The sequence below is a fragment of the Lytechinus pictus genome, chromosome 12 (assembly GCF_037042905.1).
Source record: "Lytechinus pictus isolate F3 Inbred chromosome 12, Lp3.0, whole genome shotgun sequence".
NCBI lineage: Eukaryota > Metazoa > Echinodermata > Echinoidea > Temnopleuroida > Toxopneustidae > Lytechinus > Lytechinus pictus.
In genome coordinates, this window is record NC_087256.1 from 29,747,242 (window position 1) to 29,891,420 (window position 144,179).

Consider the following 144,179-nt stretch of genomic DNA (forward strand, 5'->3'; position numbering starts at 1 on the left):
CCCGTTCACAGAATATTCTAGTAGTAGTCCGGCAGCCCAGGAGATTTATTCAACCGAAAGCCGGACAAGCAAATGACCCCATAGCTGGATGGCATGGACCCTGAAGTTTACAAAAATGCATTGCTGCCGGGTTTTATCCGTGGTCTTCCCGCCGAAATGACGCAATCCATGACGTCACTACAAAATGGCCCTATTTCACCATTTTTTTGACCTTCTACACATAGCATAAAGTCAAGGGAAAATATCTCAGCCCAACCATGCTTGTTTTGTATGAAACTTTCAGAATATATTGTTTAAGTAGTGTAAAAAAGACATGCAAAATTTCATGAACAGAAATTATTGTTTACATATGCAAATTACGTCATGAAATTTGCATCTCATTAGTTTGAGAGATTTCTTGCATAAAAAATTGTCGAAAATAGATTTAGAATTTTATTTTCTTTTTTAGTGTACTTTCTTTGATATATTTCCTGTCGAGCATAATACCATTATCTTCATCAATATCTCTACTTTTAGAAAATATATTCAGTAATTGGAAAAGACATTATAGACTGTGATTTCAGCCCCCTTTTCAATATCGTGCGCACATAGAAAGCGTACGTTTTGGGCCTATTTTCACCATATAGCTGAGGTGTGCGAACGATATGCCCACTTTATCGATGTTTCCTGCATTTTGCATGATATTATATCATATCAAACAGCATATTTTCATCTTCATTATGTCTCTGCTATTAAATAAATGATCTCAGCAAAGATTGATTGCCCACTGGGCAGTCTATAGGCTACGTTTTCAGCCTAGTTTTCAACCACAAACATATACCATGTATGACTGCATTATTGCAGTCGAGTCGAAAATGGGGGTTCTTGTGCACCATCATAATATAGAGGGTAAATTTCCGGGGGGGGGGTAACAGTCCCTGACGATAAAATATGGGGATAATATTTTCCTTGAAGTAGATGTCAGGGGGCGATTGTCCTTTGGGTCATTGTTATAGAACCCCAATGGACTCGTATCATTGGCCTTTTGACCTCTTGATGGCATTGGATCTCACTATATCCTGACCATAATTTTACACACACCGCGGGCTATCGGACCCGCGGTCTATCGGACCCGCGGACTATCGGACCCGCGGTCTATCGGACCCGCGGTCTATCGGACCCGCGGACTATCGGACCCGCGGTCTATCGGACCCGCGGGCTATCGGACCCGCGGTCTATCGGACCCGCGGTCTATCGGGCTGTAACCGACGTGACAAGTCAGTCCCTACAATAGCGTTTTTGCTTACACGACGCTCGACGGATTCAAGAACATAGAAAATCTATTACCAAATGCCCTTGATGACAAAGCACAACCGAGAAGTCTTTGTCGAAAAGTAGTCAATCGAAACAGCAATTTCGTCCTGTACTCGATTTAGACAGACGACATATTTGAAATTTTTCGTCTGCCCCGAAACTTAGGACGAAACTATTGTTCCGTTTCACCAATTTTTGGCAAAGACCTCCCAACAGTTCTTTGTCATTTTGACGGGCATTTTTTTAATAAATCTATACTGTGTTCTTGAATCCGTCCCGTTTCATTTGCGAAAATTCTCTATCAACTATCATTTCAAGTCTGAAAAAAAATAAACAGAAATATTCTCACATTTACTTCCAGATGTGAATTCTAAAGTAGGAAAAATATAATCAGTGGTTTGAATTGCGTGTTATTTGGTCTTGGCAATAACAGTCTGGAGACAATTCTTGGAGAGCCCAAGGCTATCAGATGTTAAAGGGGAACCCAGCCTTGGCAATAAAATGTTGTGTTGGGAAGGAGAAAAATAAATTAAACAGATTGGTGAAAGTTTGAAAGATATCGGACAAGCAATAAGAAAGTTATAGCTGCTTAAAAATTGAGATCACTAGTACTATGTAGATTTCAAATTGGCAACTGGGTAAGTAAATTATGACAAGGGGCAAGGACAACTTTCCCATAGGCCATGTACTTTATTATCAGGGATTTTATTGTGGTTTTCTCCTAAGTACCCATTCCCCTGGGGCAGTAATCTAAATATAACCCAGGTAGTATATTGTTATAAGTCCTCATGAAAGAAAAATATAATTTGAAATAAAACTTTTTGGAAAAATGATAGTTTAGCCATAATATGTATTGGAGTACATGGAACAGTAGTCCTTGCCTTACATCACTATGACATCCCATATGCGGCCAATTTGAAGTCTCCATGGGTATAGTGATTACCAATATTTACAACTTTTAAAAATTCATAACTTTCTTGTTGTTTGTCCAATATTGTTCAAACTTTCACCTATCAACTTGTCTGATTTTTCTTTTCCTTATGAAAATAAGATTTTATTTGGGTTGGATTCCCCTTTAACTGAGAGATGTGTGGGGTTGACATCAAAGGCATCACTAAATATTGTTTAAAACTCAAACAAAATGCTTAATAAAAATAAGCCACACAAACAATGAACCACGGCTATTCGTAGGATAAAAAATAAGTGAAAATTAGAACAGATGATAATCTTATTGGTGTTATATTTTGAAATATACACTCTAAAAACAGCGAGTATAAAGATTTACCCAATATTGGGTAAAAAGCGAACATGCATGTTTGCTGTGTAATTTTTTCCCTCAATATTGGATAAAATGTGCAAGGGTGAATTTCAACGCACCATTGCGTAAAATTTACAACACATTTGGTATCTTTTTATCCAACAAACATGCATGTTCCCATTTTACCCAATATTGGGTAACCTTTTTTTAGAGTGTAAATGGTGTTGTGGATGCAACGGAAAGAGAAGACATCTTACTCGCAGCATCCATGCTCGCAGCTTGTTCAAAATTTATCGGGAGCGTGTTTTAGGGCCTACGTCAGTGGTACCACGGAATCACTCTTTTTTTTAATCAGTTACAACCAAAAAATGCAAATAATTTATTTTTGCATCAGCATTTATTTTCAAGACTGACCAGTAGCTATTCAGACCCCACCTAAAAAATGCGATTGATCAGGAAGATTCAAAAACCTTGATGTCCTCTTTTGCCCTCCTTGCACGCACCATGCTCCTCAGTCCGTGAGCCAACATTGAACTGTGTCATCTACACTTGTTTCATTCATCTGATGATGACGCAACAGAATAGTCAAGATCATACATGAACATAATGAATGATCTGCACGCCGCCACCAATACAACAGTATTGCCGCAGTCTTAACCACGAGGCCAGGTGCACCGTCAGAACTTCGCCGGCGGTCTGGCTCGTCTACGGAAACAATCCTTTGATGCCGATTGTTTGAAAGTAGGTCTCTCCACCTGTCCGGGGCTTCGGAAGGGTTGTCTTCCCGTCGCGCTAAACCAGAAAGTTATCATTCCATATCATATCTGTCAAATACAATATTTCATTATGGGTAGAGGCATTGTTCACGAAAGACACGTGGATCAGAGTGACACGCCATGACAATGTACACTGGCAAACCTACGATACAGAACTGCGACTAAACTTTGGAATGGGCACCGATTATGTCTTTGTGAAGATCTAACGTTGTAAATCTTAATTGGAAGTTCGTCATCAAGATAAATGTATTTGGGTACAGATTTCAAACTGCAATTTTTAGTTAGAGGGAATGTCAAAGAGGAGAGTATCAGAGAAAGAAAAAATAAGAACTACTTTTGTGTTGGGTGGGCATGTGACTGACCTGGATTGATACGGTTGCGATATTCGACAAACCCTATGAACAAATCAAAAGAGTTATAGTTCCAACCATCTGTGGGACAATAATGGGCACCCGATCTAGGACCACTCCCAGACATTGATTCGTTCAGGTTAAGACCTCTAAAATGAGTCAAGTGATGCATCATTTTAATGTTCTGTTTCCCCATGAGACATTTAATCTTGAGTCTTGAGATTATTTTACAAAATCCAGTCTGGACCATTCTGGAGAGCTATACTGTACATTCTGACTTGTGCAACTTATAATGTGGCTCCTGCCAAAACATGACGTGCTTGCCAGCAAGAGAACGACTTACGGATTTCAAAGTCGTTTTGTGAAGAAAAGTTAGACGGATGACATCGTGGGTATGATGCAAATAGAACAACCAGGTGGCCATCGCGATCATCATGGTTTGTAGACAGACCTACAGAACCGCCAGTGCACTGCGGACATCTTTCTTGGCCCATCAAGAACTCTGCGGTTCTAATGGTTCTGTCGCACGGCGCGCGCTGTGCTGATTGGCTGTCTTCTGTCCGCTGTTCGCTCGCACTTATACTTTGTCGGTCAGAAAACAGGAAAATGAGGCGGGAATGCAGCATGTAACAGCAAATTTAAGAACAGACGACTGTGGGAAGTGTGATTCATGTATATGAGTGTGCTGATGATGAATTTCACCTAATTCTTGACTGAGAGGTAAACATGGGGAAATCCTCTCGAGAAAAACTCGCAAGAAGGATTTTCTTTCACATTTTAATGATAAATCATGGGTCTGAAAATAAGCAAAATAGAGATAGTATCATTTGTATACTGCCAGTAGGGTTGCAAATTTGTATTCATTACGATACCAAACTTTTGTGATCAAGTATTATACATTTTAACCTGTATTCTTAATAATATTTTGATTTTGTTAGAGAAATATACCTTTAAAAGATCTGAGTTCATGTCCAAGGAACTCCTTGAATTCCTTTTCACTCTGGTCATATTGCATTGTGTCCGGAAGATGATCACATGAGCTGAATATAAATATTCTCAAAAGGTTTTTCATAATTTAGTAACGGTTGTTTTTCTGATCCTCTCAAATTGAAATTGGCATGATGGTTCCCAAGATGATAAACAATGACGACATACTAGTAAGTGAGAACTAAATGTAAAATTGGGAATTACATACATCTTTATCCCTTGCAGAATTCAACATAAGTGTTATATAAAAAGAAAATTATAAGGGGATGGAATTTTAAATAAACATGACGTATTATCATCTCACATAACGTAAAAAGGAAGGTTGTCGGATCGGAGAGTTAATTTGGGCTATGAGTATACCCACCCTCCCGTGTGCTTTGATCATAGGCGGCGGAAGCGGGGGGGGGGGGGACGGGGGGACAGGTCCCCCCTAATTTTTGTTTTTGCTTGTCAACAAATTCTGTCGGTCCCCCCTAAAATTTTGTTTGATATATAACCTTTTTTTTTTTTTGTCAAAAATGTTGGTGGTCCCCCCCCTAAATTTTTTGGCTTCCGCCGCCAAGGCTTTGATGCAGGTGAAATGAGGTCGTAAGTCAGAGTAGTACTTTTCTTCTTCTTCTTTCTTCTCCTCCTCCTTCTCCTTCTCTTGACCACCTTATTACCCCATGAAGATGTCTGATATTGATACAGGATCAGTCATATTACGATAGGCTAAGTACTTGTAATTTAATAACTGGTGGTGTTTGTATGCAGTTCAGAGAGTTTACAATTAATTACAAGAGAAGTTCGCCATCTTAATATGCCTGTCCTCAGACGTCATTCCTCACCAAGGTGCTACTGAAAATGTGGGGTTTCCAGAGGCGAAGCTGTGGGCAGGGGTGACTGTCTCCTTTGATTATACCAGTAACGAAGAGAGAGAGAGGAAGAGGAAGAAGTAGAAAATTAAGAAAGGGGAAAAAACATGTAAAATAGATCGAGGTCTTCCTACCTCCCCCATCCCCCCTATGGTGCCGTCACTTGTTGTATCTTTCATCCGAGAATTCGATAGATATCATGGAAGGAAATGCAGGAGAAATTTGGTAAAATTTCGTTTAACATATAAAATTAAGCTCCCTACTGTAATCATTTCCCTATGAAATCGCATGTCTCTGCAGGAGTTTATAACCCTATGACGTCACAATTGTGGTGAGGATGCACTCAGGAGATGACTTTGACTTACTACAAAACCTGACAGGGAAATAAAATGTCAAAAGAGGGAAAGACTTGGTCTGCACAATCCATTACTCTACAGACATCATTTCATAAAAAGAATCGCAATTATTACTTAACTCGTAAAAGCGTCTAAGTGTTAACGACCCCTTAGTGAACTCCCTTCCAATTAAAATCAAGATTAAAAACAATAAGCCCGATATCCCTTATGACATGTATGAGTTTGATAAGCGGAGATGTGGGTCCCCGTTCCACTAAAGCTAGAAGAAAACAATTAATGAAAACAATTTTCCCCCCAAGAAAACATCTCCGGCCCAGGCAGTCTGCGTTTTCCCACTTAACATTCGAATGCCGTCACTTAAATCTCAAAAGACCATTATTGCGCACGCGCAGGCTCAACCTATTTTCCCTTTCCCCTTCTATTTATTTTCATTTCCTTCAAGGTCTTGATTTTACATTTTTGTCGGAAGTATTTTTAGGGTAGATTTTGACAAAGAAGGGAAAAAGTTGAATGAAATCTCTGTGGTATCTATATGACTCAGCAATCGACAAATTAGACCAAAATGTTCAAAATTTCGACAAGAGCCGATTTATTTTAATTGGGGTTTTCGACAATAATTCTCTATTCAACTTATTCTCCCCCTTAAATGGAGCGGCCGGGGTGTAGGGCCTATTGGTTTCAATGAGAAGCAGTGATGAATATACCACGATCATTTAATATCTAATTCAAATCTCGTCAACATGGTCAAAGGGTCCTTAAATTTGTTTTTCTAACATACAATTTGGCGAAGAAAAAAATAATTAAGATGAATGTTTATTGCAGAACTTTAATTGATATATGGGGGGGGGGGTGATAGATTGGCACAATGGAAATAGTTGATGAAAGAATAGGTGCAAACCAGTAGGCCTATACTGTTCACAAATGATTAAAATCGAAAAATATTATAAGCCTATATAATGCTTTTAGTATGGCATATACGACGTACAACGTCCCAAAGAGGTCCGATGAGCATTACAGGCAACATGGTACGGTGACACGACATTTGCTCCTGCTACATTTTTGCTCCGGGCTTAATTTCGTCTAAGATGTAGAGAGTTATAGGGTTAGGGTTGCAATAGGGTTTATGTTAGGTCTAGGATTAGATTTAGGGTAGGGTATAGTGTTAAAACAAGCGGTACATTAATGACAGTCAACTCTCCAGCACAACGGGCCTCCACTTTTAATGTCATGATTGCCTTTGTCAGAAACCATTCTTGGAAGCATGAACTCGTACTCCTTCGGATAGATTGATGTTTGACGCCATGAGAACAGGGGTGCGGTGTCGGCTCCACGACACGAAAGGCGTGGGATGGAGGGGATTAGTGTAAAAGTGCTCCACCTGATAGCATGCGGCCTTATTTTTTACGATCAGGATTTCGATCAAACTTTGCCATTCTTTATGAAAATTTAGAACTTGATCATGTTGATTTCCGCCAGCAGGATGACGCGCGGTTTTCTCGACGCACAGGTTGCGATTGTGTCTGTTGGATGATTCAAGACCATATTAAGACGGCTGTGCATTGCGAGAAACCACAGCCCCTCATTAATGTGTCTCGACTCAATATCAACGCCAAGATTTCAGAGTTGAAGAAGTGACATATTGATGCTACTAATAACATGACTATGAAGCGCTCGTATGTCGTCAAGCTATAGGGCAACACCAAGACACAGTATATATATATATATATATATATATATATATATATATATATATATATATATATATATATATACATTTATTCTGAAGTTATTAACTGAATTCACTGATCTTTCCTGTAAAAATAATATGTTTGCCGATAGCTTAATGGAAATGTTTGGGATATTAAGAAAGACGAGCAAATTTATCTGAAAATTCGATGTCTTCAAAAAATAAAAATACATTTTGTGCGAAGGGTTCATTGCAGAGAAAATATGCCGTCTGAATTAACGTCTCCTTTTACTTCCTCCTCAGAGGTAGGATGTTCTTTTTTGTCTTGGGCTGTATTGATGTTTGAATCCACAACTATCCCTTTTTACTGAGTACTGTAGTTGAATAGTGTTTGAGAACGCAATAAGATTTCAATTCTTCTGTCAGATAACGTAATGAAAAGGTAACATCATGTTACACAGGAATTCGCAATTTGTCTCAAACAATTTTCATGTCGCAGAGAAGTTAAGAAATTCACACAAACAGTTTTTTGTCAACACTCACTACAAGAATAATGCTATATGGTAATTTCATTTCGATAGATGGGGCGATCACAGACGGAGAAATTAATAATGAATTACAGAAAGAAAGAAAGATCGTTTAATGTATATACGTTGCGGCGATTCGTGAAAAGTTATGAATATTTTAATTAAAGCCTTGTGAAATCTTTTCACGATTGTGGATAAATACTGCTAACCAAAGTAAAACTATTGAAATCGAATATATACACGAAAACTTGTTGTAATATACGCCATGATTTTCGTACAGCATTTGTTAGAGTGCTGCTCCATAACGATTCGCAACGTCTTGTATTAATGATGGCGCCGAGAACCAAAGGGCGCCGAAAAATTTCTTACATTCGTCGGATAGTTGCTTAATTTTCGCGCCACTGGTCTTCTCATATTTGATTGTTCTCAAGCAAACTCGTTGGAACGCACCGCTGGACGTCAATATTTCCCGCCATTAAACACTTACAAATTTATGTCGATTATCGGCAAGCCCACCAGCGTGATCGATGAACTACGTGTTAGGGATCGTGACCGCCAATCGGTTGGATAATAATGATTTCATATCGGGGTCAAAAGGACAAAACGACTTGGTGTTTGATTTAGGCATATACTAGTACCTTGATTGTGGTATTTACGTAGGCAATATAGGCCTGCCCCCAAGTTGGTAGCATTTTCATTATGTTATTATAAATTGTGCAGTAAGGAAAAGCAAGCGATCCATTTTATTGTTTGCCCTTCATGTTCGCGAGTCGTCATAAAATCTACGGATATTATTTATGATGATTTTTTAGTTGAGGGGTGAATAGTCACATCAACATATTTATCTTCTTCTCTATCTTCTGCTTTTTCTTCTTCGTCTTCTTATTTATTATTATCATTTCACTACTCAACCCCAGAGAGTTTGTATAGTAATTCGGCCACGATGAAATTATGTTATTAGGTTTGCTTCTATGATAATTACCTTTAAAAACCGACCGTTCCATTCCTCTTTCTTTTTCATCAAGTATGTGATTTGCAAACATACAAGTTCATGAGCAAATCCTTGATGGATCCCCAGACGCTGAAAGCAAGGCACGACAAGTAACGAGCGAGAAAATTTCTCTCTAATTGAGCGCGCAGCTGGGTGGCATAATTTTCAATTTAAGCAAGGAATTGGATGCAATCAGGACCATTAGCTGCTAAACAAATTGATGTTAACTTAGAATAAAAGTACAATCCAGGGAACAAAAGCCATCTACACCTAATAAGGGAGATTATTATTGGAAGTGGCATACTAGAAAAGGGGGATTCGGGATCCCCGGGGTATGTGCCCCCCCCCCTTGCCCCATAGATAGAGATGCTGACTAAAGGGTGAGTCCAGGCAAGGGGGTGTGAATGAAATTAAGAACTTATAGAACATGCCGTAACTCAGATTGGGAATAATTTTAAGTGGGTTAATTTCTTTCAAATAGAATAGGGGAAAAAATGTTATTGATTTATCTTTATTTGTAAGGGCATTTAATTGATCATTCGTCAGACGATTTCAATTGATATTTGGGAAGATCAGATCCAGAACTCATTTCAATAATTTCCCGATTGACCTAACTACAACACTCATACACAAATTCAAGACCAATTTCAACCCCTAAATTGGGTTCCAGTTATGCCTCCGATTTGCTAATACATGTGACATGGAAAGACGGGTAGGTATAGACGGGGTCGAATGGAAGGCCTATATAGTACATGATGGGGGTTAGAGACAACATAAACATTAATTTGAAAACAGTTTACAAGTCGAACTTTCTGTTATCTGAACATATCGTCTTCATGGTCATAATCGTTAAAGGGATGGTCCAGGCTGGAGATATTTATATATCAATAAATGGAGTATAATTCACATGCTGAAAATTTGATTAAAATCGGATAACAAATAACGAAGTTATTGAATTGTAAAGATTTGCATTATTCCGACGGAACAGTTCTAGGCATGTCTTCATGAATATTCATTAGGTGGGCTGATGATGTCATATCCCCACTTCTTCTTTTGTATTTTATTATATAAAATAAGGTTTATTCAAATTTGTTCTACCAAGAACTAAAACAATTAAATTGACAACTGATTAAGTGCATTGGTTAGTTATTCTGCAACTTATTTCATCATAATGGAGACACATCATTTACACATGTATGAAAAAATTTAACAATTATGATTTCATGTAATAACATAAGAAAAGGGAAAGTGGGGATATGACATCATCAGCCCACCTAATGAATATTCATGACGATGTGCATAAAACTGTTTTCACAAAATATTGATAAAGTTTAACATTCAATAACTTCGTTATTTGTTATCCGATTTTCATGAAATTTTCAGCATTTTGCTCTGTGAATTTTACTCTATTTATTTCGATATAAATATTTTCAGCCCGGACCATTCCTTTAAAATGAGTCTGATTGTTTCGGGTTTTGTACTTTTTGTTTAAGAATGATTACGGACCCGGGATGCAATCCTAGGTGTGGGGTCTAGGACTAGACCAAACAGGACCACCTCACAGACCAATGTAGACCAATGTTGACAAAATATAATATTATTAAGAATAGATTGTTATACATTTAAGTACTGCAAATAATTGTCAGCGAGAGGAGAGAGAAGGCGAGAGGTATAGAGAGAGGGGGTATGAAATTGAAAAGGAGGTACAGGATTCAATAGACGAGAGGGGGATAAACGTGGAGCATAGAATTTCAAATTACAACCTATCTGTCATAACTATCACAAATCATCAGAATTATCAGTATTGCCATCATCATCACCACCGTTGTCATCATCTTCACAGTCGTCGACATCATCATCACCATCGTCATTATCATCATCGTCATCAATTCATCACCATCATCATCATCACCACCACCACCACCACCACCATCTCAACCTCATCGCAAATCATCACAGAGGAAAGGGGAGATAGGGGAATGGAAAATAGAAGAGGGGTAGAAAGTTTTTTTTTTGGTAATTTACAAATTACGTCCATCACCCACACTCATTAAATCCACCAATAATTTACCTAAGTTCTGAAAAGTAAAGAAATTTTCTATATACAAAAGGACTTTTTAACACAACGGAACAACAATTAGGATTGACCATCGGGGCTGACCAAAATCATAATATACAAACTCAAATCATTCTATTATAGACGTGCCTTTAATCACCGAAACTTATGAGAGACGAGACAGAGAAGAGTTATTCTTCTGAAACTAGTATCGTTTTTCAAATTACCAATCAAAATTATGTTTAAAAATCACTTTACACAAAATTCACAAAAGTGTAAAATTGTAACTGTTATCGGTATCACACCACCACTCTGATTAAACGGAGATGAGGCAAAATATTGAACTGAAAAATTGTAGGCATTCAACAAAATAATGGGAAAATTAGAATTGAATGCAAAGTGCAGCAACAGGTCACCTAGTCCTACGTGAACAAAGAATTGTGGCGTTAGTTTTTTCAACACTTGTCTCTATGGGCCCCCCAAGTACACTGTTCGACAGACCACTAATGGAAACTTGTTAACTTTGTGCATCCCTAGGTGAGTTGAATACAATGGGGATGTGAAAAAGGTGTGCCTTATAAACCCACCTCCTCTATTCTATCCATCATTGTCAAGTCAAAAAGCCAAAACGGCAGAGCCATTACACGACCATACCTTATTCCAAGTCATTTGTCCCTATTGTGAGAATTTTTATAGCTAATATCAGTTTTTGAAAGACTTTAAGAGGAGAGATGGAAGCAAGAGGCCATATCGGAGGTGGTAATGAGGCACATGTCCAGATGCCACTTTAAGGGTTGGTGAAAAGAAAAAAAAATGAAAGGGGGGGTGAAAAAAAGGGAAGAATCCACATGAAAAGTTTATCGTTTGTGCGCAGTTGGAATTCATGCCTCCTCCGCTGCCAGATCAGGCCCCCGTCTCACAAAGAGTTGCAATTGATCCGATCAACCACATCTATGGACTGCAAGCAACGTAAACATCTAAAATACAAATTTGTTCTGAATATTTTTTAGACACGATGTAATATTCATACATTCACCATTCTCTTAAAGATTAGGTGTGATTCTCTTTGTTTACTAATTAGATTGTGCAAATTTCCCGTAGAAAAATTTATGGTATGGATGGATTTCCATACAGTTGAGATTGATTGGATCAATCATAACTCTTTGTAAGACGGGGCCCTGGAATATATCAGACACACAACTTCTATAATTGTCAAAAAAAGATATGTGACCTTGATACCCCCCCCTCCTCAAACTAATCAGATCATTGTCACTCTCATAATGATCACATAAGCTAAAGATGGAAATCTGTTCCCTCCTTTGACCCTAAGAATGCTGCCACATAAAGGTTATTAGTTCATTGCCAGAACTAGATGCTTTCCATGAAATGACCTGTGACCTCTGACCCCCAAAGACCATCTTCAATAAATGACACGTATTCCCCCCCCCCCCCTCTCTCCTTCCACCTCTCTCACACTCCATGAAGACTTATTTTCAATTTAAGGCACAAAAAACCCACTAAAATAAGGACATGGACCCTAAGACATAAGATAATATCAATGATACAATTGATTGTAAATGTAATTGCAAGGCTTTGGCCAATCATGTATTAGACGGGTCAATATATGGTTTGACCCGGAACAAATTGCAACAAATGATTTTTTCAACGGTATTTTGTACTATTTGACCTCAGGAATAACATACTAAAAATCTACCAAAATCCGCATCTGGGAAAATGGTTATTTTCAAGATGGCGTCCAAGATGGCCGCCATTCACCAAAAATGGATATAACTCACTCACTATCCACCCTAGAATCCTATTTGGGTTCATGTTCCATGGTCCAATGGGTAAAAGAATTTATTTATACAAGTTAGAGTGAATATTAGCACTCCAGGGTACCAGGAAAATCCAAGATGGCGCCCAAAATGGCTGCCGTAGTTTAAAAAATCCACAATTCATCTATTACTTAAGTGGCTTTAATTTGGTTTTCATTCGATTGTTTTAATGATGAAGTAGTACATCGGGAAAAATTACAAGGACAGCCAGTGGGTCTGGTGTGTCTAAAAATAAAAGATGGTTTCCAAAAAATGAGTTTAAAATGGCTATTAATCCTTAAATTGGACATTGCTCATATCACATCCACTTGAGAGATGTGATTTGGTGTCTAGACCATGGTTTCAATGGTCAAATAATACATTGGGACAAGTTACAAGAACAGTCAGTGGTCCGGTATGTTCAAAAATCCAAGATGGCTTCCAAAAATGGAGTAAAAATGCTGTTGCTACTAAAAAAAAAACCCAACATAGTTTGTTCAATATCCTGGAATATGATTTTTTTGCCTATACCATGGTTAAATGGGTCAAATAATAAATTGGGATCTTTTACAAGGACGATTGGTGGTCAAGTATGTCCAAAAGTCTACGGTGGCTAAAAAAATAGTATCAATCAGCCGCGATGGTATTTAAAAATGGACATAATTCATGTTTTATTCGTCAAGGGCATATGATTTTGTTGCCTATATCATGGTTTCAAAAGGCAGAAAATTAGTTACAAGGACAGTCAGTGGTCCAGTATGTCGAAAATCTAAGAAAGCTTCCAAAAATCGGAGTCTAAAATGACTGTTGTTACTTAAAAAATGGACATAGTTCATTTAAAATCCACCTAGGAGATATGATTTCGGTGTCCACACTATGGTTTCATGGTTAAAATAATACGTTTGGACTGGTTACATTGATATGCAGTTGTCCAATTTGCCTAAAACACAAGAGGGTTTTTAAAAAAGGAATCTAAAACGACTCATATCATTCAATAGTGGTCAGAGTTCTACAATATTCATCTGCAAGAAATAATGTTGGTGTCCAAATTGTGGTATGAAGGGTCAAATGATACACTCGGACAAGTAACAGGATGGTTAGTACTCCATTTTGTCAAAGAATCCATGATAGATTCTAAAATTTCATCAAAATGGGTGCTGTTACTAACTCATGAAGCAATATGATAACTTGTCCCCATGCATTTAAGTGTAGACACCAAGATTATTCCTAACAGGTAGATATTTTATGGAGCAGTAGTCACTTTACATGCTTTAGAACCCATTTTTAAGCCAACTTTGATTTTAAGGCAAAATGGATAGCTGCATATCTTGGTAACCAGTCCCAAAGTATTGTTTGACCCTTGAAAGCCTAGTGTAGACACCAAAATAATATCCCCAAGGTGTATTTATAATGTTCTACATCCACTTTTACGTAACAGCAGTCATTTAAGACCCCCATTTTTAAAGCCATCTTTGATTTTTGGACATACCTGACACCTGACTGTCTGTTCAACTTAACCCAATGTATTGCTTGACCCTGTAAACTCTAGTATAGACAGTAAAATCATACCTCCAAGGTGTATTTATAATAAACTATGCATACTTTTAGGTAGCAACAGTCAATCTACACCCCATTTTTTGAAGTAATCTTCGATTTTTTAACATACAGACAACTGACTGGTCTTGTAACTTACCCTAGTGTATTACTTGACCCTTTTAAACCATGCTTTAAACACCAAACTCATATTCCCCAGACAGATATTAAACAAACTATGTCCTTTTATAAGTAACATCAGACATTTCTTACTCCATTTTTGGAAGCCATCTTGTAATTTTGGACATACTAGACCACTGACTGCCATTGTCTTGTCCTAATATATAATTTGACCCTTGAAACCATAGTTTAGACACCGAAATCATATCTCACAGGAGGATTTAAGATGAGCTATGCCAATTTTAAGTATCAACAGCCATTTATGAATCAAGTTTTGGAAGCCATATTGGATTTTTGGTCATACCAGACCACTGACTGGCCTTAAAACGTGTCCTAATGTATTATTTTGGCCCTTAAACCAGCGGTTTAGACACCAAAATCGCATCTCTCATGCCAATATAAAATAAGCTATGTCCGCTTTAAGTAGCAGCAGTCAATTTAGAATCAATTTTTGGAAGCCAACTTAGATTTTTTGACCGACCAGGCAACTGACTGTCCTTGTAACTTGCCCTAATGTATAAATTGATCCTTGAAACTAGTGGTTTAGACACCAAAATCACATTTCCAGGCCGATATAAAATGAGCTTTGTCCACTTTAAGTATCAGCAGCATATTTTTAAGACCAATTTTTGGTCGCCATATTCGATTTTTGGACAAACCAGACCATTGACTGTCCTTTTAACTTATCTTAAGATATTATTTGACCCTTGAAACCAGTGGTTTAGACATCAAAATCACATATCCCAGGCCAAAATGAAATGAGCTACGTCCGCTTTAAGTATTAGCAGCCATTTCAGAATCAATTTCTAGAATCCATCGAGGATTTTTGCACATACCAGACCACTGACTTTCCTTGTAACTTGTCCCAATGTATTATTCGACCCATTTAACCATGGTACAAGACACAAAAATCATATTTCTGGACATTGAGCAAACTATGACGGATTTTTTGAAGTTGCAACAGCAATTTTCGATTCCATTCTTGGAGGCCATCTTGGATTTTTTTACATACTAGACCACTGACTGTGTTTGTAACTTGTCCCAATGTCTTATTTGACCATTGAAATCATGGTCTTCGCACCAAATCATTATGTCCCAGGCGGATATGAAATGAACTATGTCCATTTTAATTATCAACAGCCATTTTAAACTCCATTTTTGGAAGCCATCTTGGATTTTTGGACACACCAGACCACTGGCTGTCCTTATAACTTGTTTCGACGTAATATTTTACCCTTAAAACCATTGAATAAAAACAAATTTAGATGAATTGTTGATTTTCAGCCTATATGGCAGCCATTTTGGGCGCCATCTTGGATTTGCCTGGTACACTGGAGGGCTTATAATTCATTCTAGCCTAAATCAGTTTTTGTAACCCCAGAACATGGAATATGAACCGAAATAGGATTCTAGAGTGGATAATGTGTCAGTTGTATCAATTTTCAGTGAATGGCGGCCATCTTGGACGCCATCTTGAAAATAACCACTTTCCCGGGTTCGGATTTTGGTAGATTTTTAGTATGTTATTCCTGAGGTCAAATAGTACAAAATACCGTTGAAAAATCATTTGTTGCAATTTGTTCCGGGTAAGGCTATTTTTGGTCGTATATTGACCCGTCTATATAGAATACAATCAATAGCACATATCTACTGAACATCAGACCTGAGTCCCGTCTTACAAAGAGTTGTGATTGATCCAATCAATCTCATCTCTATGGATATTCATTAATGTCATTTTTTCTCCAGGAAACTTGTACAATGACCTTTGTAAACAAAAAGAAGCCACACTGAATTTTCAAGAAAACAATGAATGTATGAATATACAGTATATCTAGAAAACATTTTGAACAAACAAACATGTATTTTAGATGTTTCCGTTGCTGGCTTTCCATAGTTGTGGCTGATTTCATTAATTGCAAATCTTTGTAAGACAAGGCCCAGGTGTTCATTTCATAGAGTTACAACTATGGTAATTTTCTCATATTACCATGGTAACATGGGAGGCAGTGTAGCTCAGTCGGTAAGAGCGCCTGTTCCGGATAAGATCGTAGATCTCAACGTGCGTGGGTTCGAGTCCCGCAGCATGCCGGAAGACGTCTAACAAAAAAAACTGATGCTAGCGTTGTGTGTTAACGTGCCTCACCGCTGTGTTCAGTGCGGGTGTGAATGCAGTTGGAAAACACTCCGTCCATCGGAAAGGACGTAAATGTTGGTCCCGTGTATAGGAGAGTCACAACCTATTCACGTTAAAAAACCAATACACTATTCGTCAAAGAGTAGAGTGTTCACCCGGTGTATTGCACCTGCCGGTCCCCGGTTCTACAATACTGCAAAAATCTTCAGGATTGAAGGAGGCAGTGTAGCTTGAAGAAGAAGAACATGGCTCAGCGGCCAATCACTATCAAGGTTTCCATGGTAGTTACCATAGTAGCAAATTTACAACAGTTGTAACTCTAATGAAACAGACAATATCTGAATTTTCAAGTAGAATGCATGTCCATGATTAATATAGGCTGCATGGGGATTTTTTTTTTAAAGGAAACAGTGCATGACACTGACATTCAATCCAAACATATCCACATGTAGACAATAATTTGTAGTTTTTATTAAAAAATGAATGTTTTAATGATGCTTCTTGTGGCACTTCAAAAGTTGACATGATAATTATTGATCAAAAAATGTATTTCAATGATTTAGGATCACAACTAAACTTAGAGAACATAAAACAGAAGAAAAAAAAATCGAGAAACAATAGTATGTCAACACAAGGTAATGCAATCCTTAATACTGGCATTAAACTTCAATATGAGATATATCTTACATCTCCTTATCAACTGCTTTCAGGGCATAAATACCTACTTATAGTGGTAAACAACCCTATTCATTAAGTAAAAGTGATTTGGCTTTCTGTTTTGACACAAGTACCTCGGCAAAATCTTGGTCCCTACTTATTGTAAATTTACTGATTTTGTCCATACCTCAACTGGAAGAAAAGATGCAAGTTGTATGGCCTCTCGATGTGCTTCGAAATGTGCGAGCTGCTAACAAGGCAAATAATGATCAAAGTTTTTGATCTTGGCATTCATGTATCAAACCGAAATAAATAGAGAGCAAAGATTTTTTTTATGTCTTCTTAGTGCAAAAGTATGGTAACTGCCCAAAAGATTCAATAATAGTCCATTCTATTGGAATTTACTAGTACGATTACTTGATGTATTTGGTGGATGAGGAAATAAGGGCTATTTTAGTATTTATATCTCCACAAAAATATGTTTGAATTCAACCAAGAGCAACTATCAATTATCAACTATCAAAAGCAAGTACATAGCAATGTTTTCCCAGCTTTTTGCTGGGAACCCCGCTTTTAGCAGGGAACCCTCCCTTACTGGAAGGGTATTCAAGGGTTACTAAATAACAATTTATTTTTATTCTTCACATTTGATGAAAACCATGCAGTAAAGTACATCAAATCCAGCTGCTTAAAAATTAAATCAACGGAATGGAATCGTTGTTGTACTCCTCGAAGCCTGTGAAATGACCAGGGAATAATTTCTTAGGTTAGAATTCAGCATTCTGCCTGAAAAACTAGCCTCCCTTAAGGAGCTTTTGGGAGATACTAATTGAAACATCTTAACTGGGCTCTTCTGCAGCTCAACAAGATAATGCTAAATTGCTGATCGCCCTGTCCATCCCAGAAAGCAACAAACATTGTTTATTATACTGTCATTTATACTTGTAATTCTATCTTAAAATTTTCCCCCAATTTGAACAAAATCATTGTGATGGTGACTAGAAAATATTATCAACCATCACAAAGACACACTATAATAGTTCACGCACAATCATAATTGGTTCTAATGGTAATTTATTCAGTTTCTTTGAAATTTAATCCATGAAATTTAAAATTCTTGTTTTCAATGACAAACTTGCTAATAAATTTAAATAACTTGTGATAAATTTGTGATTCTACACCTTATCAACATTCATTTTTTGGGGGAGGTGTTATCACCAAACAAAATTACATTTCATAAATCTCATTAAATGAAATCCCTGTCACAATAAAACAATTACATTTCCTCTTTTATCCTCACATAATTCTTCCAGATAATTTTTTTCAAATGATTTTCGAAATCCATGGTTGATTGATGAAATTATGTCGAACATAACCTCTGTTCAGCTTCACCATCCCGCCTGAGGTACGTAGAGTTGACAGTTCATAAACGGTCCTTTGACTAGATATGCTATGCTACGTTCACATTCTTTTACTTTCATTTCAGTTGGGTGCTTTTATACCACGACCAGAGCTCTTGGATTTTCTGAGAGGGAGAGGGTGAAGAGATTAGAAAGAATTGAAAATGAAATACAGATCATAAATATTTTGAAAAAAAAGAATGAAATATGAACAAGTGGAATGCGTCTAGCAATCTTGCCTTCATTATGCAAATCAATGTACCAGTAATGACTCTGAAACAACTCATCAGGTGAGTAATTTTTGACATAGGGAGAATTACGCTATGGCGTAATTTCCTTCAGCAAGAAATTTATCCGCATTGTGCTGCACTCAACCCAGGTGAGGTGAATGGGTACCCAGCAGGATTATTTCCTTGAATGCACAGAGCGCTGAAAGGCAGCTCGAGCTTAAGCCGGGTAATAATAATAATAAACAATGCGCCCCGGAATAGATTATTTCTAGATAGATGGCGCTATATAAATGCCTATTATTATAATTATTATTTGATTCATATTAATGTACATAAAACAAACAAAAACAACTTTGCCAATCAATTAGTTAATGAGAACATCATTATTCAGATTAGGAAACCAATATATTGTTATCCTAGATTGCCTTCTCTTACATTTTTCAATTCACAACCTTTTTTATCATTTCCATCTAAGCCCAAGCATGGAAAGTGGGATTGGCTAAAAAAAAAATCTATAAGAGAAAAAAATAACGAAAAGAGCAAATTTACCTTTGTTTCTGCGAGATGGAACTTTGATTTGACAAAATTCTTGAATTTTTCCTCCTTCTTTGGCTTGCTTGGAGACTGTATAAAAGATAACCAATAAAAATATTCTTATAAAGGTTTGACAAGAGAAATAATGAAGAAAAAGAGAATAAGAAAATAAAGACATCTCATATTTTATTCAATGATCATATGAAGTACAATATAATCAATGCACATCGGCTTCTAACTAAGAGTACTTTCACACCACTTACATGTAGATCAGGGAACATATTTGGTTTGAATTCTAACTACATCAGAAAGCATCTAGGGGCACTTCACCAACATTTTAGTTGATCAGACAAGTTGTCAGACCTTTCCTTGATTTCTATTGGCTGAGAAGCATTACGATGGTAGCTCTCGAATAAAACAGTTTGTCGGATAAAACATCCAACAATTCCTCTCATGAAATGCAACATTTCGTCTAACAACCATTTGGTCCAATAATCACTAGTTTCTCTATGACCATTTCATCTAATAACCAGTTGGTCTCATACCAATTTTCTTTTCATTCATTTCACCCAATTAACACTTATCCAACTAGACCAAATGGTTTATGGAATAAATGGCTATTGTACCAACTAGTTATTCGACAAAATGGTGAGTGGACGAAATGGCACTTAGACCATGTGGATAGTGGACGAATTGATGATAGACCAAATGATAGTAGACGAGTTGGTAATAAGACGATTTGGCATTACCACAAAAAAACATAGATCATGAGAACTCTTGCAGGGATTTCTCAAAGGTTGCACAATATTTATAGCATGAAAGCAATATATGACACCTTTTTCATGTCAAGTAAAGATAAAGATGAATTTTTTGCTAACTGATATGGAAGTCTTGTTGAAGGTCTATTACCATGGAAACTTAATCTTGTACAGCTCAGTGAGAAAGCAAGGAATATATGGTGTATTTTGAGACCATAAGAACTTCTTGTAATTTACACATATTCAGGGTGAGTGAGTGATCACAAATAAAAAGAGCTGGAATGGGCTGAAGAGTGTTGCAGAAAGCTGCAATTAAAAGAGTTTCCAATGATTTTTGTACAGAGGAAAGCTAAAATAAGCTAAAATTTAGCTGATAATAAAAAGAAACAATTTTAAATTAGCTAAATAGATGAACTTTTACACCCCTGCATATTTTCCAGATTTGGCTGGTGTAGACTCTACCATCCTCAGTTCTCCCTTACTACCCCAACGAAGACAGCAGCCTTTTGACAACAATTTAATCATCATTGTTCATCAAAAGAACAAAAGGAAATTCAAACTAACAAACAAAAGACCCAGATACATATATATGAACAATGTACAGGGTCAACATTAAAACAAAGATAAAAGTAGGCAAACATCTGATACTATAAATATAATCTTATATAATTCCTTGGCATATATGGAGTTCTAATGAGAAACTCCTTCTTGGCATTGCTTTTCAAATGAGAAATATAGAGACAAGAGAGAACAGAATAGAGGAAGGGAGAGGCAGAGAGAAAAGAGAAAGAGAGGAAAAATGGGAAGAAAAGATAAAGAAAAAGATATACAGTCAAAGCGAGCAATGAAGAAGACAGGCAGATTGAAGGAATGAACATGAAAGAAAGAAAATTTGAGAGATGCAAATACAATAGAAATATTGAAACCTATTTCTTATAATAAAGACTGATGCATCAATTGAGAAAAAATCTAAATAATTGAGCTTTCTAATAGAAACAGGAACTTCCAATATTGCCGCAATATACACAATAAGAGGAAATGAAGGACAAAAGTTTGAGAGCACAGACACAAAACGAACAACTTTTATGCTTTATTTCTCTGTCCAAAACAAATTAGTAATGCAGAGAAGGACACGGTGAAAAGAGAGCGAACGGGTAACGGTGAAAAGTGGGTTGAAAGAAAAACAAGAGTCGGAAGGGAAAGGTGTCTTGGATAAATGATTGGATAGGGGGTTTGTGAGGGAGTTGATACATCTGTAATGGGGCTTTTGTATGAGTGGGAGATACTTGGTGATATATAAACAAACAAGACGTGGAAACTTTCTGATTGTCTTTTTACTTCTTATTTTTGCTCTGAAAGTTTGACTGTTTAAACTCCCAGGTAAAATGTAAAAGGGCAAAATTGCCAATTCTGGTTTACAGTGTATCTCTTTCCAATTTTACAAAGTGAAGTTTATAAATAGTGGTTGAGTCCTTATCATGTTGTTCATTCTGTAACCCCCCCCCCACCTCCCTCTCTCTATCCACCAACCCCCTCCTTGACAACAAGTCCTGTTTCGCCGTGAAACACGTCCATTTTAATAAAAGCAGAAAAACAAAAGTAACATAACTTCAATGTTTTGTGAAACTATGTCAAATAGTAATTAGGTTATGGATTATTATTAGTTTTAATTTAGTGACATTGAAAAAGTGAGCGGATTCCAATATGTGATACAAATTCAATTACATGTCATTTTTTTCACCAGGAAATTTCAATTGGTTTTACCTCTTCATTGAATACATCACAAAGACACAATCTTTCATACTTGCCTCTACAAGAAATATAATCTCAATCATCATGATAAAAAAGACAATTTATCAGAAATTATATAACACATGTCAGGCAGCTGCTCACATATATAACGCAAAATCATTTTTTATAATAAAAAACATCAATTGATTCTTATTCTTAATGGATTTTTGTCAAACCTTCCATATTTTCATTTAATTTTTCTGCATAATAAAAAACAAATCACTTGACAATAAGCTTCCTTCATATGATTCATTTAGTCTTTCTTTAAAACTCTTCATCTGCTGATTTCTCTCTCACTCTCTCCTCTCTCTCTCTATCTCTCTCTGTGACTATTCCGTCCATATGTTTTGATTCGTTTGAATATAAAGCCTGGACAGTGTCAGGTTGTTATGATTGCCAAGATGTGATTAAGGGTGCGTTTATCCGCCACTTTTTTACCCTAGAATCATGATCTGAATCATGATTCAAATCATGATTCTGCAGAATCACGATTGCGTTTAGTCGAAATTGAATATAATCATGATTAGAATCACAAACATGAAACACAAAAAAAGGGGCGTTTGGAAAGACGTTTCTGCAGAATCACGTACGAAAATGTTCGAATAAACGATATCGTGATTACAATCATGATTCTATGACGTCATTGTGTCGGGCTACTTTAGGTTTGACTCTTGCCAGTCGCGCTGTGCTGTGCTCAGTGTATTTATACATAATATGATATGCATGCATTCTGTGTTGTCTTCAACTTCAAGTGAACTAGTAAATGAACTAACTGAACAGACAATGATATCAATTGTTGTTGAGTTAACAAGTGTCAATATGAAATTGGATCTATGCTACAATTTACATCCGAACACAATTTTCGATAAACCGACAAGAAGCATAATAAGTACACACATTGTGGTATAATAGACTGAATTCGGAAGGTACAGGATTGATTTTTCGAGAGCCAAAACACGTGCGAAAAAGTTGACCTAACTTCCTCTGTCAAACTGCGCACTGTGATGCGCACTGGATCGGTCCGAATCCGAGGAAAAACAGCTTTAAAATGAAGGTCGTCTGAACGCTGATTCTGTGGTATTGTGATTCATGTTTGTGTTTTGAATCATGATTCAAATCATGATTCAAATCATGATTCTGGCTTGAGGTCGCATAAACGCAGCCTAAGAGATCTTTTCCTGTAACTTCTTCATTATGAATCCTTCCTTTGGACTCCCTAACAAGTTGATTTGTCTGTCGATGTCACTCCATTTTATCCTTTATATTCATCAAGGGACATTAAAGATCTTCTAGCAATAAGGCCTATGGCCATGGAGGTGGGGGATATGGTCAAGTCTGCATATCATCTACAGATGGGTAAAAACAATCATTTATAAAAATGTCAGAGTCATAAAATAATGAGAGTTACATTTATATAGCACTTTACATTGTAATTATTATTACACTGGTCATAATATCCATCACTGTTCCACACATAAAGTGCACCATCTCCACTCCCTGGGGAGTATCCTGTCCAGGCAAATGTTCTTATTACAAAACTATTAAAATCAGAGGTATTAGATTAAATAATAATTAGAAGGAAAAGAATGGCCGATAGCACCTAGGTGTTGACATCACTGTTTAAGAAACTATAGCAAACTCTGAAGACTCTAGATCTTTTGTAAATGTATACCTTGCATCAGATATCTAAGAAATGTTGATGTTTATTCAAATTAACTTGTTGGGGAGGACTTGGAAAATTGGTCCTCGGCCCTGCTGATAGTCATACAATGCATAGGGCTTCAAAACATGGTTTGAAGTTCAGGTTTTCTCAAGCATGATATGTGCACACTGTGCAATTTCAGTGAAACTTCCAAGGAAAATGCAAAAATTGTTTTAAGTCTTCTCTCTTGTCTTTTATTTAACTAAACAACTTCAAATTTTGACAGTATTAAGAATTACTCTCAGAGATTTTTTCAAATTCTATTTTTTGAAGACAAAATTAATATATTTTGTCTATTTAAAAAGAACCTTCACTGGCAAATGATATGTTTGTTTGGGGGTGGCTGGTCATGTATAACTATAAATTCTTGGAAAGCTCATTACAGCTTTTTGGAGAACATACATGTACCTAAAAAGTATTGTATTCACCTGAATACACCTGACAATCGACCAAATTGGTAAAAATCGACTAGACCAACCAACACACAACCTACTGCCTCAACCCAAGACAACTGCTTCGAGAGAGAATGAACTTAACTCCTTGACTGATAGCTGAGGGAAGAAAACCAAACCAATAATAAATCAATAGGAAAATGCTTTTGACACTGGGGGAAATTGGTTAATTGCGGCTGACGACAGAGGAAAGGTTGGAGCCCAAGAGCTCCCTCTACCTTTGATGACGAGACGTTGCGGAGCTGGCATGGTATCAGGGTACCTTGACGTTTGCTCCGGCGACAATTGCTCTGCAGTAAATTCAACACACTAATGGAATTACCAACTTTAACCCCCCATTCAACACTACACCCTATCCTAAACCTAACCCTACACCTAACATAAAACCCTATTGCAACCCTAACCCCCTAACCCTTTATCTTAGACGAAATAAAGCCCGAATCAATTTGTCGCCAGAGCAATTGTTGCTGGAGCAAATGTCATGTCACTGGTATCAGTCCCAAACATGGGTTTCTGTGAAAGGTAGTTAGACCTCTCTGGGAGTTTGCTTTGCTGTATTAATAGGAACACATAGATCAGATATTTGCCTGATACAACATCAAAATAACTTTTGGCATCAAAGCTCTTCTGTTGGTTTGGATATTCTCATATATCAAGGTATCTGAGATAACAACGAAAAGGAAATACGTTCCATCACCCCTGGTGATGATTCTTATAATGAAATGTTTTACTTTTTAGTTCTCTTTATGTTATCAATTATGTGTTTTATGAAAGTAAATAATAATGCAGAGCCCTGTGGAAGACCAGTGATTTTTATGAATATTCAAATTGTACACATTGCATAATTTGACATGTTTTTGTATACCGGTAAAGCTGAACAGGCTACTCTGGATAAAGATTTGCAATAAATAAATAAAAAAATTAATGTTGCCTTTGTCTAAAAGAAATGATTGTGACCAATCATAAGATCTCAAATACAGAAAGCCAGTAATGCCATCATCTATATATAGGATGCATGTATGAGACACACCTTTAATTTTATTAGAAGACCTGTGCCCCGTCTTACAAAGAGATACGATTGATCCAATCAATTATAACTCTATGGAAATCCATCAGTGTCTTAATTTTTTTACAGGAAATTTGCAAAATGTCCTTTGTAAACAAAGGAGAACACACCAAATTGTCAAGTAATCAATGAAATTATGGAAATACATTCATATGAAGATAAATTTCTGAGCAAACTTGCATTTCATATGTTGACTTTGCTGGCTTTCCATAGTTGCGATTGATCGGATCAATCACAACTCTTTGTAAGACGGGCCCAAGAAGACCTGATCACTTGAAATTAACACAGGCTTCATGGAAAAGTGTCCCATTTTCCCTGAAGCCCAGGATTATTTCTGGGAATAATGAGACCACTTTGACACTTCATGGCATGTAATTAAAATGAGTACATTCATATCTGCCTTCGGGGGGTGGGGGGTAAAGGTACACCATATCAACTCTTTGATCTTAAGGCCACCGCACACCTCACGACTGTTCGCGATCCGATTTTGGAACAAATCGCATTTTGCTCATTTTCTGAAAATGTGAATGGAACATATCATTTTATTTGAGGCTAAAATTAATTGAAAGAATACTTATATAACCATTTTGAAAGGTTGCAAGCCTTTATTTTGGAGTAAAGGCCAAATTAGTTTCAAATCGTAGCCAATCATATGACTGCTATGACGTCATTACAACTAGATATTAAATTTGCTTTTATTCTAACAAGGATGATAGCATATTCACAGAACATAGGTATTCGTATGATGATTGAGAACATTACACAGTAAGATATTCCATGTCTCAATATTAGCATCAAATTCTACTACGTTTTATTCCAAAATTGGGTCGCAGACCAATCGTAAGGTGTGCTGTTGCCTTTAGATTCAAGGATCTACAAACAATACACATTTTCAAAATTGTGAAATTGTGTGACTGAACCAAACTTAACTAGGCAAGAATACATGTATTACTGGAATGCATGCAAGACTGGCCAAAGTGAGAATTCACCAACTGTTACCAAATTTATGGTTCAAATTAATTTCTTTAAAAAAATAAAATCACATCAATTTTTTGCTTTTAGGGGAAAATGCTTGGAAATTCTATGACCTGTTGTCTGCCTAATCTAAATTCTTCATAAGATGCTAGACCTTCTTTAAAGCCATAATCATTTTCTTGATAGGATAAGAGCTTCACACTATGAATTCAGTTGGACACATCTAGTCCATATCCCAAACCCTGTGGTCAACACCTCTGCAGTTGACTTTAAGAACATATAAAGTGTGTCAAAAAGCCTATCCCTGCCCCCAGGCCGCAATGCTGGCCAAGCCAATCCATGTACCTCGTTGGCTTGTAGAACATAATGGACTTGTCAGAATGATGTTGGTAGGAAATAAGAAGGAAATGTTTGGTATCTATGGCATCAAGGGGTCTCCATCACGTCATATAATCACAGAGATATGAAGGGTCTGATATCGGGGCCATGCTCTATTTATAACATCCTGCAACGAGGAATGAACTCTCACTACCCCTCCTTCTTCCCCCCACATCACCCCATTCTCTCCCCCACCATAACAAGAGCATAGTCTGGTGGGGGGGGGGGGTGCACCCTCCAGCTGAGGCAGAGGAGTTCCGACACTGGCAAGCAAAACAAAATTTGTACCCTTCTGCTTTCATCAGCTGAGTTTGCAAACTTTAGTTCCACCTCCCCAAGATGTGCATCCCCATACCACTTTAGTTCCACCTCCACTGCTCACACCATCCTATGCCCTTGCATAATGTTCTATTTCACCCCCCCCCCCCCCGTTTCTCCCTCTTATCTTCTCTATTCATTCTGCTTGGCCACCGCCCCCACCCACCTCCCCCCCCCAAAAAAAACCCCCTATTTCTCTTCCTGGTTTGTTTCATTCGGATCCATGACATTTTCTCCAGCAACTATTGCTCCGCTCTAAATTCCACACACTAATCGAATGACCAACTTCAAAACTGGGTTTAACATTATACCCTACCCTAAACCGAACATAAAAGCCTGTTGCAACCCTAAGCCCGGAGCAATAGTCGCAGGAGCAAATGTCATGTCAATGTTCTATTCATTTTCCTTCCTCCATCCCCCTTTTCTCACGATTCATTTAACTGTTTTCTCTCACTCTGACCCCCCCCCCATCCCTAGCAATATTTCCCTTTTCCTATCAAATTCATTTCATTAACTCCCCCTTCCTTTTTTTCTCTGTCCCCTCCCACTCCAAATGTTTTGCTTTATCCCTCAACACCCTCTCTCCCCTCTTCCTACCAAGTTTGTCTATCCCTCTTTCCTAAACCTTCCTACTCTATTCCTGTCCATTTTGCCTATACCATCCCTCCCTCCCCGTCCCCCCCCCCCTCCTCTCCATATCATTAGATTCCCTAGTCACCCTCCCACATCATCTGTTTCACACCCTCCCTCTTGGCTCGATGGTTCCCGTTCACTTCTCCAAACCCTTTATTTTTATCAAGGGTATCGAACTCCATAAGTCACATACACCCTCTTTCCTCTCAATTTTCTTCTAGGATGAGGGATGACATTAGGAAGTTCAAATGGCCATCGGGATTACATTAGAACCGGGTCAAGCAACTGCAAGTGGGCTAATATGGACAGAGTCACTTGACCAGCCAAGAAAGATCCCTAACAACATTCTTGTAGTGTACTCAAAACCCAAACCACATCTATCTGATCATTCATTTGGGAGCTTCTGTATTGCAGCAAAATCTAGACATTTTCTGTGCTGTTTGTTGTTGTTATTTTGAATAGGTAGACTAGTCCGTTTTTTACTATTGTTGCCTTGTTAATTTACTTTCCTTTTTTTCAAAAAAAAAACAGAATAATTTCTTTGTTGAATCTATATCAGTTAGAAAAAGTAAGGAAAGAGAGGAAAGAAAAGTTCTTAGGAAAATCATGCAAGACCACCTCTCCTGCCCTGTATAGCACATTATCCTGACAAGCCTGCTCGAGGTTCATTTTGAGGGCGTCTCAGGAGTACAAAAACCAACTTATAAACTTATTATTCAAAAAAAGGGTTGTGTTTACATTATCCAAATCCACCAGTGCTTCTCAGGGACCCAGTTGAATATTCCTCACTCCCATGAGCCTATTTCAATGATCACTCATTAAATGGGGGGCATGATGAGATATCTAAGACATGTCTAGCAGGTAAACTTGCATAAGTCAACTTTCTATAGGTAGAAAATTTGCTTACATAGTTGACCCAATGTTTTTGACTTATTATTCAAAACATGTGTGATATACCTCTTCAATTATCCAACTCAAAGAGATATCTGTGGCTCCTATTCATTTGATTTGACTTAATAGGCAGAGCAACCTGTGTAATCACGTAGGAAAGGTTGAAATAACTGGGGAAAGGAGCAGGCAAAAAAATATTTGAATTATTTTATTTTCAGGGGGTACATTTCTCAACTTACTGCCTCAATCTGCAACATTGGATAAGCTTTAATATTACGATGAATGGATGTTTCCAGGGCTCCTTTTTCTTCTTCCAGGGCTCTTTTGAGCATTCCGGGAGATAAATCAACCCCCCCTTCACCCCACCCAGTTCTTTCTCAGAAGAGAAGAAATTGCAAAAATAAGGGGGGAACTCATTGCCCTTTCGTTTTTTGCAAGCCAATTCCTTAGAGTCATGATACAGTATCCACAATTGCCGACGACATATAATGTCATTACAACGTCAATGTAATGAAATGACTTCAATTGTTGCCTCTCTACACCATCGCCAATATCCCTTTGTAAACTACCATTGTGCTACATCATCGCGCATGGTGCAAGATAATCTTACAGAAAACATGAAAATGTGATCAAAACTGGACCCATTCATGATTTCCACGTTGCCGTCCGGCCCATTGATAACGTCAGCTGATACCCATCTAAAGGAACTGCTCACACCCCTTATATGCCCCCCTGTGCCTGCTACCACCCCGTTAGGTGCTTTCCCTTTGTAAACTAAGGTAGCGCAACGCACCCGCTATGTGTCAGTAAGATATGTCAATTAGCCACTTTGCAACACTTCCAGTGAACCTTTGACGAAATAAATTAAACTTTTCTGAACTGCTAAATCTTGCAAATTGTTGTACCCGTCAAGCAATGATGTATCAGCCCGAATAAAACTTTATTATTAGAGGCAAAATGCATCCTCCCAATTTATCCTCTTATATTGAATACCCCCCCCCCTGCATCTTTAAAATATTGAATGAATTTGAAATATGTGATGACATTGCTTAATAGTATTATGTTGATGATCATTGACTTAGGTTCTCTAAATTTTAAGAAAAATTAAACACTGTAGCAATGGTGAATTGGTTCATTGCTCAGTAATCACTATGGTAAGGCAACTTTTACTGACCCAATTTGCCTAACTCTTTAACTTCGACATAAAATACAATATCAATGTACTCTTCTCCAGACTTATCTGAAAATCTGCCTAACACTACAAAATGGGGTTTAAAAGTTAGAACATTTAATTCATCACAGGCATTATTTGATATTATCAATAAGATACTCCCAAGATGCCATGTCTGCTACTATATTACTAAATTTTGGGAACATTAAAGGGATGAATCAGCATTGGAGACAGTTTAAACAAAAGAAAAGAGAGGGACACTGTAAATATTTATAACAACAAACTTTCCAGATGAATTTAAATACCGGTGGCGTTTAACAAGACCTCAGATTTACTAAAATTGTAGTACTTAACTGTATCAAGATGAAAATGTGGATCATCATATTTCATTAATCCTGCACTCGACCAGAAGAAAGTTCCAATTATCTAATTCAAGACACCCCCCCCCCACAAAAAATAATAAATGGGGAATTTACAATGTATCTATCACTTTTGCCATGGTACTAGCTATTCAACTAATCATCTACATAAATCGAAGAATGTATGTATATTGGTAATTTCTAATCAAATTGTAGAATTAAATTCCTGTACCAATCTGAAAAGTCACAGACAGGTTCCCCTCAATTCTTGATAAGAACATGTTGTTTACACTGCAGCACCCCGGGTACCATAATAAGCACCAACACGGTTACTATTCCGATTGTATATTTTTTCTCATCTTTGTGAATTTTCTATGATCAATTACAGCAGTTTGTGGGCCCTATTGTACTGTATTTGGCGCATTTATTCCTGAACATAATTGTAAAATTCCTAAGCTCAAAGTTATAGCTTACAAGTGTAACGTTCCTTTGTCACCTGTGTATTCTATAGTGCATATCCCATATTGTAAGAGTAATCCTCTATTATGACCCTCCCAAGTCCGACATTCCATACACCTTGTAAACTTCATACACCCCCCCCATGAAACATATACTTCAAACAGGGATAAATAAATGCTGCAAAAACCCTACATTCCCAGATCTGCAGAGAAAAGGGAGTACAAATCTAGAAAGGGATTAATGAGCGATTTGCAGAGCTGGCGACAAATTACACTCTGTAAGAACAACAATCAAAGACATGCGAAAATGTGCGCAAATGGAAGGCACACCTGCCGAATTATTGATGTAATTTTCACGCTTGGATCAGGAAATATGCCGATGAGAAGATAACACTTCTATCTACGTATTTGTCTTTGTTCCCAGCTGACAGAAGAACGCATACCAACCATACAGTTTTACAGATCAAGATGCATACGTTTGTTATTCCATAAAGCTCTTGATTTTTATGCAGCACTATCTATTCATAACAATTTAACGGCTCAAAGATGAATATGTATTGCTTTGGACAGACAATGATATAATTTACTTTCTCAATTTATTGTAACTTAAACCAATGTTTAAAACAGAACTTTTGGTGCAGAACTGGAAAATGTTATTGGCAATCAGTGTACATTAAATTCCAACTTATCTGATGATTTCCCAGGGATGGGAATCCCCTTTAAAAATAGACTAGCAAAATATGTGCCCTGTATTCGGAGCTTTCTAAATCATCTAATACAGCATCACTTCTTTTGTCACTTGTATATATATCCAATTCATTTGTCATCAGAGTATTCATTTCCTCAAGGATGTATTTGAAATAAAAATATGCATCTCATACTTGTTTCATTTATTCAAAAAAGAAATTGACTATATCAGGCCTTTGAAATATATCCATCCAATACTATCACTTAATCCACCAGACAATACCTATCCTTGGCTAAGAAGAACCACAGCATAAAGATATCTAGCCAACTGAAAAGTCATGTTGACCGCCACAACCAAGAACTACTGAAGAACCTTTTGAAAGAGGTCACTCATAATGACACATCAAGAATTGACTTTGAATACACTGTCCTCAAGTCACCTGCCTTTCAGGGCCCAATGAGTGATTACTTTTAAAAGATCACAACAATACAATATCGGCAAACGTTGCCAATTTGTAGCCAGACTCCTGCACGGAAAACCCATTTGGGTGGTTAGATGTCGTCACTGCGATGAAAGCAGTACAAGAGGACCTTGAGGCGGTTAACGAGAAGTCGAGGCGCAAGGTCATCAGATGCAAAGGACCCGAGGATATGCTTTGAAGTGCCGGGACTCCTCTTCAAGAACAAGGTTACTTTAAACATCTTCTATTTAACCAAAATGACTATTCATAAAAGGAAGTGATGATCACTTTTTGTATGGCCGTATTGTGGGACTAGTGTCTGGTAGTTTTGTCTCCAAATTCATATTCCAACTCCAGAAATATAGCGGACAAGGTCGCAGAAGCGCAAATGAAGCCAAAGCATGCCATCTCTCTAAAAGTCGTTGCTCTTGTAGGAGCGTGCCGCGGCTGCCGCCATTATCAGTCACAGGCAGAAAAAGCTCTGATTGTGAGGCTGTTACACTGTACGACCCCATTCACAATATCTTTCTTGAACTGGTTCCAAACCAATTTAGAAGATCGCTTCTGGAGCTTTCATAATTAGATCTGCTTGTCTTGACATCCAAGACAATACATATGCCTACAGATTTCTAATGCCATAATCTGTAGTAAGTACAGGCGAGTCTGCAGAACTTGATTCTCTTGGGACCACAAAAGACTGTTCAGCTATTAAAAAAGATATTTAACACATTCTTTGCACAATCTTGTCTGAAGAAAAATGATTCCACTTTGGCGATTCTTAAACCAAGAGAATTTGAACTGTACTTCCTGAAGATCGCTTCTGAGAACAGTACCGTTCAGTTGTGAACAGGTTCACAAGTCAAGCCAATCTTAAACACCACATCATGAGGTGGAATTGTGAAAGGATTTCCAAGTTCACCTAAGATTACATTATCAATTAAATTTGGAGCATTCAGTCACGATGAACAAGCCCCACCGAATCAGTTTAGAGAGAACCGGTCTAATGTCACCGCAAAGGGATTTTGGCATTGGGAATGTGGCACTTCAACCTCAAAGTGTATAAATATGAAAAAGAAGCCATCTAAGAGTTTTAAAGGAGTGAAGCATTAGAACCTATACCCACCCCCCCCCCCCCCCTCTCTCTCTCTCTCTCCATCCCTATCACTCTTTCTACTCGTTGCATCCAAACAGCTTTTATGAAAGCCTTGTAAGTATGAAAAGAAATGATGGAATCTCAAATTTGTAGCAGATAAAAATCGACTTTGTTCAGACAGTCAATTAAATGGGCATTAACCTTTCTGCCAGCTTGTGTCGGTTCAAGCCAAGGTGGAGACCTAATTAGACGTGTAGATGCATTTAATGGTATTACTGCAGTGTCAAATATGCAGACAAGACTAGATGGATCAGTGGCTAGTTAAAATAATAAATTTGACTCAATTGCACCAAACCAACTCTCTAGAGTGCTCAAAGTTCTTTTCAAGTAATGTTAGAAATTAAGAAGGAATGAACAGAAAAGTTTTGTATTTTTTTGAAAGTTTCTGATGTTAAATATTTCTTTATGTCTTCAGGAAGGCTGTTCGAGGCTGTTCCAAAACTTCTCAGCCATCAAATCTACAAAACATACATACATATATGGATCATAAACATATTGCCCTTGTTGTGAATACAAGTCTTATGTGGAATAAGCAAGCATTTAAAATCCTATAACTTTTGTATTTCATATCTCAATTTGACAAAAAAAATTCACCTTTATGCTTGTTTTATTTTGATGCCGACTTGACCTCAATTTCGAGTGAGCCATGTTCATCCTCAGTAGTTTCAAATCAATTTCACTGGCTATAGTTTCCTAATCAATTTTCATATTCTTCACTTAGTTCTACTCATATCTACTAACCCTAATCCTCATTTCAATCTAATCTAAGCCCTCACCACAAAATTACTCTCCACCTATCTACATGTAGACTGAACTTTGGAGGATTATTTTTCCTCTTCATATCCCACAATCATATTTACATGATTAATCAATTAGACTGTTAGATTTATTAAATTCATAATAATCAATTCATGTAATTCTCTATGTGTTTAACAATAAAAGATATTAATCTAAACTTATTCAATCTAATATATTTCAAGAGCTAAATTAATTACTAACTCTTTGTACACTGAATTAATTTTGGGGGGATAATAATGACCACTGTTTCAATGTTATTTTCATTGAATGAAGATTTCTACATTGCACCATTGATACTTATGATTGATTATTATATAGATGTTCTCCATGAACTGTTTTAAATTATGAGCTTCTCTAATATGTATGTAGAGGAGAAAACTAATTATTACAATTGTTAAATTCAATTGTACGAATGTGCAAAATTGCAACATCAGAGCGTAAAGGGCTTAAAGAGTTCACAGCATTACTAGAATCGTATCAAAAAGTTGGAAGGGTGAAGAAAAAAGAGCATTATTACTGGGCAAGAATTATAAAATAGACTTAGATGTTGATAGAAAATAGAATTGGAATGTTGCATCAATGGAGTCCTGTGGCCTTGAATAAATAACATAAAAGGAAAAAGCTACTGAATTTACCCAATATATTACTATTTCTGTGTATGGATAAGCTCAGTGGATAATTGACATTTTCGGATGTAACATCTGACATTTGTCTTAACAATTCACAAATTTGCAGGTCCCCTGCTCGACTAATTGTGCCATGGCCACTCGTCACAGAGAACTAATAGACTGAAACTAATCTCTGTATTTATGGTCAATGATGACAGTCCGATACCATATCCAGATAGTGAGGGGGCGGAGATTCTAATAACAATGTGTTAACTCCAGTATAATATATCCCCACTACTGTTTCTCTTAATACGTCTGAAAATGTCATTTAATTCTTCTCCATCCATCATGCGTTTGTTCGCCCACTCATAGACAAGCACCTATCAATACCCAATGATATTTTCAAGGGATTTTTTTATCGATATGTCATATAGATTCAGCAGTCATCAAATATTGTATTAAAAACCAATTATAAGCTACAACTATCGAATAGCCCATTTCAAAACAAATAGCTTCTATTCAGATACTCAAAAGCAAGAAGAATATTTTTGAAATCCTTTATTCTTAAAAAATCTTATTCTTCAAAGACACATTTTGATATTTTTTTTTATCATTCTGTTAAAATGAACCAGATAATCTTTATGGATTTACTGACTCTATCCCCCTTCCTCCAATCAATCAACTGCAATCATTTCAAAATTCATCCATTCTTTGTCTGTTATCCAAGAACACTCCGATTCATCAATCGTCTTGACCAATAAATGCCCTCTGGATTAATTTCCTTTATCACTGCAAGTTTGAAACCGTTGGCATTCAAATGTTGGAGAATTCCTACAAATTCCAGAGGCCAAAGTCATCTCAGAGACGTTGTTAATGAAGAATTATACAATACATGAGGTAAGCACTGACAAAAATGAGTCAGTGACCTGGCATGACTTAAATCTTTTAAAAGTGGAAAAAATTCAAAAATGGGCATCACTACCAAAGTATTTTGTCTCAATTTTGGGCCATGTTTACTCTCCCCCTTTTCTCTTCTTATATTTTTTGTCCATGCTTTCTTTCCCAGACTGAGCAAACAAAATATCTGATGAAAAGAGCTAAAGAATTGCAAGTTAAAATGACCTGATATGACTTTCTTTGAGCTTGTCATGTTTTCTGGTTAGACCACAAACTATGCACTGAAGGTTGCCATATTGGGGAGCACTGATTCCTGAAATGCGTTTCGATTGGGAGTTGAATTGAAGAATAACTGATGAATCAATTATTGACCAATCGGTAATTAACCCCCATCTTGCAAATTGTTGTTGACTTGAATGAATCATACATAATGCCCTAGACATCATAATTGTTGAACACAAGATGTGGATTGAGTGGTAGTTTTGTCATTTCTACTTAAAAAATCATTAAATCTGCCCTTCCACTTACAAGTACAAATTAATAATTTTATTGATGACAATGAGGGAAATGATGATTATGACAATGATGATAATAATAATGATGACGACGATAGTGATTATGGTGATGGTGACGATGATGATGGTGATAATGATGATGATAGTGATGATGGTGATGGTGGTGATGATGATGATGATGGTGGTCAATTGGTGATGATGATCATCATCATCATGATGATGGTGATTTTGATAGTGGTGATAGCGATTATGGTTAGACATTATGACAATGATATTGATGATGATGATGGTGGTGGTGATGATGATGACAACGATAATGATGATGATATTGATATTACTATTTATCCCACACATTATATCTAGAAACATGAATGGGCATAGTCTAACTGGAAACTAATGACAAATAGGCTAAAGGCAATCAGCTAAAATGGTGAGTAGCCAAACTGGTTTTAGACAAACTAGGATTAGACCATGTGGTTTAATACAACCAATCAAAAACTAGATGAAGCATGCGAAGACCAATTGGGCATTAACCATAATGTAGAGTGCAACATGAGTAACATACAAATATATTTTTATCTGGTTAACTCTATATAGTACTTAGTTATTTATATCATGTTGATCTACACTGCTTGAGCCAGTATTAAGGCTTAGCCCAGAGCTCTCTTGTACAATTTGCTATAGGATGTGTACAATATATTTGTCTTGTATTTGTATATCATTTATTGCTCTTTTGGGTGTGTTCAAAGTTAATTTTGAACACGAATTATGATTCAAAACACAATTATGAAACACAGATATGAAAAACAAGGGTGTGTTCAATATCCCCATTCCTGCTCGCAAAAGAAAAGAATTTGGAGAATTCAAATGCCGAAAAGGGATCGTTTGGAGACATAATTTAGATTAGATTTTACGACCTTGAGGATCACGTACGCAACAGAATGCAACATTACTGAACATGAATGAGATTTTAATTGAAACGTCTTTAAATGTGATTTCGCAGTAAAATGATTAAGGTAATGATCTATTTGCACTTACCTTCATCAAATCTTGCTTCATATCTTCAACTGTGAACGTCTTCTTCTCCTTTTTATCTTTTCCTTTAGTTGCCTGTATGGAAGAAAGAAAGAAAAGAATGAAGGGATTGTACAGATGGGTAAGATATAATGTTGTGTGTGTGTGGTCCCAAACATACATATCTGCATGCAGTGCAAATGACTCTCAACAAAATAATCACATTAATTTATCATTTTCAATTAGTTTGAGACAGTCTCTACCATAATTCAATTTTTTTTTCAACAAAATACAAGTTTTTTATGATGAGGATCCCAAAGACTTATTTAGGGATTAACTTCAAGAGGCTGTTAAACACGATTATTGACAGAAATGCTGTGAAGACAAACTTAAAGTTTTTGATAGAAACAAGTATACAAAATACATACATATTTGCAAAATGTACTTAAACAAAAGCTTTCATAATTTCACATATAGTAAAATGATACAATATCGCTATTCAAATGCCTCCCCATCTACAGTGAACAATGTATATATAATGGTAAAATACTAAAATTAAACTTCTATATTCTCAAATCCTTTCCAAAGACAGGGTTCAAATCAATCAAAGGCCACAAGGGTCATGGCCTTGGGCGCCCATTTTGGGGGCCTTATTGCCCCTCTCATTGACCTTGCTATATTTTGTGCTAAAATATAGAAGTCTGCCCGATATTTAAAAAAATGGCCCTGCAAGCTACACTGATCAGGGAAAAATTAGACAGGAATGGTCTAAGTGCGTGAGGGTGTGCCTGTTTGTCTCTATAATCATGCATATTCATTATGAAGACCACACCCACACCCCTCACAAGCCCCGCCTTAAATTGAACATTAAAGATCAGTGCAGAGAGCTAAAGGCTATTACATGTACAAAATAGTTAATACATGTATACAACACAGCAATGTAGTTCATTATCTGCATTATACTTTCAATTTATACTTTCTAACTCTGATGTATGTATCCCTCCCTGCACTCTCTCCTCTCTATCTCACTCTCCAAATCCCTTCCATTTTATTTGTTTCCTTCCTAACTTTTCTCATTTTGTTCCCGCTATTCTATTATAACCACTGTACTTGGCATACAGCAAGCCCTCATCTTAGATAATTTGTGGGAAATTAATATATTACCATGTCTGACCTAATTTCACCTTGTCATTAACACTCGGTGACTCACCAAGGAATTTCCTTCTTTTCAACAAGGAAAATACTAATAACAAAGAAAAAATATGTAATGCTATAATGGACAGAGTAGTTTCCCTGAACCTTAACCCCCCCCCAGACTCTAATAAAGAATAGGAACTATATAGATTTGAAATATTTCACCAATCTTAAAAAAGACAAGGATCGTAAATCAAACACCACATTAGAGTGACTAAGTGAATTAGTCATCAGCAATTATTAGGGATGATTAAAAAAAAAGGTTCACTAACTGTGATAACCTCTGCAAACAACGAAATTGACTTCAACAATTTAATTGATAGAAGAAAAAAAATCCACCTCCCCTACAGAGTTGACACTTCAAGGACATCATAACAAATGGAAGAATTTTCTTTTGTAATAATCATTAACTCAATTACTAGATACACAGCCTAGGTTGAAAAGGGCAATACACTAAAGATATTGCCACATCATCCCTGCTGAAAAGAATTATGTCCCACAGTGTATTCACAGTGTGTTCTTAGTATGTTCACAGTGTGTTCTTAGTATGTTCACAGTATGTTCAGTGTGCTGAGTGTGTTCACAATATGATCAGTGTCCTCAGTGTGTTCTTAGTATGTTCAATGTGTTCACAGTACGTTCAGTGTGCTCACAGTATGTTCAATGTGCTTAGTGTATTCACAGTATGTTCAGTGTGCTCGCAGTATGTTCAGTATGTTCAGTGTGCTCACAGTATGTTCAGTGTGCTCAGTGTATGCACATCAAGTTCAGTGTATCCACAGTATGTTCAGTGTGTTCACAGTATGTTCAGTGTGCTCACTGTATGTTCAGTGTGCTCACAGTATGTTCAATGTGTTCAGTGTATTCACAGTATATTCAGTGTTGTTCAGTGTGTTCACAGTATGTTCAGTGTGTTGGGTGTATTCACAGTATGTTCAGTGTGTCCAGTGTGTTTACAGTTTGTTCAGTGTGCTCAGTGTGTGCACAGCAAGTTCAGTGTGTTCAGTGTATTCACATTATGTTCAGTGTGCTCACAGTATGTTCAGTGTGTTCAGTGTATTCACGGTATATTCAGTGTGCTCAGTGTGTGCACAGTATGTTCAGTGTGCTCAGTGTATGCACAGCAAGTTCAGTGTGTTCAGTGTATTCACAGTATGTTCAGTGTGCTTAGTGTGTTCAGTGTTCACCATATATTTAGTATGCTCAGTGTCTTCACATTATGTTCAGTGTGCACAGTAAGTTCAGTGTATTCACAGTATGTTCAGTGTGCTCAGTGTGTGCACATTATGTTCAGTGTGTGTACAGCAAGTTCAGTGTGCTTAGTGTGTTCAGTGTGCTCAGTGTGTGTACAGCAAGTTCAGTGTGTTCACATTATGTTCAGTGTGTTCACAGAATGCTCAGTTTGTTCACTGTGTGAATGTGAAACACAATATGAGGTCATCTAGACATTTATTCGGTAAATTATGTGAACACACTGTGAATGCTCACATGGTAAAAGTGTACATGGCCAAGGTGTACACACAGTGAAATAAGTGTTTAATTCAAGCATTCCAACACTGAATAACTTCTTCACTTAGTCCACTGTCTGAACACACTGTGTGACACACTATATGAGCAACATTGTGTAACATACTGCCACACACTATGTGAACACACTGTGTGAAACAATGAACAGTTTGACAATCTGTGACACACTCTGCGAACACATGAAAACACATTGTGTGACACACTAAGTGAATATATTACGTGAACACACTGTGACATGATGAACACACTGAGTCACACACCTTGTGAATACAGTGTGACACTGATCTATCCAGCATGTATGGAAATGCTATATTGTGAATGGAAATTCACTTTAAAAATTGATATTGTAAATGCATATTTAAAGATAAATACCAGTTGTGGTAACGATCTCAAAATGAGTTCGAATAGAATCCAATGAAATTACCACCCAAGTGTTTGTATGTATCAATAAAAAATAAGTGCCAGATAGCTCTGGAAGAAAATGCGCTGAAAAATGAGCAAAATAAGCACGGAATTCCATCAAAATTTCAGGTATTTTTCGAAGCAAAATTTATACACTGTCCCACATATGCTTTTCTGTGTTAGTTCTCAGATTTATTGATTTTGAGCTTAAGACAGAATCAAACTTGTCATAAGGGGCATGATGGGTGGGCTTAAAGAGAGAGAGATAAAAAGGGGACTGGTGAGAGGGAATCATAGATGGTCACTTAGGAAAATATTTCTAAACAGACATTTTTTTGAGTATGCACAAAGTTTGAAGATAATCATGCTTTCGGGAAAATATTAATTATCTTAATAATAATAATCCGTTTTTTATATAGCGCTTAACACATCGGAACGACGTGTCTAAGCGCTTTACAGATATATTATTACCCCGGTCATCGGATTCAATCAGTCATTCCCGCACACAATGTGTGCACATCCTCCACTCCCTGGGGAGTATTCCAGTCAGTCGCCGGTGAGGCGCACACAGTACTGGACAAGCTATAATGACTTTCACATCCTACCGGGTACCCATTTAGCACCTGGGTCGAGAGTGGCAAAGTGTGGATTAACGCCTTGCCAAAGGACGCCAGACCGCGGTGGGATTCGAACACACGACCCTCTGTTTACAAGGCGAGAGTCTGAAACACTACACCACGGCTCCTCCACTATCTTATCAAATAAGAATAAAAGGACATACATGTATACTAACGAGTAATTACTTTCCAAGGTTAATAGTTTCATGACTAATAACTGGAGCTCTGGATACACTTGATTGCATAATAAATATTCTGTGTCCTTATTTCAGGTCAACAGGGTTACTTTGTAAACAAGCATTCAGATTCATGCTATAATAAGATTACCTCACTGAACCCTTTCAGACAATTGTACATTTAAGTAAAAGATAAAGTTGTACTTTTTATCTTTTTGATAGTGTGGAGGGGGATATATCCATTACTTCCTAACAGAAGATACAGAAGGCCTAATCCTGATCCCTAGGGATTATCTGAATACCCTCAATGAATCAAGGATTAATCCATCATTTTAATCAGTCAGCAGGGAAAACCCCTCATTATATATTTAGGAAGAAATTAGGAAGTATATTAACGCCTACACTGCCTTGAAGACCAGTCCAATAGTACAGAAGAAAGAAGACAACTGAAGGAATACCCCCTCGGGTGTAAGTTAGAGGATCATCAAAGGATAGGTCTCCATAAGACGAAGTTAGCTCAATCTCTAGATTCTCGCCTTTACCAGCCCTCCTAAAGATTAATTGTAGATTTATGAAACAGGTCTGGCTTCGGGGGGGGGGGGGGGGGGGGAGGTGTACTGTTATTTAGAAGATGGACACCATGCTCGTCCACATAAGTTCAAAATGGACCCTACACCTCAAGAGTCCTCATCCGTCAGAGGGGCTTGAGTACCCCCCGAAAAATGTACACTTTTTCCCTGATCTTTTCAATTTTGATGTCCCTTTTCACTGTATCTTCAGGTCATGAAAACCAACCCGTTCACATGGTTTCTGGACAAGCATTGAGTCCACCTTACAATGGCAGTGACCCCCAATTTCTGCCTTGCCCAAGTGGAAGAATTTCTGCCTTGCCTAAGTGGAAGAAATTCTGGCCTAAGAGTGGACGTTAAACGACGGACGATTGGTCTTTGGGCGATATAGTAGAAAAAATAACATAGCATCATAAGCTATAAAATCTTTAGTGCAACTACACATTAGTAGCTGGATAATATGTCCAAAATTATGCTAGTTTGGAAACGATCCTGAATCAACTCCAGATGGTAATGTCTGGAAAATCATAAACCTCAGGCGCGGATCGAAGGGGATGGAGGAAGATGCACCGCACTGATTTTGAAAATATAATCGTGGACCCCCATAGAATGGCTTCATTGCGCAATGGAGCAACATTTGTTGAATATTTTGGAGAAATTTATACGCCGTGAAAGACCGACTCTGGATCTGCACCTGAATCTCATGAAATGACCTGCCTTCCCCTAGATTGTTATCATGATTGTCATGTCCTCCCATCAGAAATGGACAATTTGGGCTGGTGTAAACATGCCTAGCGATGAGACAACAAGTCATTAGATAGATACCAATGATACATTTGGTGCAGGTTAATGAAGAGAGTGACTAACTATTGTTATTTTTCCTGTGTGTATCGTGACTGAAAATAAACAAATCAATCATTGGTATGAAGAAGACAAGGATTCCCCTGGCTCTAACAATAATAACTGCTCTCAAACAGGTCCTTAAAAGGGACTAGATATATTCTGTGGTCGGCCCCAAAACCATTTCCGGATTATTACAATCACCAAAATTACAAAACCAATGCCATGATTACTAAAAAAAAGAAGAAAAAGGCACATCATTTTCATCAAATTATTTTCCAAATATAGCTTTACCCAGAATACAATTTATCTTTATTTTTCAGTATTGTGAATCTATAATGACTTTAAATTGAAACAAAATAGGTAATACACGATCACCTTGATATGTCATTGCTATTCTCAGAATAGCCATATTAATTCAGTTTGGGAATACTTGTTTAAAAAATTGACAATAAGTCATTCCAGAAGAAAATAATTACATCTAAAGTGTCATTGCCATGTATCCTACTAATTTGAAGAGTAATTCAAAGCAAGTCCTGTCCAGTAGTTAAAATGAGAATCTTGGTGTTTATAGCAGTTGGAGAAAAATAAAACAAAATATATATCAATATATTTTTTAGTTGTAAAATACATTGCAGGAAGTGATTGTCTCTTGAGAATAGTTTTTAAGAGAAATGATGAAAACGTTAAAAAAGAGTGGAGAAAAGAAAAAACTTTGGACAAATTGATGACTAAGCCCTCCTTATGACTAATGGTCTTCTGCTTCATGGAATATTGGAGTATATCTACTTGAAGATAATCTATATTTCTATATACTTGTTTTTAACAAGCCACTTCTTGATGATATGGTCATTTTCAAATACTCAGTGTCTTCAAGATGTCTTTGAAATAGAAAGATAATCTTGGGTTACAAATATACTTGCCATGTCAAAAGGGGAAAGGGTTACGAACAAGAAAAGAAATAACATGTAAAGCAACAGAAAAAAAGGGAAATGAGAGAAGAAATTGACAAATGAATAACAAAAAGGGAGAAGAGACAAGTAGAAGAAGGGATGGGCAAGGAGAAAACAGAGAAAAAGAGGGGGAAGAGGAAAGGGGGAGGATAGATGGGAGGAGAAAAAGGAGAAAGAAAAGGATGAGGGGGAGAGGATTAAAGGAGGGGGAGAGGAAGAAGAGGGGGCGAGGATATGCTGAAAAGGGGGAATTTGTGAGATAAGTCTCTAAAAAAAAAGAAAAAAAGGAAACAACAATGGTCACAAAATAGGAGAGAAAGAGAAAGGGAGAGGAATGAAAGGGGGAAAGAGAAGGGGAGAGATAGATGGAGGTGGGGGGGGGGGCAAAGGCAGAAAAATGGGATTACTCATGAAGATAGACAAATCAAGAACAAGAAAGTTTTGAAGGGAAAATTATTGAGTGGAGAAAAAAATAAAAAACAAAAGGTAAGTAGTGAGGAGGGGGGTGGGAAAGCAAGGCTGTGGCAGGGAAGATAGACGGCAAGGGCAATGTTAATGAAAATTCAAGAGGATAAAATTAAGAGGGAAAGAAAGAGAGTAGGAGAGCAAGGGAGAGAAAGAGAGTGAGAGAAATTGAAAGGGAGATGTAAAGAGAAGGAAACACAAAGATAGAGAGGGTATGAAGAGATGTAATGACCATGATTTGGCAAGACACGAGGCAGACAAGCCTCGCCTAAGAGCCAATGAAGATGCACTCAAGAGAAACAGACAATGTCCTCTTTGCCAACCCTCAACAGACTTAACACGTCATGGAGTGGATTTCCTTGACGACACTGCCAAGTGCGCTACCAGATCAAGTGATGTCATGCTTTTCACGATGCTCCTCCCCCCTTGCTTCCCATTTCTCTTCCTCGTATTTCTCCAACCAAGATAACTTTCGCTCGCATCCTCCAAGTTTGCTGAGATTAGCACTAGCCAGTTGCTGGAGGTAAACAAATAGCTTGCACTAAATAGCATCTTATCCTGTTTCTATTTATGGATGACGATCGAGCAAAGGCGGTGGACTTGAAGGGGGTTGCATCCAAAGGTCATCCAAGTATTATTATCCCGACGACGAGACAGTGTCTGACCGGAGACTAGTGGACCCTAGTCAAGTTGCCTAGCAACAAGGATACTCCCTCACTCAAGCAGAATTTGGAGCTTCTTTATTTTCAAAATGTAGCTAAATCTTGCTCGGGTTTATTTACTGACAGAGTTAAAACTTGAATCATTGAATGTTTCATTGCTATGGGCCTAGTGAGACCTTTATTGTACACTCAAACGTAATCAAATTTGCGATTTCAAATTCAACAAGTGTTATCATATTTCTCCATCAGACTGGCAACAAAGAAGCTTGCGAATGGTTAGTGTTCTCTTCTGAAGGATAAAGGACTGATATGAATGGTAGTGTGACCGGTGTTGGCTCCGTTAGTAGAGTGTCCGTCTTACAACCGGGAGGTCAGGAGTTCAAACCCCGGCCGCGTCAGATCGATTTGAATAAATGGCGAAAAATCAAACTAGCATAACGCTGAAAATTTCATCAAAATCTGATGTAAAATAAGAAAGTTATGACATTTTAAAGTTTTGCTTATTTTTCACAAAACAGTGATATGCACAACTCACTGACATGCAAATGACAAAGTTGATGATGTCTCTATTTCTTTTGATTTTTATTGTTTGAATTATACAATATTTCATTTTTTACAAATTTGACAATAGGGACCAACTTGACTGAACCATATAGTATTAAACAATACTAATTCAACATGTTCAGGGAGGAATTAATCATTGTTTCACTTAACAATGAGAAAATTTGAATATTTCATACTTCAAATAATAAAATACAAAAGAAATAGTGAGTGGATGATGTCATCAGTCTTCTCATTTGCATACCCACCAGGATGTGCATATAACTGTTTTGTGACATTAAGCTAAAATTTAAAATGTCATAACTTTCTTATTTTACATCCGATTTTAATGAAATTTTCAGTGTTATGCTTGTTTGATTTTTCTCTTACTATTCAAGTCAACATTTTGTTGTGGTGGACTTGTCCTTTAATGGCATCACTAACAAAAGACAGATTTGCTGGACTGACCACTACTCAACTACAATCTAAAACCTTCCATTTAACTTGATATCACAAACAGATAAAAATTAAATTAGAACCAGGAAGATATTTTTAACACAAATCCTATAATAAAAGAAACGTATGTAATTTGTAAAAATCTGATGAAATTTTAGTACAATATATACCTAATGGTCACTACTGCTGATGAAAGGAAAGGAGAATGAGAGAAAAGGAGGATTTAACATTTACAATACCTGAGTCACATCTCGGAGAGAGGGCAGTAAATCAAAAAGCTCTTTCAACGATCAGAAATACCCATAATCAAACATCAGAGCACTACTTCAAAGCGAACCGCGGCGTTAACATCAGACAATAACCCCAAGCATTGAGCCATTTGACCTCTGACCTTTCGCACACAATACTCCGTAAATCCATTAGGAGTGAACTTGATGTGAGTGGGGAACCATAAGATGCACATCGCTTCACAAATATCACCTTTAATTGTAATAGGGTTGCGAGTAAACGCAAGCAACAAAAATAAAAAATACATTTCGAGCCATTGTGAGTTCCCTTCCAACTCCTGTGGTTTTCTTCTCACAAAGGGCCTAAAAATATTTGGCAAAGCTGTAATTTTTTTTTTATAAACCTTCATCTTGATATAGGGATGATATATGACAGCTAGAATTCGTGGGGATGTGCAATAGAGAGGCTTATGCCATTAAAACATTTTTTTTCTTTAAATGCCCGGGCCCATCTTTGGTGGTTCCTACATAGACCAATCAAAGCAGAGATTAAAATAGGAAGGTTTTTTGTGATTATGACGGGGCACTATCGGGATGATATATGAGAGAGATTAAGTTCTTCCTCTTCTCATTGTTGCCCAAATGTAGCAATACTAATAAAGTAATACCTAACAAACAAATCTACTCACAAAGAAAGTACACACACAAACTCAAAGCACAGGAAGGGGGTATCTTTTATTCAAACCCCCAATCACATCTCTTTTTTTTCAAAAGCAGCAATTGAACTTAAATTGATGGATATTACCCCTCTCTATTTTTATGAACAAATTATTCTTTCCTCTCTGTACTTAGCTACAATGAATTGCCTTGATTTGGGAAATTAAAAAACAGCTTGGATTCAATTGACTTGCAGTTGAACAAACTACTTACACACCTTAAACTTTAAATGTTTGTTCATAGACCAGAAATGGTTAGACAATCTCAATGAATCAAACACAGTCAGTCAATTCACACTTTTATAGAAATCCTTTGAAATTAACACAAAATGGAATCCTCTGAATATCTGGATAATATGAAACATTAATCAACCTCCAATTATCATCATTATTGCTTTTGGGGAATAATGAATTTCATTTATCAACTTCAAAGAGGGTATATAAAGTTATTTCCAACATACCAAGCAAGTAATATTTAATCACTGCATTTTGCTTTTGTAATAAAGGGGAATGTAAGAATTAAATCCAGTTTTGCAAATGTTCGAACAAATGAGTCGTAAAAATGAACAAGTCATTGAAAGTACCTGGGAAACATAGAATTAGGCACATTCCGTGTCATGAATTATTAGGTCACTGCCTTGTACATTACATACATGCCTTTTTTTTTACCACGAACCACGCTCCATTTATTTCAAAACCTTAATCTATCCGCTAAGGTGCACACCTTCACCGATAAAAGCATTCATGAAGTGGTACACCTCAGCGTTAGTATAGCTCACATCAATGATATTTTAGAGCTTGATATACAATACATAAACTCCAAAATTGTTTGAATAAAATATTTATAGTTTTTTTCATCAACAAATTGCTGCTACAGAACATGCAAGAATGGCGGTACCCCCATTTTCAATGTCTGAAATGACCTTACTAAATATGTTAATACATGGAGCTTGTTCCCATGCAATATATTAATATGCTGATATCTTATCTCCATGACAGAAAGATATGTGGAAAATGATGACCTACCGATATCTTTTATTCTTTAGTTTCATGAAATCGTGTACAAAATCAGCTCATATTTCATACTGCCAATAGGAATAGTCATAAAACCAAGTGGTTAAAAAGAAGTAACCCTGCCAGAAAATAATCCTTGGCTTACATACATCATTACATACCTGTGTCTTTGGCGTAGCCTTTTGTTTCACTGTCCCATTCACCTTTCCCTAGAGAAGAATAGAAAATATTTAATCATTGTGATCACCTGGCATTTGGTCAAATATCTCAACTTTTTCCCTTTTCATTTTCATCTTGCTACATGTACATGTATATTCCATATTCAACTACTTACTGCATAAAGATTATAACGAAATAATACCAACTCAAACGAGATGAGAAAGTTTCCATTATCAGATGTGAAACAATATTCTCTATTAATACAGACGTCCAGTTGAAAATTGTTAAAAGCTACATATTATTCCCAACTATCAAACGATAGTAATATTTACTCTTTCATTGTCAAAGAAAAAAAGAATTCAGCCAATACATGCAGTTACTTGCATCATGTGCTTCTATAAATACAGAGAAATCAACTTTATTATTATTTTGTTCATTTTAGCATTCAGAGTTGAACATTTCAACAAAAACAATTCATTTAAGGTCTAGGGGCATTACCCAAATAAAAGAAACATCTTTAATCTTGCCTTGAATAAATTGTGTTATCAGAGATGAAAGGCAAATTACTGCATGTATGCAATTAGAAACTTTCGAGCGACACAAATACCAGTTTACAGATTTGAAAACAAGTTAGCAAAAAACAAAAAAGATTTTTCATTAAGAAAATGTACAAACTTATGAAAAATACCATACGTTATCAGATATGAAAATATGTACGACAAAGAAGTTTCAATAATCTGATCAAATTTTTTTTCTTCTAATACTACAAGCACTGGATCATGTAGAGGGTCAATGACTTCAGTATTGCTTATTTTTCTCATTTTAACAGTTTTTTTTCTCCCCTTCTCTCAATTTTAAATCAAACAATCTTGGAAAATGAATCAGCTTTCATGATATGAATGCTGATTCAAGTCCTTGAAAACATTACGCGTGCCTCCATCCAAACCAAACACACCCTTTTCAGAGCGAATTTTCATAGAATTTTTTATTATAGTGTGCTTTGGAGTTCACTGGGTCACTAAGTTTGCTTGAATAGGGACATAATGAAAGAGGGGAAGGGGGAGTGGGGAGGAGAGAGGGGAGGAGAGAGGGGAGAGAGAGGGGAGAGAGAGGGGAGAGGGGGCGGGGAGAGGGAGTGGGGAGGAGAAAGAGGGGAGGGGGAGCAGGATATAAGAGAAGAGGAAGAGTGGGAAGGGGAGAGAAGGGAAGGGGACAGGTGAGAGGAGGGGGGAACGAGGAAAGGGGGAGGGGGAAAGAGAAAAGGGGGAGCGGGATATAAGAGAAGAGGAAGAGTGGGAGAGGGACGAAAGGGAGCGTGGAAGAGAAGGGAAGGGGACAGGTGAGAGGAGAGGGGGAACGAGGAAAGGGGGAGGGGGAAAGAGAAAAGGGGGAGCGGGATATAAGAGAAGAGGAAGAGTGGGAGAGGGACGAAAGGGAGCGTGGAAGAGAAGGGAAGGGGACATGTGAGAGAAGAGGGGGAGGGGGAAAGAGGGGAGGGAAATGGGGAGAAAGAGGGGAATACAATGAAAGGAAAGAGAGGGAAATGTGGAGAAGGGAGGGGGAAAGAGAATGTTCAAGGAAAGGGAGTGACAAGAGAAAATGGGAGAGAGAGAAAAAAATACTCTGGAGATCTGAGACTGAGACTAAAAATAGTTTGTTTGATGTTACAGAGGGGGAAAAATGGGTAGGTCTGTTGTTGTATTTTAGTCCATATCGAGCACATGCTAGCTATGAAGATTCGATTCAAATTGAATCTTTATCCCCTAATCCCATTCTTTTCTTTTTTTCAAGAAATAGAATCAAGTTCAATGAATATTTTAAAAAATCTACAACTTGACATGGATTCCTATCTTTTTCACACTTCAAATAAAGTAAGACATGGTCTACTTGTTCTTTTGTTTGATATTTCACATGTACGTATTTTCCATGAAATTGACATCTGGCTTGTACGGCATAAAAGAAAAATCTGACTCACAAATACACCATTTGAAAAATGCCAGATATTAGTTCATGACAAAGACAATTTGTTTGATGTATTCTGCACTCAACAAAATACCCCCTAAAAAATAGGGAGTTTTGTCATGAACATGAACGGAATGACTCATTAAAATAACTTGACACTATTAAAAAAAAGTGGCATATATTATTATTGATGTCTTTGGACTGATGATAAATTTCCAAATGTTTACCAAAGGTAATTAGTCATCCTGCATTACATTCATAAACCAATGCCCTTTATGCAATAAGAGGGCCTGGTACAAACTTGTCCTCAATTGCAATTCAATTTTATGTCCTAAAATCAATTACGTTTTCCAATTAATTGCCTGTCTTGTGCAACTGGAAGAATAAAATGATTTGCTTACAGTTAGAATTGTTGTAAATTAAAACTATTAAAACATGATAAAATATTGTTGACCTATAAGAATTCTGATAGGGAATATGAAGTATGAATACTAGAGAAGGTAAATTGTATGAGAAAAGATTTACAAATATAATAGGTAATGAAAATATGGGAAAAAGAAAATAATCTGACATGTTTCAGTTTTTTTCTTCGCTATTTTTTAGATTTTAGATCTTTTTAGATTTAGATTTATTGATTTATTTCATTTCTTTTCTTTCCATTTTTCACATACAAGTCAAAAATACATAAATACAAATACATAAATACAATTACAAAAATGAACAAAAGTAACGACCTTACATTTGCTAAAATTGGGTAATGTAAATTATACGAACAAAATACGATACTTATATCATCATTTCATAAAACTTAACATTCTTAAAAGCATGAGTATTCTTGTGTATATTAAAAAAAGAAAGGGGTTAAATGAAAAGAGAGACCAGCTGAGAAGCTTGGCTTGTTGGACGCTGATCTCTCGAATACGTAAATAATGTAAATAACGTAATATAAAGTGAACTTGGTAAATGATCTTTCCATTCAATTATCCAAAATACCAGATTGCCAGTGGCAAGCGATATTATGAACAAAAAGAGATAAAACTGTCTATTGAACTTTGTGAAATTACATTAACTTCTAATGTAAGGCATTGATAACTTCAATTAAAGAAACACAATAATCCACTGGAAATTGAATGACTTATCTTGAATGTCTGTTTTTACCTCAAGGACGGTAACAATCACTTCCAAAAGGTAACATATCCACTTTTGATGAAATTGAGTTATTGATAGACGGATGTTATTCTGTCAGTCTTGTAGACACCGTTCTCATTATACTTTCTGAAACTAGTTTACTGGAAATCGGTTCAGGAAACCAGTTTGAAAGATCGATTTTCTAGCATTCCCATTTGATCAGCGACAGTGGGGGGCACATGTTTCACGCGAAATTTGAAACAGCATTGTAGGCATTCTACACAGTGTGTGGAGTAGCATGCTCAAACTGTGCGAAAATCGCTTCCTTAAGAACAGTTGTGTCCTCACTTACGCTAAAACCAGTTTAACGAGGCAAAGCGATCATGAAAACTACATCACGAGGTGGTTTTCCGAACTGGTTTGAAAGATCGCTTCAAAGATCGATTCGACCGTTCTCATATGTTAAACTAGTTTCTACTAAACTAGTTTTAGGACGGTAAATGAGAACGGGGTCATAGTAGTCTAAGGCCCCTGTGATGCATGCGTCGGGTGTGAAGCCGGCCCAGACGCTGGCTTTGGAGCCGCGTTCACGCCTGCAAATGTGTGTCTACACTTAAGCCGGCTTCACATCACCTATTTATGTGACAGGAGTCACCTGACTTTTCATGTAATTCAGTGCATCGTTTTAGCTAGAAAACTACTGTCCACTATCACTGTTCGATGTAAGCCAGCCCGAATACACTTTGGTGTTACGCATACTGATTGCGGGACTGAGGGCGGACTCGCATTGGCTTCAGACCACATCCAGAGGTGGACTCGGTTCAAGCCAGCATCAGTTCGGTTTTGAAAAAAAATGCGTCGAGTCCCCTGCGGGGCCGGCCTCAGAGCACTTTAGAGGTGTGTGTAACAGAGGCCCAAGTGTTACAACACGGTGTACACGAGTGCTATTAAAAACCTGCCATTGCTATCCTTATCACCCTCCATATCAAAGCAACAATACATTCCAATATTACTTATCCAAATATACCAACAAAAATAGAGCAAGACACACATGTTCTCTAAATCAACAAAGATGGATTTAGCACCTTCTGAGACCAAAGTCATCATATCTGAAGTCTCTTTGTTACAATTTTAAAGACCATTTCAATGGAAATTCCAATGGTAAAACTCAAGAATTCCTGGTAAATGTGAATGCACCTGGATGCTGCATTTCATTGGGGAAGACTTTTGGAAAATTACTATTAACAAGGAAAAAATCTCTAAAAATATTAAGAAAGAATCTTCACGTTTGAATTTTTAAAAAAAAGTTTCAAACAGAAGAAAATTCAGTTTCAGCCTCTAGAAAATGCAATTCAACAATAGTGTGTGTTATATTGAAATACAATTTATGGCTTTAGTGTGTGTGCTTAATATTGATGGTATTTCAGCATTAAATTAATGTTTGGAAGGAGTTTAGAAATCACTAAAAACCCAATAAACTCTGACTTACGATGGAAAATTACCATCAATAAAGATCAATTATACCTTTCAAACTGAAGTTTTGATTAATCCCCAAAGAGCTTCTCACCACTTTGACTCATTACTGGATGGATTATATAAAAAAATATGCCCTCAACAGTTCTGATTTAGAGGATATACAATAAAATGTGTTTTATTGGATAGTTTTATTGGATAAATTTTATGATTTTAAATTACATCAATATTGGTTGGGTTCCCAAATCAAAAGAAAAATATATGTTTAGTTTATCTCATTTTTCTTTATATATTCTATAACCACTTCTGAAGTATGCAATGTGCTGAAAATATTATGCTATCATTCCATTCTCCTTTAACATGCTACTTATAATCTTTTCATATCTATACAATAGCATGTCTGTATAAGAATATTGGCCATAATATTCTATTCATACATATTTATAGAGGCAAAAAGAGGAAATATAAAAGAAAAAACCCAATTGCATCGATAATTTTCATGAGCATGCATTGTTGTGTGTATCAGATATTTATATATCTGATACACAACAATGCATGATCATGGAAATTATTATTCATTAAGAAAAAAAAATGGAATCTAAAAGACTTCCAAATTGAACCCTGATATCAAACTTGTTCACCAAGCAGAAGGATCAAAACATTTGAAAAAAACAAATTTAGTTCATTCAAATACACACTGTCACGTTGACCTATTTCTTTTTTTTTTTTTAATTTAAGTATTTATTGTAAATATAACAAGTGTCGCTAAAGCAAGTACATAATATGCCTGCCTGTAACACGGAAAATTGAGTTATTGGTCAAGCATAAAAAGGACTGCAGAAGGGTAAGATGATAGCATGTCACTATGACCTTGACCTTTGACCTTTTGACCTAAAATCAATAGGCTTTCTGGGATTCATGCTAGTATCATACACACCAAGTTACATGAGCCTAGCTCAAGTCAAACTGAAGTTATCGCGTTTACAAGGAAAGTTAACGTACGGACACCGAGCGTGATACCATAATACGTCCTGTCTAGGACGGGCATATAAAAACAAAATCAACAAAGAAAATTACAAAAAAACAAATCAAGAGGATTCCAACCATACATACTACATAGTACCATTGACCCATTTCTCAACTTTATACCAGTCTATTTCTACCTCTCTATCAATCTGAAAGGGTTTTGTTCAAAATAGGAAATATCAATATAATTTTCATCTTGTTTGCATTCTAGCCTAGTTTTAAGAAAATATCACTAAAAACCTATCATTCATAAACTAATATTCAGAAATCCAGTTTTTGCAAACACTAAATATTGCTATATCTGGAAAGTTTTCATATTTACATGTAAAATCCCGTTGTTTGAACCAAAAAGTTCTATCCATAGAGAATGGACAATTTTCGACTAGGTTCAATAAAGTGTCACTCATATTCCTAAAAAAATACAAATCCAGCAATATTTGGTACTGAACTTCATAAACAAGTGAATTTTATAGTCCTCAAAATATTCCTTTCTCCATAGAAGTTTTACCTTTGCTCTTGCTGAAAGCGCAGTGTGAAGGAATTTTAAATAGATGGGGTAAACAAGATCATAAAGGGTGTCTACGACAATGATGGATGGTGGTAAGATTGACGTAGTGAGAAGGAAAGAAAATCTATTTCATTTATGCTGCCCACGCCCAGTAAAGTATTAGCATAAAGTAAAGTATTCTCCACTACAGCTCCTCAATCACTCTACAACATTAGCCCTCTTTTCTCTCCATTTCCGTATTATTCCCTTTTCCTCTATCTTTCAATATATTCTATCTCTTCTACATTCGTTCTCTCAATCCATTTTTCAATCCCCTATTAATCCGTGCCCCTTTTTTTCTCTACCGACTTTCTCTCCCCTTTTCTGGTGCTTCCTTTCAACGTTTCCTCTCCCCTTTTTTAATTTCTTCATTTTCCATTGCTCCCCTCTTTCCCTCTAACCACCTAACACCTCTCCCCCTCTCTCTCTCAGACGTAACTTCCTAGCATTGTTGCAAGCGTGTCTTATTTACACTGCAACCTGTCAGAAACTCTTTTTAACAAATCAAATATTGTACATATCTGGAGTGATTTTGCAACTTTATCTTTTGTTACAGATCAATTCATTCTTTTGTCCCTGTGGTATTGTGAAAGTCATAGGCGTAACCTTGACGATTAAAGTCATAGGCGTAACCTTGACGATTAAAGTCATATCCCTTTCTTGCTCCCCCATTTTCCCCTTCGTTTCACTAAGTGTACTAAATGTATCCACTAATCACTACAACTTGTTTTAAAATTCAGTCTGTTACTCTTCAACATGTAGAACTGTATGTAATTGACTAGGGGAAGCATTCAACTACATAAAATTCACCACAGATGGCAGTATTCTCAATATTCCTCTGGTGATATACAGAAACAAAAATGCTTAGAATATTTTAGTTCATTTTTTAATGTATTAGCAAGTTTCATTTTTACTTTTTAGCTTTGAGCTCAATGCATTAAACTTAATTGCTAAAATTGATTTATTGAAAAATCATGTTTTACTGTTCTTATTTTTCAAATACCCATCAATATTGGGTATATTAATAAAATTTAATAAAATTTAACAAAACTTTTTTTGTATCCCCAAAATGCCTCAAATATGCACAATATGAAAACAAATCCTATGATAGTATAATAAATATAAAAAAATTGTTTCAAAGAGTTTTCAAAATATTTGGCAAAATAAGTCCCCCCCCCCCCCCGACTGATCAATGTATAACAAAGTGAAGAATTTCAAACTAAATCTCCTTTAAAAGAATTTTCCTACAATGCTTTATAAACAGTTTTGAGACAAAGGCAGTCTTAAAGGGATGGTCCGGGCTGAAAATATTTGTATCTTAATAAATACAGAAAAATTCACAGAGCAAATTGCTGAAAATTTTATCAAAATCGGATAACAAATTTTGAATTTTAAATTTTATCAATATTTTGTGAAAACAATAGATGCATTGTCATGAATATTCATTAGGTGGGCTGATGATGTCACATCCCCACTTTCCTTTTTTCTTATGTTATTACATGAAATCATAATTGTTTCATTTTTTCATACACGTGTAAATGATGTTTCTCCATTATGATAAAATATGTTGCGGTAAGAAATAACTACTGCACTTAATCAGTTGTCAATCCAATTGTTTCAGTTCTTGGTAGAAAAATGTGAATAAACCTAATTTCATATAATAAAATACAAAAGAACAAGTGGGAATATGACATCAGCCCACCTAATGAATATTCATCAAGACATACCTAGATCTGTTTCACCGGAATAATGCAAATCTTTAAAATTCAATAACTTTGTTATTTGTTATCCGATTTTGATCAAATTTTCAGCATTTTGCTTTGTGAATTTTACTCTATTCATTGAGATATAAATATCTCCAGCCTGGACCATCCCTATGAAAACAAATACCCAAGTCAAGATGAAATATGCATATGGATAGCATGATAATTCCTTTAAAATAACCTGAAATCAGCACAAAAAATAAATAATGAAATGCACTGGATAGGTTACAAATACAGATCAAAAGAAAGTTCAACAGGGCTGTTAAAATGATGGATCATGTCATTGTTAAATATCACTTTAAGAAATAAATCACATTTTCACTTTCAGACTGTAATCCAATGGACATTCTAAATTGAGATTTCAGACTTTTATTTGTTATAAACTATACCTAATATGGTTATATTATGTTAGGTAACAAAATTATTTCTTATGAAGTGGAAATACAAACAGCTTTTACAAGAACTGGAATTTGTTTGAACGTTTTAATGTACTTCTCAGGGATACATTGTACAACAGTACGACATTTTTGTATCAGTATCTAAACTACAGCTCATTTATATTTTCATGTATCAAGTGTTTTTAAATCTACAAAATGTACATTTCACTTTTAATCAGTTTGAAACTTTCATATCAGATTATCTAAACTACAAACTCCTATGTTCATACCATTTTGTATTACCATCAGTGTTTTTAAAATCAACGGAATGTTGTCCAATAACTTGAAATTTGAGGGATGGGTCATCAATGTATAACTTACCTTTCCTTTCTTAGTTGGCTTTTCAGGTGATGACTCTTCCTCCTCTTCTTCATCCTCATCCTCCTCCTCATCTTCGTCTTCCTCGCTGAAATGAGAAGGAAATCATAATCAATAATCTTTCATGATCATGACCATCATCATCATCACAAATATCAACATAATCATCATCATGAACAAAACCATCATCATTATCGTCATCATCATCGTCATCATCATCATCACCACCACCATCATCACCACCACCACCACCATCATCAATCATCATCACCACCATCATAGTTATCATCATCATCATCATCATCATCATCACCGTCATCATCATCATCATCATCATCATCATCATCATCATCATCATCATCATCATCATCAACAACACCAACACCACCACCACCATCATCACCACCATCATCACCACCATCATCATCACCATTAACATCATCAATATCGTCATCAAATTTGGAGGGGAGCTGTTATATATAAAACAAATAATCAAGGCACACAACTCTGTATAAAGTCCATTTAGATTCATTATCAGAGTCTGCTGGCATGTTAAACATTCATATTTGTCATCTCATTTGGAAACTTCACTTCATTTGTAAATGCTCATATTTATAATGCACCGGTGAAAGGCATGTTTTCGTAAGGGGATAATAAAGTTTAATTCAATGCCTGCTATAGCCCTGATCCATCCACGTCATAATAGAAAACAAAGCTACATATGTAGCACATGCTTCTGGCAATCTAAGAATACACAATAGTGAGCACATCAAGCAAACTTCCTGATTATACAGCTCATAAGCAGTGAGAGACATCACCTCAGTGAATATACAGCACCGTTCACAATATAACGCAGTTATCAATAAACATGATCATAGGGAATATATACTTATATGGATTTGCATATGCACAATATATATGCTGACTTTTATTCTACATACACACATGTATTTCAGTATGTCTGTGTGTATGTCCTGCAGGTTGCTTGTCTCTTTGATATTTTCTTCCTTGTTCAATACTTTCTCATTGTTTGTATTTATTATATGTATGTATTTGTTACTTGTATGCAGGGCCCCCAAGAAAAACAGTGCTTAGTCCACTGGTGGGGTTACCCTGGGTAAACAAAACAAAATAAATAAATATTCAGAGGTGATGTAAAAACCTAGAATATACCAAATGCATCCCTCGCAGCCAAGATCATGTGACTGCATATTGACCCATCGAAGATTTCAATCTACATAATCTATGTAATACAATGATTAATCTTTTAACTTCATTTCAATCCTCTTTGAATAATATTCTCACTCTCCCTCTCAGAGAAAGGTCAAAATAGTTGTTGATCCCGTCATCATCTTCACCATCCATCCTGCCCATCTCAAACCAATATTCCTTGATTTGTATCACAACAACCCGAGGAATGTGGCGTCAATTTCGACGGCTTCCAAACGAATCTCCCCTCTCGATTCCGCGACGATGGCATCACTCTTCGCCCGCCAAACGTGCGGAACAGTTTCAAAACCGTTGCAACAAGGAAGCGCATCAGGGAATCGAGACCATGTCATAATTTATGTCATCTTTTCCGGACGGGACCCCCTGGTGTCCTTGTCCACAACAGGAATGATATAAGGTGGACCCTAATCAGTGGCAGATGCAACCATGCACTTTGAATCAGTGGGAGCTGACACAGAATTGAAAACAGACCCGTAATCGGGCGAGGATGTGTCTCATAAAACTTAAGAGGGCAGACGTACAAGACCGATTTCCTGCGTCATATCGGCTTCTCGACTGATAACAATGATTCATTGCATTAGCATCTGGAGGGCAACGCTCTGGGGCTGGTTTCAAACATTTTTTATGTTGCAAGCTGAATACATTGTGTTTATAATCAAAATAGCCTTTTCTCCTTCATGTTCTTGTTTAAACTTTTCATTTCCCTCCCTCCTTCTCCTCAACTTCCTCTTTGTACCCTCTTCTTCTCTCCTCTTCCTCCCTTTTCATCCTACTCCCCCCTTCCTAACCTCCCCCTCCCCTTCTCCTTTTACTCTTTCTTCTCTTTCCCTTCCCCCTCCCCACCTCTCCCCCTTCCCTGCCACTCCTCCCTCCCCCTCCCCTTCCATTCCCCTACCTCTCCCTCTCCTCTTCTACCTCCTGAATACTAATTATGTGCATTATCCTCACTCACATACACAAACAGAGCCAAGCCTGAAATCAATTCCTAAAACAGTGCTTCAGTTATTGCGAGAAAGAGATATTTCCAGGTATAGAATGACGACCGCGACTTTCGACCTTTGACCCCAAATTATACTAGGATCATCATCCCTCCAATTATGCACACATGAAGTTTGAAATTGACCCCTCATTCAGTTCCCAAATTATTGCAAGAATTCAGATGTTTCATTCAGTGACCTACTTGACCTTTGACCTTGACATTCCAAAAAACTCATCAGCGCCTTGAGCATCTAATCAAGATGGCAAGTGCGCTATACAAATCTCAAGTATTACTACAATTCCTATATACATACTTGCAAATTTAAAGTTGATCTGTAAAATGTGACATACAGACGCAGAGACAACCCGAAAACATCATGCCCCCGCCCAAAGTAGGCGGTTGCCGGTATATTAAGTCATATAACTTAGCAGTGGGAGAAATCGTTATCTCGGAAGTGGTCCATATATTTTGTCTCACAGTACACTCAATGCTATTAAGAAGCCGAGGATGTTGTTTGTTAGGTCCACCACACATGTATCCATGATTCCTAATGATTATTCATGTCTGACAACTGCCAAATAACATCTCCATCAAGATGACTAGCACCAAGTTACAAAATCAAACCAGATTGTAGGCGAGTCTATTTATATCACTTGCCATTAATCAGATGCAAACTGTAGATAGAGGGGCATCACCGGAGTACTGTGAGAGGGGATGAGAATGCTAAAGGAGTATTTGCTTATACAAGGAAAATGTTCCCTCCCCCAATAACCCATCAACACCATCCCACAATGCAGCAGGATCTTCAGAGTTTTGAATTCAGGCAGACATTAATTATTGAAGTGGCATTGTCAAAGTCATTTTTATTTCATTCTCTAAAAAATTCCAATCTCCCTCTGTAATTTGTATTTATTTTTTTTTCATAATAATAATTATAATAACAGTATATTGTCTGCTTATCTTCTGTGTGTTTGCATCGTGTGTCTTTTTTTATTGGTAATTTTTTTACCCATTTATGAAATTTGGATATTTGTAGGGCCCTGATTATAAGCAGTTTTGCTTCTCAGGGGTTCTGACCATATTCGTTCCTTGTAACTTGTACTTGATTTATAAGACTCTTTTTATGTTGTATTTTGTATTATATTTTTGTATTATGTCTTTTCTGTAAACATTTGATTTTTGTTTTAATGGTCAATAAATTTAACTGAATTGAATTGAAGTAAAAATCAATTTTTAACAGGAAGAATCTTAAATTCTAGCAAATATTAAAAAAACATATAAACATGTTAATCAATAATGCATGAAGCTTTTTCCTTTATTTGATGCGAGTTAAAAGAGAAATGTAGACAAGAATGCCTTGGTCAAGGGCCGGGCCGGGAATCGAACCCCGGACTTTCATAGCAAATATGTTAATAATCTCAGAATACACACCAATTACTCAAAAAGAAATCGCACCCCATTCAACCCCCTCATGCAAATTGTTGAAAAGAAAGGCAGTGTAAAAACGTTTTGCCACTTTCGCAACCTTAGAAAAATCCCCCCTCACCGGTAAACTTATGCCCTCTTCTCACACCCACAAATTATTTTTTAAGTTTTCTACTGAAACAATACTTACTCATCATCTTCTTCATCATCATCATCCCCTAGGGCCATCTGTGAAAGAAAAGAAAAAGAAATATCATTACAGCAAATACACAGCCTGGGAAATAATTATTGGACCATAACGTATGACAGCTTAGTACGAAAGTGGTCTAATAACTACTTCACCTCAAATACATGTAATAAACCTACAGAATGCAGGAAGTGTTTCATATTTACAATCATCTTAATGGGGCTTTCACACCAGAACGTTTCAGCCAGTGTATGTCAACGTACCTAGCCTTTGGCAAGCCATTTTCTTGCTCCCATTTCTTGTGACCAAGAATTGTCTTGTTAACACAAATGATACTTCATATAAAGACTTTGGATGCTTGAAATTTTGTATTGTTAAAGAAAATGCAATTCAAGAATGAAAAGCTTGCCATCAAGAATGGGATTGAAGGATAACATGACTTTCCATACATACAGTAGACCTACTATGATGGCCCGGGGGTGGGGGGGAGGGGTGAGGGGGGAGAGGGCACTTCCATTGACAAGTGGATACCAGGCGCAACCATGGGGTTTCGAAAAGCACCCTAAACAAGTATTTTCCACATTCTGAAAATGCACCCCTTAACAAGTATGGCTGTGTGAAACCCTACTCTTAAAAAGAATTGGAAACAAAGCAAAACCTTCACAAATATTATAATTGTTATGTCACGGACGTGATCACGGACGTCGGCTTTTTTATACCCATTTTGGCTTTACCTAGTACCGCCCCACCTCGCTCAAATCGGACTCTAAACACGTAGTGTTGGGGCAAAAAGTACTTTTTTATAAAGCATTGCCTTTTATACCCTCGCAAATTTGACCATAAACACGTAGATTTCCTAGTGATATATAGCCTTTTTTCAGTGTTTTAGTGTTTTTGACACCCTTATCACGTTACATACGTAACGTGCCCAATCTTGAAGATATCCTTTTTACGCGTTTCTTTGTTCGTGCCTGGTATCCACTCATCAATGGAAGTGGCCCCCTCAGAACTTTGCATATCATATCCACATGTGAGGGCTCCTTTACAACAGAATGGAATATGGAAAGCCATATGGTTCGCTAAATCATGTTTACTCATATTTAAAATTAGAATATATTCATTATACATTTTTCCATTTTTATGTAGTTATCATTATGATTAACATTCATGACATTATTACGTAATTCCGTGAAATTTAAAAAAAAATTCCAAATCAAAATCAAAATGGGATTTAAAGAGCAGATATACTTCCAGAAAACCTCAACAAAATCTTTGGGATCCTCATATTGTATTTGTTCATAATATTATGAGTGACTTTGTGCATAGTTTTAGGAAATAGCTCCTGGTTTAGTGTGTAAAGTCATATCTATCATAGGATTATTTATTACACTTATATCTCCCGTAACAGACATCCCAGATACTCATTTCAACTTCACTTGAACTGAAAATGGGGTTATCTTAAGGCAAGTGAAAATATGTGACTTCCAACCACAACAATAACAATCATATTGCAATAAGATTGTTTTTAAGTACTTCAAGAGATTGGTGATTAATGAATCTGTGAACATTCCATTCAAAGCCTATCAACAGCGAGTATTTTAATCTACAAAATGAGATTAACTTAAGCTGTCAAGAATTAAACTGACTGAGAATCAACGAATCTCCAGTCATGAAAGGAAAAAGAAAGAACAGTACATTCGAATGTTATTAGTATTAATCACATACATTAAACAATGTAAGTGTTGCAGTAACAAACACACCGCATGGTACAGGAGATTGATTAGGACTTCATATTAAACATCTGTTCAGATTAGAAACACACAACAGAATATATGAAAAAAAGAGAAATCTTGTGATTTTATGAATAGTACACAACTTGATGAAACTCAAGATTAACAGACACTTTGGGGCCATTAATCAACTCAAGGAGTCATTGATAACGGGTGTTAGCTCTTGGAATCCGCAGAAAAGTGGTTATTGAAGTGTTAGAGTAGACAATAGCTTCTCAACAGGTTACAAAACTAAAAGGAAAAAAAAAAACTGAGTAACAATAAGCGATGATGGTGGTAATGACATAAGAAAATTCAAACTCAAAATGAGAAAATAGATCAATATGGCAGTGACGACTAAAACGGAAAATCATACATTTGATGATGCAACAGATGAAGTGATCTCTCTAAAGATACTACATGAAAACAAAATACACAATGACATCACATTTATCTCTGTAGAATATAAACCTCTTCATCCTCCTCCTCATCATCCTCTTCTTCTTCTTCTTCTCCGCTGGTGACTTCCTCATCTTCATCGTCTTTCACCTCGAAATCTTCATCTTCTTCGTCGTCTTCGTCATCGTCAGCATGGCCGTTCTCGATGGAACCGTTTGTAGCTTTCCTCTTGCTTCTGCCATCCTTATCAACCTTGGCAAGCTCAAAGAAGAAATCAAATTCAAGATGAATTTAAATGTAGTAAAGCAATTCCTTTCATCTTTCATCTTGGTCATCATGAATCCTTCGTGGAACCATCTTGCTCATCCCATTCCTTATCAATCTAATACCTCGTTTCCATCATCGTTTGATCCGTCCCGATCGGCCTTTCATAGCTCATTGCGAAAGATATTTGAGCCGTCCAAATCTTTTCTTCAATAAATAATGATTGCCACGACTGACCTCAATACCTCATGAGACCTGACACGATTACTACGATTATTCCACAATTTAGATCACAATTTTAATCATAGTGCGAATCGTGACGGTGAGAACTAGGTATAAGCTTGCCAAAGGAATAAGAATTCTAATTCCATCTGGGTATGAACTTAGATTTAGTGTAGAACTTCTTAAGGTCATTCATCATGATGACCATCCTTGATTTAAATTTGTTCATTGTTCCTCTTGGCCTAAGAAAGTATATATGACTTTAAAAGCAAGAAAGATGGATGTAAGAAAAAAAGTTATATTAGAATTCATACTATAAATGGTAATTTTTTTTGCCTATAACGTGTGCAAGTAATTTGATGTCGTGGTACACTTCATCCTCATCATAAGCGCATATCAGTTCGAAGATGAAACTTTTGAAAACTTTCTGCTTGCTTCCCGTTCTCGTTGACCTAAAGAAACTAAAAGAGTAAGAATTCATTTTATGAAAAGCTAGAGTTAGTGATCAAAATGAATTATGTTGCTGTCTTTCATTTTAATGTCAGTGTTGATACCATTGCTCTGGAAGGACTACTGTACTCATTTCTCTACCTCATGCTATCGTCATGTACCTAATGAAAGTACAAAGAAATAAATAAATCGCTTTATTTAAAAGAGAACCAAATTAAAACACAAAAAAAGGTTGAGCCATTGTCTCTTCCATTGACTCAGCACTCGTCCATGCCCTCAAACTTTGTAGGACAATTCAGAAACTGTTCCAACTCTTGGGCCCCGTTTTACAAAGAGTTGCGATTGATCCGATCAACCAAAACTATGGAAAGCCAGCTGCGCCAACATCTTAAATATATGTTTGTTCAAATGTTTTCTTGATATGATGGATACTCATACATTCACTATTGTCTTGACAATTTGGTGCGCTCCTCTTTTGCTTACAAAATGACTTTCTGCAAAATTTTGGTAGGAAAATTATGAAAATGACAGATGTCAAAAGAAATGTCACAGAAGATAATGTACAAATACAACCATAGTTTGTTTATCCTCCAGTTTGCTATATTAGGATTTGGTTCATGTTTCTATAACTTGAAAGAAAAAATTGACATGAAGAAACCAAAACTCCTTTACTTCCACAAAATCTTATGACCAACAGTTTATGTCAGACTCAAAACTCGCTAATCCTCCTAAAACCAGAAAATTATTTTTTCACAAGTTGCAACAATGTGATATCAAGTCATAACTTCTGGTGTTTCAGGTCAGAACATCTCCGTTGGATCTATATTACCTAAAGAAACACAACAGGATCTTCTTTATAAATAAAAAATAAAAACAAGAAAGAAATGTGCTGTACCATAGCTCCAATGGTTGGAAAATTCCAGGAAATATGAAGATTACAACCACTCGTTCAAAGAGCCCTCCTGAAATGAATTGTCTCTGCTTTCAAATTAATAAGTTTGTATGCTCTCAACTAATCATAGATTCAGAAGTTAGGAGAAGAGAAGGAAATATTGAGAAAAAATATAGGGGGAGGATGAACAGAATATTATTTTACAAAGTTGCCCAGCTGACAGATATATGTTACCCTACACCCCAAAGCAAACAATTTTATTGAATTTGAAGAAGAAGATCCTAAGTATTTGGATTGATCAACAATACAATACACAAGTATTTAATTGAATGAAGGAGAAATATTGCGAGAACTTCAAAGAATAAGGAGAAGACAAGGTTTGATCAGGAGAAAACATGCTTTGACTAACGCATGAGATGTGCACACTGTAAAATAGCGGTGAAATATCCATGCAGTGTCACTAACAAATGGTGCCAAAACACTCTTGTATCTCATTTCTCATTTAACTTTACAACTTCGAATTTTTACATAATGAGGAAATTTTGAAGATCAGATTATGATTGAATCCGATGATAGGGTTAACAATTAATCTGTTAGCGCTTAGACACATACAATGTATGTCTTAAACGCATTATAAAAATAAATAAGCAGATTATTACTATTATTATTTTGACTATTTACAGAGAACCTTGCCTAGGCAACTTATTGTTGGTTTTAGAGTGCAGGGTCACATATGTTATAACTAAATTAAACCAAAGAGAAAAGATAAGACTTGATGTTAATAAGCACAACATGATACCCTTCAAGCACCAACCTAGCTCAAAACCTACAATAAGCCACAAGCCATGTAATTAACCAAAATAAATCCAAAGAGCTTCAAACATCAAAATTCAGATTCATTTAACTACCTAAAGTCAAAAATTAATATGATATTATTGTAAAAATCAACCAGAAAAGAGATCAAAGCATTTCCTTTGGACCATTTTGTTGGATTGCTTAGTTCTGATAGATCTTAGAAAGTATGCATGAATCACGTGTGGATGAACAATAAACTTCAAACCCTTTCTCCTAATGTGAATTTCTCCCTGAAATTCTTCTTCTGTTAGATAAATCATCACTGGAGACCTTCAAATCTAAACTGAAGTCTTATCTTTTTTAATAGTATTAGTTATTGGTACTCTGACACTCATCTGAACTCTCTCATTCTTTCTTTACTTGTGCGCCTCGGAATAGAATACTTCTAGATGGATGGCGCTATATAAATGCCTATTATAATTATTATTATTAATATATGGGATCTTTCTGAGATGATTTGTCGCTGTTTCATTTGACAAGTTTTCATACTCTTAAAGGAGAAGTTCACCCTCATAAAAGTTTGCTGTAAAAATAGCAGATAAGAAAATGATAAAAAATATTGGTGAAGGTTTGAGCAAAATCCATTAAACATTTAAGAAAATAATTAGAATTTCAAGTTTTTGATTTGTGACGTCATAAATGAGTAGCTGCCCCATTTTATGAAATATAAAATGCAAAAATTTAATTTCTTAATGGTTCGTGATGACTTATTTTCTATTTTATTTTTAGGAGCGCATGTGAAATGATTGTGTAGTGATATACTTAATGTACAAAAAAAAATCAAAAACTTGTAAGAAAATAATGCAATACGGCTTAATTTATTGTAGGTTTTTGAGGCAGGCAGTCGTAACCATCTTCCCATTAAAACATAAACTGGACAAACACAAAAAGCGGCAAGAAGAACGGTGTTTGGGAGGGAGAGGAGTAGGAGCAAGTTGATTTCTATTCTACTTCAGACAAACCTTCCAATCTAAGGCATCATCATCATCCTCATCATCCTCGTCATCTTCATCATCAAAAGCTGGTTTTGGCAACTTGAGACAAAAACAAAGTTTCACAGAAAAGAGATGGAAAGTTTGGTATTAAATTAAACGTTTTTCTGCTGGTGCTGACAGACCAATGAGGCTACAAAGAAACATTTATGCTTTCATCACAAAATAAAAGCATGCAAATGAAGATGTCATGATCAAGCATCTAGCAAAAAAAAAGTTATGAACGATCACAATCATCTGATTCTTCAAATAGTGGATACACATTCAATGCCAGAGACTTGTTAGATTTCATGAGGAATTTTACACCACTTGGATATTTTCTGAACCTTGTTACGCCAAATCTGAGCTGGTTAATCACGCCTCAAACAATATCTACTTGTCCAAACAGTATCTCATAAAAGATCATTTGAGAAAAGTCCCATTAGAATGGTTGCAGAAACTATTGATTTCTAGTAATTTTATGACAAATAGTTAACCCAAATGAGAATTTGTCCATATCCTGGACCATATTAGGTATGCAGGGTCTTTGATGCTCTGTCTACATTTCTAACCTATTGACTTGCATGTCAACAGCATCATCTCCCTATCTTAAGCAAGTCAATGTCATCATGAAGGAGGCCAAAGAATGTGGTGCGACAGTTTAGGAAGCTTTTCTCGAGAAAGTGTACGCTCTTAAGTTTTTCTGAAGCGTTTTTAACAATCTACTCCATATGAAAGCTAACAAATCTCTTCATTTAAACTGTGAAACTGATGACAGACCAAAATGATTCAATCAAAAGAAATGCATGCATGCTGATTTGTATGGGTGCGAAGCTGAGAGATGGTTGAAAAGAGAATTCCACAAATCCGGGCATTTCTTCTTTTTTTGCGCTTATGACACACAAGACATCCAGGAATTCAAACCATAAGATTAACCAGTGAAGAGGTCACATGGGAGTTACCAGAATGCACCAAAGAGGCACTTGTCTTTGAAGGGATGGTCCAGGCTGAAAATATTTAAATCCAAATAGAGTAAACTTTGCAGAGCAAAATGCTGAAAATTTCATCAAAATTGGATAACAAATAACGAAATTATTGAATTTTAAAGTTTATCAATATTTGTGAAAACAGTTATATGCACATCGTCATGAATATTCATTAGGTGGGCTGAAGTCATATCCCGACTTTCCTTTTTCTTATTTTATTACATGAAATCACAATTGTTCAATTTTTTCATACATGTGTAAATGATGTGTCTCCTTTATGAAGAAATAAGTTGCGGAATATATAACTAATGCACTTAATCAGTTGTCAATCCAATTGTTTTATTTCTTGGTAAATTTTTTTTTTTAATAAACCTAATTTCATATAATAAAATACAAAAGAACAAGTGGGGATATGACATCATCAGCCCACCTAATGAATATTCATAAAGACATGCCTAGAACTGTTTCACTGGAATAATGCAAATCTTTAAAATTCAATAACTTCGTTATTTGTTATCTGATTTTGATCAAATTTACAGCATTTTTCTCTGTGAATTTTACTCTGTTCATTGAGATATAAAAATTTCCAGTCTGGACCATCCCTTAAATTCAATTTTTATTCTTTTTCACCAGAAGTAATCAATGATACACATTCACATTAACTGTCACATGGCTTTCATCTTGGTGAAACTAAAAGTTACCTTCAATGACTCTGAGGTAGGGCCGAGTCTTCGGGGTCTATTTATTTCATTAGTGACTGCCAATGATTTTACAAAGGACTGCTAAAATAAAGAAATACATAAGAAACTCACTGTCACCAAAGACTATGAATATCAACCACTTTAAGACCTATATTTCCTTATCCAGATCTATATACCACAATTTCAAACCTTTAATGAAAAAATAGAGCTATGGAAATAGTACTGATAAGGATTTCTCAATGTTCTTGCTTGAAATTATTGACCTGTTATGTTATAATCCATGGCTGGTATTCATTTCTTATACTTCGGCCAGAATTTTAAGCATTTTGCAAAGTAATATACTTAACCATCTTTGGTATTCAATTGTATATTTTGGCCAAGTATTTAACTTAAATCTAAGTCAGCCACCTACCAGGATAACGTCTGGCTTGCGTGTGGTTTACAAATGGTCACATGCGCAGTCATACAAACCTGCACACAGATGGATTACAGACATTACATTGTGAATTATTTGGCTTCAAATTTATGACATCACAATGATTATTTTTCAGTATTTTGCTTTTTTGATTGATATAGTAAAATACATACATGTAGATGTGATCTGAATATGAGTTTTTAAAAGCATTTTGCTTAACCCAGCAAAATGATTCCTTAATCAATACTTTTAATCAAATATCGGCCCTGGTGGATGGGTGCAGCCATGTTATTTCATCTGTTTGCCATTCTTAGTTCCACTGCATAATTGCAGCGGAGTAACTAACAGGTTGATATAGATCTAGATAAAGAAATGTACGTCCTCCATTGGTTAATATTCTCAGTCTTTGGTAACACTAAATTTTTTATGTATTTCTTTAATTTTATGATCAACCAGTCTGGAAGCAATTAGAGCAATGATGGTCAGGATCGGTCAGACTCTGTTGGACCGCCCCCTTTGACTCCGCCCTGCTCTGAGGTAAGACTTAACCATAAAAGTACCCTGTAATCCCCTTTCAAATTGAATTTACCTGGGATTCACCAAGGTACAGCCAGGAGACTTCAATAGATATGAAAGAGATTGTGGGCACACCCTTCTCAGACTTGTTGACAGTGGTCCCAGGGCCCCATTTCATCAAACTTGTTATACTAACAAATTCGATGACAGTTTAAAGCTACTGAAATCATTCAATTTTGATTGGCTGATCGTAAACTTGTTATGGAAATTGTGCATTTGTTATGATAACAAGTCTTAATGGAACGGACTCCTGGTTCCACATGATACATACCTTCTTAGCTGGACCTTTCGTTGATGGAGCCGGCCTCTTCTTTCCTTTGGCAGTTTGTTTTTCCTCTTCTTCTTCCTCCTCGTCCTCCTCCTCATCTATATCATCATCCTCCTCCTCATCATCATCGTCATCTAGTTCATCTCCTTTCCCTTTCTTGGGGACCTTCACATCCTTTGAAATTCGAGAATAAGAAAAACAATCATAACTGTACATGATCGCTGGTGTGTGAACAGTCTTTCAAGATTCAGTTGTGTGAAAAATCCCATTTTGGAATTTTGATAACTACTTCGTCAGCTTGACTGAAAATGATTACCAATATTGATATCAAAGGAGACCTGAGAGAAATAAATTTCAAAGGAATGAGATGACAGTGAAGCAATGAAAAATAAAAATCAGTTACAAAAGTTATGAAAGTTTGACAAGTCTCACAGGAACAGGGGAGCGGTTCGTGAACATTTTTTTCCCCACAAGTTCTATGATACAACAACTTTCCTTGAATTTGATTGGCTAAGATGCATTGTCACTATGGTATCTGTCGGATTGAACAGACTTTTGTCTGATAAAACATCTGACAAGTCCTTTCATGAAACGTTCCCCAGGGCACCATTCATGCATAAATTTCAAGTAGTCCTGGGGGGTGTTTCACAAAGATTTGAGTATGACTTAGAGTCGCACTTACATACCGAGTGGCGTACGGTATGAAAGGCTTGACCGCATTGGTCAGATCATGCGAAGAGGGCGCGCACTCCTGCGTATCTATCAATAAGATCGCACGTTGCATATCGTGTACGCGTTGGCATTTAAGTGCGACTTAAGTCATACTTAATTCTTTGTGAAACACCCCCCAAGTGTGAATAATTCTTTGTGTAGATTACCTTTATTGCAGCTTTCTTCTTATCCGTTCCTTTCGTTGAAGCCTTCTTGACGGTCTCCTCCTCTTCCTCACCTTCATCTTCATCTTCTATGCCCAAATCATCATGATCCTGTAAATCTGGATGAAAGCAATCAGATACAAATAGAGTTCTGGGGCCCCATCTTACAAAGAGTTACAATTGATCCGATCAACCTCAAGCATATGGAAATCCATCATGGTCATGATTTTTCTTGAGGAAATTTGCACAATGTCCTTTTGAAAACCAAGAGAAGCACACTGAATTGTCAAGAAAACAGGGAATGTATGAATAGAAATCACATCTAGAAAATATTTTGCACAAACATCTAATTTAGATGTTGAGATTGCTGGCTTTCCATAGTTGCGGTTGATTGGATCAATCGTTGCTCTTTGTAAGACGGGGCCCAGGATGGCCGTTTCATTCATTTCTTATTAATGGAAAGTTACAGACTTCTTCCATAATCTAATAAAACCTTTTAAGTCATTTGATTGGCCAAGAGAAAATTAGTTATAACTTATTTGTGATACAGGGCCCTACTGAAATTGAAAAACCTGATAATGAAAATAGTTTATATACTGTAATTCATTGATTTTTTTCCCCTCTTTTTTCAGGGGGGATTTTACTCAGAACGTTTACCCACTCAATCTGATAAACAAACCTTTAATAGTTTTCTTTCCAAAAGAATTGACGAAATCTTACCTAATGCATGTTGTCCACTGAGACACACAGGTCCTGAACCATGGGCTAATTTGAATGTGACGGGAGGCTGTAACCCTACATCCAAAGTAATCTGTAAAGTCCACAATAGGTGAAAAAGAAATCAATTAAAGCGGTACTCCAAGCTGAAAGTAATATGATTTGAACAGATTAAGAAAAATCAGACAAACGAAACATTGAAAATTTGATCAAAATCGGACAAGGAATAACAAAGATATGGCATTTCAAAGATTTGCATTTTCCGGTGAAACAGTTCTAGGCATGTCTTCATGAATATTCAATGAGCAAACTGATGATGTCATACCCCCACTTGTTCTTTTGTATTTTATTATAAGAAATTAGGTTTATTCAATTTTTTCCTTCAAGAACCAAAAATACTAGAATAGCAACTGATTAAGTGCATTAGATATTCATTGATGCAACTTATTTCATTACAAGGGGGACATATCATTCACACATGTATGAAAAACTAATAATAATTGTGATTTCATGTAATAACTATAAGAAAAAGGAAAGTGGGGTTGTGACATCATCAGCCCATCTAATAAACATTCATGACGACGTTCATGTAACTGTTTTCACAATATATTGCTAAACTTCTCCATTTGTTATCAGATTTTGATTAAATTTTCAGCATTTTGCTATGTGAATTTTACTCTATTAATTTAGATATAGATATTTGCAGCAAGGAGTATCCCTTAAAACAGAGGGGAAGAAGACACTATTATTATGCACCTTTGGAAGTTTGATAGTGCCAATACAATACACTCTCATGTATTTACAATGTGCTTTTGGATAATATTGTAAAGACAGTACCTGAAATGCCCACATCGCCACTAGTATCACAAATTTAAAGCTGTGCATTATTTGCTTTATAAAGTGGGTTGGCAGGGTTTGAAGTTTAAATCAAACCACAGGGATGATTCATAGAGCTATTCCCAAGTTATGCATGACAACCAACGGCTGGTCTACGTTCTTATGCGAAAGAGATACCCTGAATTTTCCTTGCCGTTTTTAATAACATGGAGGCACTGAATTTCTTTACCATTAATTAGTTTTGACAAATACTACACTTTGCACTCAGGTGCTTAAAAAATTACCTATAAAGATTGTATTTCAAGTCATGCTTGAGAATTAAAATGTTTAATTTGTGATTATGTTGATAATGTAAAAGTGATGTGAAGCAAACAATAAATACCATTAAAGAAAGAGTTTTAGAATCTGATTTAGCCCAGTCATTCATAAAATTGTAGCCATTTACAAAGAGATTTATTTTCAAACAGCCCTCCAGATTCAAAGCTATTTTCCCCAAATACACTTCAATAGTTGAAGCAGATTTGCAAGATTGTCAAACTGACTGGCTTCCTTATCTTTCCACAATATTGATATTACTAAATATTTCTCAATGATACTTTAAAAATGTCTATGGTAATAAAATCTATTGATCCACTCCGCTGTATAGTTCTTATTTAAAACCGATGGCTTTCTCTTTCATGCATGCATACTGATCTAATACCTACATAAAAAAACCTGTCAACTTTCCTATCAAACAGGTTTTTAAGGCACAATTCAAGTATTTAAGATAAGAACCTTAGGATACTCCAAAACCACTTGAAAAACCATTACCTAGTATTCTTTCTTTTTTCTCTCTCTCTCTCTTCTCCCCCCCCCCCCTCACTCTCCCTCCCTCTTTCTCTCTCTCAGGTGATAAAGAAGCAAGTTGCGTGCGGTCGCCTTTGGTCAAAGCGCGTCAGATTAACCCAAACCCGAGAAGACACCCAATTATGGTCTTGAAAACGCCAACCTTTGCAACGCCTTTCCTTCCTCCTGAAATATCAGTTTACGGATTAAGCCATTCCTTGTCGCAAACAAAGGGCTATTCACTTCAAGAGTTTGACTGCAATGGCGATAGTGAATGAGGGGGCACGTCATGATACTGTTCGTGAGGAGTCCAAACATTATGACATGGGTAGTTATTGAAGGATTTAGTAGGCGCTAATGGCTTTCAGGTACTTGAAAATATCAATACAGAGAATAAGCTGGTCTGTTATAAGTGGAAGGGGGGGGGGGCTAAGAGAAAGAGAGCAAGGGAGCATATGTGGTGGAGGTAAAAGAGAGAAAGACAGAATGAGATAGAATATAAGATGAAAATTATATGTACATCAGGAAATTATGCACAAAGATATCAATTTTGTGAGAAAAGGACCTGAAAAAGAGAAGAAAAAAAATGAAATCCAGAAAGATAATAACCCCAAAAGAGCCAAAGTTTGAGGGACAAAGCAGAAAGCCGCAAACTATTTGGAAAATTTCACTCAAGCTATTGTGAAGTAGTCTTTAATAAAACACTGGAAAATATATATATAATCACAATGGCTAGCTTCAAGCTAGCTTCAACATGTGTCATGCATGTAAAACCCCAAAGGTGTTTGAAGGTGTTGGAATTCAAGTCCAAGGCCGTTCAGTAAAATTCCACAATCTTGATAATTCTGATGAATGACCAATTTCCTACTTGTCAAAATTTGACCAAAGGCAGGTTTAGACATTTCCACACTCTCTCTCTCTTTAAGGCTATATGGGCAGGCAAGTGAAGAAAAGAGGCCTTGTACTTGTGCAGACTACTTAATGGAGCTAGAGAAAGATATTACTTTTCCTACATACTGAAATGTTGTATTTGGCTGACAGAATATGGTAGCCTGACAAATATACAGCGGGTTTTATATGATGTTTGTTTTATAGAGGAGAGGACAGTATACAAATAATGCACAGATTCAAGTGCATCAGTAGGTTTTGTGACCATAAGGTAACTGTAGAGTACCAAAGTGATGACATCACAACTTTCTTCTTTTTTTTCTTTTCATTTCAGCGTTTTTTTTTCTGCCATATTTTGGTAGAGCATGATGGAATACCTCCACAATCCAAATTTGTTGGGAATTAGTCCATGGAGGGAGGACTTAGATATGACCTCATGAATACATCATTAGCCCCATTGAAATCATTGTATTATTGGCCTGGTTCTGAATGTTTTGCTCAAAATCTTTCTGAATTATGCTGTAATTTTAACTTTTTTACACCTTTTGTAAATGATAAGTAATGTTTACAATTTTCTCTTCGTTTGTTGTGCACGTGCCAAGCTTGTTCAGCTTGAGCTCATGAGTAACGTTGTATGATATGTATTACGATATCTAAAAAAAAATTTTAAAGTGTGCCTTCGTTAGACCCTGGTCTGCACTTACTTTTGCGGGTCAATATTTGTACACTTCATCTTTATCCAACCACCCCCCCCCCCTGACTCTCAAAGATCCATTCATAAATTCAGCACCAGTTTGATCAGGATCAGTAAAAAAAATCTTTCTCCATGGATATTCTCATATTACTGCATACTTTTAATAAAATAATAATGAATACTTCTAAAGTTGACTCAGGTGATTATGGTTGTACTTGGACTGAAATGGGCCATTACAACATGTTCATTCTTGGTGCAAGTATTTTAAAGGAGAATGAAACCCTTGAAACCAGCTGAATCCATATCAAAGAGAAAAATCAAAGAAACATATTGTTGAAAGTTTGAGGAAGATTGAATGAATAATAAGAAGGTTATGAGCATTTGAATATTGAGATCACTAATGCCATGTACATGTAGATCCTCCCATTGGCAATGCGACCAAGATCTGTGATGTCACACACGTACAACTCCCTCATTACTTTAGTACTTATTTCACTTATATTCTCACTTTTATAGAGTCTATCACAAGGTGAGGTGTTCTCTTTATGAGAGGACAAGTACAGAGGTTTCACAACATTGTATCATTGATGCATCGTTTGTCATATGATTAGAATGAGCAAAAAGAGATGTTTTGGGGTATATTTTCAGTGTCCAAAAGGGGAGAGTTGTTCATCTGTGACATCATAGATCTTGGTCGCATTGCCAAAGGGAGGATCTCCATAGCATTAGTGATCTCGACATTCAAATGCTCATAACTCTTCTATCGCTAGTCCTATTTTACTCAAACTTTTGTTGATCTTATTCTTTGATTTTTCTGCTTTCACAAAAGCTAACTTGCTCCAAGAGTTTCATTCTCCTTTAAGGATAACCACACTCTTCCCACAAGAATGTAGCTATTCTACAAAACTGAGAGCAGCCAAGCCATTTTTTTTTCTTTTTGAACAGAATAAGACTGATTGGCAGGTGCCACATTGACTAATACTGATGAAAGTGTTAAGTATATGGTGGGATGCAAACACCAAAAATGATTGATGACAAATTCTGTGGAAAAAAAATTATGCTAACATTCTTTAATCTTGGTGAAGAATCTATGAAGACCATGTTGGAAACCAAATACACAATTGCAAAGTTATGGGTTCCCATCCTTCCCACGGCTAACTAGCCAAGTATTTTGCTCTAAAAACTCTCATATTCATTAGCCTTGAAATTGGGCTTTATTGTGGTTTTACCAGCCTGAATTTTATGGCAACTTGCATGTATGTGTGAAAAATTGTTATGTTTTGAGAAGTTTGATAAAAAATTTACATGTAGCTTGTTTTTGAGCTTACAAATCTTTAAAAAAAATTAAAAATTGTAAATTGTAATCATAACATTCAACTCCCTTCTCAAATTAAAAGAAATCAACAGCTCTATTTCTGCCAATTTATATTTGCCTCTTCCTTGGAGATTTTTACCCATGTACCTGTATTCATATTGGAGCATGTAACAGTTAACTTGACATAGCAACAGGAGCCGAAATAGGAGGCAAACAAAGAAATCACACACACAAATTTGAGTTGTCTATTCATTCAAGCATCAAAAATTATCCATTCATCTGTATATTCCTTAATTTTTTTTTTAATCAGGAAAACAAGAAAATCATTATAGATCAAAGCCAAGGCAAAATAGCCATATTTATAATTTCACAAGTGTACTAACTTGGACCTAAATCAAGTCAATACAAACAATTTCTATGAAATTTTCAGTGATTTGCTTTTAGATTTCCTCAAACCAACTTATTCGGTGGACTTCTATTGACATTGTCATCATTAATATCTCTGAACAGGAAAAGGAACATATACTCACACTTTCATTGAGACCAGCTCTAAGTGAGAAGATAGGCATAGTGATTGTTTCTCCATCAAAGTTAATTGTTTCGATCTCAATCACGTTCCTCTCGTTATCTTTAGCTTTCACCCCAAGAACAGCCTGTGAATTAAAGATACATAGGTATAGGAAAGGGATTAAGATGTGCAAACTTCTGTGCAAAGCATGATCTGCCACATAGGCCCGAATTCACAAAGGTGGTTTTTAAAACCATTGGTTGAACCCATGGTCTAGGCAGATTTCTTGTATAAATTACGCTTATTAACCACGTATATAAAAAAATATCCAATGCTAATGCGCACTTTTGTCACATTGCGCCAAATTGACGCCTGTTGCCATGGTTAAGTACACTATTTTTTTCACAGGTCCACTCTTCAGTTCAAAAAGCATGGATAACCACAGCAACAGGCGTCAATTTGGTGCACTGTGACAAAAGCGTGCATCAGCATTCGGCATTTTTTAATATACGCGGTGAATAGGCATAATTCATACAGGAAATCTGCATAAACCATGGGTTCAACCGATGGTTTTAAGAACCACCGTTGTGAATTCAGGCCATAATGTCCAATTGCCGGAATAGGAGATACCGGTGATACATACCTGTAAATGTCACCTAAATAATTCTTTAGGAAAATGGGAAATAGTTTGCAAAGCAGGGAAACACTATACAGCATTAGTGAACTACTTGAATATTTTCAGGTATGGACAAGGTGTATTTTAGTATTTACCTACAGGTTCCTCCCTGTAGATCTTAAATATTTCCCAGCATTTCAAAGTTTTCCCCAGTATTTTCCACCTGGGGCCCTGGGCGGAAAATACCTGAATTTTCTAGGGAAATTGCCAACCCTGAAATGATGGGAGTTGCATAGAGCCCAGTCTTACAAAGAGTTGCAATTGATCCGATCAACCATAACTATGGAAAGCCAGCAACGTCAACACCTAATATCCAATCGTTTGTAGAAAAAATTATGACACCAATGGATTTCCATACAGTTGAGGTTGATTGGATAGGGCCATGATCGGATCAATCGTAGCACTTTGTAAGACGGGCCCCTGATAAGTTGCCACTTGGTTCATTACAATGAATAGAAAAAGAAATATTTAAACCCCGATGCAGAAGATACAGAAGTAGGAATGTCTTCCCTTGAAAGGCAGGTTACATCAAGGCCCTGCCTTACAAAGAGCTGAGATAGAAATCCAATCAATCCTAACTATGGAAGGCCATAGATCTATGTCATGGCTCTCCATCTTGGATCAATTGTCAAGTTATAACCAAAAATGGCATGCATGCAGGCATTAGAATTATTCTTGGAGAAACCTTAAAGATATCAATTCAAATTCATTAGAGATGGATTAGAAGGGAGGGGCAAGAGAAAGATGGAAGAACAGAGAGAAGGATGAAGAGAATGTAGGGGGAAAAGAGGGAGAGAAAGAGAGGGGGAGGGAGAGGTGGAAAGAGGGGAGGGAATGATGGAAATAGGGAGCCCTGGATGGATAGAGGGGAAGATAGAGAGGAAGGAGAAGAGAGAGGTAGAATAAAAATAGGAAGAGTGAGGTAGAGAAGGATGGAGGGAAAGGGAGTTGTAGCAAGGAATGGAAAGGGGATGAGAGGGGGAATAAGAGGCAGAGAGAGGTAAAAAAAAGGATGGCAGGAGAGGAGAGAGTTAGAGGGGGGATAGAAAGGAGGGGAAAGGGCGGGGGAGGTAGAGAAGGTTGGAAAGGGGAGAGGGTGAGAGATGGATAAAGGGGGGTGGAAGGAAGGAGGGGGAAGAGAGAGAGAGAAAGGAAGGAAGAGAGAAAGGAAGAGGAAGGGAGAGGTAGAACAGATAAAAAGAAGAGAAGAAGGGAGAGATGGAAGGATGGAGGGAGGGAGGCAAAAGGGGGGGAAAGCAATCAACTTTCTGTGTAGAATCATTTATTGCACAACTACACATTATCAGCTGGCAATGTACTGAATCTACCACTAGATGGCGCTAGACTACATTTACAATGGCACCACAGATCTGAAGACTTTAACTTTCATCTAGGATTGATTTGAGTGCACCATTGCTTCACATGAAAACACCACAATTGTGAAAATATACAGGTACTGACATAAAATTGATAGGCTGGATATGAAGATCCTTAGTACTGTATCAATGTGAAGAGTAATACAAGTTCCTAGGTAGCCCTTGAACTGAATGACCTCTAATACCATCAGATATTTAAAATCATGGAGAGGGGGGTGGTGGCACTCTAATGAGGTATTCACAAAGTAACAAATATGCTACTATAGCTTCAAAGGCCATCTGAATGGTGAATACCTCTCTCTGAACATTATGGAATGCACCAAAAGTGAACAATTGTTCATTAAAGGAGAATGAAACCCTTGAAACTAGCTGAATCCATATCAAAGAGAAAAATCAAAGAAAAATATTGTTGAAAGTTTGAGGAAGATTGAATGAATAATAAGAAAGTTATGAGCATTTGAATATTGAGATAACTAATGCCATGTAGATCCTCCCATTGGCAATGCGACCAAGATCTGTGATGTCACACACGTACAACTCCCTCATTACTTCAGTACTTATTTCACTTATATTCTCACTTTTATAGAGACTATCACAAGGTGAGGTGTTCTCTTTATGAGAGGACAAGTACAGAGGTTTCACAACATTATATCATTGATGAATCGTTTGTCATATGATTATAATGAGCAAAAAGAGATGTTTTGGGGTATATTTTTAGTGTCGAAAAGGGAAGAGTTGTTCATCTGTGACCTCATAGATCTTGGTCGCATTGCCAATAGGAGGATCTCCATAGCATTAGTGATCTCGACATTCAAATGCTCATAACTCTTCTATTGATTTTAGTCCTATTTTACTCAAACTTTTGTTGATCTTATTCTTTGAATTTTCTGCTTTCACAAAAGCTAACTTGCTCCTCGAGTTTCATTCTCCTTGAAGGGCATTCCAATTGCATGCACCTTTCAGCTTTAAGCACCAAGAGTCGAGCTATTCTATTCACACACTTTTTATTTAATCTCTCTGATTTCAGGAAATTGCATAAAAGAGTTTCAGGTCAGTGTTTTTAGATTCAAGTTTAAATCAACTTTATCTGCACATGCCCTTATTGTATCTCTGATTTTGCATTATGAGCAGTTTTCAAGTAATTAGGCAAGCTGACAAATTTGAGAATTTGAGGAGAATCCAGGATTTGAAATAGAAGGGGCACAGATCACAATTTCTTGAAATGTGCTGTATGTTCAATGGAAAATTCTCTAAATTTACATGTGCCCCCTGGCGCCCCATCTGAATCTGTCTAAATATAAAAAGTACATTCTACAGCTTAAAGGACAAGTCCACCCAACAAAAAATTGATTTGAATAAAAAGAGAAAAATCCCACTAGCATAACTCTGAAAATTTCATCAAAATCGGATGTAGAATAAGAAAGTTATGACATTTTTAAGTTTCGCTTAATTTCACAAAATAGTCATATGCACATCCTGGTCGGTATGCAAATGAGGGAACTGATGACATCACTCACTCACTATTTCTTTTGTATTTTATTATGTGAAATATGAAATATTCTAATTTTCTCCTCATTGTCCTGTGAAACAAAGTTGTATTTCTCCTTGAACATGTGGAATTACCATTGTTTAACATTTTATGTTTCAGTCAAGTTGGTCCTTACTGTCAAATCTGTAAAAATTGAAATATTGGGTAATTCAAACAATAAAAAACAAAAGAAATAGTGAGTGAGGGACATCATCAATTCTTTCTTTTGCATGTGACCAAATTGTGCATATAACTATTTTGTGAAAAATAAGCGAAACTTTAGAATGTCATAACTTTCTTATTTTACAACCGATTATGATGAAATGTTCAGTATTATGCTTGTCTGATTTTTCTCTATTGATTTAACCCTCAATCTCCCGGGGTATTTTTATTCTTGTCATTCCCGGGGGGGGGGGGGGGGCATTATGGCCCCTCCCTTAAGATCTCAGCCGTGGATTGCGCGATCACAACGAAAATTTGCATGATGGTAGAGAATGACGTAATCTACGCAGTTGCATTAGTAAATTTCACTGAATTCATATATTTTTATTTTATATGAATTAATTATGCTAATTTATTCATGAAATCATACTTTTTGCTCTGATTCACCAAATAAAGCTCCTAGAATGCTATTTTTTGGTGAAAATATTCTTTATAGCACTCCTAACAATTGTGAATGAAAAAAATTCTGGTACCAAGACCGATTACTTATGTATTTTATTGTTTTTTAAATTTCTTATGTATTTCCTTGTTTTTTTACTTTTTGTTTTTTATTGTTTTTTCGATGGAAATTGTTCCAGACTTAATTCTGATCATAAACAAGGCAAAATTAATTAAGTTTAATCATTAAAAGTAGAAATAATGATACATTTATGAATTTTGGCCAAATACACAATTTGCATTGGATTTGTACATGAAATCACGTTTATGAGCAATTTTGGGTTTGACATGCACTTACATAATGTTGCGTAATGTCGTAACCGCGTACCCGGGCGTCACAAATTTGGTCTCAAAATTTGCGCGAGACTTGAAAGTAAAAAGTCAGTGAGCGGCGAGGTCAAAAAATTTTGCGCAGCAGATATATCGCGAAAATTGTCGAGGGGGGGGCCATAATGGCCCCCCCCCCCCCCCGGAGAATTAGGGTTAAATCAACATTTTTCTGAGGTGGACTTGACCTTTAACCAACTATCACCAAGTCAATCATCTGCATACATTAAGATTATTTGAGACGCAGAATGATTTCCTGTATTTAAATGAAAATCCATATTTTACCATATTGTTTGAAATGAGATTTGAAAATAGAAATACTCCGAAATTTCTTTTTGCCCAATCGATCATGGGCCCGGCAGCCACTGTGCAGTGCCAGACCGACTTACATGTAGCGCTATCCCTTGAATGGTCGAATGCCAAACAGGGTAGCAGCAACTCCCATCTTTTAACGTCTTTTGGTCCGATGCAGCCAGGGCTTGAACTCCCAACCTCCCGGTTGGGTGACGGACACTCTTTTCAAATGAAGAGAACTTTTACACTGACAACTGGCACGTTCAGCCAGTTGATGGATAGCATATTTAAATCGAAATCGCAACCTCCATAAAAATATAGCAAGCCAGGAAGATCGCCCTTTAGAATGAACTTTTTTTACATATGAATTAGAATTTACAGCTTAAATGACTCACAATTTGTAATCAACCAATCAGATAGTGTTTTGTGTCTCGTTCTCTTTAAAAGGTATGTGGCACCCTCATCATGACATAGACACCGTTCTCATACTTTCTATAACTGGTTTATCGGAAACCAATTCAGGAAACCAGTTTGGAAGATCGCTTTGCTAGCGCTCCCATTTGATCATCCAAAATTGGTTTTCAAAATCACTTCATGTAAAGCAGTCTTGTTGCTATGGAAACACTCTCAGCGGGGTGACATGTTTCGCATAAAATTTGAAACCGCAGTGTAGGCATTCCACATACAGTGTGTAGAGTAGCTCACTCGAAATGTGTGAAGATCGTTTCCCGTTTTCCTCACTTACGCTAAAACCACTTTCACAGGCAAAAAGATCTTCAAAACTACATCGTGAGGTGGTTTTCTGAACCGGTTTGGAAGATCGCTTCCAAGACTGCTTTGACCGTTCTCTTTACACGTTAAACTATTTTCCACTAAACGAGTTTAAGGACGGTAGTGAGAACGGTGTCATAGTAACTGACCACTTGACTTGGAAAGCTATGGACACTCCTATCGGACAGAAATGAGTGCAATAGTGCTTGGATTTGAATCCTGAACAAAAGTTTATTTACCTGCTTCAAAAAAAGGAAATGTGAGATCTCATCGTCCTCATCTTCATCCTCATGATCCATGTATTCAGCAGCAGGGTCCCATTCAAAGGATCTCTTTTCTTCAGACAACGTTAAACCTAACAGAGGGAAGAGAAGAATAAATGAACCATTAATTTAAAACAAGGGTGTCACTAGGGTGAGCACATAATACGCCTGATAACACAGATAATGGAGTTATTGGTCAAGCAAGAAAAGTGGAAGGTGGTGACTTGACCTTTTGACCTAAAGATCAATATGCTTCCTGGGATCCATGCTAGTATCATATGATTATAAACCAGATTATATGAGCCTAGGTGAAGTTAAACTAAAAGTTATTGCAATTTACAAGGACTTCAGAAGGGCAATATGAAAACATGTCACTGAGATCTTTACCTTTGACCTTTTGACCTCAAAATCAATAGGCTTCCTGGGATCTGTGCTAGTATCATACACAACAAATTATATGAGCCCATTGTATTACGCCAGCGTGCCAGCCAATCCACTGGCACGTTCGTACGCTCAGCAGTAGCTGCGCTGACGGCAATTGAGCGATCGAACTCGAAGAAGAACCTGGTTGTTCCTGATCGTTTGTCATCAACTTCGCTATTTTCCGGCACATTTTTCAGAAAGGTGGTAAGCTGATTGTATTTGACATAAATCAATTATCTTTATTATTTCTTCCTTTTCCCCCCGTCAAAGAGCAATATTTAGGAGAAATCGAACGGTGCAAAAGTGCTATATTTCTCCATAGACACTGTAGTTAGGCAACGGTTGTTCGCTCCACCATTACGAACCCAATGGCCGTAATTGGTCTATAGAGGGGATGCCGCAGAGCCAGATGAAGTTTCAACGGAGCATATCCCTGACAGAAACAGACCTATTTATAAGTCTAAACGCCATATACTTTTTGATCTTATTTGTTGCGCTTTCCCCTTCTTCTATATTGACAAATATGAATGAAAAGGTTGAAACATCCCCAAATTTCTATTAAAGGTGATATTGAGATAAATTAGCACTCTCAACTTTGTATAGAATCAATCTAGTCAACATATTCCCATCTTTGTGAATCATCTTCGAAACACAGCCTATGCTATGCGGGCCGCACTTGCTCACTGCAACCATCCTGCCTGTGGGGAATATACTAGTAGGACTATGGTATGCCAATGCAGTACAAAACACACATTTAAAAAATCATTAAAATAACACTTTTTTGACCAAAAATACTAATTTCCATACAGTTGCACAATCTATTTTTTATTAAATTTGGCGATAATTTTTGTATTCACCAGAGCGCTCAAAAACTTGAATTTGGGCATATTTTTGTGTACGCCCTCTATTGGTGGAAAGTAATATGGCAAGAAAATTTTCAATTTTCAATCTCTATTTCTAATTTAGATAAAATGATTAAAAGAATCAAATTTACTTTAGAGCCAATTTATATGATGATTCGCTGTAATGGAATCTGATGTCAAACAATCAAGCAGTTGTTCCACATAAAAAGAGAAAATAAGCCAAATATTGCCCACTCACATGAGTGCAAGGTATATCAGTATACTAACCTCGCACCAAGAACCGCGTTTGGCAGTGGATTTCTATATAGTGGGTTGCGCGCGCTGCGACGCCCCTTCTGGTGTCCACAACACACAGCTTCTATGGCTTGATTTTTCTGTGAATGTGCATGGTAGTCTGCAGGCACAGACCCTGATTGAAACTTTGATCAACAAGTGTGTCTCCATGCAAAGACTAGCACATACAAAACTTGCTATTAGTCTGCAGGCACAGACCCTAATATTACAAATGGACATTCAACGAGAGCATTTTATGGCCTCCACATGTTTCCAGCTGTCAAAATATGCGAAGCTTTGGAGCGGATTTCTTTCTTCTTTTTTTCTCGCTAAGAAGAAAATGCTATGCTTTGGAGCGGCTTTCTTTGTTCTTTTTCTCAATAAGACAAAAATGCTATGCCTTGGAACGGAAATTTGAGTGTAAAAATGGGGGTCCCCTCCGCGGCACATACCCACTATGCATTATATACCGAGTGCCCCCCTTTTACTCAATCCCTTCTCGGACATTGACATTCACCGCCCGATCTCTGGCCCTCTTTCGACCAGATGCGGTCACGTAAGCTCGATTGCTGCGATCAGGGAAAGTCCTAGACCAAAAGCTTCGGTCTCTGTTATGTTGGTTGTTCCGCTGAACTACGTTGGCTCCACTCACCAAATACATAGACCGAAGTTAAACCGTCGTCTGTACAGGGGCTCAATGGCCACCGCTAATTTCTTGTTTTTCTCCTCGATACCGCGATATTTTCCACCAAAAGTTCATACATATGCACCTATAGCTGAAAATGTATAAGTAACGACAGTTTCTTACCCTAAATTCCCGCTTTAAAACTGGCAATCAGGGGATTAACTCTGAAATTGACACTTGCGACTCGGACTAGTGGGCAGCCATCTTGGTAATGAATAATTCATGAAAAAGTGGCCGACGAAAGTCAGACTCCGCCCCATGACCTTTACGTCACACATTACAGAAGGGGAAAGAAAGGAGCAGTTAAAGAAACAAAAGAAAAAAGGGGAAATAAAAATTAAAAAGAAAAGTAAAACAAAAAAGAGAGAAAACGAAAGAGAAAGAGATAATGGAAAATGAAAAAAAAAAAACATCTAGAATTTTAGTATTCATAAACCCGACGCAAAAGAGATGATCTGATTGGCCAATGGTTTTGATACGCAGTTGACCCGGAAGTTCTTCCAATGGCATATGTTTGTGTGTTATATCGACTTCGGATGAACGAGTGAACTAGGAGCTACACGACAGCCGAGGTAAGTCGCTGTTTTTTCTCCTTTTAACTTTATTTTTCCCTCGTTTTTGGCAATTAATGCCAAGAGGGAACATTAATTCGCATATTTGTCCATTTATTTTCATATATATTTATGAAATAAAGACAAAAATCGATGAGCCCCGTCGGGGGGAATTTGCATTGTACCTCCCCTAATGGTGGCGACACGCTAGCGAGCCGTCTGTGTATGAGGAGAAATTAAAAAAATAAAAAAATGTTGAAAAACTCCTCGAAACAGACGGCTGCCAGCTGTCTAGGAAAGTCCCTGCATTACCTATAATGCAATGCGCAATTTATTTCCGGTTTTCAATACATTATTTCACGCTGTCTGTAACGTTGGCGAAGAACAATAGGAAACAAGATGGCAGCGTAAACATCGGGCAAGTCTCTTCCGTCTTTACACAATATTTCTCTCATTTTTTTGATGAATTCTTGTTCAAAAATAACAACGAGAGCGTAGAAATGTCGGAAATGAAGTTTTATCCCATGTACATGATTTAGGGCTAGATCTTTTAGAAAGAAAGTAGAAATCTTGGGGGTGAAAGTTTCAGGTTTTGGCTTCCATTGTGTGGGTCTATGGGATAGAAGGCCTGGCTTCATGAGAGTGACCTTACGTTACTCGTTAGTAAATGATTTTTAGTTTTTTACTCTCTAGAAGCCGCCTGGCTAGGTACACGCAAAAGATTATGACGGAAGCCCTGGCTTCATGAGAGTGACCTTACGTTAGTAAATGATTTTTACTCTCTAGAAGCCGCCTGGCTAGAGCCAACGGAGTTCAGCAGAATAACCAATAAAACAGAGTAGAACTTTGGTCTAACTCTAGTAAACTAAAAGTTCTCTCGTGCCTCTATATTAATTATACTCGGGATGTCCGATTTCTTTCAAACTTCATTCTTTCATATTTTCTTCCTCTCTCACAGTCACATATCATTTCATGACCAAGTAAGGTTGGATTCCCCTTTAATAAAGCAAGGGGAATCCAACCTTGCTCTGAGTCTGTCAAGGCCAAGACTGACGTCTGTCATTTTATTTCGTTCCACCGTGTCCACTGATTTCAGTCTTCAGTCTTCATCATTTCATGCATGTCTGTATTTTTTTTTTTAATCATTCTATTTCATGCTCGATCTGTCTACTCACCCCAAAAGTATTCTTTGGCGCCGGCCATGGTTAAGATGGTTCTCTTTGTTGCTATTAAAAAGAAATGTAATCGACTAGAGTCTTGTTTTTGGTGCGTAAAGTTAAATTTATTATTACAAGAAAGATTTCAGCAACGTTGTGCTCGGTCACCCACGTGTGGCAAAATGCAATGTGTCAACACGTTGTGTGTATATATTTGCACATGCAGCGCCTGCGCCTGTACGTACGTGCATTCAAATTGAAATGGAAACCAAATGTTGCGCGATCATCTACTTCCGGGTATGAGGGATTCAAAACTACCTCGTCTCCAGAAATTTATTCGTGGTCAAGTATCTGAAAATGGATTCTATTTCCCCCCCCCCCCCCCCGGCTCTTCCGTCCCGGTTTCTTTCATTAAACATCTCTGTTTTCCTTCCATCTCCTTCCCTTTTTACGATTTATCCTACATCGACCTCACCTATTTTTGCCCCTTTTTCTTCAAACGTTAACTACAATTACCCATTCTTTCAGGCGCAGTCAAAGGGCGAGGGGTAGGCCCGGGGGGGAGGGGGGGCAGTTAAATATAAATGATTGACAATGACTATGATCGACAATGACAATGATGACAATGACAATGTGTTTTTTCTGTTTTGGACGCGGGCCGCACGTGCACTCGTGAAGGTTACTATCAAAAACACTGATTTTCAAGAAAAACTGTTTTGAACCCGGGGGGGCCACTTACATTGGCGAGTGGATACCATGCGCGACCAAAAAAACACGTAAAAAGGGTGTCTTTTTCAAGATAGGGCACGTTACGTGCGTAACGTGATAAGGGTGTCAAAAACACAAAAATATTGAAAAAAGGGTATCTATTTCGCTCGGAAAAATATACGTGTTTAGGGTCAAATATGCGGGGATGATAAAACAAAATCAAAATGTTTTATAAAGGATGTCCTTTTTGCCCCAACACTACGTGTTTAGAGTCCGATTTGCGCGAGGTGTGGAAGGTGGGGCCGTACTAAACCAAAATTATGGTGTCTATTAAAGGTAAAACCGACGACCGACGGACGCGTGACAGGTGCATTTTCAGAATATGGAAAATACATCGCTGTACTTGTTTAGGGGCTCAGTTCTGGGAATACTTGCCAATAGTATTTGTTTCCAATACTTGTTAAGGGTAGGGTTTCACACGCCAATACTTGTTAAGGGGTGCATTTTCAGAATATGGAAAATACGTGTTTAGGGTGCTTTTCAAGACCCCGTGGTCGCGCATGGTATCCACTCGTCAATGGAAGTGGCCCCCCCCCCCCCCCCGGGGTTTTGAAAGACTGGTCAATCGATCGCGGGGTCAAACTTATTTAGGGTATTTTGTTCCAAAACTTTATTTAAAGACTAGCCAAACGTGTTTAGAGTATGTTTTTCCCCAAGCTTTTTCCCGAGGTCATACTGGCGAGAACTTATTTAGGGGCCAAATCGTGTAAATATAAAGCCCACGAAAAACTTGTTTAGGGGGTTATTTGCACACCGAGAAAAAAACCTCTTGTTTGGAAATGATTTGGTCACGCATGTGCAGCAATACATTTGACTCCCCACCCCACCCCCCCCCCCCCCCGGGAGGGGGTATCAGTGACCCAGTTCCTAAAAGAGTATTGCTGGAGTTAGTTTTAAAAAATAACTACAAATTATCTAATCCCATCATTAAATTGTTCTTGATCATTTTTTACGAAGTTTGGTTTCCCTACAATATCATTTGGTGTGTTGTTAAGTTTGCCTAAACATACATTCCAGCGTTCCACGCCAACATTTTTTCCTTTCCAGTTTGCAATAACAAAAATGTCAAGTTCTTGTCCTCCCACTGATCTCTAATAATGCTTTCAGGGGATTATTGTTCCTTTTCTTCCTCCCTATTGATCTTAATTGCTAATTCTTTCCAAGTTTCCCCTCCTATCGTTGCTTCTGATTCACATTCACAGCGAAATAATCCCAGGGCAGTCAGTGAACTTCATGTTAATGACCCCATCTTCCAACTTGGAATAGTTGTCTTTTTCTCCTCAAGGAATCCCTCGCCTCCCCCCACATTTTTACAATGGCTTTAATTACCCGTTTTCTAAATAAAAATTCTGAATTTACCCCGGGTATTTACATTACATTGTTCAGATCTAATTTATCAGATTCATTAGTTTTACTTGACTTGATACGTTTGTACTGTCAATTTGAGTTAAACTGCCTGTATTTTATTTGGAGTTATTCTACCTTTGTCGTGTAATTGATTTGGTTTCTTAGATATATAACTTTCCTTCTCTTACAAATTCATTTTCACGCCTAAACACACTCACATAAACTAAAAACCCCACACACACTAATTTTTGTCTTTTCTCTTGTATCCATTATCTTCTGAACATCTGAAACACCCCTCGGCCCGAACATCTATACATCTTTTTGCTTGTGTGAGATGAAAAAGCAAAGGGGGTTAACTTTTGTGTTATGGGACCTAGATTATCGTTATCATTTGATCGTCCTTGTAATACAAAGCTTTGTAATTGATCACGAACAAACAGGCCAAGTCACCCCAAGTGGATAACTAGTAACTGTTGCAAGCACATCCACAGTATTGGATTATTTCCGATTCGTCTAATGCCAATTCGTCCAATTGCTAACTCGTCTACTCTCATTTGGTATACCATCAGTTCATCCACTATCCACATGGTCTAATTGCCAATTCATCCACTCACCATTTCATCTAATAACCAGTTGGTCCAATAGCCATTTAGTCCATGTACCATTTGGTCTAATTGGACTAAGTGTTATTGTGCAAAATTAATGAAAATAGTCTAGACCAACTGGTTATGAGACAAAATGGTCATAGACGAAATGGTGATTAGACGAAGTGATGATTGGACCAAATGGTTTGTTAGACGAAATGTTGGACAGAATGGCATTAGACTAAATGAAAGTAGACCATGTGGTGAGTGGACGAGTTGGCAGTAGAAATGGCAATTTACCACAGTATCTATAGCTATCAATCAGAAGTGCTGTTTCAAGTTATAATCAATAGAGTTTCTGCTCTGCAATGTACAGAGGGGTTCAAGATCATACCATTGTCAAACGCCCTTCATGACATATTACAACCAAGAAGTCTTTGTCAAAAACTGGTGAATCAAAACTGCAGTTTAGTCCTTGACCCTGGACAAACGACATACTTCCAATTTTCCTTCGGCTCCGAAACTCAGGAAGAAACTGCTGTTCCCGTTCACCAAGTTTTGACAAAGAAAGACCCGTCATTTGACATGCATTTTATCAGATTTTCTATGAATCTGTCATGCATTGTGAAAGTGAAAACTCCCTTATATCAGTTTCACAAACATTGGTAATATAATAATAAAGAAAAAAACAAGACCTTTTTTATATAGATTCTTCCACTTGGAATGGATATTTTTTGCATTTATTTACTTCTGTATGAAAGTTCTTTCCATTTTACATATTTACCACAAAATGAAACATATTTTACCAACTGTTGCCATAGTTCCACTGACAACATATGCAGTGTCATTGCAACATTTATATTTTTTTTCCACATTTTTCTTCTTCTCAAAACCGACAAAGACAGGAAAAGAAAACACACATACATGCCACTGTCACGAAAATCCGCATGTACGTCAGATTCAATGTCATAGTAATATACATCAAAAGGTTGAGATAACAATTCATATATCTCCATATATATATAGATATCATTTCACTAAGGCAATGGATATATCCAAATCATTCTTGTACTGATAGTATAAATCAATTTCAAAACGGAACAAAGTGTGCACATTTTCACCATGCCTGGAATTCAATCCATTTCTCGCATCTTCCTGTAGATATTTTTTTTCCATACTACCATCCTGCTTAAAACCCACAATAAAATGGCAACGGTGAATATTTTTAAGTGAAAAAAAAATAATATCTTATGCTTCAAAGGGGAAATAGGCGACGAAGACTGGCTGGCTCCTCCAAAAATGCACCTTTGAATGTCTTTGACAGATATATGGCGCTATACAAATGCTGTACATCAAATAAACTTCAGGGAGATCTAGCAAACAGCGAATGTCATGCCATGTACATTACAGATAATCTTGATGCAGACATATATTGTTAATTTGGATTCAAATAATGGTGACCATTTTATCTTATTTGAAAATCAATCAGGAATGCGTGGAACTATTCTGTAAACATGTTTTTTTTTTTTTTTTTTGGGGGGGGGGGGGGTTGGCAAACATGTATTGGTTGAGAATGTTGTACAGCATAGTGTAAATTATTCAGCAATCTAATAGGTGTATAACATGTACAAGATTCAAGCATTGCATTGTGGGTACAAAGCCACTAACTATTTGATGAGTCTGTGGCCATGGGGTGATGCTAGCTATGACACAATATCTTCTGAAACTATATACTACTTTATTCAATAAGATTTTTAAAAATAGGTTTGAACTTGAGTCAATCAAGCATGATCTGTTGAAACTCTCACAACTCCAACAAATATTATTAGTAGTCTTACAAAATTGTTGGCGTGTCTTTTCAGATGAAATCAAAACTTCATATTTTGACAGTAGGTTGAGGTAATATATATTCAGATAAGGTCAATTTCAAGTTTGAAGCCCAACCGACTATTCTTATTCATCACACAGAACCATGTCTTGCCACTTATTGTGGGTTTTTAACATAATGGTAGCGTACGTATATCGATTATCTTCGGTGATGCAAGAACCTTATATGTATTCTACATGTAGTATTGACAGCTTTAGAAATGATGCATATTTGATGCATATACATTTATACTATACACACATATAGAATCAATATAGACCTGGGACCCTGTCTTACAAAGAGTTGCGTTGATCTGATCAATCACAACGATGGACGGCCAGCAACGTCAACATCCTTTATGCATGTTTGTTCAAAATATTTTCTAAGAATGATGTATATTCATGCATTCATTGTTTTCTTGAAAATTCATTGTGCTTCTCTTTGTTTACAAAGGACATCGTGCAAATTTCCTGTAGAAAAAATTATGACACTGGTGGATTTCCATAGAGTAACTCTTTGTAAGACGGGGCCCTGAACTGAATGACAGCAAGCCTGAAACCTCATCGATAGATGCATAGGATTCTTTGAGAATTACATTCAATTCCACCAGAGAAATATCAGTCAAAACATCATTCATGGAAATTAATCTGCATCAAAGTATTTTCACCTAACCAGATATTATTTTTCAAATTTTCATAAATTTAATTTTCTCAACACAATTCATTCAGATAGTAATTTGCGGCTGGCCCATTTATGCATCGTGTGTTAACTTCTGCGTACATACTTCCACATTTTCAACTCTTCATCATTATGATGTTATCATATTAGCCAACAGCATTTGTTCATTGCTCAAAGGCAAACAAACATACGAGAAAAAACATTACGGTGAGTGCATAACATACCTCTTCATATGGCAGTACAAGTGACGAGAGAAATGACAAATTTGATATAAAAATAAAATAACATAACAGAATGGTTTGTGTGAAAACTCAGTTGCTTTTCACCATTTTCATACTGAATAAATTCACATTTAAAGAAAATAATTTCAAACCCAAATATGTAAATATGCTGTGCATCATCATCACAATATTCCAGTAAATGTGAATGCAGTTCCATGACCTTCTTCTTGTTGCTATTATGCGAACATCACTATCAACATGACATGGGCGACACTAGAAACTTATGCACAATAAACTAAAAATACAAATTTCATATTTGCAATTGATGGATCAACCTTAACTGTAGCAAAACAAATTTTACTTTCTATTAACATGAAACAGACCATCATGTAATTGTTAATTGCATATAACTTAGTCCTATAAATAAGCTATAGTACCTCTAATCAACTTGCAATGGATTGCACGTTTCTTATACCATGGTCACATTTGTTCTACGGCGGCCGTACGGCGAGTCCTAAACAGCCGTTTCAACATTTTTTGTCCAAATACATATAGGTGGTTTGAATCAAAATTAATAAAACGGCTGTTTTTGACTCGCCGTACGGCCGCCGTAGAGCAAATGTGACCAATGTATTACTATGTCTTCTTTCAGACTGAAGCCTGGCTCACACTAAGTGATTCATTACGATCCGAATTTCCAAGAAATTGTGACAACATATGATATGGACATTCCAACTAATAAAATATTACGGATCGGAGTTCAGAATAGTGGTAGGACTACTGAAATCAAAATTCAGTCCAGTTATAGCCTCCCTGAATGAATAAAAACAAATTCAAATCCAAATCGTAATGAGGTCATCATCGACTACAACTAGAAGCCGATTTTGAATTTACTCCGACCACAGGGCGTGCCGCAAAGTAAAAATATATTATTCCTAACATTATGCCAAACTTTTAATAAAATAATTTTACTTTTTAGAACTTTCATATTTAATGCAAAATGTGATTTCTTGAAAAATTGCGTCGCAACGAATCGCATAGTGTGAGCCGGGCTAAATAGAAACAACATAGCTTGGGATTTAACTTTTGACAGACGTACGGCCTTTGTACATTCCATTTATTTGAATATTCTCTGCATTCTATGCCGTATGTAATCTTGTGTATCTTATGCCTATTCTACCCTTGAAGTGGTATTGTGTTTAAATGCAAATAATAGATAAATGAATGGAATTAAAATAGTGAAATTCATTACACTATGCAATGCCAAAGTTGAAAGTAATCAGGTTTTCAAAGGAGTTGGAATAGCTCTGTTTCAAAACATATTTGATCAAACGATCACCGAGTACTTCAAAAGAATTGATTTGTCTGATTGTCAGAATATTTATTTACCAATAAACAAGCTTCTACCATGGATGAACTTCATAAACGGCGTTGCAGTATTTCAAAGGTTGCACGGTTGGGTTTTTTTAAACACATTTTTTTCATCGAACCTTTTCTGCGATAGACATACATGCATTGAAACAAATATGACCATATAGTATTTTTCAATGAAACTAGCAGCATTTTGGATGAAAAAGCATGGACTATTACATGACCTATACACACACTGTCGCATTTTATACTGACATAACGTATATGACAAATGGCCTAACTACATGTAGCTATGCAACATCCAGAAATATTATCTTTCCTCCTTTATAACAATTAATGTATATCCATTCTGACAGTATATATGTAATACAGACGTTTTGATGTATGGATCTGTCTGAATAACATGTATTTAAAATGTCTATTCTTTAGTTATGTTGAATCTCTTCACACAGTAACAAGAATGATTTAGAGAGAAAGAAATAATAACAAGTGCAGCATTGATCCAAAGCTCCAACCTTTTTGTGTGTTAGAACAAACCATTAATTTCCAAGATACAATCAAAGAAAATAAACTTTAAAACATACTATTTTGATTTTGGAAAGAATTATAATCGATTCAGCGCAGATTGATTTTCAAACAGAACAGGATCACTTCACTAAACATACCAATCTATTCATATACAAACACAAAGCTTATAACAGAGTGTTATAAATGATTTTACAAGTTACAAGAAAGAGCCGTTCAGTCTCATTATAAGACACGGTGCAATGAAGCTCAACAACGTTTTTTTTTACAGTGTTTAGACCAAGAACATGGTGAGACAAAACAAACTGCTTATATTAATTAGAGTGCATTATATGCTTTAACTCTTGAAAAATTTGCAAAACTCGTGAGCAAGCTAATGACAGCATAATGATATTATGGTGACGTCATAACTCAAGTCGTATTTCATACCAATGACTCGGGTAACAAGTGTATTTAGCTGATATTCAAAACAAACCGATTGCTCTGCAGTTTTTTGTAGCCAGACATTAAGTTCTCCTGCTTCAGCAAAATTTTGAATCGCCACATATCCCATTGCATTGTGCAGAAAATTCTGCTGGGCTTTGCAACGGCATGACTGAATAAGCCTCCCTACGTTGTTACAGATGCAGCTCAGAAAAAGAATGTCAAATACAGTTCATTAACATCCTGGATAAATAATTATTCCCTCTTTTCCAATCTATCGGTTCATGCTTGTTTTGAAAACAGCATGTAACAAGAATCACAAAAAAACCTTTGCCAAGTGGCAAGCGTACTGGCTGGGCTAATATTCTAGCATCAATGTTATGTTATGTTAGCATCAAGAGCTATTTAGAATAGCAGCTTTAGCAGCTTTATATGTGCAATATTAAGTTGGTGCAACGAATATTGAACAAACCTGAAATTAATTGAATTTAATTTCATCGTCTAAAAGATTAAAGAGAGTTTGTATATCAGATAACCTGTAAGCCCTGGTAGGCTTTTGTGGATTGTTAAAATCGATTACAAAGTAACTTCAACTAGTCATCAACTTTCAACCCTGGAGATAACTTTTGTTCAAGTTCCAAACTTTCAATTATCAGATTTCAATATCATCAAGGCCCCGTACACAAGGGTTAGCAATTAATGGCTGAATGGAATGGCCTGTCAAGATCATCATTGCATGAGCATTTTTGCTCCAAAGACCAACTAAGAACCAATCAGAATTTTTCGTTCATATCAGCGATTAATTTCTAACCTTTGTGTTACTGGGCCCAGGACTGCCTATGGATTTGATAAGTATCACTAAGACGGGTTTGACTGTATCTGACGTGGCTTTGGGAGATTTGAATCATACAAAGAGCAAAAATAAAAAATAAATCACAATGCAATAAAATAATATAACAGGCCTGATATTTTAGTACATTTGGAGGGTGATTGCGCATCCACAATACAACTACAAAAGCAAGTCCTAGGTATTTTTTTCAAAAAGAACCGAAGTCAGTTATCCAATCAACTCATCAATGTACAGCCATATAAGGTATTCAAGCAGACAATAATGAAAGAAAGAAAATAAATTGATCATTTAAATAAAGTTTTATAAGTCCGTTAACACTTTAAAAAAGAAATGGCAGATGGATTTTCATTTAAAGAATGCAATGAATTGATTGTATACCACAGATCGGTTTAATGAATGGCAGTATTCAGGTATGAATGTTAATGACGGCATCATTTATTTCAATTTCATCAAAGTTTTGGTTCAACCGCATCTGCCAAGGACATCATCATTTTAAACAAACTCTTTCACAAAGCTTTGAAAGTTAAAGATTTATCACGCTTTCTCAAACGATACTTGTTGAAGTACCGGTTGTTTTCAGAGAACCTCGATGCTTGGTAAAACATAAAACAGAACGTTCAAAATACCTTGGACTTGCTCTGGAACCAAACCCTTCTCTGTTGACCTTATCACCCACGATGTAACAAATGGACAAATAGTTCAATAAACTTGTGGCAAATACATAAAACAACACAGGAACATGATCCAAAAAAACAAATCAGAAATAAGGATGAAATTCAACAGAAGTTCTCAATACAGAATAATGAAACTATATTCATTCTTCAGCTATATACAAAAAAAGAGAACTTTTTGTTGCTTCTAGGAAACAATTCCATCCCTGCAAAATAATTTTTTTTCTCTCCATTCAGCTCCAGACACATACATGGAGCTAGCTATTAATAATCATCTTTATTCATCTTCCATAAGTATTAATTTACAAATCTTCTGCTTGCAATGTACAGGCCAGTACACTTTGGTTTCATTAAAAAATATACATATCCAAGTGTAAACCAAGGCTTTACAGTAACGTTCTGTCATATCTCACATGTTTCATCTTACACGTTTTTGCTACAATAACTCAAACAGACATAAATATCACATATCTTTGAATGTGTTCCAGAAACCAGCCACAGTAATCTTTGGCTAATAAAAAAAAAGGAGGAAAACATTCATCGTAAACCATTCCATGTAGAGGGGAAAAAAAATAGTCAACTCACCCACGGGAACAGACAATAACATTTCATCAATACAAACAATCAAGTAACCTTTTCATAATTCATTTGCACACTTAAGGTACGTGGGGCCATGTTCTAGTAGGATCCTTGGTAGGACAATTCCTGCCTCCAAGCTTTGAAGATTAGAAAATGAGTCATGGCAGAGTAATTTCAATTTCTCAGGTACCATCCAACCCCCGAGTTTTACGGGGCTGGAATGTCTCAAACAAGAATGGCCTATCAAGTGAAACCAGTTTTTGTTTGCTTCTTGAAATGTTATCACTGACATACATGTACTGCAATCGGGGATGGAGTGGAGGATGGATTTGGTCAGAGTCATGTACAAACTCTTAACCCTAACTAGGCCGGGCTTTTTTGGCTGTTCTGTGGCCGGGGGGGGGGGGGTTGATTCAACCCCCCCCCTGAGATCTCGACCGCCGATCGCGCGAGCGCCGCAAAAATTTGCAGTCTGGTAGTGTGCGATGTAATCTACAAGGCTGTATGGTAAAATTTTCCAAAATAATGAGATTTTATTTTATATGAATTAATTATGCTAATTTATGCATAAATCATACTTTTTGCTCTAATTCACTAAATAAAGCCCCTAGAATGCTAATTTTTGGTTAAAATATTCTTTGTAGCATTCTTAACAATGGCAATTGAAAAAAACTTCGGTTTGGAAATCAATTTCTTATGTATTTTATTGTTTTATGAATTTCTTATGTATTTTTTTGTTTTTCAACCTTTTGTTTTTCTTCTTTTTTTTCACCAGATTTATTGCATAACCTTTTTGAAGCATAATTATGCTAAAATCAATTGCTTTCAGCTGTTTAAAGTAAAAATAATCATATCTTTATGAATAAGATGAGAAAACTCAATTTGCATTGACTTTGTACACAAAATCACGTTTTGGAACAATTTTTGGGCTGACATGCACTTACAAAATGTTGCGTAATTTCGGAACCGCGTACCCGGGTGTCGTAAATTTGGTCTCAAAAGATGCGCGAGACTTAAAAGTATAAACTCTGCGAGTGGCGCGGTCAAAAAATCTCGCGCGGCGGAATGATCGCAGAAAATGTTGAGGGGGGGGTTGATTCAACCCCCCCCCCGGCCATTTTAGGGTTAAGAGAGAAACCATCTCCCAGCAGCCTCATCAACCAAAACTCCAAGCCTAACTCCATTCCTAGTTAGCGTTTCATCAACATTTTTGTCCGACAAGTTGTCAGGTCCGACACATTTCCTTGATTATGATTGGCTGAGAGGCACTGTTACCATGGTAACTGTTGGATAAAACAGTACTTGTGGGATAAAACGTCTGACAATTTCTTTCATGAAACGTGCTTCATGAAGCTGTTCATAACTTACAAACAAGTATGCCTGACTGGTTATCCTTTCTTGTGCTAAATATCCCTATGTAGCTGACTTTATAGCACCTAAGAACATGTTCCAGTCATGCCAAAAGTAATTTGTAACATTAGGAACAGCTTTATGAAACACCAGTCTGATTCCACTTGCTTAAAATAGAATATGTTTCTTTGTTTCTCTCTATTCCCCTTGGGGTATGCCATTTCTTGAACAGTTTTCTTATCAATTGGGTTGATCAGTATGGTGATCATCTATGGTGAGCAGTGAAGTAGCACCTAATTCTCTTCAGCATTGATGACCAATGAGACTAAATACCACACACTAACCATATTCTGCAACTCATACACTCACGAATCTTCATCTTACTCAGACATGTTACATTGCATATCACTCCCGATGTGACCAGACAATGTCCCTCAAATTTTGGGGAAAGTCCCTTTTGACTGTTCCAGAAAGTCATTTCCTGTCCAAATGCCATAGAATTATTTTTCTCCACAAATGAGCCAGTATACAGACCTCCCAACTCCTATAACTGGAAAAAAAGGATGAATCTGCTCAAAAATAGAAAAACAGCATTTCCCTTTGGATTGGAAATAAGGTTATCAAGAAAGATTAATTAAATCATACCTAGTCAAGACATCAGAATAGTGAGAAGTGAAGAAGACTTAAACATGAGATGTCGTGATAAGGTAGCCAGACTTATACTTTCTTCGACATTCAACTTGTTTGAGATACATAGTTCTATCACCAAGCATACATATTGTATCCCTCAGGCTCAGAGGCTACTTAAATACCATACTGAAATCAACATTATTTTCCTTCTTTGTTAGACGGGAAAGTAACATATCAACGTATATTGTATCATAACTTCTTTTCTTTCCAGAGGACAAATCTAGCAGTTTGCATCATTTTCTTTACATGGGGGTTTATGATCAGGCATTTTTTTTTTACAAACATTGTTTTTAAATCATTCTGATAATGATGTTATTGTTTTTTTTTAAACACCAACCCTGACTGGGCGCTGGTGAATATTAATGTAAATCATGTCATTTGTGCAAAGTGGAAAGTAATTGCATACAGACAACTGAAAAGCACAAATATATTACCAATGCAATATGAATCTTACGTAATTTTGGTATTGTATTTATCTATAACAATTCATCTCTAATATTCACGTATGTTGCCGTCAAGTTTGTCAGAGAATATTTCTGTCATATACTAAAGAGATTACATGGGGACTATTTACGTTATGGAGCTCCATAAGGCAAGTAATATACTGCAGTCTTCGTAGCAAGACATCCGACTTGATTTCCAATGGGAGTTGTTTGTTGTTCCAGTCACTCAATGCCATGCCGACCAATACCCAAACACTTGAACATAAATCTGTCCTTCCCAAATCACTTCTCAAATAACCTATAAGTCCCTCTCTTTCTCTATGTAGAGAGGGTGATTCTATATTTCCAAAGAGACTACAGTAAAGGTGGTGCAAGTAAGGCCATGGCTTAGCTGGGAGGCTTCTCTTGGAAGAGGTACAAGTTATTTGTAGCTGCTACTGCCAGGATGTTCTCCCGCGGGTGCCATGCAGTGTGGAGGATCTTGCGGTTGAAGTCCAGGCTGTCAACGCTGATCTCGTCCTTTTTCCGCTTGCTGCCGGTGCCGACCCGCCGCGGCTTCAGCACTTGGAGAGGTTTCGTGTTCTCGCGGGAGGCCTCCAGGGTGACGTCACGACTCGTGCTGCGGTCAAATATCCTGAAGAAGTTGTTGTATGAGCCTGTCATGATTGAACTGAAGGGGAAGAATGGTGGAAAAGACAGAGAAATTTAATGAAAATTGCATTTCATTTTCATCCTCTTCAATATCTTGAAAGTAGTGTATACATGACCCACAGGCATTAGGGATGAACAGAAGGTTGTGACAGAATACATTTCTAATCAACAAAACATTGCATTTGAGAAAACACACCCTCTATTGATATAGTGCAATCATACTGGGAGGTCTTGGTTTTAAAATCAAACTTAACAATTGTAGATGACTCAATCTTCCAACAGGTCATTACATAAGCAGTACATTTTAAGACTATCCAAAACAACAGGAATTGCCATGGCCTTTCATGTCTCAAGTCCCTTCAGAACAGGATGTTAAGCTTCTGATTATAATCTGTGTTCAACATCAATACATGTACAACTAAAAGCCAAGCCACCGAAAAAGCCACTTGATTTATAAACATAAACAGTGGGCTGATCAATGCTGTAATCTTTAAACAAACATATCTGGAACCCTGTGACAAAAACATTAATTCATAATTGGACTGATTCTAAATGTATGCGAAATTAGGCTTACTTAATCTGAAATCTGCATAAACACTGGTTTCAGAACAAGGATTCAAAACCATCTTGGTGAATTCAGACAATGATGGCACTAGTCAAACACTTAGAACCATCAACACTACTGTTCGTTCTTTGAAGGCCTACCCACATTCCCCCCCCCCCAAAAAAAAAAAAAAAAATCTGGCCATTACACCACCATGCAAATGCTATGAATCATCAGCCCCCCCCCCTTGTAAAATAGCAAGCAAAGCCAAGTTAGGGTTAAAACAATTTCATTAAACCAGCCCTATGTTACAAACAAACTACTCACCTGTCTGAGCCATTCCATACACACTCAAACTTGTCAAATATGCAGTCATTCTCATAGAGAGAACATAGCTTGCTTCGAAGGTACTCGTGGACGGGAAAGGTTTCTACTGGCTTGGAATCCATAAGAAGATCCCACACCTTAGATACAGAATGACAGAAAGACAGGCAAGCTAAGATATGCATTGTCAGAATCTTACTCTTTGGCCCGTATTTTCAAAAGAGGTTTCAATTGTACCATGGTACAAAGCCATGGACTATGCAGATTTATATACATAATTACGCGAAGTAAATCGTGTACAAAGAAAAATCCAAATAAATCTACGCTTTTGCCAAAGGGCGCTAAGGAGTCATGATGATAAAAAAGGAAATCTACTTAATCCATGGATTTGTACCATAACACAATTGGAACCACTTTTGAGAATAAGGGTCTTTTAGTTTCACATGACTGTCAAAGACCAATTATTTATACAACAGAAACAAAGGAAAAATCATTAACACCTACAACACTGAAAACTAAATCAAAATTGGATGTGCGATATGAAAAGTTTCACTTAGCTTCACAAAACAGAGATATGCACAACACAGGATATGTGTATCAAGAAGGTAATGTCACACACTATTTTAAAAATATAATTTGAAATATTTACAAATGAGAGGTGTAGCTAGGCCTGGGACTTTCGTTTTTTTTCTTTTCGGGTACCCGTGGTAATTTTCGGGCGGGTACCCGAAAATCATGTCGCTCGAAATATGACTGGTGGAAAACCCCATAGGTGACGTCATCAAGCCAATGCGATGCAAGCCAATTTATGAATGAAAATATAGTAGGCATGCGCATTGCAAGCCTCCCGTGCCCCACGCAGAATTCCATCGAAACAAGTCTGCAATTATCTGTCACCTCGTACCAAAATCGACCTAGAATTACACTTTTCTATATTTCATATGAATTATAAAATGTACTCTCAGAGGATCTGTTTTCTCACCGATACCGCACAGGTAAGCAAATTTTTATTACTTCTTGCTTTTCCGTCAAAATCTTACGAAGTAGCGTCGATATTACATCGTGTTCGTGAGTTTGTAGAATCTATCGCTACGTAAACAAAGTCAATTGATTTCCGGGTTTCGGAGCGTCAAATGCGCCAGCCAATCACGATCGTGTTACCATTTTCGGTTTATGATGAACTGAAAATGGTATCAAGAACGTGATTGGCTGGCGCTTCGTATGCTCCGAAACCCGGAAATCAATTGACTTTGTTCACGTAGCGATAGATCCTCTGAGAATACCTTTCATAATTCATATGAAATAAAGGAAAGTGGAATTCTAGGTCGATTTTGGTATGAGGTCACAGAGTATTGCAGACTTGTTTTGACGGAATACTCTGTGGGGCTGAGGCTTGCAATGCGCATGCTTACTATATTTTCATGCATAAATTGGCTTGCGTCGCAGTAGCTGGATGACGTCACTGCGCTGCAAAAGAAACATGGCGACGATTGAACGATCTCAGTCACATCATCATCACTTGAAAAACTAGTATATTTATGGATATTTCGAGGGTAATTGGTGAGATTCAAAATGAGACTTGTGTACTTTTGTGATGAGTTACAATCATGTCTTACACTACGCAATACAAATCAAATACATGTACGTTATACTGGTGAGCAATTTTCGGGTATCGGGTATTGATTTTTCTACCCGGGTACCCGAGGCTTCCGGGCGGGACCCGGGTACCCGGGTTTTAGTCCCAGCCCTAGGTGTAGCCATTTCAATCCAATAAATTACGACACAAAAATAGTTGATAGCGTGACATCATTGGTTCTCTCACTTGCAAATCTCCAATGTTAGTATATTGATATCAACATTTTGTAAAACTATGAGAAACTTAAAATGTCTGAACTTATTTCATCCAGCTTCCATTATAAGTTTAGTATTATTCAATAACAATTTGCTGTTGGGGTAAACTTTAAAATTCAATTAAGGCACATGTTTGATATTTGAACGATGAATATGGGATTGTCTCTGACTGGATGATCTTAAATTGCTTTGTGCTCCTGTTACGAGAAACAAAACATGAACTTCATTCTGGAATATGAGAAATGAAATGGACCTACATACATGTAGGCCTGAATCCACAAGGGGGGTTTTGAATCTGTCGTTTGAAAACACACAGAGATTTCTCCCACTGAGATGTATGGTCAATTCATCATGTAAGACATGTATATTGAGAAAGCTTTGAATAGTGAATGTGTGATTGTACCATAGCATGCCACATGATGCTTGCTAAAAATGTTACGGCATTAATGAGTACACTGTTCATCTCAACACTTGGATCTTAAATGCAGTATCCCGAGTGACATTCATGAATATAGCACCCCATGATAAAGAGCGCATTCATTCATTCCCAGACATTTTCTCAATACTCACAATGAATTGACCATAATCGAAGGATAAAACAAAATTTCAAACTACACATTCAAAACAGCCTTTATAGATTTGGGACAATTTTTTTTTCAATCTAACCATGTTTAATTTTTACTTCATGGAAATACAAACACAATATTGCACATTTGACTATTAACATGAATAATTACCACAGTAAGAAGTAGACATCTTTCTATGAATAGACTACTCATTAATTTGACAATATTATACAGTATCATATGGGTGACTACACACAAAGGCTTTTTTTTTAAAATACATACACATAAAATCATGTATGTGTTCGGTGTGTGTGGGTGTACTATGAATGTTGGCATCACACTGCCTCTATTTAACAGCTTCATGTACGTTCCGTTTCGTTAAGGTTAGAAAAATACAAATATAATTGGGGACATATTGCATTACATGGATTAAAGGTATGATAGTACAATGGAATAAAAGGCAATGTAAGATGTACATGTTAACAAGCAGGAAATTGACAGATATGCAGTATGAACAGCAGAGGATATCCTGTTTAGCCCTATTACATTTACCTATTACGCTGCTTGTTTCTTTGTACTATAGTTTGAGAGGTATTCCATTTATCAAATGCGGTACATTGTAGTGAGCTCACCTCTGTAGTAAGTCCATGCTAATATTACGTTCTCATGTCGGTACAAGAACGCCCTTACGCAATGCACTTATGAGTGCTGCGAAGGGTGTGTTTGCGTGCATGCAAGTCTGGTGTTAAGGGTGCTCTTGCAATGACATGTTGAAGTGATGTCACATAGAATTGATTTTAGATGAAAACAAATATTATTAAGAATGGGTCCATTTGAAAACAAAAAGGGTAATTTTCTCTGGCTGAAAATAGAATATAAAGAAGGAATTCCTCTTTTATGTTTAAATAACATACTGTACCATAAAATGGCAAATGATTATTGGCCAAAAGAGCCACATTGATAAAAATGCCTTTACTACCAATTAACTGGTGATGTGATACAATGGAATAAAATTGCTTGAAAACAACTATTGATTTCATCACCTGTGAATGGAGGTTCAAATTTCTTGAAGCAAATGAAAAGGTAAGCAGAGAATTGAAAGCATTGGTCTAAAAAATAATTGTCTTACCTTTACTGAAAGATAGTCTCTTGATATAAGAAATCTACCACTGTGACTAAACCTGACATCTGATATTGATGAAATAATTTCTGAAAAGAATGACCTATTGCTCGGATCCTCCGGTTCTTCAAAGACTACAAAACAAAATATATGTTTAAAAAGTCATGAACTAATGAGTGACCAACAAATTTGTTATCAATAGACCTTAAAAAGTACATATATATTAATGACCAGTTTTTGGTCAAAAGATATGGGATCCTGTTCTCAATAGCTGCTATTACAAGAAATGGGGTTTAGATTTTTTAATTAAAAGAAAAAGAAAAGAAATAACATGCAAATAAAGGGTGATTTTCTTTTCTTCAACACATAATGTTGCAGATAAAAAAGTGAGATATGATTCCAGCCATGTAATTCAACAATTGATGCATTCACTTTCATTGTATCAAACACAAACTACCTCCCCCCCCCCCCCTCCCCTCAAAAACATAAATTTGAAAATATGATGCTCAGTGCTAAATACAACTCGTATGTTTATAACCAAAGATTTTGAAATAATATTTGAAAGAATATTTTTCAACTTGCCAAATGGGTAATCACACAATGCTTGTTCAGAATGCGGTTCATGACAGTTTGCCCCCAAAGTTAATGCAATCAGAAACAGAGTTCTATGTAATTGAGTTTTGCCAATTCGCTTTAAGTGGGTTACAACATTCGCTTATTTCTTTTGAATTGTGCTTGCATAGCTAAGCAATACCCAACTTGTTAAAACCCACTGAAACAAATTAGGTAAACTCTATAATAAAGAGGTTTGATTGCATCTAACTCGGGGGCAAATGGCTGTGAAACACCATTTAAACTGGCAATGTGTCATTGCCAGTTCAGTTCCGTACACATAGAAAAAAGCTTCTGATCTCATTCTTACAGTGACATTATCAGTTAATTGTGATTTATTAAAGGGAAAGTTTAAGTTGCTTTGGCAAGCTGACTGAAATTTTTAACCATCTAATCATAAAAGGTGTAATGTCAGACATACAGTATTGTAGCATCACCAGCAAAAGAAAGGCAATGTGAAGGTATTGTAGGAAAACATGGAATTCTATTGTATGTGCTGGGCTATTAATAACATGTATACTACAGTATACTGTAAAATATTAGTGACGCTGATTCTTATCAGTAGATGTCACTGCAGGGATGAGATCTGAGCATTCTTTTTCTTAAGGGATGGAGCTTGATAAATACTCTTTCAAAACTTATTTCAAAAACTCTGGAATACATCTGGATAGTTACATGTAGATAGCAACATACATGTATGTTGTATTCAGCACTGTAATAGAATCAACATGAATGTCGATTGGATTGAATGAATGCTTTAACACAAAGTGAAAAACCAAAAAAAAAAAAGACAGACTGGTTGTAGAGTGGTACTTACTTCTAGCGCTCTGGTCGCAGAGTGCGGACTGGCGCATGTCACATACCCTAATAGTTCCTTTGGAACTGCTATACACAAATAAATTACAATCCTTTGGATGGAACTCAGCCGCCGTGATGACCTCTGTTAGATCCTCCATGTTGGCTGGTTTTATATCTACAATATCTGAGAGGCGCAGGGTTAAAGGTAAAATATTATTTCCATATTTTTTTCATACTAAATACAGATTGTGATTACTACTGATCAGAGTGCCTAAGAAATGATGATGACGATGACCTTAATCACCGCCCTTAATGATGATGATAATGATGACGATGGCGGCGGCGGTGGTGGTGGTGATGATGATGATGTTGATGATGATGATGATGATTATCATTATCATTATCATTATCATTATCATTATCATTATCATTATGAATGCAAAACGTACTTATTACACCAATTTACTATATGAAAACCGATGTAACACGAGTAAGACATGGGAAATCATTAATGAATTATTGGTTGGAAAGAAAAAAAATTCAAGGGTTGTTGAAGTAGACAGGCTTATCAAAAAGGTCAATGGAGACAATAACCTCATTACATCTATAAATGATATTGTCAATGAATTCAATAACTACTTTGTAAATATTGGTCCGAATCTAGCAGATACTTTGCCAAATGAAAATGTGTCACATAGACGTTACTTAGGGGCAAGAGTTAACAATTCTTTATTTTGGAAACCTGTGACTGAGGATGAGGTTTTTAATCATCTTGTAACTCTAGATGAAAAGAAAGCTTGTGGTCATGATAATTTACCAGCACGATTGTTAAGAGATAGTGCTGTTTACATTTCAGGTGTCCTGGCATATATCTTTAATTTATCTTTAGAATGTGGGAGGGTACCAGATGAAATGAAAATAGCAAAAGTTACGCCTATCCACAAAAAGGGACCAAAAGATGAACCTGGAAACTATAGACCAATATCTGTTTTGCCAGTGCTCGGAAAGGTTTTCGAAAAAGTAGCAAACGGGCGATTAGTACAGTTTTTAGAAACAAACAATGCTTTTTACCACCACCAGTATGGTTTTCGTAAGAAGTACAGTACTAAGTTGTCATTAATAAATTTGTCCAACACTCTCTTAAAAGCAATTGATGAGAGTAAAGCTACACTTGGGATATTCATTGACTTCAAAAAAGCATTTGATACGATCAATCATAATGTCTTAATCAACAAACTCTCTCACTATGGAATACGCGGTCTCCCGCTTAAATGGTTCGAAGACTATCTTAGAGGAAGATATCAGTTTGTTCAATATGAAGAGACAGTCTCTAAGAAAATGGAAATCATTCCTCAAGGTTCGGTTCTAGGACCAACATTATTTTTACTGTATATAAACGATCTACCATCTGTTTCTAATTATTTCAATTTCAGATTATTTGCAGACGATTCTAATCTATTTCATACCTTCCCAGCTGGACAAGATGAAATTGATGTAAATGAAGTCAATATTAACATAAATAAAATACAAGAATGGTGTGTTGCAAACAAGCTTACTATCAACTCTATGAAAACGAAATTCATGTTGATTGGTAGCAGAAGGAAAAATATTAGACTAGCTGGTAAATTGGAAATAGCCGGAGAGGAGATTGAAGAGGTTAATGAAGCAACTTTTGTAGGTATAACAATAGATAAACATCTAACTTGGAAGAACCATATTAGAATAGTTAATTCATGTATACGTAAAAGAGTAGGAATTATATTTCGGTTGCGACATTTTGTACCAAAATATACATTAGTATTATTATACAAGGCATTCATAGAGCCACACATAACTTATGGAATCGAGGTGTGGGGGAGTACTTACAAGAGTAGCTTAAATTGTATATTTTACACCCAAAAAATGGCAGTACGTGCCATCACATTCAGTGAGTGGCGAGCTCATACATGTGTATTATTTCAAAATTTAAAGATCCTAAATGTATTTGAAATGCACAATTTATCTATATGTACCTTCATGTATGACCTGGGTAATAATAACTTACCTCACTCTTTAGTAGATTATTGCGATGTAATAGAGCATAGATACCCAACAAGACAAAAAGAAGGTCGACAAGTACATTTACCAAAATTACGGACTACTCAAGGACAATTCTCTCTATCTTTCTTAGGAAGTGATTACTGGAATAATGTACCATTAGCCATCAAACTAAAAGTATCCAGAAACGATTTCAGGAATTCATTACAAAATCATTTATTAAATCAATAACTTATCATATTGCTCTGTATATAACATAAAATGTTACACTCATAATTTTATTTTGTTTTTTTGTAGTTGTTGTGTTTTAAAAAAAAACATACTTTAAAGTTCAATATTCGCCTATATTACTAATATGTGTAGGGGCCAGGCTCGACTAGCACTTGTGCTATTTTCTGGTCCCTTTTATCAGCTCTTAACATATACATGTATGTTTCATTTCTGTAATATTTATATGCATGACATAATAATGTAATATGTAAACATCTGTAAATATGTTGTTATCGTTGGTGAATAAAATCAAATCAAATCAAATCAAATCAAATCAAATGATGATCATTATGATGATGATGATGATGATTATATTAATGGTGTTGATAATGTTGATGATGATGATAATGATGATGATGATGATAATGATGACGATAACAAATGATAGTGATGATTATGAAGATAAATAACTAATATTTATTTGTGTTTGGTATCAGATTGATAACCAACACAAACTGAGAGGGATCAATCAACAATCAGTGTGACCACTCATCATAAACCTTTGGGTTTCTTTAATCGGGAAAGGATACTGAAACTCTGATCGGTGATGCCTAGATGCCAGAGGTTAATCCGGAGATCATCCGCTGATATGTACGTTTCGCCATCACTATTGACGGATATTGAGTTGATGTGGTAGGTGTGTGCGTTGGCAAACACCCTCCTTGGGCTTGCCTCCACCATCAGCTCCATGGGTTCCACCTTGGGTAACCTGACGGAGGTGATACTGGCTGGATCAAGGAGAATTCCATCCTCCCCCATCAGGTTGGACGAACCCGTCCATTTCTTGTCCCTTTCAGATACTTTCCATAATTTGACAGTTTTATCTGACATGGAGAAAACCAAAAAACATCATTAAAACCTAAAAAGCTCAATATTCTTAAGTTACCTTTTTTATTAATCAGTGATTTTTTTTAAAGGTGGTGTATCCTTGTGAAACAGCAGCTAAGACCATACTGGCTTTGCATAAACATACCAGATGTTACTGAGGTACTTGCAATCATGATCTATGCTGGGAGGGGTTGGAACCCCCCCCCCCCCCCCCTCCAAATTTTTTTTCAAAATCTACTATTACATGTAGCAAATTGTAATATGAAAGTCCACCCTATTGTGCACCATATTTTTCAATTCAAATTTACTCCTGAATACTACATAATTTGACATTTACATACATGTACTATTACCCCAGGGCTAGGAAACTTGCTGACCCACATGTAATACCGTAAGTAACGGTGTATTAACCGCACCTTTTTCTCGGCGGGATATAAGCAAAAGTCGGGGGTGCGGTTTATCCACGGTGACAGGTCTGAGCCCGCCCGCGTAACCCCTCCCGAACATCTAAGAAGTCTGCCAGTTCACAACACATCGAGTGGCCGGGCGTAGCCGCCCAGGGCAATGTCGTTTAGAGGGGTATGAGCCGCGGGTAATGGGAAGCGATTATTACGATCTTAATCAAATAGTGTCCATAACAAATGCACCCACCTTCATGACACTAATTTTGACTTTATTCTCGATTCAAAGCAGCGAAGTTCCCTGGCTAAGTTCAAAGAGACGCCAAGCATTCTCGGTAATAATTGTCACAGGCACAGCTGAGCAAGTGCCGAGAGCTAGCTTGCGTTGTATTGTGGTTTTAGTGCGACTTAAGCTGGCGCTATTCATTTTAACCCCTCAAAGTCCCGTTTCGCGCCAGCTTATTTTTTTCTTTCCTGTTTGCTTTTCATAAGATACCATGTACACCGTGCACCACGTATGAGAGAGACGGCACGAAGCCGTAAAACAACTGGAAAAAATGCCAATTTCTTTCTTTCTTGCTAACATTTGTAGATGAATTGATCAAGAACAGCAGATTTCCGCAAACCGGTAATCTCTTTGAATACTTTGAAATCTTGAACTTAGTTTTTGTTTCTTCGTACCTCAAATATGCATGTAAATGTGAGAAGGATTTTTTTTTTTTTTTTTTTTTTTAGTCCAAAGTTGGGGGTGCGGTTAATACACGGGTGCGGTTAATACACCGTTACTTACGGTAGGTTCATATGATTGAAAAGTTCTAACCTGCTTTTTCTATCTAGTCATGTCTGCAGGTTGTGATGTGCACTACTACCTTTTAAATTACTACTTTCATATCGCACTTTAATACATGGAATAATGTTTATAATAACATCTCAAAGCATCCAGGCTCGCCCACATACAATTATGAACTTTCTCCAAGCTTTCAACCATAAATGAATGATCTAAGGGCAGCTGAACAATGCACATGTGAAAAACATAATCAATATATGATAAGTACTTCTACATGTATGTAGGTAATAAACTCACCATTAGTTGAAAGAAGGAAATGTGCGTGATTTTGCCTGGGAAGCCATTTGATTTTATTAATTTTTTCTTCTATTTCTAAACTTTTGAGATAGTCAAATTCAGGCTCGTGGCTTTGGAAGGTGCTGTACACATTGTATTCACCCCTTGGTGGTGTGGAATTTCTTGACTGAAAAAAAAAACAAAGATAAGAAACAAATAATAATTTGATAAAGTCCGAATACATGTAGGTAGATTTCTACTGCCCTTGGGTCTCAACAGGTTTTTTTTTAGTGTCTGCCACTGATTTTTCAGCACTGGAGACCGGAGGACTATTATCAATACGTACATGTAAGAATAGTTTTTTTTCTGCTAAAATTTTTACACTTTTTTCAGGGAATTTTCCTGGCAACCATGAGAGGCTTGAGAGCTCTCCACACTCGTTTGATATACTGACCAAAATAGAGATAAATATATTTTTTTATAATGAAATACAAACTGTACATGTATATAAATAAAAGTTTAATAGATCAATTACATAATCAATAATTAAAGAATGAATAAACCAATCCTGATCCAAAATAAAAAGAGGATCAAATTCCAAAGACATATATAACATCAATATCATGCATTATTTACAAGTACTAGTCTTTCATTAATTGACTGCGGCATGTAAATGATAAATACCATATTAAAATTGAAGTACACATGTACAGTACATGATTAACAAAAGGAGAAATAATCTTGTGTGGCCAAAAAAAGACACAAACTCGCGGCTCATTTTAAGAAATGGAAGTTTGAATTATAATTGTTGTCATCTGCACGTGTATCATTGTACGTATCCTGTTAACTGTGTATAAAGCATACAAATACTTGCCATCAAAGTTATTTTAAATATCATGTCTGTGCCATTGCATAAAACTTCCGCTTTTTCTTTGTTTATTATTAACATTCGTGTTTTGTTTTTTTCTAATGATGTTATGATTATTTGTAAATAGTTTAATAATGTTTGATTTGTTATTTGTTTATACTTGGTCCGCGTTGACCCAATAGAACATATAATTTTTTTTTTAATTAAAAAAGGAGAAATAATCTGAGGTACATGTTGAAAGATGGGAGGTACACATAAAATAATGTGAACATTAACACTGATCTTCAATACAGTGTTCTTTGATGTCATGTGTATAAATTAGGCTGCAATTATAATAATAATAATATTAATGATTGTACATAAATATTGTACAATTTCTATTTTATTTACACTCAACTGCGCATGACAACAATAAAAGGTAAAATACATGTACCGGTACGATAAAGTTGCAATTACTGGAAAAGGGAAGCCTACTACAGTATCTCTACAAATTATATGTACGGTTCTATGACGGTGGTATGTGATTTCCTTAAGAGATATATCATGTCATTGATCCATTTCACTTCTCTTCCCCTTGTGAAAAAAAAAGATGAATACCAATAGAGGAAATCCCTTGCCACAGGCCTCAGATACACACCAATGTGCGCTCCATGTACAAGTAGAGTTAACTCACACACAATCATACACCAATCCAAATACTACACTACAACCTCAAAGGTACATATTGATACACCACTCATCCATGTAGAATTAATTTGGGATTTATCATATGTACATGTAATGACTGTACATGTTACAAGGATATTGTTAAACCCAACACGGCTTAATTTGCTTTTTATCATGAGCATTGGGCAATATATACATATGCATACAATCGCATAATCAATTTCTTTGGATATTCTAATCTTCATGGATGGGGAGAGATGTAAACAAAAATGTAAACACAGCCATAAAAGAAGCGTAACAATAATTAATGAAAAACTATTTATTCATTTCAAAACAGATAAAAATATACGATATCAGATAGGTACAATATTGCCTAATCATAAAAAATACTTTCTAAAATTAAATCAATAAAGGGGGAGCAGTGATAGGATGCCAGATAGTCCCATGCCTTGCCCACCACTGCAAGACTAAAAATATATTATGCAATGATAGAAGAATGAAACCTGAGGGGTTAATGAGAGGCAAGGATCCTCTGATAGAGTTAAGAAATTGGTTATGAAATGAGAAATTCAGGATTTATATTAATCCAAGGCCAAGGTCTTTGAATGACCTACATATATTGATTGGCCTCAATGCCTCTTTCATTGGTGAGATGACATTTGCTCCAGCAACAATTGCTCCGGCTTAATTCCATCTAAGATGTAGGTTTAGGATAGGGTATAGTGTTAAACCCAGGGTTGAAGTTGGTCATTCGATTAGTGTACACGTGGAATCTAGAGCGGAGCATTTGTCCCAAGAGAAACTGTCGTGGAAACCTTCCATTGGCCTTGGATATACATGTATAAACCTTTTTAGTTTTTCCCATTTGCGCCGAATGCTGATCATGGAGGTGAAATCTGAATTTTTGGCATTTTCTGGGGAAAGATTTTTATACCATGTAGGGTTACAGTAGTTGACAAAACAGTTGACAAAATGGCAAAATGGTTTTACTTTTTAGAGGTCATTGTAATGGTGGTTAAATGTTATAACTCTGTCCAAGTCAAAATATTACCCTATTCAAATATTTCCATGGGCTTTCTATTAAGTACCCAGTAAAATTACCCCCCCCCCCGATCTTCCACTTTAGCGTTATTGTTACAGTGGACAGCAGTGGTCGGCCCAACCAGCACAGAAGATTTCTGACCACCACTTATCTTGATAAACACTGCTTCCTCCACCACTATTTTCAAACGAAAAGTGTTTCAATACTAACTCTTGCAAAGAGGAATTGCACTTGGGTTTATTTCCATCTATCAGTTTTATCTTGTTTTATTTGCATAATCTGCAATAAACATTCATATTATATTTGATAACTATTAGTTTATTTTCAGATTTGCTAATGTCAGATTGTTATTACATTGATGTTTCTTCACTTATGGCTTTAACCCTTTGAACCCTGAATTATTAGGGGCGGCGGCGACCTATACCCTGAATTATTTGCACGTATCGACCACATTCACAAACTCCCATGATTCGAGACCCAACGGCATCTTCCCCCCGCTAGTACCCGGACCGAGCCGGCTGAAGTTGTTTACCTTCTCGTAGACCTAGTCTACAAACAGAAATATCAACTTTAGTGTCTGTTTTGGGCTCAAAATCACTGTTTTCACCAAAGTCAGATATATCAATAGCTTCCCCATAGTAAGCACGTGACTCGCCACGTATTACACCGTGTATTACCACACATACGACACGAGCAACCGCAGAAAAGTGGCATACTTTGGCCATTTTTTATGCTAAATCCTTCTGAAATCATTGCCAATCTTGACTGAAATTATCGACTAAATATTCCTACACGTACAGTATAGCTCGAAATAAAGTTGACACCATTAACGGACGTAACGCCGCACCGGCCCGTACTGCGTTTATTTTTTCATTAACGTTCACGCGCGTTATTGCCAGCGCGGAAGGATATCAAACAAAAACCAAAAAAAAAAAGTACCTCGTAGACGTACGTCGCATTATTATCGCGATAACGAACGCGATAATAGCGCAATAAACAGGAAGATTGTCATAATAAGATGAATCGGCGCGCAGATGTTTTACTAAAACCTCGTGTAAATATCTTGAAATTTACTACCCTCACGGAGATCGAAATCCAGGAAATCCAAGGGTGTCGATTTGGGTTGATTAACGGTGCGCTAGTTGACAAGTCAAAAAAACTCAAGCCATCTCGGAGGAGGTGACTTGGTTTGGCCAGACCTCGGAGATGCCAGAACACTCGTCGTCTCGTGCCATCATGAGAAAGCTCGATCCGTTCTGATTTGGAGTTCAGTTGTTTTCCCCATGATTCATTAATATACTCGTTTTAACTAGTGTCACTTTTTAAGAATTCTCAATTTTCTTATCTTGTTTCACTCTCTTTAAATGCGTGTAGTTTGTGCAAGCGAGACCAACCCACGGATAGGGGCGGATCCTACCTCAAGTGATGTTCGTGCAGGCTCCACTCCACTTCACTACCGCTACACGACGTTCCATCTATAGTAGTCGGGTAGGTGGAGCGTAGTGTAGCGGTAGTGAAGTGGAGCCTGCATGAACATCATTTGAGGTCGGATCCAGGATTTTTCAGGGGGGGGGGGCACATTTCCCCCGAGGAAAAAAATGACAGGAAAAAAAAAGTTTCAACTTAAATAAAGACATTTCGTCCATGAGCAAAAAAAAAAAAAGTTTTTCGACCCAAAATTATGACATTTCGTCTAAGAAAGTTGTTGACAAGCAGAAATAAATTTTTAGAAAATAAAATAAATGTCTTCACTTTCAAAAGAGGCCACACTTTTGTTTTCACAGCATTTTTACATTTACAATTATTCATGGTGCTTCTCGAAAGTGGGGGGGGGGGGGCAAAGGCCGTCTGTGCCCCCTCCCCTGGATCCGCCAGTGGATACAAGATAATACGCGGGTGTTGTACCCCTGTGTTGTGAGTATCAACCATGAACTTGTTACATGTAAGAGTAAAGCAATTAAAGTAACTATGACGGCTACATCTTCAACTGTTTAAATAAACCACAAAAAATCAGCTTTTAACCTGCAGTTCAGGGAACTGGTTAAATCCCCCCCCCCCCTTATTTGCGGAAGCTGGATCCCGCCCCTGTTTCTGTCAAGTCTTCAAGATCCCTTTGATGGTGTAGTACTATGTATATAAACCGCGTAGCAGGGATTTAATTTTGGGGGCGATGATTGCACGCGAAGTGTGTAACATTTGCAGAGCGCGCAAATTTTAAATGATTTTTCTTCCCGTTCGAAGCGCGGATGCTTAATTGTATTATGAAAAATGATAACAAATGCCTACTTTAGTATAATCAGATTTGAAAAATATTCAGCAGCACTAAAAACAGAGTAGAAGCCCGGAGTAGAAGACAAGTATGCTATGCAGCAAGGGAGAAGTAAATACTACCCGCAAATGACATATAGATGCTCTGAAATTTCGAAGAAGAGCTCAAAGTGTGAAAGGCAAGATGTAAGCTACAAAATAAAGCATTTTCCTTTCCTATGCACGCGAAGAACGGAAACCTCTATGATTTATTTTTTTGGGGAAAAATTTCAATTTCGTTCAAACGTTAGGCCACTTGTATTGAAAAAAAAAAATAATTGGTTAAATTCTAATAGTTTTATTTCTAATAGTCTAGATCTACCCATCAGGGGCGTATCAGCGTACAGCCAGGGTCGGTGGCCGGGGGGGGGGGGCAAGAGCAAAAAAAATCCCGGTCATATCATGGTAACACGAACAGGATTTTTTTATAATTGTGCTCGGGCATTATTAGCTCAATGCGTGATATTTAAACACAAAAAGAGGGGGAACATCATGGTGACTTCTCTTTTATTTCATTTCCTTTTCGCCATTGTCAGAATAATGCTTCTTTTATATTTCTTAGAGAGTTCATAAACAAAATGTATATAAAAATATATGTTAACTCCTTATAGCATCTCAAAACAATTTTGAAACATGTCCTGATCATTCGTTCATTAAATCTGAGATGTTTGTGACTTCTATTTTATTTCCTTTTGCCGTTGTCGGAATGTTTCTTTATATTTCTTAGAGAGTTTATAACAAAAGGTATATAAAATACATTTTAACTCCTTAGCACCTCAAAACAATTTTTGAAACATATCTTGGTCATTAGTTCATTAATCTGAGATGTTTGTGAATTCTCTTTTATTTTGTTTCTTATTTGCCGTTCTCGGAATAGTGCTTCATTTATCTTTCTTAGAGAGTTCACATCGAAAGGTATATAAAATATATTTTAACTCCTTAGCATCTCAAAACAATTTTGAAACATGTCCTGATCATTCGTTCATTAATCTGAGATGTTTGTGACTTCTATTTTATTTCCTTTTGCCGTTTTCGGAATAATGTTTCATATTTATATATATATTTCTTAGGGGGTGTTGCAAGAAAATATTTGCAATTCAATTGCAAATATTCTGTTGCAATTTCACAACTGATTTTTACAACGTTAGCTGTAGCAAATCAGATTAAACTTCTTGTTTCAAGGAGCAGATTAACAATCAATCACTAATTTGCAATTAATTACAAGACTTATGATTGATTTAGGGACCAAGAATAGACTTGCAATTGATCGCAAGTTTCTTGCAACACCCCCAATAGAGGGCTCATAAAGAAAGGTATATAAAATATATTTTAACTCCTTGCACCTCAAATCAATTTTGAAACATGTCCTGATCATGAAAATGATGAAAAAATGAAAATCCATATTTTATTGTTCGAAATAGACGAATCATTCGTTCCTTAATCTGAGATGTTTGTGACTTCTATTTTATTTCCTTTTGCCGTTGTCGGAATGTTTCTTTATATTTCTTAGAGAGTTTATAACAAAAGGTATATAAAATATATTTTAACTCCTTGCACCTCAAATCAATTTTGAAACATGTCCTGATCATTCGTTCCTTAATCTGAGATGTTTGTGACTTCTCTTTTATTTTACTTTCTATTCGCCGAGAGGTGCTTAAGAGTTAAAATATATTTTATATACCTTTCGTTATAAATTCTCTAAGAAATATAGAAGAAGCATTCATATTCCGTCAACGGTGAAAAGGAAATAAAATAAAAGAGAAGTCACAAACATCTCAGATTAATGAACGAATGATCAGGACATGTTTCAAAATTGTTTTGAGGTGCTAATAAAGGAATTAAAATATATTTCATATACCTTGATCCTTTAGAACTAAGAAATATAGTCACTGCATAATGAGTGATTTCGGGGGATTTCATGCAACGGTCAAGAGTGGGCCATAATGTGCCTGCACGTCTATCATGTACTGTATTATAGAAGCGTTGGTGTATGGTTGAAGTTAATGACCCTATATAGAGCTACTATACGACCTGTTGAACCTGACTGGGATCAATATTCGTCAATTACGCCGTCTAGCACGTTTTGAGAACAATGGACGAAGGTGTGAAAATCACAAAGCAGCCAACAATAGGAAGAATCCGTTTCAATTGAAGTTATGCTCAGATCTCTTGCGTAGCGGTTTGAATGTGAATTAACCCTGAATGGTCTTTATGATAAAAAAAACATTACGCCTATTTTATCTTCAAGACAGTTATGAGAAAAAAGGATAAATCAATGAAATAATGTATGTATGTGTTTTACTTTTTACAAACGTGTATCAATCGAACATCTTATTTGCTGTATTGATGAAGAGTGACATGATTTATTGATAATACGCCATCTGAGTTCTCAAATAATGGTACAAGATTTTAGAAAAAGAAGTTTTGAGTGTCGTCTCGTTTATATCAAATCTCAGCAAAATTTAAAAAGTTTCTGAAATGTCATTACTTTGAAAGTATGCACTTCATTAAACTTGCACATCAGGGTGGTCTCCCTTAAAAGGAAAACATTTTGCCCTATCAGGGTGCAACTCCTCTTGTAAGGAGACAAAGGAGCTGCACCCCTTCCCCATTGTCAGCGGAAGAAATGAAGAAAGTGATTACTCAGAGAAGAAGTCGGAGATGGAGGGGAGAAAGAGCAAGAGGAAGGTAAGGATCTGTTAAAGAATATTTTAAAAAAAATGAAAGAAACATAAACAGAATGGGGGGGGGGCGGCGGCGGAAGGAGAGGTTGGCCAAATAACCAATTATAAAAACATTTAGGTCACTGTATCAAAAGCAAGTTCAAGTTTATTTATCAAAAAAAAAAAAATCACGTTATAATAAAAAAGGCCTACATGCGATGCAAGTGACTACAGTAAAAGTATAATTTTGTTTAAATGAAATATGTATGTACTCTGCCTTCTATCTCTTTTTTCCCCTCTTTATTTTCCTGATCACTTCAATCTTTCGTAATTATGATTTATCATTAAATTTATTGTGAACACTTTGATGTAAAGGATTGGTATGTGATGATTTATTAATAAAACATAAATAAATACAAAATTATAGTAAAGACAAATTGGTTAATTAAAGCCCCCCCCCCCCCCCCCCCCCGTGGTGCAAATCTAGCTGGTCCAACAGTTGGGTAATAACAATTTATATTGGCCTGATCAGACCCCGTTCCCCGGGCGGGATATAAAATACGGGAAAAATAACCAGGGGGTATAACCTATTATGCAAGCTGATCTGAGGCCCCATGCACTGTCCACATTTATTATTATTCTAAGATTGCGTAGAACATGTTTTAATCCTGACAAAATGGCTTTTATTATATTCTATTGTATTTTATTTTCACCATTCGTTGTGCCCAATCTCGGCTCCAACTACTCTCTTCCTTTCTATTCGTTTCAACGTTTCCTCTGCCTCTACACCGGGGGACGGGGGTGTGCGGCTGAAGGTTTAAAACCAATACCCACTCAGGGTCATTTCGGCTAAAAGGTACCCATTATTAGGGATTTATTAAAATTTGAACCCCCCCCCCCAAAAAAAAAAAAAGGAGAATATGGACCCATGTTTAAGGCCAGTATCTAAAAATAAGGGCCATGTTTAGGGAATTTCCAGCATAAAACCAAACCCCACGTTAAGGGATTTCTTTAAAAAAAAAAGCGACCCATTCCAGCGGCACACCCCGTATGCCTTGTTTCGTGAGAACACCCCCCCCCCCCCCGGGCTCTGAAGGTATTCAAAATTTTCTGAACGCTAATATATTTGACTTAATTGCTCGTAATTAATTTCCTCGTAATTTTGAAATTATGGCTCGACTGCATTGATTTTTTATTTGTATTTTGCAGATACCACATTAAGACTCGTGTCTATATATATTAAAATTAGATCCAACTACTGTCGTGTCTTGGAGAGAGAGAAGCGACTATCACATAAAGGGCCGCAATCGGTCATGCATTGAAGTTTTATTTATACCGGTATTAGAAATATGTATTTGTTTGCGATTTTGGTATATTTCTCCTAGGGCTGGCTTCTAATTGTAAATTTTGTGCGTGCCGTGGAATTGTTTAACACAACTTCCAAGTCCGGACGGCTGCACACGCGTTGAGCCCGTTGACTGTAATGTACCGCCTACCGGTAGATCCACCGTCGTCTCGACTGGAGTGAAAGGGCCTAGTCAGTCTTGTACAACTACAAAGTACAAGAACAAGTTCTGCTTTTGCCTGATCTTTGGCAGAGCCTTTCTATTTCTATATAGGCTCAGGTTGTGGAGCCTGGATTTTCGTTTATTTCGTTCTCTGCTTATTTTATCGTTATTCTTTTACGGGCATTTGAACTAATTAGTACTTTCTGGTACACTACTAATGCCTGGCCAGGATTAAACTTGGGGGTAAATCGCGGAATTTTCTGTTTGTGGGGGGGGGGGGGGGGGTCGAGTACAAAGTCGGACATCAAATTCTTAGCAAATGTGTGGATGCATACGTTATACCGGATGTGGTTTATAAAGATATATAGGTCAATCGATATATATTGTTAGGTTAAGAGTAAGGATCAGGACATCATGTAAAGGGTGTACATGCTAGCTCGGAAGGACAGGTGTGGAAAAGTAGATCAGCCAATTACCTAATTGTGAAAACAAATCCTCTTCTTTTTAACCTTCTTTCAAGCCTAAAATTCAATTTTCTTTAAAATTTTGAAAAATGTAGTCCTACCAAAAACCATCATTCTTACAAGTTTCAAAAATCACGTTTCTTGGAGAAAATCCATGCAGCGTGTTTCCTTTCCCTTAAAAATCCCACACTTAGGCAAATTTTAAGAAGTCACCATGTAATCAAAATAATGTTTGCCTCACTTTAATGGAAATTTTGTCCATTACATCGTATGCCATTATGTTACCTGGTTATTGTTCATTCGTTCACTGTTTGAGGTTCATGGGTGGAATCCCGAACCAACTGGAGAGTTGCAGCTCTGTAATTACCGATAGCTTGAAGTAGAAGTTCGCCTTGGACTTGGTGAGAAACACGCGGTGAAACTGTTCAGTATAGGACTTACCTTTAATTTTCAAATGGAATCTCCAAAAAAAAAAAAATGCATACATGCCCCCTCCCCACTGCCATGTCATCACCATCGCCATAATCATCATTGACATATAATTATTGTAATCATCAAACTTTTAGGATTATTATCATAATTATTCTCGGCACCTTCATCACTATCATTATCACCGTCAACATCATAAAACATTAATTAATCATCACCGAGGGGGTCGAAGCAGGGGATATATCCTATGTTCATAGGGTGCATCAATATTTGTCCCCCATCGCAAAATATTATCTTCTGATCCACCGCCCATGATCATCATTATTATTGCTATTCTCGGGATTATTTCATAATTCTAATGATCAATTATTAAGATCATTATTACCATCATCATAATCTCAACATTATAAGTATCATCATCACCATTCTTGTCATTGCCATCATCGTTAGGATTACAATCACAATCATCACCATCATGATCACCGTCATTACCTTTCTTTTCGATATCATCATCACGATCATAATACCCATCACTGTCATCACGATCATAATAACCATCACTGTCATCACGTAAGTTACTCAGAAAACTGATTTAAAGACTGCCTAATTCGACGAATTATTCACTCAATTATTGTTTCAAACGTAAGCTTAAGTTATACCTCTTAGAGAGGTACAATGCTGCATCGTACTGATGAGCTGCAAATAATAATAATTGTAATTGTGTTTTTCTATTCTTTCTTTCAGTATACTCTCTATTAATGAATGAACACAAAATTATCATAACGGGGATCATAGTAGGTGGAGAAATAGGAAGAAAAGAGAGAATTATAGGGAGGTAAATTATGTGATATTCCCTCAAGACAATTATCATGCTTGAAACAAAATCACTAAATCTATTTTTTAACACTTAAGAGGTCCATATTTTGGTAATTCTTAGCATACATTCGTGTAATTGCACGCAAGTTAAATCAATCCATTATAGGGCTCGGGTCTCATTTGAAAAAAAAAACCGGTATAGTGGTAGAATTAATGATAACATCGATGATTATGATAATAATGATAATAGAAATAATAGTAGTAGAAGTAATAATAATGATGCAAAAAGCTATGTGACTCTAAATACGGGCCTTGAGATTTGGCTCAGCCAGCAAAGAGTCAACATCAGGCAGATACTCGGACCCTAGCTAGAGCTGGAGAAGGAAGAAACAAAATGGATAATTATTGGTTGGGTCTGAGCATGTAATAGATCCATGGTCTGAGGGACGATTGTGAGTAATTTATTTAAACGTTAACAATTTAAGTACTTTGGCATGCTTGGGACAGCTGCGCTAGTTTACAAACTCGTAGTCAGCGTCTATCAACCCATTTCATTTCGCACGCGCGCGCGCGTACGGCGGAGAACTGTGGCCAGCGCCAGGAACCAAGATTGTTTGCTGGCCTGGCCAGGCATGTGATGCGCGGCCGAGTAGATTCTAGATTCTTATTCTAAAGCAGAGCGATTCCACTGATCGCTACATGTGAGTTGTTTTCCAAGCCAATCAGTTATCGAAAATGTAATTGAAAGAAATAATCTATGCCCATAATCTTTGCGAATGATATAGAAAAGGTTCGCTGATTGGAGTCCTATCGCGATAATTATCGCAGCTCGAGAATGTAGTTCGCGGCCGTGGCCGTGCGCCGAATCACCGGCAAGAACACGGCGATATCTGCCACAGACTGGCCTGACGTTCACGCGCGTGAATATTGCGATAGTCAGACCCACATCGATTAGCGCGTTTCACGTGCGTTATCTGTCAACTTTATTTCGAGCGATACTGTACTAGAAAGATGACGTCATTTTTAAAAGATCACCTGACATTTAGAATCCATGTTTTTGAGGTCACATGGCTGTAGGCAGGTATTCCGGCCTATCGGGTATATGCGCGTTCACTGGTAGGCTGGTATTCTGGCCTATCGGGTTCAAAGGGTTAAGACCACCAACTCGGCTTGAAAAACTTTGTAATGCTGTGAAATACATGTAGCAACTACTACTAAAATGGGTCTCGCTAAAAAACACTCTTCCACTTTAATACAAACATGAGAGCAAGTGTTAGAATTGATGATATCATAACAGAGTACAGCATTCTACAAATGTTCTACATGTAGGTACACAAATACTTACTGAATCTTCTCGTTGAAAGATTACTACTCTCCCTCCTTTATCACCTGTCGCAAGTAGTTCACCATCGTGGTTGAATTCACATGTTGAAATTATATCGGCTGTCATATACAAAGAAAAACAAAAACAAAATTAACCAAAATTAACTTAAAACCTGATGTCCATGTAATTGTAAATAAAATTACACTGAACCTCCAGGTGTATGAAAATGTCACTTTCAGGCACGAAATGATTAAGTTCCATTTTGAACAATTGAATTAGGGTGTAAGAGTACCTGAACTACTACAGGTTGTACATTTATTTCAACCTCCATTTTCAAGCCTCTTAAAACCTGAATCTTCCATTTCAATGCAGTAACAGCCAGCCCCCCCTAAAAAAACCAATAATAATAAATATATAAATAAAAAATAAATAGATTAAATAAAGTATCCTGTGGCCCAACCCCACAGGGAAATAGTACTTGAGTTGCCATGTATATGTACACGTAAGGAAGGGAACCTCCAATCCAATGAGAGAAAAATCGTCCTCAGAGTTGTCTTTCAAGTCAGACCTACATGTACTACTCAAAAGGAGTTAAGATCACTGGGGAATTGCATCTGGGGAGTTGTATTTACAATACATGCACCACACACAAATGACAATGGTAGAAAAAAAAATCACTGAGGTGAGAGGAGGTTCAGACTGCACAATGCATTTCCTGAGGAAGACTGGCTACATGTACATCACCATATCCTTTACTCTTATGTCTGTACATGTATGCATGCCCTCAATCAAAATGTATTATGCAGCACGATGCAACTGTCTAAATCATAGTCAGGGATTACTTTAATTTGAACTACATGTATGTATAGGCCTACAGAAATTCCACAATTATTATAAAATAATAAAACTAAACATTATGTTCTATGTAAAAGTACATGTTATAATTAGTTTATAATACATATGTATGAGTGTGTATTCATGAATTTAAATAAGAAAATAACCCAAAGATATCCACTGATACATGTACATGTAGCTCCAATATTAAAAGAAAAATCCCCTCGAAAACATGATCCACACACACACACACACCACTCACACGCAGAGCAGTATTAAAGTCAGTCAATGTACTGTACATGTACGTGCACACAGTTCCAGGAAGTGGGGTGGGATAGTGTTGATTTCTTAAATAGTTTGTGCAAACTACGCTACTGTAGATCTACATTGTACAGTGTAGATGAACTGAAGAGTTACTTTACATTTTCAATACATCAAAATTGTTTGCATCCCTATTTTGCTTTGAAGAAAATGAATCTTTCAGAAAAGTATTTCTCAACCATGACTATCATATTCCTACCAAATAGGCTAATTGTAAAAAGAGTACCATGATATTTTTCAAACTCTCACAAAGTTCATTTGCCTTTTATTATGCATAATTGGTCGTATCAAATGTTATTCCACTGATATTACAGTACATTCATGTGCAGTATCCCTGATTCCCTCATGAAATCTACGTTTGTAATCCCAAGCCACCCAGCATTTACATAAGGCCATGCGTTTTAAGTTGGGCCTGCATATACTGTACAGGTAGGTGGTACCGTTACATTTGCGTGACAAAAACAGAAATGATTATTAAATGATACGAAATAAAACTTTAAATACATGTGCTACATGGGCATATTTGGTATCATGTGAAAGGGAATCTTTATATTAGGCCCGTTTCGGGTACACGTGTACACGCACGGTCAAGTCAGTGCACGTGTACTAAATTCCATCACTGTGTACACGGTAGCATCTGCATAAAGCTTGCATGGGACTGTAAAGTCAGTGAATAAGCTCACAGCCTCACATTAAATCTTAGTTCTCAGACACTGCACATGTTTTAATCACTAATATGTCAATATATTTCAATTAACCTAGAGTGAGTTTACTTCCAAAATCGCCGATTTAATCCACATTTATTCTGGAGACTCAAGTTTTTGTACCACGAAATGGGTCTGCTCCGGTCTCGAAAGCTCGAAAGCGTTGCTCAATCACACTCAGAGCCAATTTGAGAATCAACAATTGCGACAGTGATCATTGCTACAACTTACGTGTTATACGCTTGTAAACATGTGCTACAAGCCTACGAACAAACGCTCCTCAAATTGGCAATAAAATAATGAAAATCAATCGATAACTTCAGTTACACTTAATTCTGCAGCAATCTGTGCATGCACGTACGGTACAGTATACAAAATCCGCATCCAACGAACGTCAGCGCTAGCTATATGGCCCTGCACTGATTTTCTTTTGCATTCTTTATCAATTTAATGCGCTGCTAAGCTGAGTAAACTTTTTAATTGCACCAATTTTTTGTGGATTGATACTTCTAACTTCTCAGGTAAGCTTTAAAATTGTGACTTAGGCTATATAGACCCCTTTTTATGTTACATTGACATGTTGATGCGGGTCCGTGTCGACATGAAAACATAACTCGCTCTCACAGTGTTTACAACGTGTACACGCCCGAAAAACACGCCGTGTACACGTGCATCAAAAATGGACTTTCAAAACGGGCCTACTTTATATCATTGACTTTACAGAAAAAAAAATACCCGAGATTACTTCGTTTACCAGTAATTATCAATTGGCCATTTTTGCATTGTGGTAGACGAGGGGGAGCACAAATTTTATTTCATTAACTGAAACTAAAAAAATTTATTCAACATCACAAGTAGTTTTGGGGATCATTGGCTTATTCTTTACTTAAAAGTGAGTCAAATGTGAACTTTTAAGATTGAAGGATACTAATTAAGCTAATCAATAATTAATTTAAGTACGTGTAAATCATGAAGTTAACACAATTTGGAATGTACAGTATAGTGGGTGTCTGATGTGAAAAAAAAATCAAGAGAGAATATAAAGTGTAGATGCGAAAAAAATCAAGAAAAAAAATAAAAAGTTTAATAGATAAGTTCTGCATAAATTTCATAAGGAAAAGCAGACTAATTAAAGACTTCATAGAGAAATCAATCTGTTGTTACAATGTAAGTACATGTACTGTATGACTATGACCTCATGGTGTCAAGGTTGAGAGTGTATACTCTGACAGTGATGACTTTGGTGTCCGTGTGTCCAAATCTTCAGATCATTCTGGTAAAATAACAGACAGTCAGTATTAACCTCTTATACAATTTTGATTGCTGAAGACTCGTTTGTAGCAATGAAGTCCTCATCTGATCCCATTTACTCTCCCCCCTTCTTTATGATACATCACACTGTGTCTAGATAAATAGTAGATGACACAAAATCACAATGTGACGACACTTATTTTGATGACACAAAGGTGTTCACTGTTCAGAGAACATTTTTCTCAATTATCATAAAACTACTAGACGACATTGGTACAAAGATGACGCTAAAAACAGAGGCAATTGTGCCCAAAGAATGTGTTATGTCTTTGGCATTGACATTCAACACAGTACCAAGAGACCTGACTACATGTACAGTAGCCAGAGATGCCAACCTAAAGGGATGGTTGTCAGGAACATCCCGCGAAGTAGCATCGTTTATACAGGGATGCCACTAGGTGTCCTCCAAAAATACTGAAACTCATCGCGGGCCGGGACAGTGTCCAAGAAAAAAATATTTAGGGGGGTCCACCTTTAATTTTGGGATGGACACATGTCGCAGGTAAAAAATTGGACAAGCAAAAAAAAAAAAAAAAAAAAAAATTAGGAGGGGGGGGGGTCTGCCCCCACCTCAAATTTAGGGGAGGGGGGGGAGGACCAAGTGGCTTCTTACCTTGTTGTGATCGATGACTTTGAAGTCAATTAGGTTTGAAAAACTGACGGTAGTTAGTTGTGTGTTTCTCATAGAACGCTAGACCAAAAGCTTCAGTCTCTGTATTTTGGTTGTTCAGCTGAACCGCGTTGGCTCCACTCACCAATACAATACAATACATACAACGTATCAGCTAACCCAGGGAGCTCTGGGCTAGCTGATACGTACGTAACCCAAGGAGCTCCGGCCCGCTTTACGGGCCGGAGCTCCCTAAGTTCCGTATCAGCATGCAGCAGTAACGTTAGATCTAACATTCTGCGGAAACCCGATTTTCGGATCGTTTTTGGTACATCAAATGTCACATTATGAAAAAATAATTACATCCAAACTTACGAGAAAATATATAAAATTCAGAAACATCGTACCTTAGACCGCAGTTACCGCTAATTCCTTTCAAATGATGATTAAAACTTAGTCATCCTCGATTCCTTCGTTGGTCATCGTAAGTTGCCATCTTGGATGACGTCATCATCTTTACAGTCGTATTTACCAGTCGCTATTATACCGCGATTCGTGCCGCTGATTTGTGCTTGTCTATGTGCGTGTGTTCGGAACTTGTCGCTCGCATTGATTGGCCAGGATATCGATAATTCTAATCAGAAAGCCTTGATAAAAGCATAACTCAATGAACGTAGTAGGCAGTGCGCGCGTTTATAAATTATAGTAGAGAAACTCCCGTTGGTTTACCGTTGGCCACACACACGCTGCATGCACGATACATGTATACACAATACACGCATATACATGCACAATACACAATACACGCATATATACACATGCACAGCAAAGCAATACACAATACACATGTATTGTAGTTGTTTTTTCCGTAACCTTTTTATTGTTGCCGTAACCCCGTAATTGGAGGAATAAAATCGGAACAAATACGGCGAATCCGTAACGGTTGGCATCTCTGAGTAGCATGTCCTGCTGCATGAGAATAACTTTTAAATATAGCACTGTAATAACCTAATAGCAGGGTATTTTTGCCAGGTGTAAGATGAATAGATATACTTACAACATTTCAGTTGTTAAAAACTAAAGCTATAAAGTTTTCATTTAAACATCCTGACTCTCAGTAGTCAACCTTTGGTCCACAAATTGTGCAAAATGATTGGTCTTCTCTACTCACTAATGCCCCTTTTGTCTCCTTGTTTCTAGTGTTGCTGTAGCTTGTTTGTGGTCTATATTATGGTTGTTCCACTTTATATGTTTGTCATTTTGCCTCGACGAAGATTCTGCTAGGATCGAAAGCTTAGGCCCCTTTTTGACTTTCTAAAATTATTTTTAGTAAGAGTTATCCCTAAAAAGTTATATATCATTGGAAAGGTCTTAAGTACTTTAAAGAGTTGAAATATGCATGTTATTTTCCTGTAAGATGTAAAGTTTTTCTTATATTAAGATTAATTGGGAATTAATTTTTTTCTGTTTTCCACACCTTTTGATCTCTAACTTTATACATACATGTACGACATTACCCTATGCCTTTTCTGATGGCATTTTTTAATACATCAGTCAATTTCCTTTCAGAATATGTATGGGTATAAGATATCAAACATAAGTAATATACAACTGAATATTAAAAATGGTACAATTTAGGGGACAATTGGAGTTGTAACGGAAATGGGCCAAACTCAAAACACATGGCCGCGACCATAATACAGCAAAGACACGTACAAGACTTTACTCAAAAGAAATTACAATAACAAAGAGGAAACAAAAATTCCCACCCAAAAATTGCTGAAAAGTTTGTCCATGATTTACCCTCTTTTTAGCCAATATTTTCTTATTATTATTTTACATGTAATTTGGGTGTTAATTACAGGCAGGGCCTTTATCAATCCATAATAAAGCTAAAATTAGCTCATCAACATAATTAAATTGATACTACACTGTACTGTACAATTCACTGTGTAGTACGGTACATGTTTTCATATTTAAAAAATACACCTTTCTAGTTTCTACTGCTTGACAAATAAAATGCACTGAAGTCTGCATTCTATGCAACAAGTTCCAACATACATGATTTAGACCAAACTTTACCAACCCACCTCCTCCCTACACTAAACAAGATTCACACACACATATCAATACAAAGTTCCATTCATCAACTCTGCAAATTCAAATTCACAATGGATGGATATAATTCACCATATAATGGGCAAAGGCACCATTTCTTTTTTTCCCACATTGATACAGTAATCTTCTCCATCCCCCATTTCTCCATCCCATCCCAAGCATAATGACTCTTTAGAAGAGCACAGCGCGTGGGTGTACAGGCAACTCACTGACCTGGGAAAAATCATACATTTGCCATCTTCAACAGGGAATATCACACATTACAGCAAGAGAGAAAGTGTGTGACGAGTACGCAGGAAATATATACAGTACATACTTGAAAGGCTAAATGTAATTGAGGAGACCTTGATCTACATTTACTTTCAATATGCCTGTCAAATTAAAATAAATAATCTTTTTATTTATAAAGCGTAATCATTATTTCCATGAAGAGATTCAGAGAACAGTGCTCTTTCATAAAGCTTTGAAATTGATTTTTTTTTACCAGCATAGTAAAAACTTGAATTTTAATATTACTACATGTATTTCATTATTAAAGGCAAAGAAAAGCTATAAGTTTCTTCTTTGACACGAGTTCTCACCATTCTGTTCATGATACAGAGATCTTAAACAATTCACCGGTGATTGAATTTCAACATTTTGATACTTGTAAGAACTAAGAAGTCTTCCACTTTATCCCTTTATACAACCATTATTTGAGAAAAATATGACGATGTGTACAGTAGTACATGTTAGTGCTGTAGCCGCCGAACTTGGCACTTCCGAACCGGACCGAACCGAACGCTAAGGCCTGGTTCGGTGGTTCGGTAAAAAAATTGGGCACATTAGTTTTACCACGAAATATGAACAACAGTGGGGACTACGTACATGTGAAGATTTGAATATAAAATAAATAAAAAAATTATTGGTTAGTGATTGTGCACAATAAGAATTCCACACAAAATATTTTTAAAATGCACTCTTTAAGCTACCATCTCATCTTTGATTGAACTGTTATCAACTTTAGAATATTTTATTAACATGAATATATTTTTTCTTCATAAAATGAGGGGACATTTGAAGCTAAACTCGGTATAAAAGTGTGGTTGAATTACGTATTGCCGTAATCGATCGTGATCGTAATCGGACCTTTATTGTTTTGTATTTAATAAAAAAAAAGGACAAGACATAAATTCGTTCCTCATAAATGACAAAGTTATGAAAGCTTCAGTCTCGTCTTTGATTGAATTTTTATCAGTTTCAATTTTTTTATGAACATGTATTCATATTTTTCTTCATAAAATGTGCGGACATTTTAAGCTAAACTCGGTTAAAAAGTGTAGTTGAATTACGTACACTATTGCTGTAATCGATCGTGATCGTAATCGGACGTACATGTAACTGTTTTGTATTTAATAAAAGAAAAAGACCAGACATAAATTCATTCCTTGTGACTGACAAAGTATATTCACCTTCTGAAATTTCCATATCAATATAAAAGATAAATAAATAAGAGATGACGAAATGAGGGTAGAATAAAACAGAAACGATAAAAATTCAAAGCAAATCAACGCATGTTCCCTGATCGTGTTCCATAAATGGTTGATAAGGAAGTCCAAACAACCTGCTCTCAGTTGCTATAATACTGGTAAAATTCATATTCCGAATTTGAAATGTTTTTCCATTGTCAATATTTTCTAAAAAGTGGTTTAATCTGGTCAATTACTGAATGTGAAATGATAAATTATCAGTTCCGTCATTGTTCTGAAGATCAAAACCGAGTGATTTCACAACACTTAAATACACAGTACAGTCCCATGTACTCATTTTCGTGTTGGAAATGTTTGAAGTCACGTAGCGTCGATCTTTCGGGACCAAGAATGGACTGACATTTTATCTTTTTAAAGTAATTGATTGACCAGATTTAACCACTTTTCAGAAAATAGGGACTTTCTAAAACATTTCATATTCTTTGGAATGTTAATTTTACCAGTATAATAACAGTTGAGTGGAGATTGTTTGTCTACTCTTAAAATAGGGACTTTCTAAAACATTTCATATTCTTTGGAATGTGAATTTTACCAGTATAATAACAGTTGAGTGGAGATTGTTTGTCTACTCTTTCGACATTCCCGATCAACACTTTCCAATCAGAGAAGCTGCTTTTGCAATGACATTGTAATCGATCATGATCATATCTACATGAAGTAATCATGAAAAAAAATATTCTCTTCTTTGTAATTCTGTTTCTGTCCTCATTCTCTCGTTATATTTTTTTCTTTAGTTTGTTTTTATTCAAATTAAAAATGAAAGTAAAAACGACTCTTATTTATGTTTAAAGATTGAAATGAATGAAAGAAAGTTATGCAACAATTTTTATAACCATTCTTTTTAGAAACAAAATTTATTATAAATATATAACAGATCTATAAAGTGTTAAATTGTCCGAGGGTCGGCGATCCTTTATTTTATATATTAATAATTTAATGTGGCATTTATTGCCGAACCCCGAAACCGAACCAAAGTTCGGAAAAAAATTGCCGAACCCTGCCGAACCGAACCCGAACATGCCGCCTGACTTGCAGCACAAGTACATGTACATGTAACTTGTACATGGTAGCCTAAGTATGTACATGTACTGCATTTCTCAGACTCTTGGTACATGTACAGTATTTGATCCTGTTTTGTTCTGATTTGTAATGTTCTTCCTTAGTCACCTATAAAGTATGAGAAGACAAACCATGTGATCCCTTGCATGAATGTAATCATATTCAGCTTTCATAATAGTACAGTCCTTCACGTTTCTAATTTTGTGGAGCTCAATAAATCGCTCTCCTTATTTTTTTGAGGAGCTCAATTGAGCTCCTCAGAATCGCTCTCCTTGAGGAGCTCAAATCAATTCAATACAATACATGTACATGATAAATTGTCGATTTTTCTTAACATCGTATATGCAATAGCTGTGTAGCTATTAATCAATCTGTGGTGAAAGTAGGCCTGGGTCAATACGTTTACAAAATATCGCGCTCCTGCTCAAAAAAAAAAAGCTAAAATTTCACATTTTACATCTTTAAATCCATGAAATGGCCATCTATTTTCCATAATTCCTTGAAATTATTTTGATTTAGTTGAAAACTATCACAAAAGTGAAGAATATTCACCTCCTTCCTGACTCTGATTTGAATTTAAACTCGGTAAATATTGTAGTCCCATATGTAGATTTTCATGGCAACACCATGGAAGTCTACATGTGGGACTACAATATTTAGGAGCGCTGTAGGAGTGCCGGCGCGATCGCGCTCCTCAAAAATGAAGGTCTGATAGTACTTAAAGGTCAAGTCCACACCAGAAAAATGTTGATTTGAATAAATAGAGTAAAATCAAACTAGCAAGATGCTGAAAATTTAATCAAAATAGGATGTAAAATAAGAAAGTTATGACATTTTAAAGTTTGGCTTATTTTTCACAAAAGAGTGATATATGCACAACTCAAATGAGACAGTTGATGATGTCCCTCACTCACTATTTATTTTGTTTTTTATTGTTTGAATTAGATAATATTTCATTTTTTTATAGATTTGACAATAAGGACCAACTTGACTGAATCACATAGTATTAAACAATGCCCATTCCACATGTACAGGGAGGAATTAATAATTGTTTCACTTGACAATGAGGAAAAAAATAGAATATTCCCAATTTCATATAATAAAATACAAAAGAAATAGTGAGTGGATAATGTCATCAGTCTCCTCATTTGCATACCCACCAGGATGTGCATATAACTGTTTTGTGAAGTTAAGCAAAACTTTAAAATGTTATAACTTTCTTAGTTACTTAACATCCGATTTTGATGAAATTTTCAGTGTTTTGCTTGTTTTTTATTTTTCTCTTTTTATTCAAATCATTTTTTTGTTGGGGTGGACTTGTCCTTTAATACAACAGAATGACGTCTCAAAAGCCGTGATACATGTACATGTATCTAAAGGCTTTTGCATCGTGCCGGGATGTACAATTTACATACAGTTGTACATGTACATTTATGTAGAGCCTTCAAGCTACATGCATTATGTAGGGCCTACACATAATGATTCCATGGAAAGCATACAACTACTATGTAAACCTTAATTTAAAATTAGATCTAAAACTGCAGACAAACTTGAGGTAAATGTCTACATTTACAGTACATGGACAACTAGGCATTATTAGAATCATCAACACTGTACATGTACATGTATGTAAAAATCTTCTTCAAATTTGTATTCCTAGAGGAATCTACATACATGGATTCAGAGCAGTATACAGGGACAAATGCATATACTGTGCAGCAGAATATCTAGCCTTTTTGACCTACTTCTTAACTACCCATTCCTGCATTTGCTTGGTTAAGCAGGACAGTATGCCGCTGCCTGCAACACAAGCAAAGCAACCGTGCAAGAAGTCGATTCAGTCTATTTATGCTACTTTGACATTTAAAGATGTGTGTGGGATGATGTGGTGTCCGCTATTATATGATTGGACAGGATGATTTCGAGGTTTGGTATCTCATTTTCCCAATGCCCCCTCCAAGGAAAATAAAAAAATTATAAATAAATTAAAAATAAAGATTAAAATTTATTTTAAAAAAATCAAATAAAAAGTTTTTTAAAATATATATCATTAATAAAATGAAATAATCAATATTTCATGAATTATTGAATTACATGTACATGTATGCCAAGCCCAATAAAGAGGTAATAACAACTGATTATTTGAGGAAGCTTCATGTAATTTTATAAAGCTCAATTCAATATCTCGGAATTACATAAATGTAGTATAAAATCATACATGTGCACATGTACATGTACACAACATGTACCTGTATTAAAGCCCATGATCATACATGCAAATATTAAGAACGACTCCTTTTTTTTCTCCAGATTATAAAGTTTACATGAAAACAATAAGACAGATACATGTACGTCAGTCAAATTTGCCCTTCGGCGGCAGTACGGCGAGTTGAAAACGACCATTTTATTCATTTTTATTCAAACCACCGATATGTAACTGGTACAAAAATGTTAAAATGGCTGTTTTCGACTCGCTTTAGAGCATACAGTATGTGACTGAGGTACACGTATACATGTAACATGCATACATGTACTGTACATGTAGGCCTACGAAATATGTCCATATACTTTTAACGTTACGATGACATTTCAAAAACTTAACCTTGGTTAAGATCTAAATGTTGATACCCCAACATGGCCAAAGTTCATTGAATCTATATATGACCTTTGACCTTTATCAAGTGAGCTGAAACGTGCGAAAGACAATCAGTGATAATTGATTACTCTTATGTCTAAGTTTCATGAACTAGCTTCATAAAGTTTTTAAGTTATGACATTTCAAAAACCACCCCAACATGATCAAAGATCACTGACCCTGACCTTTGACCTCAATCAAATGAGCTAAAAACTCATGCAAGACGATAAGTGATACTTGATTACCCTTATGGCCAAGTTTCATTTCTAGAAATTTAACCTAGGTTAAGAACTTAAGATTTGAATGTTAACGCCACCGTCAGCACTGATAATCTTGCTCTGCTATATAGGTGAGACAAAAATTGGATTGGCAACCAATAAAATGCAAACATTTAAGATAACCATTGTTGCAACTATTTTGTTACAAGGGGGACATCATCAAACATGTATTGAAATAAGGTGGTTCACGATATGCAATATCTTTTGACCCCATCATCCACAACATACTGTATATGGTATTACCCAAGGATCATTTGTTCAAAGTGTGAACATAATTGATACAGAAATAAACAAATGAGAGCAAGTTGAACAAAAACTTTAACACTTTTGTAACAGACCAACTGACACACTGACTTACACTTACAGCAAAAGTGATCACGAGGTCTCTGCCAAACTTTGTTCAGGCAAGACTAAAAGTGTATCAACAAAATATAGCTGAACTTTCAATACCTGCAGGGCCCTGAGAAATATTTTTAGTGGGGGTGCTGATGTACATGTAAATTTAAAAAGCAAAAAGCAAAAAAAAAGTTTTCACTACAAAATGGAGGTCAAATTGTTCCCGAGAAATTTGAAAAGCAAAAAAAAAAAGTTTCACTACAAAATGAAGGTCCTTTTGGTTGCATTTTCCTATCACCCCAGCACTCTTGCTTCCCAGGGCCAGGCTGTAACTTTTATTTATTCTCAGATTTTGGTGAATTTCTAATTTTTTTCTGTTTTGCTTGATGAATTTTACTATGTGTTTATTTGTAGTATATAATTATTTTCAACCCGATTTCACCCATTGAAAGGGCAAAAAATATCTATGGCCAGTAACTAATAGGGCATTGAGGCCGATTAATGGGACTTATAAATCCTACCACTTTAAATGACCTTTATGAATATACATGCAAGCTCTAGTGAACTCCAATCTATGTACATGTACAGTGGTACTAAAAAGTCAGTGAACCCCACCAGAAAATGAACATGTGTCAAATTCTGCCATCAAATTCTGCCATGCTTCTAATATTCAATTGTGAAGTCAGGTAATAAAATATTACATTCAATAAAGTTTGTTTCTCTGGGCTCGCAAAACATTGATATGTTGTTGTCTACATTCAACACTCGGCATGAAAGAGTGCATATTGTATAAACCTGAATATTTGTACCTTGTGAATCAGTTTTGAGTACCCCCCCCCCCTCCCCCCCCAAAAAAAAAAAAGGGAGTGCATGTTATGGTGGAGTTCACTAACTTCTGAGCAAAACTGTATATGGGATTTTTGGAACAAAGAAGGTTTTGGATTCAAAGTTCATTGAAATTACATCACTTGAGTGACATACAAAATGCTTTATCTGAAAAGATCAAAGATGGCCAACATTTCAAAAGGCAATGACAACACGACAGTTACAGTATAACACAGAAGAAACTGAAGAACTTACCTTCTGTTACATCATCATCTACGGTTCCTTTGACTTGAGAAAAGCACCATTGCACCTCGCCTGAAACTAAATATGAAACAAACATAGATTTTTACCCACAAAATCATTTTAAATTTCAACAGCAAACAATTTTGACAATAGAAGCTATAGTGTCAGGGTACACCATGTAATTCTTTCTTTGAAATATGAAATACTACAATTACATTTATTACCTCCAATAATGTGAAAATAAGAATGGATTGATAAGCAATTCTGATACTTTTAATTGGTTTTATTAATTTTCTACATGAAAAAAATATGGATCTAATTGCAACTCCCCTCATGGCAATTCCATAAAATATGTATGTCCGACCCCCTATATGTGGGACCTTCATGACATTTTCTGTCTCTGATTTCTTGTTCTTTTGACAGTCTGTAATGTTCTCAAAGGACTATGACTTGATCAGTTTAAGAAGACTTGAGAAAAATGGGGGTCGGACGTACAAAAAGGTTGGTAATTTTATGGAATTGCCCTTCAACAAAAGTCAATGAGGCAACATTAGCAACAAATGTTTTTCCAGACCTTGTTTACATGTACATGTACCTGTGACGAGAGTTCACAACCAAAATCAGCATTTGTGTTGCAGTTACATTTTTTGGACCCCTTGTTTCTTAACTACGATGTTAAGAAGTACCGAGTGGGATGTTTTTGATGCGAGATATGGTGATTTAGGTAAAAAAAATTCACTTTTTGTACGAGATTTTTTCCATGTCGCCGGATGATTTTGTAGTGTAGGAGTGAGTTAGTGAATGTGTAGTGTACATGTCTAGAGTGAATCGGTGATTTCAGTGGTGCATTCTAGATTCTGCTGAACGGCCGCACACCAACCCCCGGCCGCGCACAGACGCAGTTACTCTAGTCCTACCTGTAGATTCCCCACAGGCAGGATGGTAATGAACCCTTGAGTGGTCTTGCATGCATCATGCGTGAGTGGTGGACTAAAAGTTAGGCCGGCCAGGCATGCCACTCAGTAACCCAGGGAGCTCCGCCCGCTTCGCGGGCCGGAGTACCGTAAGTAATGGACTATAAACCGCACCCGTGGATTAACCGCACCCCCAACTTTGGACTAAAAAAAAAATCATCACACTCTCTTTCTAAATCCTTCTCACATATTTTAGGTACCAAGAAACAAAACCTAAGTTAAATATTTCAAAGTATCAAAAGAGATTACCCAGGGCTCGACACTAGCGGCGGTCCGACGGTCCCAGACCGGTAAAAATTGCTGTCGGGCCAGTAGATTTTCAGAAATAGGAAGATTTACTGGTCCGACATGACCAGTAGAAAATATCATTGTCGGGCCAGTAATTTTTCATAAAATAGCAAGATTTAAGGGTCCGACATGACCAGTAATAAAATCCATTGTTGGGCCAATAACTTTTCCAGAAATGGTCAAATTCACTGCAAACCCGTTAAATTATGTCATTTACACACAGAATACACACACTAGAGTAGCATACAGTGTACATGTAGCCAGCCACACAACCCACGTGGTGAATTCTCTACTGGCTGCGCGATCGTGAACAAAGCTTGGCTAAACTCTGGCATAAATCTCTCACAGAACTGTCAAAATTCACGGTTCATACTCATGAAAGGCTCTTATAATGTCCATATTTCCTAAAAATTGGAGTAACTCTCATTTGTAAGCAGTAAAAGGGGAAATTTTCACTTTTGTTTTGGTTCAAACAGATCGGGTTTCGGGTGATATCGTCTGAATACATAATAGCCCCACAAATGCATTTATGTGTGTGTTGATACACTTGGTTTCTGACATTCTTTCGTAGCTATTTTATGGGGCTATTTTAATTGAGCCAAAAAGAAACTGATAAATTATTTGATGATAGTTTTAGCTTTCTTCCTCTGTTTTCTTCCTATCTTTTTTTCCTTCTTTCTTTTCAATCTTTCTTTGTTTCTTCCCTCTCTTCTTTCATTTTTTTTGTTACTGTCTTTCTTTTTTAATTTCCCTTTTTTCTTTAATTTGTTCTTTCATTCTTTCCTTTAAAAAAATATTTTTATCTCTATCTTTTTTTTCTCCTTCCTTCCTTTCTTTCTTTCTTTCTTTCTTTCTTTCTTTCTTTCTTTCTTTCTTTCTTTCTTTCTTTCTTTCTTTCTTTCTTTCTTTCTTTCTTTCTTTCTTTCTTTCTTTCTTTCTTTCTTTCTTTCTTTCTTTCTTTCTTTCTTTCTTTCTTTCTTTCTTTCTTTCTTTCTTTCTTTCTTTCTTTTATTTTTCCCTTAAAAGTTTTATTTGGAGTGCTATTGCGACCCCATTCTACCCCATTTTGGAGAGTACGTATGTTTGACTAGTATTACACGGACTCCTGGGCTATGGCCGCGAAGCGGGCCGGAGCTCTCTCAGCAGCGTAACAGTTGCCGGTGGCCAGGGGGGGCAAGAGCCAAAAATTTCCCGGTCATATCATGGTATGAACAGGCGTAATGGTGTAATTTGGCGACTATTTTGAGAGGGCCAGATATTGCGTATCGGGCAGAATTTATCTTTTAAAAAAAAGTTGCGAGCAAGCAAGCAAAAATTTTGACCTTTTTAATACAAAAATCAAATTTTATGATAGATGTTAACATGATATTCAGAGAATAATATATTTCTCTCTTTCCATTCCTTTTTTTGTGGTCTGTACGCCACTGTGAACAGGATTCTTTGCGGCAATAGCGTGAAGAGTAAAAAAAAACGAGGGGCGCAGTATGGCACATGTGCTAAAAAACTGCTTAATATAAGTCCCGAGCAAGCGAGAAAAAAATTACCTTTTCATGAGAATCTATAACTTTGAGATATTTTTTGACATATTGTTTCCATTTATTTCATTATACATTGTCTCCTATAATTTCTTTTATTTCCTCTTGGGTGTGGAACCAAGCCCCCCCCCCCCCCCCCCGCGCCTATACGCCAGTGATTGAATGGGGGCGTTATAGAGCCATTTGAAGGTTATAGATGGAGAGCCCCTATTCTGCGTAAGGTCTGTGGGGCAAAGCCCTGGTAGCTTATTTGCAAAAATTTAACAAGCTTAATAGCACAATGTTGTATCATAGAGCTATTACAGAAGGAGAACCATCTTCCAATTCCTCTGTTAATCCTTTGTTATCGCTTCCTTCGGGCGAAGCAACGATATCTAACATCAATCGGCGAGCCGCCAGGACGAAAGTTAGAGCCCGCTTACATAACGCGATAAGCCCGCTCGTAAAATCTGAGGTCAGAGATTTTTTTAAGGTCCCTGCGAGGCACCGCCGTAAACGACGTTCTCCCACATAACTTCCCTTCAAGCTGTTTTTTTCAAAATCGAAACACGACTTGCTGTACTTCCAACATCCATATCTCTTTGTACGGATTCCTGATCTACGTCTTTTATGTATGGTTGAACTTCTGAGTTCCTTTGCATACATACCAAATACGTTACAATCTCATTCAACCCAGCCACTGTATGTACATAGAAATTTGGATACCAAGTCATTTATTTATGTCTGTCTTTATGCTTTATAGAACCTTTTCCTGTGCGCTGAGGGGGGGGGTAGCATACTTCAAAGTTGATTTCAATGGTAAGATTATTTGTTGGTCATGCAGGCCTTGAAAATAAAACGACGAATCTACGGGGCATTTCTACGTCGATTGATGCATCGTCTAGTATCTTCCGGTCCACCATGTACTCCTATTTGTGCAAGTTGAAGGCGAGTGCGATGCTTGAGCTCCGAGCTCGCTCGCTCAGCTCATTCACACAGTACAGGCCTCAGCTCCGGACCGTTTCGGAAAAATACTAGAATTGACGCACTTGAAGAGATAGATCTACATACATTGTAGACCTAACTTTTATATTTCGTTGATTTATCTGTAAATTTTATTTATATTAATATCACCCATTGGGTCCGAATGACGGCGTCTTAAATTGCATTCTTTCAACTTCCGCTATCTGATTTAGGGCTGATTTACGGGCGGCCTGCGCCTGTAAGTGTGAAAGTGCCGTGATGGACCACCCTGCTGTGCAGCGAGGGGATAAGCGGTGCCGTGCACGGGGCAATGCGTTCGAGAGAGTCACTCCTCCTTCTGTAATAGCTCTATGGTTGTATGCAGTCCATCTTTCTTCCCGCTCTTTACTTTCAATCCTCGGCAGCCCGGTCGTGTTATTTTTTTTCTTGTCCTTTTTCTTTGTTTTCCAATTCAGCTTTTGACTAAATCCAAATTATACCCTTGTTTCCCGGTGTTTGCCATTTGGTCATCTTTTAATTTATTTCCCATCATGTTATTGCATTACATAGGCCTATTTCGGAATGATTTGTTCTTTCTCAAATGTTCTACATACCTTTCCCCGCTTTCCTTCCTTTTCCATTACAAAATATATTTTTTCTTACTTTTCTTAAATCTTAAGTTTTCTTTTCCCTTTCCTTTTCCTCCTTTCTTTCCCCTTTCCCTTTCTTTCTCCCTCCCTTTTTTCTTTTTCCTGTTTTTTTTTATTTTCACGGTGAAATCCGCCAGGGGGGCAGCTTGCATGGCTTCCCCTAGACCTAGTTAAGTTGCCCCCCTGCCTGTTACTAGTGTTACGCCACTGAGCTCCCTGGCCTGGGTTAGCCACTCACTGAGTCAGGTGAAACTAACAATAACATCATTGCAATTATTTCAACAATGTGTGTTGTCATTATGTCAACAATGAACATGATCTGAAAAAGTGAAAAGCAAATTTCATTTTACATTTTATACCGAAAATCAAAAATATTGCAGAGAAGCCAACGTGTAGAATTTCGGGCAGGAACAGTCACTTGTTTTCAAACACTGACTCGGTGACTGAACATCCTAAAAGTCAAAAAGTGAAACAGCCGAACGAAATCCCCAAATTGAACGCAGCTGCACTGCCTGACTGCAGCTAAATTATAAAATAGGCTAGGCCTAAAAAGTAATCAGATTTTGCTATTCGATTTAGAATTGAAAGACTACCGGTACCATCATGCCTAGATCTATTACATTCGTGTGTAACAAGTTCGAGTCTAAATCTAGAGACAGAGTGATGTGAAGTCTACTCTAAATAATAACAGTAAACACCGGCAGTTCTCTCGCAGACAAGGACTGCACATCCAGCGGTAAGAGCCACGGCCACGGGGACACGGCGGCTAAGCAGGACGAAAGCTGTCCGCTCAAGTAGCCACAGCGACACCCCAATTACTTCACCGCGGGAGTGGGTCATTCAAATGTCAGTGCACCGAGTACATCAGGGCACAAAATTGACTTACCGGCCATGGTGCTGGGTTCAAAAAAACTCCAAAGGATATCCAGTATCCTTTCAAGATTATATTTATAACCCACGCTCGTTCACTAAGATGATGATGTACTTGATATAGAACCGATAGTATTTAGGAGAAAAATAGGGTAAATTCATTTCAAAATGGCGCATTTCATTGATGAATAACATTGTGACGTCACGGTCAACCTCGTTTCCATGCGCTTTTATGCATGATCATGATGATCGATGTTCGTTTTCGAATGATGGTAGATGTTTCTAACTATGAGGTCTGTAATTGATATATTCATTCAATTTGGTTTATTTAATGAACTGCATGTCTTTATCTCTTGGTATGCCTGAAGATTTCAATGTTGTCTCAACGATAATCACGTTTTAGGCCTAGATTATACAAATTCTCGAAAATTATTTCCGATTAAGTAAATGGGTACTATACGGGGGTACTACTCAGGGCTGAACATTCTGATCTGAATAAAAAGAGCAAAATTCATTGAGAACAAACAAACGAAGTTATTGAAATTTGAAATAAAGCAAATATTTTGTGAAAACAATGCTTTTTTCATGAATATGTAATAGGTGAGCTTACCTTTTTTTTTTTTTTAATCAACATTATTCAATATTTTTAAAATCATTTCCATACACGTGTGTATATTGTATGTCTACCTTGGAACAAAATAAGTTGCAGCAATGATCATCTTACACTTTAATACCTTGGATAATGCCTTGGATGTAGGCATTTAAAGTTGTAAATAACTTATTTGCCTCTCGATGGCTTCTCATGAAGAAATCAGAAATCAATCTAAGTTTTACATTTTTGGTGAAAAATATTTAATAAATATGATTTCATATAATAAAAACAATAGAAAAAGTGGGGATGATGACATCATCAGCTTGCCCATGCCCCCCCCCCCCCCACTATATATTCATTAATATATGCATAAATTCTAGAGCTGTTTTCACTGAAAGGATGGAAAAAAACCCTATATAGGCTAAATGTCATAACTTTATTATTCCTTGTCTGATTTTGATGAAATTTTCAGTGTTTTGTATGTCTGATATTACTATATCTGTTCGAATTAAACCATTTTCAGCATGTTCAGTCTGGAGTAGGCCTACTCCTTTAATATTTTGCTCTAGTCTGATGTCTCTATGGTTGTCAATCACTTCAGGACAGACTTCCATTCTAGTAACGAAGATGGCGCTCAGCATAATTGAGTAACAATATTTTGATCGTACACAATGATATCTTGTGCCATTGTGGTGACATTGATAACAACAAATTTATGAATTTCAAAAGAAATGCATCTTGTCTATAAGACATAATTTGTAAACCAATTTAATAGAGGAATGAAGTAGCACCTTTTCACATTTTACCCTTTTTTTATTTAGTATGATAATTACGATTTGATTAGATGGGTTTATGTTTCTTGTATACAAAATCATATTTATTCATCTGTGTAAAATTATTCGGATAATGGTTAGTATACTAAATTTGTTCTTTATGATGATTCATTTTCATATTGTATCCTATGTTTTGCATTACATGGAAAGTCTTCATATAAACAGGTTATTGTTTTTCAAAACACATTATATCACTGGAGTATACAGATGGGGGGGGGCTTGGGGGCAATGGACCAAAAAAAAAATCACGACCAAGAAAAAAAGAGAAAGAGAAAAAGAAGAGAAAAGGGTGACATATTATGAATTTCTTAATATTGCGTCAAAATCTATATCACAAAAATATATTTCTGAATTAAAAGGGTGTAAATTTTTGTTCGCTCGCTCAAAACCTTTTAAAAATTTTGCACGATATGCCATGTCTGGCCCCCTTGAAATGTTTTACTAATTACGCCATCATGGCGTTAAACGACTAGATAATCACGTAGATTTGATTATCATTCCATCATTACTGGATCATTAATGCATGTGCCCCCCCCCCCCCCAAAAAAAAAAAACGGTTGTGGTGTGAAGGATATACTAAAATGGGTATTATTGGATAAATCTACTGATTTTACGTCAAGATTTAATTCCATCGGGTGCCCGACCAAAATAAAAAAAGGACCTTCTCAAGCATGGAAAGGGCTGAAAATTTCAGGATATGATCTTTGTCAGTACATTTCTAATATCCAATTACTAGATAATAAAATTAGTCATGATATCACATCTTCATGTCAGGGCACTGGGAACGATTTTTTTTTACTATAGGGATGTTGATGTAAATTTGAAAAGCAAACAAATAAATAATAAATAAATAAATAAATAAAAAGTTTTACTACAAAATGAATGTCATTTTGGTCCAGAGAAATTTGCCAAGCAAGCAAGCAACAACAACAAAAATCTCATTTTGGTTACATTTTCAATTTTTTCAAACCTGCCAGAATTCCAGGGGGGTGCTGCCTATGGAAAATAATACACGATGCACCCTCTATAGGAAAATCCTGGGGTGCTTCAGCACCCCCGCTTCCCAGGGCCATGCTTCATATTTTATTTTTATTCAGTGTTTGAACGGTGACATTTACAATCAGTTTGCAGATGTTTTCATTAACGATGCAATAAAGATCCCCCCTCAAATATGGGGTGTATTTTGTTGGCTATTGACAAATGGATAGTGAAGAATTCTACATAATTCTTGTTTAAGCATACCCATATATATGTTAAAATTTAGATTTTTATAATTCCTTAATATTTTTCAGCGTGTGTAACCCATGATAATTATCAATAATACTATTATAACTCATTCTTCGTTTACTTATTCATTATTTTTTTACAAGTCGAGGATCCCGCTAGAAAGGGCTCCCGAGCCGAGACTAAGCTTGCCCCCACCCTCCCCCCCCCCCCAAAAAAAAAATCAGAACATCACCTCCGAGATTTTGTTAGTAGGATAGGCCCCATAGAAAATTGACCAAACCTTGTTTTTTTATATATACAATATTTTTTGATGGTTTCTTGTCAATTCGAGGGTGCTGAATACGAATCTGGATGATGCCACTCGTGTAACCTTGAGCATTTTCTGCAAATTGGCAAAATCCAATATGGCCGCCAAAATATACCAATTACCCATGAAAATCATAAAATTGTCCGCACATTGGCTATGAAATGCATGAAATTGTGTGGCAGGAGTGAAATACTTTCTGAAAAAATAATTTTTGACAAAATATTTATTTTCCTCATATTCAAAATGGCCGCCATAGGCTATTGTATACTCTATTATGTACAATATGAATAGGGAAAACTAATTTTCACAAAAATGAGAACTAAACTGCAAAAAATCGCGATGTATGAACGAAGTAATATATGCAAATCATCATTACTAACGAGATATATCATTTATTATGTCATATATGGGAACATTGCTGTATTTTGATGTATAAAATAGCCGCCACTGGCCCAATTAAAGAGTATATGTACAATGACAATGTCCGCGTGGGGCAAAAAAAATAAGAGTGAGCACTAAAATGCATATTATTAAGATAAACGAGTGGAATACTGACTAAAAACATAATTGTTAATATGCCATTTATGTGATAAATGCTGTATTTTGACATTCAAAATGGCCGCCATAGGCCATATTTATGCGAATGGAGAAACTAATTTTCACACGAGTAAGAAACATAAAATGTATGTATTTGTGATCTACGAGTAAAATATTGCCTGACAACATGTTTTATAGCAAGACATATCATTTCATTTTTCATGCATGAGATAAATGCTGCATTATGAAATTCAAAATGGCTCCTATAGGCCCTAACAGTATTATCTACAATGTGAATGGGGACATATACTTTTGTAAGAATTTGGATTTGCTTGACTATGACATTCATATAATCTTGTATGAGTAAAATGTTATTTGAAACCCTATTTTTGTAAAAGCTATAGCATTTCTTCTGCCATATAGGTGATAAATACTGTATTTTGACATTCAACATAACCTCTACAAGCCCTAACTATATTATGTAACATGCGAACAGGGAAACTAATTTTCACAAAAGTGAGAAGCATAAAATGCATATAACTCTGATATACGAGTAAAAATATTGTCTTAAACGTGATTTCTAACTAAATACATCACATATTGGTCGTGGAGGTAATAAATGCTGTACTTTGAAATCCAAAATGGCTGCCATATTATGTCCTAAGAGTATTGTGTACATTGTAACATGGGGCATATAATTTTGACAGAATTTGGCTTTGCTTGACTCTAAATATTGCATATAATTGTCCATTGTGATGTAAGGGTGAATTATTGTCTAAAACCATGGTTTCATACGAGATATATCATAATGTTGTGTAATTAAGGTGATAAATGCTGCACCTTTAAATTGAAAATGGCCACCATAGGCCCTTATATACAATTTGAGTGGAGACAAATAATGTTCACAAAAAGGGCATATGGCAGCCATTTTGAATGTTGAAATACAGCATTTATCACCTAAATTACATAAGATATGATATATTTTGTTATAAATCATGTTTTCAGACAATATTCCACTCATACATCACCATTTGGCCAAGCAAAGCCAAATTCTGTTGAAATGATTTGTTCCCATTCACATTGTGCATAATACCGTAAGGGCCTGTAGTGGCCATTATAACTTTAAAATAACAGTATTTATCACCTAACTGGCAGAATAAATGATATATCTTAATAGAAATTATGCTTTCAGACAATATTTTACTCATAGATCGATTATTACGTGCATTTATGGTGCTCACTCCTGTGAATATAGGTTTCCCACTTTGCATTGTACATAATACAGTTAATGTCTATGGCGGCCATTTTGAAAGTCAAAATACAGTATTTCACACAAACTTGAAACCTGAATGATATATTTCGTTAGAAAATACGTTTTTAGACAGTATCCCATTAATTCATCACATATATATGCATTTTAGTGCTCACTCTTGTGATTTCTTTGCTCCTCTTTCTCATTGTGCACAAAAATTTTAAGGGGCCTTTGGCAGCCATTTTGAATATCAAAAAAAGAACATTCATCACATACATGGCAAATTAATAATATATTTCGTTAACAATTATGTTTTTAGTCAGTATTCCACTCGTTTAATCTTCTTAATAAGCATTTTAGTGATCACTCTTGTGAATTTTTTGGCCCCCATTGCCATTGTACGCAATACTGTTTGGGCCAGTGGCGGCTATTTTAGATATCAAAATACAGCAATGTTCCCATATATGACATAATAAGTGATATATCTCGTTAGTAATAATGATTTGCATATATCACTTCGTTCATACATCGCGATTTTTTGCAGTTTAGTGCTAATTTTTGTGAAAATTAGTTTTCCCTATTCATATTGTACATAATAGAGTATACAAGGGCCTATGGCGGCCATTTTGAATATGAGGAAAATAACTATTTTGTCAAAAATTATTTTTTTCAGAGAGTATTTCACTCCTGCCACACAATTTCATGCATTTCATAGCCAATGTGCGGACATTTTTATGATTTTCATGGGTAATTTGCATATTTTGGCGGCCATATTGGATTTGGCCAATTTGCGGAAAATGCTCAAGGTTACACGAGTGGCATCATCCAGATTCGTAATCAGCACCCTCGAATTGACAAGAAATCATCATGAAATATTGTATA

General features: G+C 36.5%; 2 protein-coding genes and 1 long non-coding RNA gene across 3 annotated transcripts; all 3 read right to left on the bottom strand.

Annotated features, from left to right (window-relative positions):
* Positions 1-18,660: 18,660 nt before the first annotated feature.
* On the bottom strand, positions 18,661-19,739 carry LOC129273125 (uncharacterized). The gene is made up of 2 exons (XR_008585807.2): positions 19,633-19,739; positions 18,661-18,978 (listed from the first exon to the last, which is right to left on the bottom strand). It is a non-coding gene; the product is annotated as an uncharacterized LOC129273125 (long non-coding RNA).
* Positions 19,740-47,119: 27,380 nt separating this feature from the next.
* On the bottom strand, positions 47,120-85,242 carry LOC129272714 (mitotic apparatus protein p62-like). The gene is made up of 10 exons (XM_064107234.1): positions 84,987-85,242; positions 80,993-81,108; positions 75,144-75,266; positions 70,058-70,148; positions 69,341-69,456; positions 68,466-68,636; positions 61,935-62,123; positions 59,698-59,735; positions 55,877-55,961; positions 47,120-47,269 (listed from the first exon to the last, which is right to left on the bottom strand). The coding sequence occupies exons 1-10, from the start codon at positions 85,012-85,014 to the stop codon at positions 47,120-47,122; spliced, it is 1,107 nt and encodes a 368-aa protein (XP_063963304.1). The 5' UTR covers positions 85,015-85,242.
* Positions 85,243-95,252: 10,010 nt separating this feature from the next.
* LOC129272769 (serine/threonine-protein phosphatase 2A 55 kDa regulatory subunit B delta isoform-like) lies at positions 95,253-108,659 on the bottom strand. Its single transcript, XM_054909873.2, has 6 exons — positions 108,422-108,659; positions 106,639-106,932; positions 103,821-103,985; positions 102,401-102,525; positions 98,858-98,994; positions 95,253-98,005 (listed from the first exon to the last, which is right to left on the bottom strand). Exons 1-6 carry the CDS (start codon positions 108,642-108,644, stop codon positions 97,723-97,725), a joined length of 1,227 nt encoding a protein of 408 aa, XP_054765848.2. The 5' UTR covers positions 108,645-108,659; the 3' UTR covers positions 95,253-97,722.
* Between the last annotated feature and the right edge of the window lie 35,520 nt (positions 108,660-144,179).

Coding starts and splice junctions, on each gene's coding strand:
- LOC129272769 (XM_054909873.2), bottom strand. CDS start 108,644: ATGTATTCGGACTTTATCAAATTATTATTTGTTTCTTATCTTTGTTTT. Junction 102,526..103,820: donor CTGCGACCAGAGCGCTAGAA/GTAAGTACCACT, acceptor TTTGTTTTGTAG/TCTTTGAAGAACCGGAGGAT. Junction 98,006..98,857: donor GTATGGAATGGCTCAGACAG/GTGAGTAGTTTG, acceptor CTTCCCCTTCAG/TTCAATCATGACAGGCTCAT.
- LOC129272714 (XM_064107234.1), bottom strand. CDS start 85,014: ATGGCCGGCGCCAAAGAATACTTTTGGG. Junction 62,124..68,465: donor CGAAAGGTCCAGCTAAGAAG/GTATGTATCATG, acceptor TTCTTCTTTGAG/CTTGCCAAGGTTGATAAGGA. Junction 47,270..55,876: donor AGCCAACTAAGAAAGGAAAG/GTAAGTTATACA, acceptor ATTCTTCTCTAG/GGAAAGGTGAATGGGACAGT.